Source organism: Podarcis vaucheri, assembly GCF_965113315.1.
Source record: "Podarcis vaucheri genome assembly, chromosome: 11".
NCBI classification, from domain to species: Eukaryota; Metazoa; Chordata; class Lepidosauria; order Squamata; family Lacertidae; genus Podarcis; species Podarcis vaucheri.
This window is the reverse complement of record NC_138749.1, coordinates 26,585,357-26,729,535: the sequence shown is the minus strand read 5'-3', so window position 1 is coordinate 26,729,535 and position 144,179 is coordinate 26,585,357. Positions and strand designations below refer to the sequence as shown.

The 144,179-nt window shown below is 40.4% G+C and overlaps 2 protein-coding genes and 4 long non-coding RNA genes across 8 annotated transcripts; 2 read left to right on the top strand and 4 right to left on the bottom strand.

The window, feature by feature from the left end:
* Window positions 1-7,367: 7,367 nt before the first annotated feature.
* Window positions 7,368-10,618, bottom strand: LOC309514294. Its single transcript, XR_014211894.1, has 2 exons — window positions 9,542-10,618; window positions 7,368-7,682 (listed from the first exon to the last, which is right to left on the bottom strand). It is a non-coding gene; the product is annotated as an uncharacterized lncRNA (long non-coding RNA).
* LOC309514258 lies at window positions 7,679-24,026 on the top strand. The gene is made up of 5 exons (XR_014211840.1): window positions 7,679-8,350; window positions 14,543-14,692; window positions 15,746-15,898; window positions 16,549-16,714; window positions 19,084-24,026. It is a non-coding gene; the product is annotated as an uncharacterized lncRNA (long non-coding RNA).
* An 18,270-nt stretch (window positions 24,027-42,296) lies between these two features.
* Window positions 42,297-59,209, bottom strand: LOC309514239 (E3 ubiquitin-protein ligase RNF180-like). Its single transcript, XM_082191315.1, has 6 exons — window positions 59,169-59,209; window positions 58,491-58,568; window positions 57,819-57,848; window positions 57,452-57,665; window positions 55,019-55,144; window positions 42,297-42,626 (listed from the first exon to the last, which is right to left on the bottom strand). The coding sequence occupies exons 4-6, from the start codon at window positions 57,660-57,662 to the stop codon at window positions 42,430-42,432; spliced, it is 534 nt and encodes a 177-aa protein (XP_082047441.1). The 5' UTR covers window positions 57,663-57,665; window positions 57,819-57,848; window positions 58,491-58,568; window positions 59,169-59,209; the 3' UTR covers window positions 42,297-42,429.
* Window positions 59,210-59,482: 273 nt separating this feature from the next.
* Window positions 59,483-95,999, bottom strand: LOC309542992 (E3 ubiquitin-protein ligase RNF180-like). The gene is made up of 5 exons (XM_082242155.1): window positions 95,675-95,999; window positions 92,659-92,794; window positions 84,064-84,159; window positions 81,415-82,362; window positions 59,483-59,708 (listed from the first exon to the last, which is right to left on the bottom strand). The coding sequence occupies exons 2-5, from the start codon at window positions 92,764-92,766 to the stop codon at window positions 59,691-59,693; spliced, it is 1,170 nt and encodes a 389-aa protein (XP_082098281.1). The 5' UTR covers window positions 92,767-92,794; window positions 95,675-95,999; the 3' UTR covers window positions 59,483-59,690.
* Window positions 96,000-101,504: 5,505 nt separating this feature from the next.
* LOC309514268 lies at window positions 101,505-113,095 on the top strand. Of its 2 annotated transcripts, none has more exons than XR_014211854.1 (3): window positions 101,505-101,596; window positions 106,534-106,593; window positions 110,274-113,095. It is a non-coding gene; the product is annotated as an uncharacterized lncRNA (long non-coding RNA). The 2 variants fall into 2 exon arrangements; XR_014211855.1 differs by lacking the exon at window positions 110,274-113,095 and adding an exon at window positions 107,848-107,937 and having other exon boundaries at window positions 106,534-107,322.
* On the bottom strand, window positions 102,966-118,133 carry LOC309514276. 2 transcript variants are annotated; one of them, XR_014211869.1, is made up of 2 exons: window positions 117,707-118,133; window positions 102,966-103,133 (listed from the first exon to the last, which is right to left on the bottom strand). It is a non-coding gene; the product is annotated as an uncharacterized lncRNA (long non-coding RNA). The 2 variants fall into 2 exon arrangements; XR_014211870.1 differs by lacking the exon at window positions 117,707-118,133 and adding an exon at window positions 113,102-116,430.
* Window positions 118,134-144,179: the final 26,046 nt, after the last annotated feature.

Here is a 144,179-nt window from a genome sequence, read left to right as displayed (position 1 = left end):
TTCATTGGAATAAATAACACTAATGGTGTTCAAGTATACTTGTGTTATGTGGTTACACAGATGGAGACAAACATGATCCTTGGCCAGTTTACTGAGGGAAGCGGCTTTGACTGGCTTGGACTCATATTTTTAGAAAACAATTTCTAGAATCAAATGCTGTGCACAGAGAACATTCTGCTACCAGCACTTGAAGGGTACACTTGTTTTTGCACTGCAGACAATCCTAAATGGCAATCAAGATGCCAAACATTTAAAAGTATATAGAACCAGGCTAGAATTTTGAAAATCCCAGAAGTAAAGTTGTCCATTTTTCTCCACTTACTTGATTTCTTACCCCTTAACAGTTTCGTAGGATGTATAAGCTGAGCAGTTAAACTTTTGTTGCCAGCATAGAAGTGATGTGATGGGGAAAGCTTCACCTACTGAATTTCTTCCTGTCTGTTAAAGGCATGGGAGGCCAGCTTGAAAACCCTTGACGCAAGTAGGACAGTGATATTCTGGAGTATTGTGTCTCGTTCTAGGCACTACGTTTTAAGAATGACATTGTAGAACAGAGAGACAAGGAAAGGAAGAGGCCCAGAAAAAGTCATAGGAGGAATGATTGAAAGATCTGAAGAACATTAAGGAAGAGACAAGACAGCCATCATCAAATTTCATTTTTGAGGGTGTGGGCGGGCAGAGAAGGAAGCAAGACAGTTAAAGGTAGCATAATATTTCCCCCCAGACCCAGAATTTACACAGCAAATAAATGACAACAGGTGGAGCTTTTGAGAACTGTCTTGTGCTAGCCTCACCCAAATACACCTTCTTCATATATTGCCCTTCTTGCTGTTCCCGTACCTGAAAGCAATTGTGCAGCTGCTGCCAGATTTATTTACTTTATTATTACATTCATATCCTACCTCTCCCCCCCCCCCGGAGCTCAAGGTGACACACACTTTTTCCCTTCTCCATTTTATCCCTTCAACTACCCTGTGAAGTAGGTTAGGCAGAGAGATAGTGACTAGTCCAAGGTGGGCTTCATGACTGAGCAGGGCGACTCTGGTCTCCCAGGTCCTAGTCCAGGACTTCAGGAGCTTCATGCCACCACCTTGCAGGAATTACTGAGCAATCTTCAAATTCCTGAAGAACTTTCATGCCAAAGATGGAACAGACTTGTTCTCTGTTACTGCAGAGGACAGCATGAAAACCAGTTGGTGGAAATTGCAAGGAACTGAATTTCTACTCAGCGTTAGGAGAAACTCACTAATAGTAAGAGCTGCTCAACAGTGGAACAGTTTGCTTAGGTGCAGGGCTCCCCTTTGCTGGAGGTATAAGCAGCAGCTAGATGGCCATCTGTCAGAGAAACTGCACTTTCATCCTGCACTGCAGATATTTCATTGATCAGATGGTTAGGCTAGACTACCTCTGAGGCCCTTTCCAGCTAAGTGGTTCTTTATTAAGATTTCCATGCTGACTTTCTCTGTTATTTCATTCATGGTCTATTTACACCGGCAGTGGTGTTCTACTCATATAGACTTAGAGTCTGTTACAAATGTCTACATCACATCAGCTTGGAATGGTGAGGTTCTCCTTCCAAAACAAATCCTCTAAATGTCTGCCCACAGATGGAGAAAATGAAGCCATCTGGAATTTCAGAAATATCACATCGAAGAGAAAGCACATCAGAACTGCAAGATTTTGCTTTGTGTTATGAGTATTCCTTATAATAATAATAATAATATTAGCAATAGAAACAACAAAATTCACATGAGGACAGCAGTCTTTCAAACAACACAGATATGTATCAATGCAGAAGCAGGTTGTCATGTTCACTAGTTGTTATTATTATGATCAATTTATACATGGCCATGTAATCTCTCTGGAAACCACATATATTTTGGCCTTGGAATCTTTAGCAGATCATGAGCTTTCCATATTATATGGATTGATGCTCTTAGAGACAACAATAGAGCCAGAGGTTTGTGAGCATCACTGGTTTCTGCAGGAGATTCTTTTGAGCAATGGGTCCTCAATTTTTCTTTTGTAATGTAATTCAACAAGAAAAAAAAGGTAGGGCACCATGAGATTTTGGAATGGGGTAAACTGAAGCTATAATTCTAAAATGAAGAAGTAATTAAATGTAAAGCCACTAAGGTTTTTCAAGAACCTTTGGAGAATGGAAGGGTACTAGCTTTCCACTTGAGGTGATTGCATCAGACCTTTGTTAATGAGTGTGAACAAAGGCCTACACTTGAGAAATTATCAAGCCAAAAACATAGCATGCAAATACTTTCTTTAGGGATATAAAGTACTGTGTGTAGAACTTAGCCTTTAATTACTACCCATTAGAGTTGCTGCTGTTACACTGGCTTCCAAGCCAACAGCAAAGTTATGTCAGCAGCAGGTACTACAGGTCCCAATTTCTCAGCCTGAGAAACAATTACTGGGTTGCTGCTTGTGTACCGCCATGGTAACAAGATGCCAAGGGAACTGCATGATTGGGGTTGAAGGGTAAGGCTTTTTAAAGGTCACCTAAGTTAATAGACTCTCTCTCCCATCAGCCCCAGCCAACATGGCCAATGGTCAGGGATGGTAGCAGCTATATCCCAACAATATTTCTAGGGCACCACATTGGCTATCCCTGCTCTAGGACTTAGAGACGTGTAACCTTTGGCCCTCCAGATATCGGGACTCTTAACTCAATCAGTCCCAAACAGTACAGTATAGCCAATGGTCATTTAAAATATTTCTAGGCTGTCTTTCTCGGCAATGCTCACCCAGCGATACTGCAAGACCTTGTTGTTTTATTAGGTTATGCAATTCATTATAGAGCAGAAAAGATTTGTAGATGGAAGCTGTCAAGGTTTTTCTTTATTAAAAAAGCAAGTTATATAGTGGCTGAATGAAGTATGGACAGTTCTGATACTAACCATACCAACATAAAGCCTGATCCTTAGCAAATTTTCTCAGTTCTTTTTAATTAACTGGAACATGCTTCCAAGTAAAATAACAATTAGAAATATGGCTAACCAGCCTGATTACAGTGACAGCCTCCACAATACTCATTACAACTCTGCTTCTGTGCTACAGGTGCTGCAAGACCCCTGGGGCTTTGGGGCATGAAGTGATAGTATGGTGACAGAGACTCTGAAGCCACTGTTGTGAGTGATCCCCAGCTGTTCTTATTGCCTACACACTCCATTGCATTCACCATCACCTCTATTGCTTCCTTTTGTAGCTCTGCTTTCTGTGGCGGTAGTGTGTAAAAGGGTGTGTAAAGGATTGGACACTGGTGGTTTCTATTAGGTTTCACCTAAATAAATTTGAACTTTTGTGATTCTAATTTTAAAAATGTTGCTGTTGTTTAGAGTGCTGCATTAATTTACAAATAGAAGGAAAAACTGTCAGAGTGGCTTTCATAGCATTGCCCTTCCTAGCTTCGCAGCACTACAAAACACAGATCTTTATAGCTAAAATGAGTTGCATAAAAGAAAATTCCCTGAGGAAATTTATGTATTCATATCTGCCATCAGATTTGCTAGAAAGACCCACAGTCAATAAAATGAAGAGCAGCCCACAGAACATAAAACAAGGGTGCAGTCTGAAAATAAAATGACTCCTGAAAGCTGCTGAGAGTAAACTACAATATTTGATCAGATGTCCAGGTGGAGTTGTCCAAAACATCACAGATATTTAAGAGTTATCCACTAGACTGTGAACATGAACTCAGCAGAAAGCCTCTAAGAGAAGTTTCTGGCAATGTTTCAAGTGGCGTTTTGCCAGATGAGCTGCCAGAAATAATATTGTATTGGATGTGATCTTTGTATAGATATATTGAAAACTATTACGTACAGTTTGTACCTTCAACAAAAGATGGAGCTAGAACTTTTGAATGGTTTTGTGTTTATAGACCACTGTCACTGTACACTGGCAAAAACAGACAGGTCCCTGCCCCAAGGACCTTACAATTTAAATGGATATTAGGAAAGCAACAGGGCGGGAGGAGAAAAAGTACTGAAGAATGAACGTGCACACATTCAATTTATTTTAACATTTCAATCTATTTGTCAATTTAAAAAAGAGTACACAATAATTTTGGGGCTTGGTGGGCCTCTACATGGAACAGGGCCTAATATATTATGTAACCAATTCTCCATAAATCCCTTCCTCTTGAAATGTGCCGGGCTCCTGAAATTTTAAGCTTTTGCCAAATTTGCTCTCTCTTTTTTGATATGCTTTTTTGTGTTATGGATTTTTCTCCTTTTTTGCACACCAATTGGATATCTTGATGTTTAGTGGCATAAGCATTTTGATAAATGTGTAAACAAAGAACAATTAATTAAGTAACAATAAATGCAATTGCTTATACAGTGGTACCTCAGGTTAAGAACTTAATTCGTACTGGAGGTCCATTCTTAACCTGAAACTATTCTTAACCTGAGGTACCGCTTTAGCTAATGGGGCCTCCCGCTGCCGCCGCACCTCCACTGTGCGATTTCTGTTCTCATCCTGAAGCAAAGTTCTTAACCCGAGGTACTATTTCTGGGTTAGCGGAGTCTGTAATCTGAAGTGTCTGTAACCTGTGGTACAACTGTATAAGTGGAGTCTTGCTGGATTTCTTTTATTTATTTATATAATGATACTTCTCTCCCCCCCCCCTTATTAAACCTTATTAATGAGTATGCATTAGTCAAGGCAGCTTACTAGTCCTGCTGGTCCCGTTTCCCACCATGGGAAAGCCCACATAAGCCGAACAAGAAGGCAAAAGCTGTCTCTCAGGCTACAGGTTGCATGTGGCCATTATGCACATTTAAAGCCATGTTGTGAATTCTTCACATTTTGTGAAGAAAGTGCTTTCTATCACCTGCCTTGAATTTCCTACCAATCAAGTTGCATTGGATGATGTCATATGAGAAAGACTTTCTCCATCCCAAGCAGCATCATTTTATAAATCTCTGAAATGTTCCTCTTTGATCATCTTTCTTCTAATTAAAGAGCCCCAGATCCTGTAGCCTTTCCTCATAGTAAAGTTACTCTGGCTTTATGGCAATTTTGGTTGCCCGTAAAAGCTCAGTTACAGTTGGGAAAGAGGATTAAGAGAGAGAAAATGTAGTTTTGATGAGGGACAGGACCTGAAGGGAGAGAAGTGGTTCCAAAAGATGTTCATCGGTTGTCCAGCCATTTACAGGATTTGTCAACTGCAATCAAAGTGAAGATAGTGTTTTCTCTACATTTTCTTTTTTTTTTGTAACCTGCATTTATAGTATTTCAAAGATCCTTCCAGTAATAGTCATAGGCGGTAAACCAGATTGGCTGGTGGGTGTTCTGGCCTCAAACACATGTGTCTGTCCAGTTAACTAAACAGACATCTAATCCACACTGTCAAATACTGAGCTGTAGAAGAAATATTAATGGGTGGTTGAATATGACTGAGATAAAACAGATTGTATGGATGAAGTGAAAAGACAGTGCAAGGTCTGACGCTCCATTTGCAATTCAGAGTGGCAGAGGAAGGTTTTTCTTCTCGTCTAAATAGGGTTAGATTTACTAAATAGGAACAATCAGTTTATGATGATACTGTATATAGCAACACTTTATCAGTTGCTAGCAAATCACAAAGGGAAAATTAAAGCAGTTCTAAATGCAGAGACTGGCGCTGTACACACCTAAAGCATTTTGAAGCACATTATTTCCGTCAAAGAATTCTGGGTCCTGCAGTTTACCCCTCGCAAAGTTACAACTCCCAGCAACCCTTTTAACAAACAAAGGGGGTGTGTGCTTTGACTGTGTTTTAAGGGTACAGTGTGTACACAGCCTATGTGGCAATATAACAACAATGCCTACTTGACACAGTATAGTGAGAGCAGCAAAAGAGTTGCTCATGGCACTAGTATCTGTGAGCATAAGCAATAGCTTGTGCACAGACTCACATGCAGATACAAATGGAGTAAGGTTTCATGTGATTGCTCTCTGCGTTCTTTGACCTTCTGTGTCACACCTTTTTGCAAACTTGGTGCAGCAGACATACAGAGAAGTTTCTACAAAAAAAGATCACATCTACTCATTGAGGGGACCATTTGCACATCAACAGACACAAAGGAATCATAAGCTCTTCACAAGATTTGCACACTTGCCCAGTGATTTAATAGCAGAAACCAAGTGGGAATGTTCAATGCTTCAAATGAATAACAAACACATAGGACAAGCTGGAAAAGCCCTGCAGCTGTTCCTTGAACCAAGTATTGTAATTATTGATATTGTTCCTGTATAACTTGAACTTTTATTCCTTTCAAATATTTCCAGAGAACGCGGTGTAAATTCTACCTATATATTTTATTGTGCCCTATTACCTTTCTATGGTTGACTTGAAGCTGTGAAAATTATTTTTGAAAGTCTTTATTTTTACCTCTTGCCAGTTTTCTTTCATATTTTCTCCCCCAAAGGCTAAGCTAATTGCTGCACGAATTCATGTGGAAAAACAAATTACTTTGATGCAAGCATGAACAAACCCCTCACTAACTTTCATGTGTTCAGAGTAGTTCAAGCTGCAATTTATATTTATATAACAATGCAATCAACACAGATCATGGATGTACTTAGACTTTTCCAGAATCTGAAATGGGGGAACACTATATTTTACATGCTGTAAATCCCTGGTTCAAATATGAGGCACAATCCCACACTAGGAAGGACAGAAATCAGTTATTGAAGTGCCAGTCACTATGTAGTCAAATTGTGATAGCAGTTTTCTATGTCTTCCATTTTAAACTGAGGCCCTTGGTTTTTCTTAGCCAGAGATGTTACTTTAATTTCTGTTTACAGACCTAGAATCCTGGTTTCATTAGCAATCCCATCTATTTCAGAGGTTGTGTCCACATTCCTTTTTCTCCAAAAGCTTAGCTTGGAGAGGTCCACTCCACTGTAAGACGATGTTTCAGTTTTTGCCAACAGAGCTGTCATTTCAATCCTAAACACTTGAAAACTCAGACTTCCAGACTTTAGGTGACAGGGAAGACTCCTCTTTGTTGTCCTATTTCAGATGCTGGAATTGCTTCTTTAGTCCAAAAATAGGTATCCATGGTCCATTCTTTTTTGCAAAAATGTGCTGCGACATGCCCCGTGTGGGTGCTTCTTTTCAGCAGCTGCTGAACTAGTTAGTTTAGTGGTGTTCTGGTTGGAACTATGGAAGTGAGATATAGGCCTAAGCTGCCATGTTCCCTGGGTGACCCCCCACCCCTACTTTTCAGCCAATTGATACATAAAGATATTCTGATGCTTGGCTATGGACATATTTAATTTCAATATATTTAAATTGATGAACACATGCAAGAAACAGCAGCAGTTCTGTGAAAGCAGTTCTTGAAGTACAAAAATATTTTTTAAAATTTAAATGTTTTCTGGATCCAAATGGGCAGGGAGCTATTTATTTGCCCAAACTGCAGAACAGTCACCTTTCTTGTGAATATAGAGCTGCCATCCTCAAGTGGTGGCATGTCCTGTGAGGAAAAGCTGTGTCTGACATCTCAGTGAGCTGAATACTTGGATTTGAGATCACTTTTCAAAATGAGACACACCACCATGCTCCCATCCTGAAGAGATAAAAAAATCATGTTGTGGGATAGAGGCGTGGCCTGCTCTTTCCTTGTGGCTGCAGCCATGATGAAGTTGTGATGGTCTGTGGTTTCTTGTTGCCATGGTTTCTGAAATAATAATGTTGCACTGAGCTGTTATATTTAGGGCCCTGTGTGCGGCTTATCATTGGGGAAATATCAGAAACATGATTTGCCTGGAGGAATAGAAGCAAGGCCCTTTTCCAGTGGGAAGTTATTTATGAAGAATTTATCTGAGAGAAAAAGAGGATTTATGACCATCTATATGATAGTATAGGAAGGCGTGTTGAGAATTGACTTTTGCACGTTCCCTCAGAAAATAAACACACGTTTCCTTTCTCAGGAAGCATCAAATTCCCCCAGAGTTAATTTCTTCTGCTACCACCCCCTCATCTCCCTCAGATCCATAGCTGTCAACGTTTCCCTTTTTTCAAGGGAAATTCCCTCATTCCGAATAGGATTCCTCACAAGAAAAGGGAAAAGTTGCCAGCTATTCTCAGCTCATGTGACTCCAAATGTCTTTGCTGTCTCACTCCTGATAACCAGGAGCCATTTTGTCCAAGCTCACAAAGAATAATGGAAAATCTGCCTTCTGAGGAGCAAGGCTGCTCTTCTTTTCCTTCAGACACCAGAGACAGGACTAGTAAAACTATTAACACCAGTCTTAGTCCAGAGTCACCAGACGAGAGCCAAATTGGCCTGGTTATTCTTAAGTGATGTTTATGAGGTGGAGTCTAGGAAAGAGGAACCTGTAGGAGGTGCTTCTAAGTATAAATAGATAGGTCCTTTCAACTTGGGAAATGGGGGTTGAGGAAATGGCGGGAAAAATCTTTATGAGACAGATTAGGGCATCTGCTCCTCCCTTCCCTCTGATTCTTAGAAGGCATTCCTTTTGCTGTATCTTTGGCGCCATTTTCATCCAGGAAACTCACTTGTTTATTGTGTTACATGCCATGCTTTTTTCAGATGAAGTTTTAAAAGGGGCTTACTTTAAAAAAAACAAACAAATTAACAACAATAACATATGATGTAAAAATGACGCCGCAAATGAAAAACACCGCCACACACGCAATAAAAACAGCAGACTCGGGAGGCAGTCCTGTGCGTCACAGGTGACTAATCCCTAGCCCAGGGGTCTGACGTGACAAGCAAGTCTTTCTGCCTCCCCCCAGACCCCTCTCAAATTTGCTGGTGGTGGAGGCAAAAAAGAAAATGTAATGTAGACATGAGGTTGGTGTGAGCGGAGATTTTTAAACGATTCCACCTAGTATAAAAAACAGGGGCAGAAACTGCTTCCTCCTCAGTAATCAGACTGATAGTTTGATGGGTAGGGAGGGTTTTTTTCTGTGCTGTTAGACACAAAATACAGAGGAGTAAAATATTTGTGCATAAAATTGATAATACACAGTTTGAAATGAAACATTTTAGGAGTTATGTGTTCATTAAGTAGTTAAATGACAGGCAATGTCAGGGTGCGCATGTACACAAATTATATAAAGGTAGAATACTTAAAATGTCCAAACCACAGTACAACACCTCCCCTTTTTTGGCTCCAATGGCTTCTTCTTCACCTTCATCTTTGGGCAGGTAATGCTTTGCCGTGACCTTGTAAACACAAAGTACTCCTGTTTTTGCACTAGTTAGTTACTGTACTAAGATGGATTCATAAATGTGTTGAGTATGAGAGAAACAGCCACTGATACAGGGTGCAAGCAAGGTGTAAAGCACACTTCGTGTTTGCTCTGCTTTTATTTATTTTTACTGTAGAGTTGGAAAAACTGCTTAAAAACAGCAACACTGAATAGCAACTCTCCTGAGTTGATCTCCACAGATGAAATGAGAAGGGGTTGTGTGCCAAGGGTGAATGCGGCTCTCAAGCCAAATAACGTTAGCCACTTGCTATACATACTTACCTGGGGGGATGCCCCATTCAAATCAGTTGGACTGACTTGTAAGTAGACATGTATAGGCTTGCACCCTTCGTCATAAAATGCCTTCTGGTATTAAAAAACAACAACTTCAAATGCTGTCTCAAAATGAAATAAAGTGGGAGCCTGTCAGTCTTGGCATAACCAACCAACCAACCAACCAACCATGGAGATGTGGGTGAAAATAAGTATTGGTTGGTGCCAGAGCTTAATTTTAGCTGGGGCTCACTATAGCTTAGCCTCAGCACATTATTTCAGTGTCAGGACTCAGCATGATGACATGGGAAGGAAGAACAGATGCTTTGAGCATGAGTAGAATGTCTTTTGTTCGTCTCTTAAGTATTCACAACCAACCCCAGTGTATCTAGGATTTGGGGAAGGGGGTGAGGGATGAGGCCGAGGCACAGTCAGGCCTGGGATGACCCACACTGACTGCCCCTGAACTAAAGTTTGGATTCTTCTATTTGCTTGTCATATTGTCTATGGAAAATGCAGCATTGTCTCCATTCCAAGCCTCTTACTGTGAACGGGCTTCCCCCCCCCCCCCGTCCCCACTTTATGGCAAGGAAAGAGACAAACATAAACTTTGAGAGCAAGGAACAGCATGCTTGATTTGAGCTATATGAATACCCTCCAACTATGCAGAGAGAGCGAGAATGATAGGCCCCAAGAGGCCCACTTACCCTGTCTTCCAAAGAGCACTAAGCTACTATAACTCACAGCACCAGTAGATGTTGTCTAGGAAGAAGTTATTTGGAAATTCCTTGTTCCACCCAGCATTCTCCCTATTCTTTTAGCCCTGTGTTATGTGCATATTCATGTCAGACTTTTTATGTACTGCTACTGTTTTAGGACAGCATGTATTGCTCATATGCAAATGAGCCTGAACCAACAAAAGTCAGACCAAAACTAATAGAACATTGCAAGGAATCACAGATGACAGCCATTGGGTAAAATGGGAACTATGTGTATTAAAATTGCCTTTACAATATGTGTGTGTGTGTGTATTTGCGGTGCCATAGGTTTGGAACCAGACCTGCAGTTCTGGGAATGGAAGGTGGGGAGGCAATTTTCATTGATTCCTCCTGTTCCCTTAATTCCCCCAGCACTACTTCCCATGCTATTTTGGAGGATTGCCCAACCCCTTAGAGCAAATTGAGAGCAGGGGCACAAGGGACTGCACGGAGAAGGAGAAATCAGCAAAAATCACCCCACCTCTTTTCACTTGCAGGAGCATCCGGTTCATTGAGATCTGCTCGGCACAATTCATAATTTATAATGTTTTGTTATCTGTTTCCATTTACCAAGAGTATTTGCCTTGTTACTTGCCTCTGTATATGCCTAACAAGAAGTAAACCTTTTTAAAGACATAATTTTGTGTTTTAGAATCCTAGAATTATAATATTTTATTATTATATGGGGTGTAATCATAGAATTGTAAAGTTGAAAGGGATCAGTACCATGCTGTAACCAACTGAGCTAAAACTTTTATGATATTTAAATATGTACACTGACAATTCAAAAAGTATTAGAGATCAACCTTATGAGAGAAAATAATTAAGTCTAAAACTATTACTTATTTCTGTGGAATATTTGTTGACCACCCAATCAACAAATTCCTGTGGACAGCTCATGTAGAGTTCAAAAAATCTGCAGTGCTTGTGTGGCTTCCATGTCCAAGAAAACAGTCAACTGCCTGTCATGGATGGGGTTGTACTTCACTGAAAGATACAGGTACATAGTCTCTTCTGGATCCAACTCTTGCATTGTTGGCCCAGATAACCTCAGCAGCTAGAAGCACCTTTTACCCTCTGCAACTGGTGTGACAGCTATGGCCATTCCTGAACTGGGAGAGCTTGGCCACAGTAGTTCAGACATTACTGACTTCAATATCAGATTACTGCAATGCACTGTAGTTGAGGCTCAGGGGCGGAGTAATGTGGGTGTGGTCTGCCCCGGGTGTGTCGTGCGAAACTCAACTCCTCGTCGCAAGGCATGCGATCTCTGCAAAAAAGCTCAACAACTCTGGCTCCCCATTTTTTGCAGACAAAAAATAAATAAATTCAATGTGTGGCTGGGTGACAAGAAATTTTCCACACCGGGTACCGCCTGATCTTGCTACGCCACTGTTGAGGCTTCCCTTGTACTTGATCAGAAAGCTACAGTTAGTGCAGAATGACACTCTGTTCAGAGATTTGCACTGGTTGCCCAGTTGCTACCAGGCCAAGTTCAAAGTGTTTACTTGTGGGATTGTGTTACCCTATGTTCGATCTGTGGAACTGGCACTGTTCTGCACGTGTAATAAATCAATCTTTTAGTGTAGCAGCACGTACACTTTAGAACTTCCTGCCTATTGATCAGGTAGCTGCCTCTGCTGTACTCTTTAGCACCTACTTGAAACATCTTTTTAAGGCAAACCTATCCAGACATGCAGAAGATGCATGTGTTTTATTTCTTTTTAGCTTTTGTTGATTTTAATCAACAATTTATTTAATAGTGATTCAATATTTTTAAATACTCGTTTATGTTTTGTATTTTTGTAAACTTAGCAGGTTTTTTTTAAAACAATTAAGTGGTATATACATTTTGTTAAATAAAATAAATAAATTCATACATTATATTAAAACATTAATGGATACATTTTAAACAATAAAAATTGATCATTCAGTTACCTGCTAAAAACAAGCACAAGCAGTGTAACAGCATTTAAAGTCCAGAAGAATCTGTTCCAAGGGAAAGAAACTTTGTTCGTAAATACCTATAGTTCTATAAGCTTATAAAATTTAGCAGGATTCTAGTAATATAATCTAGTGCACAATGATGAACATGTAAATTAATTGTGCTCAGTGAGCTTTAAGTTTGTATAACTGCTGGATTGACGCCTACAAATGTGTCTTAAAGTTAAGAGGGCAGTGCGTAGAATTTGAGTAAATTTCCTCCTGCTGTGATGAATCAATTACACAAGAATGTAACAGCTTGCTAGCAAATATTATTGGACTCAATTAAGTGATACATCTACTGTAGCTAAAGTACTTCTCCATCTGTGTTGCCCAGTTATCACCCACATGAGTTGTGGGCTATAGACTCAAGTAGCAAAGAAAAAGGAGTACAGTATACTAAATTGGAATGTTATTCAAATACACTACAAAGTACACTACTAAGTCCATAGGAAAGAAATATATCTCTTAGCACCACCACTAACTTTATTTATGTATTGTTTCATACCCAAAGTTCTCAAGTAGCTTTACATAGTAAGCAAGTAAATTTTAAAATGTACCAACAATAATAACTAAAAGTGGTCACACTAAACATCCTCCAAGTACACACTTCCTTCCATAAAATTACCATAAGTAATCAGCATAAAATTGCAGGCAGCTGAAAATAATTCAGTGAGTTAGCTATAATGTAGAGTAGTCCACTTTGTAAGAGGCAACAGCCATGATCTAGAACGCTACGCCGAATGGCACTTTAGTCATATACCCATGTAAAGTGCATTGTACTAGTCAACTATTGAGAATAGTGAATAAAATATGAGTGCTCCTGTCATAAGAAAAAATGATATTTATTTATTTAATCAGTTATAATGGCCCCAGGGTGTGGTCTGAAGAAACATGGATCGCTACCACCTTGCATCCAGGTGGAGACCGGGTATGCTGCCTTGGGTTTCATGAAGGAAGGAAGATAAAATATATATGTAAGAAAATAAATAAACAGCTTGTAAAAGGAACCTTGCTGCCAACTGAGTAGTCAGAAGAAAAGCTGAATCTGAGGCCATGACTAGCTGTGCAGCTTCTCAACCATTGGAGGGAGCATCTTTTAATCATTTGCAAATTCACTTCCTTAGGATTCCAGAGAGCCATAAGTACCATCACTACTAACAAGTTTGGATTAATTTGTTTAATCTTATTCATCTGAGAACTGTCTCAGAACTAAAACTTAAACATTTTTTTTTAGGTATGATTGAAAAAAAGAACAGAAGTGTCATGTCAGACACTGTAAAATATCTTTGTGTGTATATATATAAAATTATAAATTGCTTAATAATAAAAAAACTGAGCAGTGCACATACAATAGTACAAAATACAACAATACACAGATAAAATTGTAAACAAGTATATATAACTAAATTATGTGTCTGCATAGGCCTGCTGAAATACTAAAACAATGTTGCAAGGGTGCCTGTGTAATATTAATCAGCAAGAAGTGTGCGTGCAGTAATCCAGTTTTCAAGTTACCAATACCAGAACTCATGTACTCAAGCTATCCTGATCAAGGAATGGTTGCCACTGTCAGCCTGGTAAAAAGGCACTCCTAGCCACCAAGACCACCTGGGCCTCCAGTGGATACAGGAGCACCTACTAGACTGCATACCTCTTCCTCTAGGGCAGGCTATTGGCCAGTTTCTCAGATGCAGGAACCACTAACCCACAGAACCTCTGGATGAGCTTGCAACCTCTGGATGCAAGCTCAATTTATTTCCCATCATCCAGGCCACTACTGCATCCAGGCACTGGTCCAGGGCCTGCACAGCCTCTCCTGGTTCATATATTATGGAGTCATCAACATACTGGACTTTTATAAATGGACTTTTTACAGTTCTGGGAATCAAGACACAATGATGAATCAAGATGGTTCTTTTCATAAATATTGGATCAGTTTTGCATACTTAGGAATAATTTATGATGACATTCATTCTGTTTATGATCTCTGATGATATATAGGAAGTTCCCACTCTTGAACAGTTCCCCACTGTACTGAAAAATAATCATTTTTTGTCCATATCTATTTCTATCAATTTTAATAAAAACAATATAATACTGAAAGTATTATATTGAAAATTGGCAACTGTGAAAACAGGATGCTGGGCACATTCAAACACATTCCCCAGAAAGGCAAAGGAATTAACAGGTTGATGACCTGATTTACCTTATGAAAACATTTTGTTCATATATTGTTTTTTTATATTTTGTTCATATATTGTATTTTAAAAGCACCAGATAAAAACTAAGAACATGTTTACAGGTTTGCTACAGCTATCAAAAAGTTCAGTTTACTGAATCCACTTCTAATATTTAGTGGGGACTGTTTAAATCCATCAGCCTTAAGTGCAATAACAAAAGGAAAACATGGTTCCAATTTTAAATGCATTTGGAGCACACTTTGCACTGTTTGGTAAGTACTGTACTACTTTTCATTTTGGAAAGCTATGTCATCCCTAGGCCTCGTTCAGATATAACATGGATAAGGCTAAGGATGGATGATATTGTCAATCTTGGTTTAAGCAAGATTATCAGTGTGGGTTTGCTCCTTACTTCAGCAATGAAGTCTGCAGCATATCAGAACTACCACTTTTAATATATGCATGCATAAAAACTGGGTAATAGGCACAATCTTTGAGGAGGCTCCTCTCTTTCTCTCATAAAGCAGGAAAATTATTTGAATATTGTCCCTGGTCCAACGCATGCAGATATCATTTACAAACAAAAAAATTATTTCCCCTCATAACTAATGTTTATCATATGCATATTTAATCAACAAAGCATCATCTCACTAATTAAGGTAGTTAAGATAATTAGATGCAAGCCCTACGATATACAGTGACCCTATCTAACTTCTAGCATGGAAAAATATTTTTTGTTCCACATCCTGGATTGTTCCTCTTAGCCCTAAGCATCTCCCTTGTGTGATTGAAGGGGAAGAGGGCATCCCCTCCCTCATATCACTGTGGCCATAAGTTGGAGGGATAAGTGGGAAGCCTCTTCTACATATGTAGGCTCCTACTAGATTTGGAACCCTGAACTCCCATTGTTCCAAGCCACAGAGGGAGCCTACATGAACTCCCTACTATTCTCCAACACATGTATCACATCCACACCATACATTGAAAGTGCATGACTGCTCCCCAAAGAATCATTGGAACTAGTTTGTTAAGGGTGCTGAGAGTTGTAGTTGTCTGACGGGTAACCTGCTATTCTCAGAACTTTTGAGGGAAAGCCTTGCACTTTAAATGTTCAGTGCAGATATGACTGGCTGTGGAATGGCAACAGTGACACAAGGAAGGGGGCCAAATCAAGGAATGTGCCCTTTCCCTCACCCTTGCACATGGAAGGAGAAGGCTGCCTGAATTCTCCTATATATTCCCAGACGAATATTCACATATGGTGCTTTGGAATTTGCTGCAGATTTTGCTTCCAATGAACTGCTTCAACCTTTTTCTTCTTGTAGAGTCTTTTAAAGGAAGTTCTCTGCCCAATTGATGTTCATTTAGATGGTTATGTCAAAACTGTTAGAAGAATGGAGAGCAATTTGGGAAATGCAATGCAATGCTAATGCAATGCTGGAAGCTATTCACGGAAGATGTAGCATTGCTTAATTCAGGTGGCCTTTTAATTTTTTCATCAATTGATTCATATCATTTCTATACTGCTTTATATTTTTTTAAAAGAAACCCTCAAAGCATGCATACAATCTAAGTTACAGCATGTAATAAAAATACAAAATATCAAAACAAAACACCACAGATGAAGATCTCATAAAAGATACATTTAAAGCAGCATAATTAATGGGAAAATAAACATAAGTCAGATAAAATTCCAATGCAATACTACAATAAACTCCACAAAACAGCATCATTAGTAACTAAACACAATAATTGAATTATTAACACAGTAACCTTTCCCAAATACATCTCTTGCTTTAAAAAAGAAAGCAAGCTGGAGGCCAGACTCCAAGACTATGGCAAATAGCCTGCTATCTCAAATTTTCAAAATCTAGTAATAAAGTTAGAAAGGCAAAGGTATCCAGCGGTGGCTTTACACTAGTGAAAAACATTACTGTTTATTCAAGGCATGATACTTCATTTTCACCAATCCCACCCCCATGTAGCCTCCTGTGCCCTGACTTAAACATTTTCCCACTGAAATACTGTACCAGCATCACTACTATTTAAAACAACATTAATTGTTTATCTGTTCAGTTTCACAAAAGTGTTGCAGTTTTGGTTGGTGATTTCATTTTGATTTTTATAGGAACACTTCACTCAAATCGAATACACCCAGCAGGAGACTTTACAATGCATGACCTTTTGAATATTCTTCCCTTTATTGATGCCCTTCTCGTCATCAGAGTGACAGGCAAACAACTGCTGGAAGCTCTTGAAAATGGAGTTTAGAGATACCCAGCTCTTGATGGAAGGTATGAAGTATATATATTTTTAAGTGCCTCTTCCTCCGACTCCTGAACTCCTCTGAAAATGGATTTTTAATGCTGTAACAGTCAGCATTTATCAATTTCCATCTTGCATGCAAATTATACTATTCTTACTGTCTGAATTTATGTCACACTAAACTATGGTTTAGTGCTATGCACATTAGCTGGAATGAGCTGAAGTGAAGGCCTGGATTTGCCTGCTTCCCCTTCCCTCCTCCTTTGTTGCCAGGAGAAGGACTTTGCCAGCATTTAGTTTCACTTTCACAGAATCTTGGCATCTAATGTAGGAATGGGGGAGAAACTGGATCCTATTTGCATTTAAAAGTGAACCTATCAAGTTTACTTTCTGAAACAATTGAAATACACCCATCTTTTGAAATGTGAGCTTCTGAGAATTTTGTGATGTAGTTCCCCAATCAAGTACAGTTGTGATGTTTGGCTTCCAAAAAAAGTTCAAAAACTGGAACACTCACTTCCGGTTTTTGATTGGGAGCTGGAACGTCTGACTCCCAAGGCATTCGGGAGCTGAGGTACGACTGTAAGGTGTATAAAAGTGCATACACTGCAGTAAACTGTGCATAAGAATGCATATATTCATGAGAAAAACATACTGAAATGTATTATATTAAGGAAAATTGCTTTGCACAAATTTGTATATTAGGCATATAAAATGTATACATTAGGAGAAATTAATATTTAAAAATGTTTTGCAAACTGATACAGAAATGTGGAGAATTGAACTTAAGAATTGAAAAATGAGAATCTTGACAGATTTGTCCATCCGTATTTGTGATTGCATATGAACCAACTCTTGAATCAAAAGTATCAACAGCTTGGGGAGGAGGGACATAGGTCAGTGGTAGAGCATATGCTTTGCCTACAATAATAAGAGTTAAAAACCTCCTTGTGGAGATGAGAATGCCAGAAGCTGCCTAAACATTATGTTTTGCACCTACCGCATGTGGCAAACCACTTTTTTATGGAAGACAAATAGCCAGTTGCACTTTAACGCAAAAGAGAGTGAGACAAGGCTTTGCTGTGCCTCTCAGCTAGCAATTGGAGCACCACTCCCATGCCAGCTCTGTATGAAGCCAATGCAGTTTTGTTTTGAAACCCAGTGCATCTGTGTGCAAAGTTCTTTCAGTCTCACACTTGCTTTAAATGGCTCCTGCCTGTGTACATTCCAAACATCTGTGCTCTGTGCTGTATTTCATGTTTGGAAACTAGAGTGTCTTGCTAAATTTAATAGGTCAAGGCAGGCTTCTTGGATAGTGCACTAGGGGTAGCTGAAATTAGAGGAAGGCTAGAGAAGGAGCTCACAGAGGTGGAGCAGGAACTGTTATCTGCATGGCATTATTAATCAATGTGTGTTAAATGTTAGCACATGGAGGAATAGATTGTATTGATTTTGAAAGAGGGCTGAAATGTGGAGAATATTAATGAGTGAGTTTATTCATCATAATATAAAATATAAACTGTTTTTATTAACATTTAGGTTTCCTCAAGTAGCAGGAATAGAATTTGGATTTGATCCAAATGCAGAACCAAGGCATTTTAAAAGATTCTGTAAAAATTCAAGGACGGTATTTAAAGCAAAATCAGATCTATCAACATGCTGTTAAGGAATACTTAGCTAATGTAAGCATTTCTTTTAATATGCTATTTTGAACTATAGTGATGCTTATTCCATTTGACAAAACTATTTCTTATGACCATACCACGTTGGAAGGAAATAACAACTGGTGGACAAGCGAGGCAATAGAAGACATTTATGGTAGGAATTACAAAAACTTATTACCTGAAAATTGTGAAGGTGACATCAATGACAATCTTTCATGAGTGGTTTAAGTAATAGTCTGACCTGGGATAAGGTAGCGTCCTATCCAGGACTTTATAGTGAAATGCAAGTTGTAGCTAATATAATATGTGTACAACTTGGTACATGTTTAAATATTCCACATTCTTCAACCATTTCTATTTTCACTTACATTTTGTATCACATCATAGTCTTCATCATTTATAAAAACGTAAGAAAGCACACACCTGCTAATCTAGCTGATTATCATTGTTATCAATAAGAATTGTTAATGTTTATTAGACTCAACTGGTTATTGACCAAAATAAATAAATACTCTACTCTGTTTATTAGACTTGTTAGTTGCCTGTTACCTAAAAGCCTCCAAGCAAATTACAAGACATTTGAAAACATTAATAAGAATACATCATGCCTGTGGTTCCCATTTTTTTTCATCCTGCAGACCACTTAAAAAATTCTGAGGGTCATGGCAGACCATTTAATGCAACTTTAATGCACTGTGCCAGGTGCTGTATTATTTTTAATTGTATTTTTTCAGACGTGTGGACCACCTGATGAACCTCGTGGACCACAGTTAGGGAACCCTTGCATTATACCATCAAAATGAAACACCACCCATAGCAGCCATAGGAAGCTTTGGCAGGTAAGTTGCTGTTGCAGCAGAGAGGTTGGCACAATGCAAACACACTTGCAGGACCACTGGATTCGCCTCACAGTTGTGTTTGCACTGCACACTGCACTGACATCCCTGCCCCTTTCCCCATTTCTCCAAGTAAGCAACAGCAACTGACCAGCAGCTCTACCTCATCTGACAAGATACTTCTGGATGTATCTCCACATCTGCCCATCTCTGGTGTGGAGGGATGGAGGTGACACTGTGCAGGGGGTGGTGAGAGTGGGAAGGCAAGTCACATGTAGTGCCAAGCAGGAAGCACTGCCTTATTTGCCAGGGTGACACCCCTCTTCCCTGCCTTCATTCACAGGTACAAATGAGTTGGTGGGAAGGCAGCCCTGTCTCTATGGTGGCAGGGATGCCTCCCTACATTCTTGTGAGAATGGACACAACTGCAGAAAGGAGCAGAAAACAGAGTCTGTGCAACTTGGACACCATTTGTTCTAAATTAATATTTCAACGTTTCACAAACTGACTTTTTATTTATGTAGAATTTTATTTTTAATATTGAATACACAATTGAAAGCAATAATTGTGTAACATAATTTAAGATGAAAACAACAGAAAATTGTAAACTATAACCTAATAAAGATTCTTGTCCAAAGCCAGCTCATGCACTTTATTCAAGGAAGCAGACTTCCCCATTTATATCCCCATCTGTTTGGGGAAGCATGCGCCCAACTGGGTGCAGGATGCTCAGTTTCCCACTTTGATTTAACAGATGAGGCTATGCACACAGCCCTTTCAAAGACATTAAAATGCTTCCACCCAGGGGTCAGGTGCACCACAGATGCTGCAAAGTACCCTTTTCGTGATGGTCTCTCCACATTTGCCTTATGGTGTCATATATACCATATTCTAATTGAAGGTAAAGGAAATGTTGGAGTTAAATTTAACAAATATACTAAACAAACCTGGTAAATATCACATATGAATATTTAAATTTGGAATCTGCACTCGAAGAGCATTGCTCTATGAGTAATGCCAAGCTGAATATTTGCATTGGATATATTTGAGTCTTCAGCATTCTTAGTTTGTCAGTAAATCTTCATATAATCATCCTTTATTATGCTCATTGTGCATATAATCAAATGCACATTTAAAATATGTACTTAGATGCCTGTATCTGAAAGAGTATGTATACTTGGGAACAAGTTTAATGTCTGTGATTTTTAGGGAAAGGATAGCTACATGAAGTTTCAAAATTGCTCCAGGTTATTTGATACAGAAACTGCGCAGACACTTTCCACAGTAGTTATTAATCACTTTTACTCCATCAAGATTGTACGAGAAATCAAGCAATGCTTCTCTGGTCACCGAATGAGTTTAATTACAAAATCCACACTCTCTTCATTAATACGTAAATAGATAATGGCATGTTACAAATAAGTAAGTAATTTTGCCCAAAGGAATGTTGTCCTAAAATAAACCATTGTGTATTCCTCCATATATGCCGTGCTAATTATTTTCTCTACTGGAAATATGTTGGGTTACCACTGCTTTTTCACCTAGCTAAAAGAAAAGAAGTTTATGTCAGGTTGTTTCTCCTTTTAAGTCGAATGACAGGGTTGAAAGCTGGTCACCTGACAACCCAGGAAGGAAATCCCTCCTTTCCAACTTCCTAATCCTGCTCTCTGTCAGGATGCGAGGTGGTGATGGCTGGTGCCCAGTGAGCTTGGTAAGATGAAAGGCAAGGAGACCAATAGAGGGTGGAGCTGGAACCAATGACAAGCAGAGTCAACTAATTCTGCTTTTTGTCCCCCATCTTCCTCCATGCTAAGTTCTAAAAGGCATTACTGAGACCAAGCAGGAGAAATCTGACAGATAGGGCCACCCCCTTGGATTGGTTGTAAGAAAGAAGGCAGGCAGGTGGGGGCTGGCTGAGGGCAGATGGAGGCAGTGCCCCATTTGCCCTGATGAAGTAGCTTCCACTGATGTTGGTGGGAGGACTCAACTCTTCATTAGCTCTGATGTTGCTTGGGTTGCTTAGTTATAGTTGGGTCTTTGTGGGATTACAGAGTCCCCTCAGCCTGATGGACCTTCCCTAGTTACTTATAGTAGGTGGCTCATCCAAGTATTCCCTCCCCAGTCCAGCCGTCTAACCCACTGCTGCCTTGCCAAGCTTACTGTTCTCTTCAGCTCTGTAGCCCCTGCTGCTTTTGCTGCCCAGAGACTTATGTAAGAAATGGAACACAGGCTGCAACATTTGTACACCTACAATGAGAAGCCTTTCACTTCCAGTCGAGCTTTGTTTCCCTCTTAGAGGGCTGGTTAAGGTTCAGAGCCTCCAGAAGGTGGATAGCTGACATTGTGCTAGGAAATTAGTCTTAGTGGAATTTTGCTACCTTTGTTGTTACCAGAATTAATGCAATTGCTATGACTAATGAAGTATGGACTATTAATTGTTTTGTGTCACAGTGAATTAGAAATGCACATTTCAAATCTAGACTTCTTGTTATTTGGCATCACATCCTCATGCAGGCAGTATTGATACATCTGGGACTATTGCCAGTGTTTCCTCTCTCTTACACTTAGTTCTTTTTCAATGAAGGCATAGTTTCCTTTAAAAAATAAATAAGTTACAAAAAAACTTCCACCACTGAGTCAATCGTATGGGGCAGGAAGGGATTTGAGCTGATCTAATTTGAGTTTATTAAAACCATAAAAAGCTCAGTTCACACTGCTATTTCTCCAAGTGATGCTGAGTAGTCTTTATCTGCATTGGGCTAGAAATTGTATTTATATATCTTCTTATTGCTGATGTTTTTATTGTTGATAGGTTTGGGGTGTTTCATGGGAAGTGATTCATAAATGAACAAAAAGGTAAGCCAGCCTTTGAACCCAGCACTACAAAGAGCCAGCTCATCAATGTAATGTAATGTAATGTAATGTAATGTAATGTAATGTAATGTAATGTAATGTATCCTGGATAACAGTGCGAGCTAAGCTGTAATGGGTGCAGCCTCAGCAATACTGTACTTGTGAACTTGACAGCTAGAAAAATTACTACAAATTCTTGCTACACAGTGTCCAAATTTCCAAATGGTAATGAATAGATACGTAATGGAAGATTCACAAGGAAAGTAATGTCTTGTGTGAACTGCCCTGGTGGGATCACCCACATAATTCAATATGCCATCTTCAGACAGCCAGAAGTGAGCAAAGAGCACAAACAGTTAGCTGTTGGCTGTTCACTTGGTTGTTTCTGGGTGATGCTTGTCTGCAAAAGCTACCCTTGCTGTTGTGTGGGCTGCTCATCATTCCTCCGGTTCATCTACTTTAAAAGCATTTTGGATTGTGAGGACAAGCTGGCTTTAAACCAATCTCATTGCCTTAAACTATCAAAGTCTTAACCAAGAATGTATACTCTTGTGATTTATCTCTAAAAAACATTTTTTAATTTGATAAAAAGCTAGAGAATTGGCCCAAGTATGCTGCCTGCAATGATGTCAAACTAATTTGTAACCTGCAATCCAGAAAGGATTGGGGAAGTGACATAATATATAAAGAAATTAAGGGAAGAGCAGTTTAAGGACCAAGAACTTCATGTTTCATTTTTAAAAAACCAACCCTTTGCACTAATACAATACATTTCTTTCTCTCTCTCAAAAACAACAACAACTGTTGAATAGATTTGCTAGACTTCTCCTAAACCTAAGGGTCAAACTACATATAGTGTGAGACATCCTGCTGATTAAAAAATAATAATAGATTTTTTTAAAGAAAGCAGTTTGGGGGAGGTCACTGGGGGAAAGTGTTTTAATGCTTTCCCCATGTTCCTTTTCCCAACTGAAACGGATCTTCACCAAAGCTGCTCCATGGGGCAAAACATAGTTACTATATAGGTATCTTCAAAGGATAATCTGAATCACTGCTCTGGAGCAAAAGAAACTGCTGAAAAAAAACTAAGGACAGAATCATGTATTGTGTGCTATGATGAAATATAACATTTCTGTAGCAAATGAAAAATGGCACAAGCTCACTGGAAGATCCCAGGCTTAATCTGCAGGATGTCCAAGTAGGGCTGTAGAGCTGTTGCCAGTCAATGTAGACAATACTGAGCTTAGAATAATAGAATTGCAGAGTTGGAAGTGACCCCAAGGGTCATCTGGCCCAACCCCCTGCAACGCAGGAATATTTTGCCCAACATGGGGCTGGAACCCAAGATGGACCAATAACCTGACTCAGTATAAAGCAGCTTCCCATGTTTCTCTGAGTAAACTAAAAACAACTTGTCACCACGGGTTCATCATCAGTGGTTCTAACTGGTTTATATGCATTCTTTGGCTGAACTGGTTTGTAGACCACAGCTGACGTATCCCTGAAAGTGTTGTTAAAACAGGGAAAGACTTTAAGCATAAGAGTACAAGACAGGTCTTAATAAGCCAGTGACTAATATCTCATTATTTAATTTCAAGCCTTTGAAACACAAACAGAGGAAAAAGAAGCGATAATTGCTGTGCCGGGTGTAGAAGGAAGGACCTGCCACATTTCAAAGAACATGAAGGAACACTTGCGACAGCTTTGAATAGTTTCCATGCATTTTCTCCACTTCCTAGCAATGATTGTGAGAAATCAGATTCGGATAACCATCTCATGCCAAGTCAGATCGTTGGGGAAATGGTACCTTAGTGGTGTAAAGAGAAACTGCACTGATATTATTTGTGTTAGAATGTTTTGATTCTGGTTTTCATTTTATTTTACATATTCTCTTCAGATTCTTTGCAATCTCATTATCCTCCTTTAGTGCATCTTCAACTCCCTTGCCATTCAAGGGTCCAACAGCCTCTCTAACCAGTCTCCTGTTATTAGCAAAATGATTCTCTTCGCATCCTTGGTTATTCCGGTTACCACAACTGGGGTAACCAAGTGCGCCGACGCCCACCTTTGGCCATTGATTTGTTGACCCCATACGTGGCTTCTTTTAATGTCACCTGTGCCCGTATGGTCAATTGCACAAAATCCAACTGTGTGAAAATGGGCAAGGATAATTTTAATTGCTCTAATTATGTAAATATTTCTTATGTATATAAATATACAGAGCTGCCAGAAGGCTGGTTCTGGTCATGTCCAGGCTATACATTTAATTACATTCCAGCAAACATCAGCCATGGCACGCCCTGTTGCTTAAGCCGTTTGTCCATCGTATTACCCCAAAAGCATCATTTGACCCGCTCTCGATATCGCCGCTCTATTGCATTGACTAATGATTGTGACGATTCAATTTCTCTTCCCAGTAGGTCTGAATATATCTCTTTAGCTGTTTCTCTTTTAGGAGTCCCTGGATTGGCTGTACACAATAGTAGGAACATTAACTCTTTAGCTTGTTCTGCAGCAAAGGCCCTGAATTTTACTTCTCAAGCTCTTCACCTTCTAAATAAAGAACAGAGTGAACTCCAGCATGGCCTTCTGCAAAACCGCGCTGCTATCAATTATTTATTGATGCTTCATCATTATGGCTGTGAACAAGTGAAAAGAGAAACAGCTAAAGAGATATATTCAAATGTGTTGCTTCAATATTACTGATAATTCTAAAGCCATTCAAAGCCAAATCTCTCATTTGTTTTTTTTTTATAATAATTTTTATTGCATTTTTTCCAAATTACAGAAAGAACAAAAGGAAAAGCAGAATAGAAGAAAAAAAGAAAAGAGAACAGAAAATCACATCCATTTCAACAGCTTATTTCAAATTTCCATTGGACTTCCCCACATCTCCCGCATAATGCATTCTTGATAATAAAGTCATCAGCAAATTATACCCTTATTTCGTGTGTTTCTTTATATTTTCAGTTGCAATTTAAGTTTAAATCTCTTATTCTCCATTTACTCTAAAAATATAACATGATATCATTTTTACCCATTTAAACTTTGATTCTTTCACAAATGTTAGCAATTTCATAGATAATTAAATTTCATTGCTGGGGCTAACGTTCCAAGTCATACGACGTCTTATGTTTCATACAACTTATAATACTTTTGCAAATAGTCTTTAAATTTTTTCCAGTCCTCCTCCATTGCCTCTTCTCCCAGGTCTCGGATTCTTGCAGTCATCTCGGCCAGTTCCATGTAGTTCATCAATTGCGTCTGCCACTCCTCCAGTGTGGGCAAATCTTGGGTCTTCCAATGCTTGGCGATAAGAATTCTTGCTGCAGTTGTAGCATACATAAAAAAAGTTCTATCCTTTTTTAACACCTTCTGGCCGACAATGCCCAGAAGGAAGGCCTCTGGTTTCTTGGGAAAGGTGTACTTAAACACCTTTTTTAACTCATTATAGATCATTTCCCAAAAGGCCTTCAATCTTGGACAAGTCCACCAGAGGTGAAAAAATGTCCCTTCAGCCTCCTTGCATTTCCAACATTTATTGTCAGACAAATGGTATATCTTAGCGAGCTTGACTGGGGTCATGTACCACCTGTATACCATTTTCATAATATTTTCTTTCAAGGCATTACATGCCGTAAATTTCATACCGGTGGTCCATAACCTTTCCCAGTCCTCAGACATAATGTTGTAACCAATGTCTTGAGCCCATTTTATCATGGCTGATTTAACTGTCTCATCTTGAGTATTCCATTTAAGCAGCAAGTTATACATTCTCGATAATACCTTGGTCTTTGGTTCTAACAACTCTGTCTCAAGTTTCGATTTTTCCACCTGGAATCCTATTTTTTTATCTAGCTTAAAAACCTCATTAATTTGGGCATAGTGTAGCCAATTTTGCACCTTGTCCTTTAATTTTTCAAAGCTCTGCAACCTCCAATTACCTCCAATGTTTTCTATTATTTCCCAATATTTCGGCCAATATGCCTCCATATTGGATGTTTTCCGAGCTTTGGCCTCTATTGGTGAAATCCACCTCGGAGTTTTACTTTCCAATAAGTCTTTGTATTTTTTCCAGACCATATATATTGCTTTTCTGACAATATGGTTTTTGAACATTCCATGTGTTTTCCCCTTGTCATACCACAAATACGCATGCCAACCTAACGAATTGTTAAAGCCTTCCAGATCTAGGACATCAGTGTTTTCCAATAAGATCCAATCTTTCATCCAGCAGAAGGCCGCAGCTTCATAGTATAACCTTAAGTCCGGCAGGGCAAACCCCCCTCTCTCCTTTGCATCAGTTAGTATTTTAAACTTTATTCGGGGCTTTTTGCCCTGCCAGACAAATTTAGAAATGTCCTTCTGCCACTTTCCGAAACAATCCACTCTGTCCACAATCTGCAAGGCCTGGAACAAAAACAACATTTTTGGCAAAACGTTCATTTTTATAGCTGCAATTCGGCCTAACAAGGATAATTTCAATCTTGACCAAATTTCTAGATCTTTTTTGACTTCTAACCAACATTTTTCATAGTTATCTTTAAATAGATTCAAATTCTTAGAAGACAGATTGACCCCCAGGTATTTCACTTTTTTAACAATGTTTAATTCTGTTTCCTTCTGAAACCCCTCTGTTTCAGTAACCGTCAAGTTTTTCCCTAACACCTTAGTTTTTTGTTTGTTCAGCTTAAAACCCGCCACCCGACCAAATTTCTGAATCAATTCCAAAACTCTTTTTGTACTAGGTTCTGGCTCCTGTAATGTTAAAACCAAGTCATCTGCAAATGCTTTCAGTTTATATTGTTTCGCTCCGACCCGTATTCCTTGTACCTGCCGATCCTCCCTTATCATATTCAGCAAAACCTCCAGGATTGAAATAAACAACAGAGGGGATAGGGGGCACCCCTGGCGTGTTCCTTTTTCAATATGAAGTTCTTCTGTCACCACATTGTTCACTATCAACTTAGCTTTTTGTTCTGAATAGATTGCCTCTATTCCATTCTCAAACCCCCTTCCCACTCCCATCCCTTCCAAGTTTTTCTTCATAAATTTCCAAGAAATGTTGTCAAAGGCCTTCTCCGCATCAATAAAAATTAGCACTGCTTTGGTGTTAATATTTGTTTGTAAAAGTTCCAGAATATCGATAATGTTCCTGGTATTATCATACAAATGTCTACCTGGGAGAAAGCCTGCTTGGTCCTTATGGATTACTTCATTTAGTACTTTTTTAAATCTGTTAGCCAAAACATCCGCAAATATTTTGTAATCCACGTTTAGGAGTGAGATGGGGCGGTAGCTCTTGAGTTGAGTCTTTTCAGTTTCCACTTTAGGTATCAGTGTGATGAATGCTTCTTTCCACGTATCTGGTGCCCTCCCTCCCCCCATAATCTGGTTGCAAACCTCCATTAATGGTTGTATCAAGTAGTCTTTTAAAATCCTGTAGTACTTGGAGGTGAGTCCATCAGGGCCCGGAGATTTGCCTAGTTGCATATTCTGAATGGCATCCTCGATTTCCTGTTGTGTTATTTTACAATTCAAGATTGATCTCTTCTCTTGAGATAATTTTGGTAGGCCGTTATCTTTCAAGAATTGTTCTATCTCAGTTGCTTCCTCGGATTCTTGTGTGTACAGTTTTTTAAAATATTTCTGGAAACACCTTCTAATTTCTCCCGGTTTCTGAATGTTTTTCCCTTCAACTTCTAAGTTGGTGACATAATTTAATTTTTGTCTCTTTTTCAACTGCCAAGCGAGCAGTTTCCCACATTTGTTCGCAGATTCAAAAGATCTTTGTTTCATTTGTTTGATTTTCCATTCCACTTCTTGGTTAATCAATTTCGCATATTGTGACTGGTGAAATTTGATTTCTCTTAAAGTCTCTTTTGATTTTGGATTCACTCTTAATTTTTTCTCTCCATCACTTATCTTCTCCAATATCTTGTCTTTTTTACTATTCCAAAGTTTTTTCTTGATTGTATTCTGTTGTATCAGAAACCCTCTCATAACAGCTTTGCTTGCGTCCCAGATTATTCTTTTTTCCACCGAGGTATTCAAGTTGATTTCAAAATAATCCTTTAAAGTTTTTTGGGCCTTCTTTACAATCTCTTGATCTCTTAACAGGTTGTCATTCATTTTCCATCTGAAGGAGTCGGCAGTAGTAAATCTCATTTCCATTTTCAAAGCATTATGGTCGGAGCAAGTCTTTGGGCAGATTTCTATTTTTGTAGTCTTAGGTGCCAGCCCTCTAGTTGCCCAGATTTGGTCGATTCTTGTCCATGACAGGTGGGCCTCAGAAAAGAAAGTTCCTTCTTTACCTAGGGGGTTTCTCGTCCTCCATAAATCAATTAGGTCCATATTGTCAGTTAGTTCAAAGAAAGTTTTTGGTAGTCTTCCATCTTTAGTCAGATTCTGATTCTGTGACTTATCCATCAAAGTAGAGACGACCCCATTCATATCTCCCATCATAATGATGTTGGAATAGTCCAGATAGTCCAGTAGTGTCTCATGCAGCTTCTTATAAAATTCTGATTTCCCCTCATTTGGTGCATAGATTCCTAATATCAAAACTTTTTCTCCTTGAGTCGAAATTTCAATAGCCAGGATTCTTCCTTGTTCATCTTTAAACAAAAATTTTGGTGATAGATTCTCCTTGGCGTAGATCACCACGCCTCTCTTCTTGACTCTATCTGATGAGATAAATTCTTGGCCTAATCTTTTATTTATTAACACCTTCCTGTGTGACCTAGTCACATGGGTTTCTTGCAAGCAAATTATGTCCAAATTCTCTTTCTTTAGAATATGGAAGATCCTTTTGCGTTTTTCTGGGGAATTCGCGCCGTTAATGTTCCAACTATACAGCTGCAGAGACATCCTGTATCAATCTGTTGTTACTCTTGTTGGGCGTCTTCTTTTTTGTCCAAATCCGAGGGTGGTAACTCTTTTCCAGACTCTGGTGGTGGCCAAGTAGCTGCCACTCCTTTCTGCAAGTCTTCTCCGTGGTCGTGTAGGAACTTCTGGCTGTCCTCTTTCGTTTTGATTTTTGTCTTCTTTCCTTTGTATTTGAATGAGAGGCCTTGTGGGAACTCCCACCTGTAAGGTATTCCGTTACCTCTCAAAAGTCCAGCTAGGTCAGTGTAGTTAGATCTTAGATCCAGTAATTGTTTAGGAATATCCTTGTAAATTTGTGCTCTTCTGTCCTGGATCTCAAGTGCTTTATTAAAATGTAGGTCGAGTAGCTTGTCTCTCTCCTGCTTAGTCCTTAAAATAATCAAACAGTCTCTAGGTCTGTCCTTCCCAGCAGCCCTTCCCAATCTGAATGCAGTTGTTATTTTAAAGTCTGTATCTTCGTTTATACCCCAGAATTTAGAAAATTCTGCTGTTAAGAAGCCAATCAAGTCCTCTTTCTCAATCTCTGGGATAGAGCGTAATCTCAAATTATTTTCCCTGTTTCGCAGTTCCACCAAAGACAGATAGGCCTGCTGGTCAGTAATATGTTTATGGAGCGGCCTTACCTCTCCTTTCAATTCCTCCACTTCTTTAGTTACTGCTTCTACTTTTTCATTCGCAGCCTCGGCCAGTTTTCGATTTTCGGATACAACGTCCTTTAGGTTTCCAATATCTTGTGAATGCTTAGCCACCTGTTCAGAAAGTTTGGTAATTGAGGATGTGGCTAAGTCAATTTTTGCAGTTTGGTCATCCACTTTTTTGTTCAAAATTGCAAATTGTTGTAACATTTCCTCTAGGAGAATGTTAGATCCCCCAGCTGCCATATCTTCACTTGTTAATTGTTCGGATTCTTCAGCTGGGGTTGTTGGTAATGGTACAGCCTGTAGAACCGCAGGGACTGAAGATCTACGAGCCTGGGAAACCAAAGTTGTTTGTACCAATTTGCCTTTCCCTGCTTTCGACGCAGCTCTTGTTTTTGGTTTACCACTCATTCCACACTCATTCCACACCTGTCTTTGGATTCAAGGTCAAGCTGTCAAAAGTTCCATGGGAAAGACAGGCCTCAGAGTGAGTAACCAGACCACAGAGAGACAAAACAAAGTCAGTTCTCAGGAAATTGTAAGTCCCAAACTCCACTAGGGGGAGTGTTGTTCAGTTCATGAAAGAAGAAACAAAGTTTCAGTCGCCATTAAAGTTCCTACAATTAGATAAATTAACCAGTGTCTTTAGAGAAGATCTTTTCCCTCTGGCAGAGCCCTCTCAATTTTGCCACAATAGTTTCTTAAAAGGTGCAAAATACAGTTGCTTAATTGTATCCACCGGTAATGCCTCTAAGTATCTGTTTCAGCTTTGTAAGTGTATCCGCAACACAACCTTTTGCCCGCTGCAAGTCCGGGACTAGGGGTTTTCAAGTCTTTAAAGTTTTTAGAAGTCTAACGGAGGAGAAACCCCGAACAGAGTAGACACGATAACAGGAAAATAAAGATAACTTGCCTTTTCCTTCAGTTTCCAACTTCTCCAGACGTATGCTGTCTCTCATTTAAAAACCCTTTTGTACTGCTTCCAGCTTGTCAGTTCCTTTGCCTTTGATCATTAAGCACCTCCGGGAGACAGACTTCCTTTTTCTCGTCTCCCGCTTTCAGCCGAATTCACGAATTTGTAATCCAATCTCAAATAAATCCTACTCACGAGTAGTTAATTTGTAATCCAATGTGAAGGAAGAAAGGTCGGCGCTCATCGGTAACAGCCGCGCGGCTTCACTCCCGCAGAAAGAGCGATGAATCCACAGCACCGCTTCCCCTCCGCGCTTCTGGAGCCCCTTACGGGGTCCCTTCTTCGTTTTGGGGGTCGCTCTCGGTGCCCGCCGGATCCCACGGCCACGAGCTCACTCTGCTCGTGGTTTAACTTAATGGGTCGTCGCTTCGCCGTAGCGAACAACCCTTTTCTGCGGAGCCCCTCTTTGCTGCGCAAAGAGGACCGCCATTACTCGTTTCGCGCCGCCTCCGGAAGTTTTCCAAAGCCAAATCTCTCATTTGCAAAATCTTACACACCACATTAAACAGGACATTGGATTCTCTGGCCTCTGGGATTCTTTCACCCAGTGGCTCACCGCTTGGTTGCCATACCTGACTTGGCTTCGTAATCTCTTTCAATATGCCATTGTCATAATATGTATATTAATTTTGCTATGTTGCTTCCTCCAATGCATTCCTGGACTCATAAGTCTTTTGTCTCGGCTTCTCTCTCCCCCTCAGCCACCCAATAAAATCATTGCTGCCTACTTTGCGAAATGGCAGCACCAACAGTAAACATTAGGGGAGATGTGGATGGATTTATTTTGGGCATGCGCTGGCATACCACGTATCCCGAAATATTTTTGTCCCGTCAACCCTGGTGAACTTATTTCGGGCATGCACTGGCATACCACGTATCCCGAAGTATTTTTGTCTTATTCACCCAGAACACCTTGCAAACAAGAAAAGAAAGGGGGAGATGAAGGGAAGCTCTGCTTCTGCACATGACTGTGGCATGATGGGAAGTCTTGCTTCTAAGCTTTTCTCTGGCATGATGGGAAGTCTTGCTTCTAAGCTTTTCTCTGCTTCTGCACATGCTGCACAACCGGTTCTAAATACCTAGACATTCCCTCATCTCTTTAGAATGTTCAGTTCATGGCAACATTATACTCTGACCTGTTCTTAATGCATAGCTGACCACATCTACAGAACGCGATTATTATGTTCTTTCATGTTATGATCAATCATTAGTAATTGTTTTAGTCCTGCTATATTAATCACTAGTTATAATTTAATTAGGAGGTTTCATGCCTGTCTAGTTCTGTGCTCCCTTTCCCAGCCTTTAATCTATTGGTGATTAATGCCTATATGTAACATTTGCTTTGTACTTGTGTTAACCAATCAGCAACAAGTTGCTTTGTGTTTGTGTCAACCAATCAGCAACGAGCGCACCTGTGACAATGTTGTAATATTCAATAAAAGAGTCTTCTCGGGACTTGCTCGAGAGATGCCTCTCACATGACACTTGCTACTCGTCTGTCGTTATTCCAACCCAACATTAAAGATTATTAATTTTATGGCCTTAAATATTTTAGCAATGTGCTCCTCAAATTCTTTTTAGTATCCTTTGCTGTCAGCTTGCATTTATTTTGTCTAGCGTTTCATTTTAATTTGATCTGAAAACATTAATTGATCCTTAATCACAGGCTATAACCTGAGCAAAGATATTTACTGCTAGTGGCAGTGCTAAAAAACGTATAATTGGGGGAAAGGGGGTCCTGTTATGTTCTCAGTTACAAAACCAATAAAGGATATTTTTAAGTGTGCAGTTCTCTGGACACACACACACACACACACACACACACACTTATTTCCAGTAAACAAACAATTGCTGTGGTTTAGTTTGCCCAGTGAAATTACCTCCTTATTTAAGCATGGTTAAATATGTTCCAGATGTCACCGATTTCAACATACTATAGTTTTTAATGTTTTAATTGATCAGTTAACTGACTAAACTGGTCAATCTCTATTTGGAGAAAAGACCAGACAACCCATTTCTGAATTAAACTAATGTACAGCTCATGAAAATATTACTATGCTACTCTATGCTGGTTAAAGCCACTGAAATGAAAAACCATTTTTATGTGCTTCAAATTCATTTGAAAATCTTTACACAAAAAGAAGTAGAAAGGTCAGCAAAAAGCTTTCCTTCAAAATTCTGCACAACTGGAAGTCAGATAGCTCTGTAAGCCTGATTATAAAAAACAGCTCTGAGCAGCCTATATTCAAACTGCTTGGATAGTCTAAAAACGGGTATACTGCATTATCCCAAGTTGTATTCACAATGGGACAGCTCAACATACGTAAAATCAGTCAGAGGTATGTAGAGAGTTCCTGTCAGGGTTCTGCACTTGTTTTCAAATCATTTCCTTTGCTCCTGATGTGGGTGCCATTTTTGTAGCCAAAATGACAACACCTATGCATAAGAGGGAATTATCAGGCTTGGGGAAACCCTGAGGTTTGCAGAAGCATATCAAATCATTTAGAGAGGGAAAAGTGGAAGGATCCTCAAAACAACCCAATGGGGACTGAGTCTACTCAATAGTGATAATAAACTGACTGGCTGTTGCTGAATATGTCACATGGAAGACGGAGAACAAGCTTGTTTTATGCTGCTGGGCATGGGAGGACCTGACACAATGGACTCAAATTACAACACAGGAGATTCAACTAAACATTAGGAAGATTTAGAAACCAATTTTCCCCAACTTACTGGATTATTCCCATATCAGGTAAACCAGAATTTTCAGGGGGGAAACATCAAGGCTGGTGTTGTTTGAGGGGAGTGTCACGTGGAGTACACAAATGAAATGGGAATGAAAACAGCTGTAAACACTCAGTAAACTGGTGTGGACAAGGCCTCAGTGTGAGGTGAGTGTAAAACATACAAACTGCGTGCATTATGAGCTATACTGCACATAGTGTTGGCATTAGATGTAAACTTTGGGAGCTTTTCTGTGTGGGGCAGAGGAATATAAAAATACCAATATATTTTTAAAAAACTTGTCATATTGGCTCAACTTGCCTGGGCCAAACAGTTTTGTAGACTGAAAATAGGAGAGATAAACGTTCCCCCCCTTTCCTATTTACATGTAGGCTGTGAGTCAAACAAACATTCTTTAAAGGTAGCTATATTATCTAAAAAGCTGAGATTCCCATAACATTATTATTGTAGGCAGGGTGAGATAATAAAAGGTATTTAAAGCTCTATTATTTTCATTTCCTCATTTAATGAACACTGTAATGCAATAGACTATTATGTCAGAAAACTAAACCCCTTTCTTTTCTAGAATTAATTAGTGCCAAATATAGCTCTGTTGACTCTTAAGTTCCATTAATTCCAGTCCATGTTCTCACATGAATATGTTTTTATGAAACAGCAAGCATATTTTTATATGTTTGTACACTAGTTTGTCCTTTGGTCACACTTTGTTTCCAGCATGATTGCCTTCTGTCCTATGGAAATGCACTGTAGCCGAAGTCATGTGTGACAAGAACTATGGTGTGGTAAAACTGGAAGCCCTGATCTCCTTACAGTGTTGACATATGTTGGTATTATTCTTATTATTTTAATTTATTACCCTTCTTTCACAATCAGATCCCAAGATGGGTTACAACAATTTAAAACATTAAAAACTTACAAAAAAGAGAGAAACATTAGATGCCTCCTAATGGCAACTCCTGCAGCCAATAATGTGTGCCAATGTATTGCTCTGCTTTCCTTTGGACCACACCCACAAGGCGAAGGGGTGTGTGTGTGTCTTGCCATCTGGGCAGCCCAGGGCATTCATACACACCACTCAGGCTTGAACCTTGGGGACTGCTTCTAATGCAGCAGTTTCACTTCACCAATTATCTCTCACTTCACTTCACCCCTTATCAAGACAGATGGATGTCAACAACAAGAAAATGCAATCACAAAACATAAAGTGGGTTCTTGGGGGTGGAGTCATCAAGAGTGCCCCTCCACTGATCTTAGCACCCAAGACAGTCTGTGGGGAAGGAAGCGGTCTTTCAGATATTTGGGGTCTTTGTTGTTTAGGGCTTTAAACACTAATGCAAGTACGTTGAATTGGGCCTAGAATGCAACCCCCCCAGTAGAAAATTAGATGGTTTTTGAAGCCTCCTCCTCCTCCCATTAATTCCCTACCTTTTCACCAAGGATCTCACATAATTCCTCCCCTCTCAGTAGGTTAGGTTCAGAGACAGTGACTGAGCCAAGGTCTCTTGGTAAGCTTTGTGGCTGAGTTGGGCTTTGAAACCTGGTTTCCCAGGTCCTAGTCTAACACTCTAACCACTGACTAATAAATCCATCCTACTTTCTTCTCAAATAACTGCTAGTATGCCCTGTTAAAGCCCAAACTACTTTGGATCCCGTTACTTGAAGAACCCCTCACTCTCATATCCACCATCTGGTGCTTTCAGATTGCCTTTTCTGAATGCATCTTCCTTTCAGAGGTGAGATAAAACAAACTTTTGAGAAAGTTTTTTGTTTTTTTTACTCTGGTACCACACTCATGGAACAGCTTCCCCAGTGAGGTTCACCTGGTGTCATTATGTTTAGATTCATAAGTGCAGTACTTTCCATCAGGGGAAGTATGCTTTATACCGTATATCAGAAGTATGGAAAACACTGCTTTAGTGAGCCACTCCTGAGCCACTCCAGAACACTCTTCCCACCCCCACCCCCACCAGACAAGGACCAACAAGAATAGCCCATCTTTCCATAGAAATACCACTGCATTAGACTTTTTTCATTATATAAATCACATTTCTTTGAAGGTTGTGCATCCCACCTTTCCATTAAGTATCTCATAAACATCTCTCATACCAGACTAAAATCTGACTGGGGATGCATTCAGTGGCCCATCCTTGTGGGTCCTCTTCTGGGTTGTTTTTTTTTTTACAGCACACCATCTTGCTCTGACACAAATGCATCTTTCCCTACCTCTGCCTATCCATGAGGTTCTTATCTGTCCTCCTTTCTCCCCATTGCTGCCTCCGAAATAGGTGAGGTTATCCCTTTGCCTGTGCTCTGAATTCACCATCCTTTGAAACTTGCATATTCGTGCAGTTATACTGCTATTATGGTGACATTGGGATCGTATTGCAGCCAGATATGCTAGATCAATTTTCAAACTAAAGCTCTTCAAGCTGTTTTAGGTTTTCATGCAGGGAACACAGACCAATACTTTTACAGTAAGTGAAGAGTGGTGTCTATTGCTTCCAAGTACATAGGGAATTAAAGCAGAGACATAAAATTGAATTGCAAATAATATTCCAATTTAATTGTTCCAAATAGAAGAAGAAGAAGAAGAGGAGGAGGAGTTTGGATTTGATATCCCGCCTTTCACTCCCTTTAAGGAGTCTCAAAGCGGCTAACATTCTCCTTTCCCTTCTTCCCCCACAACAAACACTCTGTGAGGTGAGTGGGGCTGAGAGACTTCAAAGAAGTGTGACTAGCCCAAGGTCACCCAGCAGCTGCATGTGGAGGAGCGGAGACGCGAACCCGGTCCCCCAGATTACGAGACTACCGCTCTTAACCACTACACCACACTGGCTAATATTTAAAATGGGTGCCAGATATATATCAGATGCTACTGTAAGCCCCATAATAAACATGATAGGTGGAACTATGTATCCCAGAATAATATAATGGCTCATAGAAATAAAACAGGTTACAGAAGGATTACTTTGAGTAGACAGCCATCAGGAAGCCAACACAGCAGCTTCACCTGTTTGTTTAGCACAGCTGAGGGGAACCTTTGACCTCCTAATGTTGCTCACCCGTCTCAGAAAGCATAGTGAATGGTCAGGAATGATGGCAGCTTAGTTCAGCAACATATGGAGGGCCAATGGCTCCCTATGCCTGGTTTAGCAGAACAGGATGGAGCCCAAACATTTCAACAAGTTTTACTTATAAGGAGGCAATGAGTTAAAGAGGAAAAAACCCCACTCTCTACATTAATTTCCATCTGTATTCCCAAAGTTTTGGGCTTTCCCCAAATTGGACCTTGCATTCCCACTTATTCAGTAAAGTAAATTTGAATTCCAGAGTCCTTCATTTCCATTAACTAATGAATTTGTTACATTTGCCATGATTACAGATCTGTTCCTATGGGTTCCTGAACCAGCGAAACAGTCAGTATTGATTTAGTGGTGCCTGGATCCAGTCCTGTTCTGGAAGCTAGGGCTGGTAAGGAGGAGACATTCATAATATGTCCCATTTGCTTAATGCCATCGCCTACAAAGATAGAAGTTTCCTTTGAAATATGCTCTGGCTATGGCTTTCTGAAAAGAACTTTCTCTAAGTGATCAACAGCTGCCAAGAATGACAGTTCAATTTGGTATCAACGGCAACCATAGTCTTCAACAACTTCAATATTTTCAAGGCCTGAAGGACAATTCCATGTCCAACCTTTAGGGCTAGATGAGATTTTAACAGTGCAATCCTATACACAGTATTGTTAAATATGGCTTATTCTCAGTTATGTAGGCGCTGAAAGCCTAAATCTCAACAGGAAGTGATTTGACCAGGACAAGGGCCTGATGTCAATATCTCCACTTTCAGATCACCCTTGTCCTTGTAGTTACAGAGCACATATATGGAGCACAACAAGGTGACAGATCATATAGAGTGCTGGAGGTTTTAATTCCTTTTCCCCACACACGTCTTCTCACCAGCCTTACTTTATATTTTAATGGGCCAAACACATGTTTAACATGTACTGTTGGAGTCCAGCCTGGCCATGACTCCTGGGGGACTTCATCTGAGGAAGAGGAATGGGTCTTTACCAAGACCTCCAGTGCCACCAGGGAGCTTGAAGAGCCCAATGCCATAGTTAAATAGTCTCACCAAGTCCCAAAGACACTTCGCCTGGACCCCTTGATCATCATCAGACCTGGACCCAGACTCTCCTTCTACATCCTCACCCCCCAGGTGCTGATATGACATCAAGCTCAGAAGATCAGATGGCAGAGGAGTGCTTCGAGGGCCATCAGTGGGTTCCCCTACCAGGGGTCTACTTCAGAGGAGTGAGAAACTAGAGAAGGTTCAGGTGTGCATTGAGAGCCAGCAGATGATCAGGAAGAAAGAAAGAGAGAGAGAGAGGAGCTGATTGCAAGGATATAAATCTCTCAGCCTTTCTTAGGCCTTTGCTGGGATAACATTGCTTAATTGAATATTAATAGGATGTGACAACAGACTTCTGTTCCAGGGTTTGAAAGGCCAATGAAAGACACAAATACATTTACCGTGTACATCCAGTTTGGTCCTTAATGAGCATAGGCTTCTGAACTTTCTCAGTAACTGATGCACCTGTTTCCTTTTATGACTACCACACTGAGCAGTGTATCAGGCTCTGATTTTGACCTAGATGAAGAGGTGCTGAACAGATAACCCAGATGAACCAGCAATACCAGAGGTTCATCTGGTATATCAACCCAGACTTCAACATCAGTTGGGTCCTCCATAGACACCATGTCTTGGACTTGCAACCCCATCTGAGAATCTAGTCCTTGGCATATGAGTACCTCCAACCCTGGGAACTTCATGCTTGCCCATCAGTGCAGGTAACAAAGAAAGAAATTGACAGAGAGAAGGTGGAGTGCTAGCCTCCCATATGGATAGTCATCCATATGGATATATAAGCTTAAACTTCTGATGCGCAGTAGTAACTAAAAGGTAATATGAGGATTGACTTGTCCTAAAGGACTCTCCTCCCTGGAAGAGAGGGGAGTGGTTGTGGACGGGAGCCCGAGCACTGCTCCTAGCAGGGGGCATAGCCCCCTGCCTCCACCTCACCTGGCTGGCGCCCACGCCCCTCGGGAGGCAGCCAACCAGGTGCCTCGGAGGGGGCGTGTTCAGCAGCCTTTTGCTGCGGTGCCAGCCTCTCCCCGGCCTCATTCTTCGCCATCGTCTCGTCGCGAGTAAACCCACTTGCTTTAGAGATTCAATGCCTAAGCCAATACCTTTTCCACTGCCGTAATCAATAAAGTTGTGGCCTTTCCATGCCCATTAACCTTATATCATGTGTCCTTGTGTATTCATTCCGCATCGCGGGGGTCGGGTCCTCGAACCACAATATTATGTTATATGGCGCTGGTGTACCAGATTATTAATGTAAGTACACAAGAAATGCCAGATTACTTATATCTTATAGTTTTGAATAGATTTGGATATAATGTTTATTAATATTTATTTTTTAAAGCACCATAATTACATTCTTACAAATTTTCAAATCTTTTTGTTTTAGAGAATGACATTTTAAAAAATCAGTCAGGTCAAGAAAAACAATTACTTTATTATTTCTTCAGAACTACCCCCCCTTTTTTTGTTAAAGCTCCAAAGTACAAAACACATTTTGGCTGAAAATGTACTTCACATTCTTCATTATGGTGAGCCAGGAACAACTGAGTCATAGACTTATGACAAATAAGCACCAAACAACCGAAATCCTTTGGTGAGGGGAAACCTCATGTCAGATCTATGAATAAAACCTTGAAGTTTATATTTTCATTCTTAAACAGCCCCACAGTATTGCTTTATTGAACATACAGTGATAAAAGGCATCCATAGTTCTATAATGGATTGCATAGAAGAAGCAACAGCTGCCTAGCTTTAGCACAGCTGCAGCATCAGGTCTTCCCCAGGCTTTCAGCTGGTCTGTATTTTGCCTTTGAGATAATGCAGATTAAGCTTTTCTGGCCCAAGCTAAATACAAAAGAGGGAGCCAAAAAAGATTGGATAAAAGAGTTAATGAATTAAAATGGAAATCTTTACAGATTGACTGTACAAAGTATGTCAGAAATGGGACACAGACAGAAGGAAGCTGCCAGGTATAGATTTAAAGGATGGCTGGTTACCTGGGACTACAAGTGAAGAATGGTATGCAGCCTGGCGTGGCCCAGTCCCAGGGCCATTGCATCATGGCACGACTCACGTGGTTGCCTTGTAAGGTGTGAAAGCCCATTTGAATGGCCCAATCAGAGTGATGAAGGAGCGTGGCTATGGCAACAGACCTAGTTCCATTCAAGTCCGCCCAAATAATTTAAAAGGCAAGTCGTAGCAGAAGTTGGCTGCTCATATATTGTTGGATCCCTCACCCTCCCAGCCTGTTTCTGAATGGTCCTGCCCAAAGGAGGGTGGGTGAGGCAGAGTGTGGACCTTCCCATGGAATACTCAATTGCTGTATTTGGGGCCAGGGATGATATTTTCCAGTAGACAAACTGGCTGGTTGGCAGGCTTTTGCCTACCTCATAGCAATTGTCACAACTTTGGGTGGATAAGGCATTGGGTTGCATCTTTAGCCTATTGGCTAAAGGAGATCTGGGAAGGGGTGTCTCTGGGAGTCCACACGGCGGAAGATGGGCCATAGCACCCTTCCAAGTGGCGGCCCTGAAGGGTTCACCCCAATTTAATGTACATAATAGACAGACTTGCTATTCAAGGTCAACCAAACCTCTGATCAACCAGCTGGTGAGCTGCTAGATACCTGATGCATTTCCAATGCCTTCACTTAATCCTACTTACATCTGTAATCAATAAAGTTGTGGTCTATTTCAACCCCAAACTGCTGTTATGAGTCTCATTTCTACCTTGGGCAGCCCCGCACCAGGGCTGCACGCTTCCTGTGCTTGGCCCCACAAGGGCAAAACCCTGTTATCTTGAGAAATTTGCTCAGTGAGTTGCTGCTAATCTATGATAGTGTTTTCTCAGATGAATCCTTGTAGTTTCCCAGTGATATTTGTGATTGGGCTATAAAAAACAGTGTATAGACTAAGATGCTGTGAACTTGAGAGTATGGGCTGACCATGGTCCACCGCAAAGTGCATGAGCTAGAACAAGCCTGAGCTCAGCACTTCTCCTGTGCAGCTTGGAGAAAAATGTCTGCAGTAGAGTAATTTCGCCTTCTATGAATTTTGGTAAGAAGCATAGATCATAGTCTAAAATAAACTCTGGTCATTTTCTAAACAATCTGGCTTCAAACCATAGATTATGAAGCTGGCTTATTTAATTAAGAAGCTATCTAAAATGATAAATATCTATTTTTTTGCTCTGAATATTTCTCACCTTTCTTGTCTGTAAATATAACAGTGTTTTGCATTGGCTTATCTTTTAAAATTTAAAATTGTTTTAAAAAATCTTCTTAGTGCTTGCATTTCGTTGCCTCTATTTCTCAGTATACATTGTTTTCCTCTAGTAGAAATCTCTTAGACAGACCAAAGGTTACACCTGCTGTCTCACACTTAGATTGTAATCAGAGGGGCGTCATTTTCTTGTGGTTAACTCTGTTTCATAGCACCCTGCTTAGTTTTGTTTTAGGCACTTTAGAAATAATAAATACTATGTTAAATTATGGGCTGGATCCAGATCCAGTCATACTGAGAGCAGAGGAGATTAACAGGACTAACTTCAGAATGCCAAACAACAATCTGTGCCACAATCTTTTCAGTTACCTATTCTTCCACATACTGAGGTTGTGTGTGTTACAAGAATGTGTGACATATGCATCTTTGCAATGCTTCCAGTCTTCTTACATCTAAGGGCAGTTTGTGCACAAATAAAGATTATTCGATTTTTCAACACTTGACAACTCACAGCTGAATGTGTGAGCAGTCTCTAATGAAAAACACTGTGTTTAAGGAAATGTGTGGTGATATGACCTTTCTGACTGATACTTGAGCAGTGATTGCTCATTCATGCCTCAGTTGATTCTGTATGCATGTGTGAATCTGTATAAGATGTGAGCTTAAAGTAACAGGCAAGTAACCTTATTCTACCTTGCATGTCAAGTGCTAAGAAAGAAACAAAGGGCTGATTCACATGTTCATATTCGTCACCTGATATCTTGCACCATCACTTGATTATTTGTTACTTGATGACATTGACCAAGTCTGAATATTCCATTCCCTAAAATGTTCCCACGGGCAGCGGGAGGTGAGGTGTAATGTTGTTGCCACATATGGTGTTATCTAGAGTAAACATGAGGTGTAGCATTTTCCTACAATAGCAATCCGATATGACTTTTTGGGGTGTCTTTTAATTGCACTGTGGAAACGGCTTCCATTAAACACAGGCAGTACTAATGTGGCCTTTGATTTGTGTTTCCACTCATTGTCCCATAATAAATGTGACTACTCTGCTTCAGGAGACTAAAGGTTAGTTTCCTCCACGTCAATACTTTGACAAACATAGACAAAAGAGAGCTAGATTGTCTCTGCAGGTTTGGCTACATTGGTCACCACAAAAACTGCTCTTGAACCATATCCTATGTGAGCTTAATATATTCAGGGTGAATACTGAGAAGAAAATCTAGAGTCTTAAAACATGTGATATACAGTGCATTTGATACACACTGCAAATAAGCAAATATATCACATGGAGAACTCCAAACATCACAAGGGAGCCTAACTGCTTAAGGTGTGAACTCCTCCACAGAAATCATTATATCTGAGGTGATATGGAGGGTCTATCTGTAGGATGTGAACTATGAAGACTGTTTCAAACATGCCAATTGTTGCTTGTAGCTGAAGCCACTTTTCAGTGAATATGCACATTTGAATCTGCTCTAATGTGCTTAAATGTTGGCAATACAGAACCAAAAAGAAAGTATTTGATCAGAAAACTGTGTGTCCATTCTAGAAGGCATTAGTAAAAGTACACACTATATACAAATACTTCTTCACAATTCAAAGTTCAAAATGCAGCAGAAAAACCTAATGATTGGAAAATGGACACTGAGTTACTCTTGATATTTTAACCATTTCAATTTTTAAAACAGTAAATCCAAGTCTTCTACATGCTCTTTACATCAGGGTATGTCTGTTCCCATGCCTGATGGCTGAACGAAACAATGGGAAATCAAAGTCCTTAAAAGGGAAAGAAAAAATAGCAGAGAAAGCAGAACACAATGAATCCTATAACCCAATTGATGGAATAAATGTAGATTATCACCATGTCCATGTCAAATCGCAATCCTCTGCTATCATCCTCAAAGTCCATATAGTCCATCCTGTGAGCAGCATGTGGGAAATGCCTTCGGGTAAAGGAATCTGTATTTTGAAAACCTGCAGGACCAGAAAAAAAAAGAACAAGTTATAATTCTGTCAAAAATAAGGCTAGTATAAATTCCTTTTCTTAGATACACAGAGAAAAGATAGGGGGAAATCATATGCTAATATAATAGTCCAGTTACATTTGATCTCATCTCTCCCTCATATGCCATCTTGCAGCAGTCATTCCACCTGACTGTAAAAGAGGGAATGATATAAATCAGGACACACTCCGTGGGCTCTGCTGACAGGCCAATTCCAGTTCGCCCTTCTCCCTCCAAATGCTTCCATTCAAGCTGCTTAGTATACAAACTTTAAGCACTTGTGCCAGATTTTGCTTGTTTTCCTTTTTCCTCCCTATCTTTCTTTCCTTCTGTGTCATGCCTTCTATTTTATTTATTTGCAATATTTATATCCCACTCAATAATGCCTCTGGGGAGTTAAAAACCATAAAACAAACAAGAATCCCTAAAAATTAAATAGAATAAAACAAGACGCCCTAGATCTCCCTCGCACACCATTCTCAAGCCTTCTGAGGATCCTATAATGATATCAACAAGCAGTTTGTATAACTGAGATGCTAACCCTTTCAATTGCCCCAAGGATTGTAAACAAACGAGGTTTGGGAGCAAATTCCTCTCTCCTTGGACAGTACAGAGCTCATGAAAGATCTAATTTAGGTTATCTGGAACCAACTATGCTTTACGTTAACTAATTTCTCATGCAGCTTTGTCTCCAATATGGGGTGGTCCCTTTCAGATAGGCTCTTTACATGATACAACCCCTTGCAACTTCCAGCCTTTGTAATGGATGTACTTACCCTTATGCCAAAATTGCTTTAAAAATGTGACCTAAAAAAATGTGACTGCGTGTCAAACTATTGCAGATCTTTATAAAGTTAGAGCATCTGTGCTTATGAGGCTATTGTGCATAGTTTGAAAAGAAAAGACATTAGATATCAAAAACCACCTCCTAGTGACCAGTCTCTCAAAGGCTCATAATAAATCACTCTCGATTATTATTGTTTTTAAAAAATCTGGCATGGTTTTACTCTATGATATGTGATAAAAGGAGAATATGGAACAAAACATTTGTCACTACAGCCAACTCCCATTTCTATCCCAAAATAAGACCCTTCCCCATGCAACGCAAGTAAAATATTCACCCTAATACAAAACCAACCCATTCTCCCAGCATTTAATTAAATGAAATGGATTGGGAATAATATTTTATCAACTTTTTAATTGATAATGCATTCTTATTCTCAAATAATGAGATAAAAATGTATAAGGGAAAGATGACTCAATGCTCTGGGGTATTAACATATCCTAAACATCACTACAAAATGTGCACCTAGGTTTTATTTCCTCATTTTATGTCACAGCTTGTAAGGAATGAATCTGGAAGTGACAAGTGCTGCCATTGGTGTGAAACTATTTGATTTCCATATATAAATCTTCTATATGTAGTCCACTCTCCAGAGGACTTTAATCAAATTGGCTACGTTTGATTATATTTTATTTATCTCTGTTCATATGGCAAATATAACACAAAATTTGCCAGGCGGCTATTTTTGCCTCAACTACTTTGAATCATCTTGTAATCATGAATCAAAACATAATCATGCAAACGTTTAGTGACATTAGTTGAACTTGTGACGTTAAGTTGCACCAGTTGAGAAGATTCAGATGAATAGATGTAATCCTTGATTTGTATCTCTGTGTGATTTACTTTAAGCAAACCTGCCTTATATTTACCCTGAATTAGACTTTATAATGTAATCATTTTTCATTCAAAAATAGAAATTTTATTACTGTAATTGTTCTTGCTGGTGAACTCCACAGTCATACATCTCATACTGCATTAGCTAAATGTCTGACCCAATTTTCCCCGCCAGAACTGTATGGGAAGCCCCCTTGACTTCGAAGAATAAATGAAAAGCAATCATAAATCCAAAGCATAAGTTACATGCTAGTATTAAACACCCTTCCATCCAAGGCTCTTGCAGATTCATTACTGCATGCACCGAAAGCATAAAAGCGGTAAGTTTAGGCTCCTGCCTGAACCTTCCTGCCACATAAATAGGAAATTCATTCTACTATATCTTAATTAATTCAGTTTTAATAGTCCTCACCAAATTTAAAAAAGGGGAAGCTGGGTCTTCTCAGTACACATGGCTGTGGATGAATAAGGTGTTCTTTAGTCACCAGTTGTGTTTCTCATTTTGCTTTCCATCAAGACTTTCCATCAAGACTTTGCTTTCCATAAAGAATTATTTTCCATATTTTTTTGGGAAGAAGGAAGGATCACCCCATCCCCAGCCTGGTCTCCAGCCCAAACTCAAGCAGCACCATAAGCATATGTGTTACTAAGAACTGCAACTCAAGAGGCAGACCATCTCCCTTGCATGCAGGAGGCCCCAGGTTCACTCCTTGGTGGCATCTCTGGGTAGGGTGGGAAAAGGTCCTTCCTGAAACACTGGAGAGCTGCTGCTTGCCAGGATAGACAATACTGGGCTAGATGGACCAATGGGCTCATAATTTTTCCTTGCCCAATTGGAATGAAGGGTAGTTCACCACATTAGCCTCTGCTAACCTGCAAAACTGAATGTTGTCACCATTACTGAAGGATGTCAACATTTTCCACCCATTTTCAGCAAACAGAAAGGCACTAGGTATAAGAAAAGCATAATCTTGGTCTGCCAGACATCTAGTAGAGATTTAGTGGCAAGGGTAAAAGGTAATTTTGGAAGTTTTTTGCCTGTTTTGCAGTGATGTTAGGAAGCTTTAGCTCTTGCATACTGTATTTAGTAATATGATGCAAATGTCTGCTTAATATCCAGCTCCATAGACTATACCGGTAATGTTTTACGTCAGTTAATTTTTTCCCTGATAACTTGAGACACATACTTAAATAGGAATACTTCTGTCTAGAAAAATTCTGTTAACAAACAAAAAAGGGCTGTTTTAATCAAATGTCTTCTTTCAAATACCTTCCTTATAGTTCTCCCTTCAACTAGTTTCTCAGTGTCTTTAAAATTTATTCCATGTAGATTTCAATGATGGGGCCCTGTGATGTTTCAGGGACAATGTGGTCTGTGTTACATTTATGCGGCTAGTAAGGCAAACTGTGATGATGGATGTTTTTATGAAGCAAGTCTGAAGAGAGGTAGAGGATGCACATCAGGAAACTGTTCTGTATGACAGCCACAGAACCAATGAATATATATATATATATATATATATATGGGACTAATTGTTTAAAAACACTCCCAGAGGTTTTTGCATCAGTTGTTTAAGAAACATAAAATAAATCTATAATGATTTCAGGCTAAAATCTACTTGCTTATACTGCTCTCAGAACAAAGAAGGCAAAAGTGAACTGTGTTAATTGAATAAGAGACAGTCAGTCTTTGCTCCAAGAAGCGAACTGTCTGTGATTCGATTAACAGTATGCTCTCATCTTCCTTCTTTCAGCTGTTTTCTTTACCTTGCATTGATTTTTGTGGCATTTTAGAAAGTAACCACTCTCTCCTACCCTCAAGAAAAACAACAGACAAAAGTCCATTACAGACATTATGAGAGACGGTGCAAAAACAACAACCCATCATTTTTGTTTTATTATGAACAGAAGAATGTCAATGAGCAAAGTGATGGAAAACATACAGGCGGTGTTTGTTTGTTTTTAATCTAAGTAGCTAACCAAAGAGTAGCAGGTAAATCAAACAGAAGCTAACATTTTAGCACATTCTAAGCTGAGAGCAGTACCTGCATTTCTCACAACTCAGGAGATTTTAGCCAAGTGAGATTTATCCTTGTATGATTGTGCAGCACATTTTATATATAGATGTGAGCACTGTGTGATGCTGAAAAAAATCATGTGGAAAACAGTCACTCAAGTTTCCTTTTCGGCCTCACAGCAGGTGGCTAGCAACAGCTGTTAATGAAGATAACAAATATGGGTGAAGGTTTCTGGATTCGGAGGGAAAATGCATGAAAATTTTCTTCAAGTTAAAACTTGGTTGTTAACCCCCAAACAACTGCTTGGAATGCAATTTAATTCAAAAAATAAACCATGCAGGTATGAAACACAATAAAGGCATTAAGGAACATAGGAAGGAGAGAGATAGTGGGCTAGATGGAAAAATAGTTCCCTTATTGACTGTGGCCAGGATGGCTACTTTAAGGTCATTTACAGAACGTCCTGGAACACTGAAATGTTCCCAACTGGCTTTTGAATCTTGCCATTTCTGCTTAACATCAGATGATTTTGTTGGATCAGCCCAGCATCCTGCTCTCAGTGGCCAACCAGAATACTGTGGGAAGCTTGTAAAAAGGACATGAGCACAACTACACCTGCAATTCCCAACAGCCTACAACCTCTAATGCCTCCAAATGTGGCAGTCAGTACAGTCACCGTGGCTAGTAGTAATAGCCTTGTCTTCTGTGAACTTGTCCAATCCCCTTTTAAAGCTATCCAAGTTGGGAGTCATCAATTCTTCTTGTGGAAGTGAGTGCCATAGTTTAACTATGTGCTGCATGAAGAACTACTTTTTTTCCTATCTGTCCTGAATCTTCTACCATTCAGGCGCTACAAAATTTATTTTTTTCAAAATCAGTGGCTTCATATGAAGTGAGACTTTGGAACCTTTGTACATGGTTAGATAGAGATGAGTAAGTGTCTGTGTGTGGGGATTACTACTACTACTACTACTACTAAAATTTCTATACCACCCTTCATCTGAGGATCACAGGGCGCTTAACATAAAAATACATAACATAGTAAAAAACAAAATAATACCCCACCACAGTTTAAAAGACCTTAGATTGTTTAATTTGCCCAAGGCATTGGAGAAGAGGAATGTTTTTGCCTGTAATGAAGGTGTCAGGCGAGTCTCCCTGGGGGAGAGCATTCCACAAACAGGGAGCCACCACACAAAAGGCCTGTTCTCGTGTTGCCACCCTTTGGATCTCTCATGGAAGAGTCAAGTGAAGAAGGGCCTCCGATGATGATCGCAGGGTCCTGGTCGGTTCATATGAGGAGAGGCAGTCCTTGAGGTATTGTGGCTTAGGAAAAGTTTTTAAATGATGTAAAAGTCTCTGAATTTCCTCCATTGTCTCTGCGCTACTTCCTCAACCAAATTGACAGTTTTATTGTGCACATTAAGCAGAAATAAATTACTAGATACAGGTGTCCTACATGCAGGTTTTCAGTAAGAACTGATTAATATAACTCCTTTCTGTGATTTGTGCATGAAGACTTGAAGATGGTTTATATAATACAAGGAAAGTTCCCAAGATTAACCTGGAAATCAGAGGTCAATGAATATTCATCACACCCAGGCATGTTACTGTTACTGAGAGTTTAAGCAACTAACATAAAGATGTTAGGAAATATCACATTGTGGCTTGTTGCTATTTTAAATCTGTTATTTAAGTATCGAGCACATCTTGTGCTGAAATTAAACAAAATAGTTGGCTGTTTCACAGATGCGTTGACACTTTTTATCATATCATTTCAAAATAGTTTAAAGATAATTACAGAAATATTTATAGAGGGATTTGTTCTCCTGGCAATTCAACACCAATCAATTCACTTTTATGTTAAAACTGAGAGCTGAGTCTTGCATGGGCATGCACCCGTGCACAGACACTCACTATCACTTGCCCAAGAACATTAAATGCATTTAGGTGTTCAGAACCAGCTTCTTCTACATAAATCAGAAAGCCTGTAGAAACTGGTCTCAAAAGATAATTGTGCAATTGATCACACAAACTAACATGCACATCAACCAATGGGGTATGAGCTGCCGGTTTAATATAGTTTACCTTCACCTGAGAATAATTCTGAAACCTGTTCAGAACCCAATTAACATTTCCCTAACCTTTCTGTAAACATAGTTACTGGCATTTTTTGATACCAATACTTAGTGGCAGATGGTTCACCCCTCCCCTCAAGAGGCCGTTACAAACCATTAGTTTAGCAATATGTACAACTTAAATCTGAAGCGTATGCTCTCTCGATCTGAATTATTCACATCTGACACTGTGTGAACATTTCTCTCAGTTCATTTTGCTGAATTTAATTTACAGATTCTGGTTCTTCTGGACTTTAGCCACTGCAAAGCTGATTTGTTGGGTCAAACCAGCTTGCATAATATTAGTCACTGGAACCATGGAGCTGTGAATCTTTGCAAAAGGAGAAACTGCCCCACTGCCATTATTCTCTGCTGGTGAAGGAGTCATATGAAACCTGACCCAGGTTCCAGTACACTAGATGAGGAGCCTGGACTGTTATGAGACTTAGCATTGCTGTTTTCTACTGCTAAGAATTGGGATCCTGACTCTGAAAATGGTACATTCAATTTAGATGGTCTAGAAGGAACCTCAACAGCTGTTCCCAAACAAGATTCAGTTTTCTTTGAAGCATTACTGCTAACACGATCCACCTCTTGCTGGGCTTCTTGAGAATTCATCTCCATTTCCGAAACACTTGTCATTTTAGTTTGAGCGTCCTGCATAAATCTGTGGCAGTAGACATCAATCGGCTTAGTGAACTCTATTACGGCATTGTCTGTGGCAGCAGTTTCCTGGAGTCCTTTGCCTTCCAATTCAGACTTGTTAGTTTGGTCTTCATAGTGTGTCATGTGGATTTCTGAAGGAACAGGAATGCTAATATTTTTTTAAAAAAATGATATTTATTACTTTTTCAACATTTCCAACACAACACTACAAACAAAAAAGAAAAGAGAAAAAACAATACAAATACAATACAAAAATGCTACATGGACTAACAAAACAAAGCAAAAACAAACAAAAACAATTTAAAAACACCTCAAACATTTTCAATATCTTATATTTCATTCACTTATTTCCAGCGACCTCCTCACACCTCCCTTTTTGTATTCCACTTCTATTAATTGTTTCAGCAATTCTTTTCCATCTTACTCTGTTTTCTATCCTATAATTATCTTAACATATTCTCGCCTTGTTTTTCCTTTAATTTTCTATTAATCTATTTATACTTAATTCCTTATGACATTTCTACTAAAGCCATATAACTTCATTCCAACATTTTTCTAACATTCCTTAATTTTACAATATTTCTATAAATAGTCTTTAAACTTTTTCCAATCTTCTTCCACCGACTCTTCTCCCTGGTCTCGGATCTTGCCAGTCATTTCCGCCAATTCCATATAGTCCATCAACTTCGTCTGCCATTGTTCAACACTTCAGTGCTTTCAAGAAGCAGCCATTCTCTCAACCAGCAAAAAGCAGATGGTTCACAACGAAATTTAAAGATCTGGCAGGGCAGATCCACCTCCTTCTTTGGCATCCATCAATATCTTAAGTTTTACTTGAGGCTTCCTGCCCTGCCAAACAACTCTAGAAACATCCCTCTGCCACCTCCTGAAACAATCCATCCCATCCAAAGCTTGCAATGTTTGAAACAAAAGTAACATCCCCAGCAACACAGCAGCCCTCATCCCCACCACAGTAACTCGGCCCAACAGTAACAACTTCTGATTTGTCCATATTTCCAAATCCCCCTTCTCTTCAATCCAACATCCTTCACAGTTATCCTTAAACAGATTCACATTTTTGGTGGTCATACTAACCCCCAAATACCTCTCTTTCTCAACCAATGTTAGTCCTGTCGCCTCCTGAAACTCTGTCAAGCTTTCCTGTTCCAGTTCAGATAGGGCTCTGGTCCTCAAATTCATCTGTTCTTCTTTAAGTTCCATCATAACGAATGTCAGCTTATGTTTATCAGGTTGTCTTTGTATGGATGGGACTCTCCTCTCCAGTTGTATTGCTTTAGATTCAGCAGCAAGGGTTTTCCCCTGACTTCATCTGCAGTTTGCCGTATCAGAGTAGATTCCTGTGTCAGTTTCTGGGTGGTTTCTGAATTGGTATTCACCTTTTGTCCCAAGTTATTTAAACTTTCTACAATTAAGTCAATTTCAATATTTGCAGCATCCATTTTCACATTTATCACGTCTGTTTTCTTGTGAAGTTGTTCCAGCGAATTGTTTATTTTCAATAATGCAGTCACTAAGGCCTCTTCTGTCGAAATCCCGTCTGTTTTTTCCTTTCCATTTGCCATAACACTTAAGAGATTCAAGGTCAATTCCAAAGTCTCACACTTTTTTATCTTGCAGCTGGAAATTCCCCTAGCCCAGCTCCTGTAAAGTAACCAATTTCAACTAGGGGAAAACAGTTTCTATTTGTATTGGTCAGTATGTCCTCTTTTAAACACAGTTTCAATAATCCAAAGTTAGTTTCAATTTTCAGTTACTTTCCTCCTTTTTTTGAAAACCACTGGAGACAGTAGAAACAATGTATTCTCTTGTTTAGCTACCTGTCAATGAACGTTCTAAACACTGTCAATGGACGTTCCAAAAAACATCAATCCTGCTAGCAGCCCGTTTCCAGGGTCAGAGCGGCGGTATTATAACTCTCTTAACTCTCTCCTACAGGCATATTCAGTCCACCACTTCTCCCCTTCTTCTCCTGTCTCCAAAAAGGGGGGGGGTTTAGTTCTTTACCTATGGAAATTTAGTCTTTTACAAAAGGCTTTCCAAGACTTTAGCTTGCAGCCTCCTTGCTTCAGTTTATCTACAAAAGGGGGAGATGGACTTCCTGTATTGAACCTCCCCGTTTCGATGCCAGATTAAACGTTTAAAAATCCAATTCTTCCCAATTCAGCTCTACTCACGGGTAATTACTTTAGAGTCAAATTGTCCACAGGAAAAAGTCAGTGCTCTCCGACAACAGCTATACGGCTTCGCTCCGTGGAAGAAGCAGATGATTCGAAGCACCGCGCCACTCACCCCACATCACTCCGGATCCCCGAAACTGGGTTTCCCCGCGAGTAGGGGAGGCGCAAAAGGTGCCCGCCGAATCCCACGTTCACAGGCTTCTCCCGCCTGTGATTTTTATGGGTCTCCGCCTTCGCCGTGCCGGTACAGACCCAAATTCCCACGGGGCAAATTCCTCCCGATCAGAGGAATTCCGCCATTGCCGGAGGCACCAACCCGGAAGTCTCAACAGGAATGCTAATATTGATGTCAGTGCTGCTTATAGACTGGGACTGATTGCTTAGCTGAGGAGCAGAGGCGATGACACCACAACTGGGCAGAACTTAATTTATCTGTCCCATGTTCTCCAAGGAGTCGATGAACTGCTGGTCATCATCAGATTTGGAATTTGTAAGGTACTCATCAGAATGAATCAGTATCTGAGGAGATCTCAATTCAGATTCTGCATTGGCTTTAGGATCTGTCATGTCACTTGTGCCACCATCGTACCCCATACTTGTGCCTGCCACAAAGACTTTGCATCTCAGTGGCTTCAACTGGTGTAGTGGTTGTGGGGGACTGAAAAATACCTGCCCATGTAAAATTTATGTGAAGTGTTTTCACATGATGAAAACTGCAGGTAATGGACAATTTTACTTAAAATGCTACATATATGAAGTGAGCAAGTAATTAATTATTTGAGCAATGTGGGTAGCTATCTTAATTACAGCAGATCTTAATGCTAATTGTTGATTGAGTGATTCAGAACAATGTTGTAGAATAGCATGTTTTCACTTGTTACAGAATAAGCACTTATTAAAAATAACAGAATAGCCTTCTTCCCTAAGCTGTGGAACCCCTCACAGTGGTCCATATGGCAATTCACTATACAGCTTGTCCTGAATGCTGAAGATGCACAGCTTTGATGCCTGAGATATCTATTTTCAGGACTCACCCTATATTTGTGATAATAAATTGTTTTAAATGTTGTATTGTTGTAACCTGGTCTGGGGCCTTAGGGCAAAGGGCAGGTAAATAATAATACAGAATTAAGGAAAATAAACGCAAAGCATTGTAAAACAACTACAAACGGTAAGATAGTAGTTTGTATGTTTTATCTCTAGTTTTAATACTCTTGCTTTTTGGATACAGTGTTTTCACTGATTCCATGGAACTTAAATCTAATATTTTTCTTCAATGAAAAACTGTCTTAACAGGAAGTGTTCACAAGATCTCTGTAGCAACATGTACTCAGGATGTTCTGAAAGTGTGGAAAGGTGAGGAAAGAAACATAATGCATTATGTTTAAAACATGGCTCACAGAGCCTTTGGGAGGAGTGACCCAAAAGGCATTAGAGATTCTATAAATATTTTAGCAATCCTAAGAGATACAATACAGGGAGAGGAATTAGAAAAAAGAGCCAGCAAGTAGTTTGCCAGCATGAAAGCAGAACCAGGGATGTACTGAGAGTTTTACTCAGTAAAATTGATTGGGCACACTCATTTGGGTGGGGGGTTTTGTTTTGTTTTTTTTGACTCTCAGTGATTACTGTATTTTTTGCTCTATAAGACTCACTTTTTCCCTCCTAAAAAGTAAGGGAAAATGTGTGTGCGCCTTATGGAGCAAATGCAGGCTGCACAGCTATCACAGAAGCCAGAACAGCAAGAGGGATTGCTGCTTTCACTGCCCAGTGATCCCTCTTCCTGTTCTGGCTTCTGAGATTCAGAATATTTTTTTCTTGTTTTCCTCCTCCAAAAACTAGGTCCGTCTTGTGGTCTGGTGCGTCTTATAGAGCAAAAAATATGGTACTCTTTTATGTAACTCATAGCAATTCTCATAACAAAAACAGTCTTAAGCTAGCACAGCTAGTCAATACCAATAATCGGATTTGTAACTGGATGCTAATTACCAACTGATGAGAAGCAGTGACTTTAATTCATGAGTATTTTTGGTTAAACATTAATTGATATTTAATATACTTATTAATGACTAGGTGGGCATTATTATAGAATCATAAGGCGGCAAGGAAACCAGAGGACTGTTGTTCAGTTCCCTAATCTCTGCCAATATAGCTGTACCTAAAGCATCCCTGTCAGGTGCCTATTCAACCTTTCTCATAAAAGCCTACAAGGAAGGAAATGTACAACCTCCTGAAGAAGTTCACTGAAATACTAAAACTGCTCTTAAATTTTGGTATTTTAAATAACAGAATTACAAAGCTTGGTTTAATGAACCATCAGTTTCAAGCCTGTGACAGAAGTAGAGGTCATGCCCAAATCCACCTCTGTCATCTTATCTTCTCTCTTGAATATACATCTGTAAATAATGTTAGAGGGCATCTAGACCTTCCTTCTCTTTATGATTATTCTTTCTAAAATCCCAACAGCATTTCTGGAGATTCCTTTCTTTATCTGACATTTAGCTAGATCAACTCTTTGAAGTTGCTTCCATCAGATCTGTCATTTCATACTGCATGACTACTCTTTTCAAAGTGACATTGGGCAAACAAGGATACCAGCAACAATGTGTGTCCTGTGCTGTGTTTATGGCAGTTATGTAACAACAAAAAATACATGCTCAGCACAAGGCTAGAAGGACAATGGTACTCAATGAAAGAAGAGAAAAGCATAGCCTTTGCTGGTTGTAAATTTTGCCTGGGAGCAGAACCATAAATGCTCCATAGGCCACAGAACATTTTTTTGTTGCTTTCAGTAAAAAAGGACTGACCTTGACTGACCCAGTTTTACAGTACTACATTGGAAGATGCTTTTGGGTCAACTCTTTATCAATTCTGGATATAGTACCCTTAGAGTTAACCTTCCAATCTTGTTCAAAGGCTTGCCAGAATAATGTTTCAAATAAAACCAAGTCAGTGCAGGGCTCTGCTCCCTAGAATAAGTGATAAAGTCATGTCATGGCAGTGCCTATTCTGACCATGATAGAGGGTCTCTGGTTCTTTTTCTGCCTACTTCTTAGCATTCGTTAAACAGAAAGGACCTCAGCTTAAGCCAACTCCAAGCAATTCCATGTCCAAGCCCCATGAGGCAACAATGCATATTAGAGGGCAATGGCTGTTGCTGAATCAAAGATCATAGTTATATTATTCTAAGATTGTACAAGTCATTGCATAGGGCAATAGTTTTATTTATTTATTTAGAAGCATTTATAATCTGTTTAAGATTTTGAAAACCTGTAAGTGGAAGTTAGTAGGAAGCTGAATGAAAAAGAAAGCAAACTTCAGGTGGTTCACACCTGTATTTCCTGGGGAAACTGACAGTAAAGTACGGCAAGTTTACAGGAAAATGTCACATAACTAGATTTCAAATGTGAAGCACAGCAATAATATTGTACAACATGGTGCATAACTACCCCAAATACCAGTTAGACCCACCAATCTGAACAGTGGTATTATCCTGTACTCTTTCAATACAGGGCCCCAGTAGTGTCCTGTTATGAACTCTGGCGCATGTAATGTAATGAATCTGTAGACCTTAGGCTGCAAAATTTACAGGTAGCGGCCAAGAAATGGCATCAAATCCATTCACATGAATGCTACAGGCTGCATGTGACACATGAAAAGGCAAAATATTTAGCAATCTTTCTTACCTTCAATAACTCTGAATGCCTTCCTGCAACTAGGGAGGGGCCATTTTGCTAAACCGGATTCTTGAAAGTTTTCCTTTAATTTTGAATATTCAATAGGAAAGTGAGCCTTTGTTGAATTGTTCAGTTCTGCAGTGTGGGGGAAGGAAAAAAACATGTCACAAATCTTAACCACTTCACAATGTACATTTTGTAATTGCCAAATATTTTATTTACTTTTCTCACACACACAGAGAGTCTCCATGCAGCACATAAAGGAATTTTAAAATCCAAAAAAATTTAAACATTCAATACAAAACACATATAAGAAAACCTGGCAAGCATGATCTAAAAATTGGTTGAGTTCCTGCAGCAGTTTTTTTTTAAAAAAATATATAGCACTTGTAAGCATTGTATACTTTAAAATACAGGCTACAGTTGCATGACCTGGGTTGCAATCCTATCCATTCTTACCAGGGAATAAGTTCCACTGAACAAGGACGCTTAGGATCTGGCCACAGCAGATTCTAGAAAGGTTGCATGTAAGCATTTGGGGATGTCTAGCTATATACACTGTGGTTCAAGGCTACATGTCAGTGTACTTGCAGCACTAAAGTGACCTCTCTGGAGCATAAGCCTGGGCAGTTTGTATGGAGGTCCTGGGTTGCTCAGACGACAAGACTCACTGGACTCACTGATGGGGTCCAAAGGAAAGCAGAACAATACTTTTAGCTTATTTATTTATGATGTGATATCTTCTTGAATACTTATATAGCATCCCTAGCTATATAAAGAGCTGCAGTCTAGGAAGTAAACATACAGATATTAAGTATAGATTTTAAAGCAGAAGGGTCTGAATCATAGCTAAGGAAGCTGAGCACATGCAATTAAAGAGCTCTCTGAAACTTTATATAGCAGCGCCCTAAAGTAGATTATTAGCTGATGAAGTTTCTAGGTAGTCTATCAGCTTGCAGTACTTAAGTGGCAGGAAATTGGTAGAGATTAGCCCTTGCCTTATTCTTTTATGATGGTTTAGTGTTTCCATTATTCTTAAATTATTGTTTGTGTTTTATAATGTTTTTATATTTTGCTGGATATCATTCTGTGATCAGTTGTAGGATGAAGAATAGTATCAACATTTTCTAAATAAATATGCAGAGAAGATTGGGGGAAAGCATAGTCTAGCCTCTAGTGCAGAGGAAAGCTGTCCAAAACCTCAATACATAAACACAGGATCACTAATGATTCTCATCACCTTTGCAATTAATAGCCTTCCTTCCTGACTCAATCAGGCAAGTTGTCTCTGCCACCATTTTGGCAGAAACCTAGCAAAAAAATTAATCTGGAATTTTGTGGGCCATTACTCATCCTCTTTAGAAAAGCGCCCAAGTGATTATCTCTGGATGTGCTATATAATGGACAGTACAATAAATAATGAGCTAGCTCTTCAATTTCCATTGAACCACAAATGCATCTTATCTGGTCCTGTGGGCATACCAAGTGCTCTTCCCCCGTTACTGCAGATTTCAAAGCTGAAAACTTAATAAGGAAAAAGCTCTCTGGGCTGCAGGGTATCTAAGCTCAACCAGATAATGTTTGTACCCACTCTTTAATTTCAAAAGTTGCATAGCTGGAGAAATCTTAGAAGAATGGATTACTGCTATTCTGGTTTCTATTGCTATAATTTTAATGTTGTGAGAGAGGAATGCTTTGAGCTAGTCACAGAAACTTGGACTGAGATAGATCATATTGTGGAAAAAACTGAGACACCTGCTGTAATCGTTAATTTTTGTATAGCCCATGCTTCTGGGTTTATTGCATCAAACAGGGTTGGGGGTGGACCTAGCAACAGGTAAGACTATTAAGTGAATGCATCCTGGGATTTAGGGTTAATTCTATTTAAAACCATATATTTTTGTTCCTGCAACAAAAATTGTGTTCTGGAGTGCTGTTCTGGGTGCACCTGAAAGAAGAGAGTGCGAGAAACTTGTAACCACTAAGGCTCCGACTAGATAAGAATGTAATTGATTATGTGTTTCAAGCAGCATCTGCCCCCCTTATGTAGGGGCAGAGTGTTTGGCTATGGAGAAGTGAGTGCTACACACACAATCTCCCCGTGTGCTTTTCTCCCAATATTGGTGATTCTAAGCCCAGTTGAAGACAAATGTGTCTTGGAAGAACCTCCTGGCTTGGTGACGGACAGTTTAACACCCCCTCCTGGCTTTCCACTTTCGCTACTAACATTTGTACCCATCCCTTTCTCTACATAACTGGAATAGATGTGGATTTAGACACATGGATCTGCTACCATCATGCCTAATGTATGAGTAGTTACCATTATACTAGATTTGGAGTACAGTGTCTAATTAGTCCTGAACATTCACTTTGAGGGAAGACAGCTAAATATTTATTGGTCGTTACTAGGAAAGAGGAAATATATCTTTGAAAGCTTTATACCTGATTGGAAAAAAACTTGGGCAATTGCCGTGCGGCACAGAGGACACAGAGTGCTGGTTGGATTATCTTTGGCGAGTGTGCGTAGGCAAGGTTCACAGAAGATGTGGTGGCAGGGATAGCACATGTAAGGATTAAAATAAACATCCAGGCACACTGCACAGAGGTAGCTTTCCTTATCTTGCCAGTGTTCGTGCTCCTCTTCTGTATTCATAGCCTGGGGTAAGAGGGAGAAACAAAGCAGTGCTTTAAAATTATTTCACTCAGTCAAATAAGATACACAATAAAGGCATCATGCTCCAAGTACAATGTGTATTCCCCCACCCCTACTAATATTTTCTAACGTAATCCCAAAGTAAAACCAATGTACCTGAAGTAATGTGAACGCTTCTAGGTGGAACTAGAACAAAAAGAAACATGCTTTGCTGCAACAGCTGATAAATTACACAAATCACCTCCCCCTATGTACGGCAAGCTTTCCTATTACTTGTGATGTGCAAATTTTATGAACTATTACAACAGTCAGTAAAAGAACGGCAACACTGGGGCTAGGGGTAGGTGTATTAAAAAGTAGGTGAGTGCTTAGCATGACTATAACAAATTATCTTCTTCTCTTATGAGAAAGTGAATGCTTACATCATCTTCAGAATTCCACATGCTGTAGTCGAAAATAGTGAGCAATGCAAGCCTGCACTCATACAAGCTAGCCCACCTAGCACTTAATGGGTTTCAAGGGGAGGCAGTAGAAACTACCTCCACTACCTGATTACTGCCCCTCCCTCCAGAAGGTGTCCCATTTGGGGGGGGGCTATGGATTTGGGGGATCTAACACAATCTAGCTGGTCCTACCTCCCAGCTTCAGATCCCTCAGATCACCCCAGCCTTTCCCTTCCCTGAGCCCTAGTCAGGAGGACGGGTTCAGAACCAGCACATGTTCTGAGCCAGGGCCCTGCTCACGCTCCAGGAAGGGGTGGGAGAGCAAGGGCAACTAAAAAAATTGGTGCCTAGTTATTGCTGATGCAACCTTGTCTAGCTCATATACCTGTGATTTATAGTTGGATGGCCCCTGCGCTTTTGTAGAAACCTTGCTTCGTGACCAAAATCTTGCTGGTAAGAGAATCTAAGCAGTAGTGGAAATGGTATAGTCAAGCAATGTGTTGTTCAAGGCTACTTAGGAGTTTTGTAGCTAAGCAATAGCTTTGAACTTGCCCATACCTGGTCCCAACTCTCTAGCACAATGACTAAGAAATCAAGAGCAAAGGATGGCAAAATGGAAAGAGCAAACCCAGCTTTCATTTTTAATCAGGGGTTTCTAGATCTCAAGGTTATAGAGACATATTACATAGGTATCAATCAATCAATCAATCAATCAATCAATCAATAGGTGTCAATTAAATAGGACATATTCATTAGGTCCAGACATTAGAGGTCAGAAATGGGTTTCGGCCAAGGTCTGTTTTGTGTGTGTTTGCGTGTGCATCTCACTCCTCTTTCTTTTTGCGATGGCATTCTTTTGCTGATGCCAAATTAAATTAGAATGATAAATCATTTCTGATTAGTTCCTCAGCTCAGATGACCTAAACTTGTCTACTTTATTTTGTCAATTGTGAATTTGGCATTGCAGATGGTAGCATTTTTGTTTTTGGCATGCAATAAACACGAAGTCCTGAATTATTATTATTAACGTATTTGAACAATATAAGTGATAATTGCTTCTTACCAAACATGCATATATAGATTCAGTCACTGCAAATATATATTCTCTTTTCAGCACCTTTTTGTTTAGGAAAACCTACCCAGACATGCAAAATTGACATGCATTTTAATCTGTAATTTAGCTTGTAATGTTTATTTTTAACTGGTGACTTACATGTTGAATTTTAAAAGCTTGCTTTTAACGTTAATTTCTTCATAAACTGCTCATAGGTTTTATTTACCACTAAGTGGTATATAAATTATGTTAAATGAAATGAATAAAAATACAATCATTGAGCCAAGTTGAGGAAAAATATATAGAATGGGACTGCTGTCCACATTTAATTTTTAAATACTTAAGTGTAATTCTATCAGCTTCTAGTTTGGGATTACTTTGACACCATCCACAATTCCAGGCTGCTCTCAATTCTTATAAACTAGTGAAAAGTTATTTTAATGGTGATTATCATCCCTCACTTGCCGCTGTCACGCAATTCTCCCCGTCTTCTTCACCCAAAGCTTCTACAGTTTTACCTGAGGCACTGATTTAGTGGCAAGAGGCATCCTGTGGTAGACAAGGTAGCAGGGATTAAGTAGTAAATTTAGAAAATAACAGCAAAAGGAAACAAGTAGTTCTATGTGATTAGTGTGAGATTAAAGCAGACCAGAAAAATAAAGCACTGAAATCATTTACCACCTAAAGATGTGGACCTTCCTCATAATTTGGCCTCTGAGGGTTCTGTGCTCAGACTGATGTCTGATATTTAGCAGAGTTGCTTATGGTTTTACACTTTGGAGAAATTTATGGGTAAACTTCACATATAATGGTTAGCAAAACAAGTCAAAGCATCCATGTTTGTATTTAGTTAATAATTTACTTTCACTTCCTCTCTATTTGGCTTCTCACTAAAATGCAAAATAGAAGTAAAAAACGTCAAGGAGAACAAAAGTAGGTTAAGAGGGTCTTTGGAGCTAAGAATTACAAAGAGCCATGGTCTCCTCTCAGGCTTTTCTACTTCACCTTAGGAGAGATAAATTGCTCACAGAGAAAACTATAAAGAAGAGTATATTTTTCAGCACAACATTTACATTTAAAGTGAGTGTTGTCTACTTATGGCACCTAGAATAAATGATCCATAGACAATTGGAAGCATAAAAGGGTGGAATACTACGGCAGTATTCATTGCAAATGAGTAGAGTTACTGCAACTAAACCTATTATATATTCTGGCACAAAGTCATTATACTCACTGTCTCCCATTTTGTATAACTAAACAGTTTGATTCATTTACACTGGCACTTATTGGAATTGGCGAATTTTCCTCAAATAAGCAAAGGAATATTGTGTATATATACAGAGTATCTTTGTCATTGCAATAACATCTATGGCATGCAATTGTCTCCAGTAAAGCACATTTAAAGGAGATGGCTTCTCCCAAAGAATCCTAGGAACTGTAATTTCCTGCACACAGAGCTACAATGCCCGGCATTCTTAACAACCCACAGTTCTCATGATTATTTGGGGAATACCATATGCTTTAATGTGGGAAATACGGGTTCACATATGCATGCGTATAGACACAAAAGCAGTTACACAAGTGTTTATGGAAATCAGCGCCAGTACTGAATACATGTCCTTGAAAACTACATTACTTGGGACATCTGCATTACTGGATGAAAAGTTCACAGTCTGAGTTGGAAACAAATTCTTGGGGAAATAGCATTTGATTGGTAATACAGTCAAGCCAGTGGCGTAGCGTGGGTTGTCAGCACCCGGGGCAAGGCAAGTAATTTGCGCCCCCTAACCCATGGATTTTAGCACTCGAGTGCGAGCGCGCCCCCCCGATGTTGCGCCCGGCCCCCCTGCACCCCCCACGCTACGCCACTGGGGCTGGGGGCGAGCGAAGGAGCCAAGGACCCCCCCAAAGGCTCAGCAGGAATTTATTAAATTTATTATTTGCGGAGCCCCCGCGGGCCGAGGCAGCCGAAGCCCCCTCCCCTCGGGCGCCTCCCCGCCCCCTCCTCTCCTTGGGCTGTAGGTGGAGCTCCAGATCCGGGCTTGGCGAGCGTCTCTCCTCCTCCCGGCCAGGTCCGGGGGCTTCCAGCCGTGCTCCATCCTCGCCCCCCCCGCGGCTGAGACTTGCGCTGAGAGCCGGAGCCAGCGGCGCCACCTTCTGCCGGGAGACCCTCGCCCGCCCGCCGGCTTCCTCTCGGAGGGTTTTGGGGAGCGCAGGGCGCGGCGAGGCCCCTCGGAGCTCTCCTCCCTCCCAGTCGGCAGAAGCAGCGGCCAGGCGTCGGTGGCAGCGTTGGCGCTGCTGCAGCGGCTGCTCCTCCTGCGAGCAGTGAGTGGAGAGCAGCCGCAGCGGCGGCGGCGGGGGGCGCGCGCGCTAGGGCGCAAGGCTGGCGGTGGCGGCGGGGAGCCCGGCGGAGGAAGGAACTTGTCCCTTCCCTCTGGACTCGTGCCCCCCCCAGATGTTGCGCCCGGTGCGCCCGGCACCCCTGGCACCCCCCACGCTACGCCACTGAGTCAAGCACATTCAATTGTCTATGTATCAGGGGGAAAGCTTTATAATCACTACTGCTAGACAAGTTTTGTGTGAAATGAGAAGGGAAAACTGGGGCAGGACCCAAACTTATGGGTGAGAGATCTGTGCAAGAAGCATCTGGGTCACTTTGAGCTTCCAGTTATAAAACTGGTTAAGTGACACAAGTTTCCAAAGGTGGGAACTGGTCTCAGGAGAAGGAGGGATGCTGGTTTTTGAAGGGAATAGTTCATATTAGACAACCTTGTTCTGAATCAAGAAATGGGTCATTACAACAAAGTAGTCCGTTAATGTATACATAGATGCTCAGATTTACAGTGGGTTCTATGCATAGTGAGGAATGTGCTTGGTTGTAAAATCTACAGGCCAGGGGGCCAGTGTGAATTATGTGTGCATTTGTACTATAAACTTTACTGTGCTAAATCTAAATTTCTCAAAGTGAAAGCCCGATGTCCTTAAGAAGGCCCGAGCCACTGTGCAAAGATGAATTCAATTGAACCCTTCCTCCCAATTACAGTACTCTGCATTCCATACTTCAGAACTGAAACTTGCATATTAGTGCTACAGTTGCATATAGCTATTCACTAATACTGTATATTGAGTGAGATAATAGTGGCACAGCTGGGGTTTTTTGGTAGTTTTTATTGCTCCTTTTCATGCATGCACAATCTACGCACCCCACCCTGATATATTGTGAGTGTCTAGGTTTTATTTCCTCTTCTCCTTTAACAGCTTGATCTGAGCCCAAACTGAAAAATAGCTGCCTACACAGACCACCTCCTCTGCCTTTCACACAGATGGATTCTAATAGGTGTATCCTTGACTGAGTGAGGCTTACTTTAACAATATTTGAGAACCCCTGTGCTAAATGTTCTAAAACCCATTTCTGAAAGCATTGTTATTGCCTTGAAGAGCCTTTTTTTGCAAGAGTCTGCTCTCATCAAAGCACTGAACTGCTGCAAGTCTCATTGCAAGGAATCGGAATGACACCAGCCACAGCAATTTGAAGATAGGCCTGTTTTAGTATTTAGCAAAATTTCTGATGACATTCTGCAGCATCCACATTGTTAAATGCAGAATCACTTCAAGAGCTTTACTGTTATGCAGCTTTTTAAATACTAATCCCCCCAGATCACTCCATGTCCTAATTGGAATGTCATTTATTAGAATATACATCTAAAGTGGCAACTGATATTACTAGTAGCCAGATAAATGCTACTGGAAAAATTACATTTTTCAGTTTAAGAACCTTTGGGAATGCAGCTCTCAGTGAAGCCATTGGCAATCACCCAGGGAAGTAGCAATTTTTCCCATTACATGAAACAAATTAACGCAATAGATTCATGAAAATAGCTTCCCAAGATGCTTAGACATATACACATGCTCAAAATTCCCAAATGGTGGGCACTTTGTAGGCAGACAACAGGGTGCTGACAGTTGTGTGTCGAGGTCCCCAATACACCCCAAAGGAAAACACAATTGACACTTAATTTTTGTTTAATTTTTTTGGCATAATTTTGGCCACAACTTTATTCAAATACAGCAATGTGAGTGGTTGCTTAGGCATTGGTAGCACTAACTGCCCCCGCATGGGGACAGCTCTGACATTCACACCCCCCGCGAAGTCAGAAAGGGTAAGTCACCTGGGGAGAGAGACGGGACTGGGAACCATGCCTCACCTCTCCCCAGCATGCTCCCAGGGGCTTGCGTGGCCCTAGCCCCTTGCCAGGGGGTTTCAGACAAAAGCATTGGGGAGCCCCTGGGTTCCTTTAACGGTAAAACCCTTCAGCAGCAGCAGCAGCAGCATTTTGGAGGGGCAGGAACAGACGAATCCATACCCCTCCAGCAACCAATTCCAGACCAATGCCTAACCGCCAACTGAGCACTTAAGCTCACCGCCAAACCACTCACAAATGCAACCCTTCCTTCAATCCCAAAGCAACCACATCCAGCCAGGTGTCGTTCCCCATAGGGGAAAGATGCACCCCATCTGCCCTAAAGAGGGCAACAGTCTTGAAGGAAATAGCAGGGTGCAATATCACAGAACCACTGTTATTTTATTTTATTTTATTTATATTTTATTTTATTTATTTATTATTTTATTTATTGTATTTTATTTTATTTTCCACCGCCTTATTAACATGCTTTCTGGCCTGCTCGGTGGTAGTTTGTCTAGGCATTGGTTCCGACTATCTGCACCTGACCTCAGCAGGGCAGCACTGACGACTGGGCCCCACCATATCGTCAGTACAAGCAAACATCGTGGGGGAGCAATGAACCAGGATCAGACTCAAGCGCACCCCAAATGCTCCAGGGACCCTTGCGTGGCCCTACCCCTCGAAAGGGGTCGATAAAAGCATGGCGAATCCTTGGATTCCTTTAAAGGATTACCTTTGCGCATTGGAGGGGACAGGTGCTCCGACCCCCCCTCCAGACCACCTTGAACCAATGCCTTAAATTATTTTGAGTCCAGGGAGAGCTGCCATCAACTCATCCAAGTCCTCCTGAATGAGGGAAGGCAAACTTAGAAGACGGCAAGTCATTCTCGTCCAGCTGCACCACTAGCACTGCGGGAGGACCTGCACAGGTCACACTCGACCGCACCAAAGGAAGGAACTCCTCCCAAAGCATTCCCCATCTGGACACCCAGTATATGTTCACATGGGCAGGAAGACTGAGATGGCGCCCCAGTCCAGACTCGTCAGCGCGCTTGCCAGCCCAGTGTACAATGCTTTATTATTTATTTTATTTTATTTTATATTTATTTATTTTATTTATTTTCCACTGCCTTATTAACATGCTTTCTGGCCTGCTCAATCGCCAATCCAAATGTGCACAGCTGCTCCTATGAAAAAAGGAAATAACAGACAGGCATCAGCACAGACATCATTGGTGACACTTCCTGATGTAACCCTTGTCAGCGTCAGACTTCCAATGACCCGTATTCACAATCCTGTCTACTGACAGGCCCCCAGTGTGCAGCCTTTGCAACAGCCCTATTCGGAAGGAATGAGGCGTGTTCAGTGGTAGGCAAGCCGCAGGCCGTAATAACTGGTGCACAACGTAAGCACATTGATGCCTGGCTAACGGGAACCCATTTTCATGCACTAGGAGCGAGCCAGCCCCCAGGGGAATGAAAAGCCAAATATTTCTGGTATCCATAACTGGGCAAGGGCCCGCCTCACCTGTGAGGTGAAGCCTGATGGTGGCACTCCTGCCCACTAGGTCTGTTTTAGAGTTCCCAACTCTAATGACCAGCTCCAAGCAGATAAGGAAAAGTCCTGAAGCAATAAGCCTCCAGACTCTCAGCCCCTTGCTGGCTCCAACACAATTTCCCCAACCCTCAGTGCACCAAAAATGCAATGGAATACTGAAAGGAGTCTCGCCTTGATCTTTAACCGGCAGACAAGTTATCACTCGTTGCAGATACTGCATAGGTAAAAACTGACTGACTTCCTGCCCACTGTCGTATGAGGTTGGAGTCTAGTCCAACTTTCCAAGGCCCTGCGCACAACAGACTTTATACAAGGGTCTCTGAAAATTAAAGCTTTACTATAAAAGACATTGCAGTTGAATACTGATAGTTTTAACAGCACATCCAATCTGCAGCAGGTGGACCAAATACTGCAGGATCTGCTCAGAGGATGGGGGCCAGATCTTCTGAATGGCCGAGGACTGCCAGCTTAAGGCTAAGAAATCCACCCAGGCCTTCTCATAAGAGCTAAAAGCAGAAGGGGAAATGGAAGCTGCTGCTCTCTGTTATTGACAACTAATTGTTGTCAAAATGCCACAGGTGGTCTGGAAAAGTCTGGCAGTAGCTGAGTGTCTGGAGCCCAGGATCTGAAGCGCTCCATCTGAAAATGGTATAGAGTGTCAGAGACATCATTAGAGGATCCCGTAATCAGGAGAGCAGAAAGCAGAATATTAAACCTTAAGCAGCGCAGCTCAAAGCGTGAGCGGAGGGGCGGAGACTCTGCTGGAGCGTGAGGACTGTTTTGCCAAGACGCTCACCACTGCCTGGTTATCAGACCAAAAGCAGATCCGATGGTCACTGAACTCCTCGGGCCACATGTGAACTGCTACTACAATGGGGAAAACTCAAGAAAAGTTAGGTCAGATGATTGCTTCACCACACCGGGCTTGAGGCCATGGCTTTGCACACCAGCAGCCCCTGAAATAAAAAATTGCAAACCATCGCATGAGATCTGCCTTCACCTCACTTGGTAAGCGTACACGAAGGTAAGGGGACCTCAAGCCGCAGGCAGCCTGGCCTGTGGGAATGGAAGGGGCGGCCTGGGGCAACACTCTGCATGCAAGATTAATTAAGTGACCCAGCAAGATCGGATGTGATGAAGCATCACTTGCTTCAGAGGAAGTATTACAAAATAACTTCCTTCAAGGCAGACAGCTTCTACATAGGCAAGTGGTATGTTTTAGCAATGATATCCATCTGGATTCCTAAATAAATGTGATTGGCTTGCCCTGCCAGGCTCAAGGCCGGTGTACATGATGATGAAGGGACCCCGGGCCATGAGTCAACCTGGCCAAGCAGGAACGGAAGGGGCAGCCAGGGGCAACCACCCTGCATGCAAAATTTAACTGTTCTAGCAAATGATAGGATCTGACAAGGCAACACTTGCTTCAGAGGAAGCATAAAAGAATAACTTCCTTCAAGGCAAACAGCTTCATCACAGCAAGCAGATGTTTGAGCAACAATATCAAGCTGACCCCCAAATACATTAAAAGGGGGCAGTAGGACCACTGTCTTATCCACTGCCAACAGCTCCCAGAGGGAACAAAGGGTGTGCAGAAAGCCTACGAAGAGGCTGGTGTCACATGAACCAGCCAGTAAAATAATCCAAATAACGGTACCCCCAATTAAATGAGTCTTGACTCACACTGTTCAATCCAGAAAGGCGCTAAAGGAATGCCTTGAGATGCATATAGGTTTTTCACCCTTCATGCTTGCCTGAAGCTCTGGTTCCACTGCAGTATAGTTGTTAGCATGGAAAGATTCCCAGCATTAAAACTCCAACTTACCCTGCTCCCCATCAGATTTCTAGGGTGCTTCCTAACGCTATCATTTGGATGCTCACAGAGAGCAAGAAGGACCTCTGTGTCCAAGATTACCAATCTCTTCTTACAGATAGGTAGCCGTGTTGGTCTGCCATAGTCAAAATAAAAAAATTCCTTCCAGTAGCACCTTAAAGACCAACTAAGTTAGTTCTTGGTATGAGCTTTCGTGTGCATGCACACTTCTTCAGATGCACTGAAACAGAAGTTGCCAGATCCTTCTATATAGTGAGAAGGTGGGGAGGAGTATTACTCAGAAGGGTGGTGGGAATGGGAGATTGGCAGATAGCTGAGATGAGCCTGTTGACGACTCTTAACGACTGTAATAGGTCTTACAGGAAAAGGCAAGGGGTGAGAAGGTGAGAAATGGCTTAGTCATGTATAATGAGATAAGAATCCAATGTCTTTGTTCAGACCAGGTCTCTCCATGGTTTTAAGTTTGGTAATGAGTTGCAATTCAGCAGCTTCTCTTTCCAGTCTATTTCTGAAATTCCTTTGTAGTAAAACAGCTACTTTGAGATCTTGTATAGAATGTCCTGGGAGATTGAAGTGTTCTCCTACTGGTTTCTCTGTTTTGTGATTCTTGATGTCAGATTTATGTCCGTAAGGTTTGGCCTGTTTGTCCAATATAGAGAGCTGAAGGACACTGTTGGCATTTGATGGCATACACAATGTTAGACGATGAGCAATTAAACAGTCCCGTGATGGTATGTGTGATGTTGTTGGGGCCAGTAATGGTGTTGTCTGGGTGTATGTGGCAGCAAAGTTGGCATCTGGTTTTGTTGCAGGCTCTGGTGACAGTGTCCGTGTTAAGTCTGGTTGTAGTATTATTGTGGGTTAGGAGTTGTTTAAGATTGGGTGGCTGTCTGTAGGCAATGAAAGGTCTTCCTCCCAGAGCTTGAGAAAGAGAACTGTCATTGTCCAGGAGAGGTTGTAGATCTCTGATGATGCGTTGTACTGTTTTAACTTGGGAGCTGTATGTGATGACTAGAGGTGTTCTGTTATTTTCTTTTTTGGGTCTGTCTTGCAGTAAGTTCTCTCTGGGTATCAGTCTGGCTCTGTTGATCTGTTGTCTAACTTCATCTGCTGTTTAATCTCTTCTGTTCACTTTCACACACAGATACCTTGATGAAACCACCAGGCAGGGGAATGGGGGAGGAAGACAAGCCCCATTCCACCCATTTTCCAGATAGTTCTCCAGCTGTTAAGTTTTGCTGTCCTTGCTTACATTAAAAAGCAGTCTTACTTTGGTTTAAAAAATGGTTTGTCTCTGCCCACCCTCCCACTCCATGTTACATCTATATAATCACAGGATTGGAAGGGATTTAAAAAACCAATTTAATCTAACCCCAAACTCATCACATTATTATTGTTTTTATTATAACCAAAAAACTCAAAAACCCTCCAACAAAAGAATCTCTTACAGAGGAATCTACATTCACTTCTGCTAAAATACGTCGGAATTTAAGGAGATTTACTCACATTGGAATCAGTGGCTATAAAATGGCTAACTTTTTTATTTTTGAAAAAATGCTTAATTAGCTTTGGGGCTAGAATATTTTAAGAACAACTGAAAGCAAAAGAGGCAAGCATTTCTACCTAGTTTACATGAAGTTTTTTTGACACTCCTCTACTAATCAGTAATGAGTTAAATAAAATTTTAAATTATTTTAGTTGCTTTGTTGGTCACATATCAAAACACAGTAACAGTAAAGGTAAAGGGACCCCTGACCATTAGGTCCAGTTGCGAATGACTCTGGGGTTGTGGCGCTCATCTGGCTTTACTGGCCGAGGGAGCCGGTGTACAGCTTCTGGGTCATGTCGCCAGCATGACTAAGCCGCTTCTTGCGAAACCAGAGCAGCGCACGGAAACGCCATTTACCTTCCCGCTGCAGCGGTACTTATTTATCTACTTGCACTTTGATGTGCTTTCGAACTGCTAGGTTGGCAGGAGCAGGGACTGAGCAATGGGAGCTCACCCCGTCGCAGAGATTCGAACCGCCGACCTTCTGATCGGCAAGCCCTAGGCTCTGTTGTTTAGACCACAGCGCCACCTGTGTCTATTTTGTTAATGCAAGCCTACAAATATTATTACTCACCAAGTAAAACTCTAGACATATGTTGTAGCCTGCTGCATATACTGTACATTCTATAGATGTAAATAAAATAATCAACAAAAATGAATCAACAAAACTGTCTGGCTTTTTGGGTTTTTCTTGGGGGCATGGCTGTGAACTCCTGCATTCCAAATTTTACTCCTACCGTACAACACTACTTATCCTCCAGTGTACTCTGTTATAAAATAGGAACTACATTTTTAGACAGCTCTTAAAGCTGAGCAACACCACTTGGCATCTTTTTGCAAATGAAAATTTGCAGATTTTGCCCGGAGGAATGGTACCATTAATTACATAAAAACTGAAATGAGAATGACTTTGATTTGGCATTTATCCAGTTTAGACTTGAATACACACACAGGAGAATGATGTAGTGGAATGGATGGTACTGCTTCAGGGTGCAGGTGCAGGATGCCATTCTGAATGTGCCCAATTTTAAAAAATCTGTCCCTGCTAGTTAAAAAGTAGGACATCAGCCCTGCTATGCTAGTTTTATACTGGCAGGGAGCTTTTTTGCACATGCAAGCATAAAACTTTTTCACATGTAACCTGAAGTGGTCCATTCTTCTACCTCCAGACTCCCTCATCTCAATTCAGCCTCATTTCCTGCATATATAGATCAGAATGTGCAGCTAAAGTGACAGACTAGAATACACCTATTCAGACTACATGAGATTTTTTAAAAATAGTCTTCTTTAAAGAATATTTCCACATAAAAAGATTAATCCAGCAAAGCAGCCATAATGTGTTATGCTTTTTTATGCACAGGGAGTAGGGCATCCTCACCTGTAGTTTGAAGCTTCTGTCTAGCACCTCAAACTTTTGCTGCCTCATCCTGCTGCTTGTTCAGAGAAACTGTCTCATGCTTCAGAAAGGTGAGAGGTGCAAATAACTGATCTGTTACCATTCAAATAATTATCCCAAACACAGGATTTAATGTCAACTCTCATGAGATATGTGCTTTTCACGTAACCCTTATTTTGCAAGTAAGGAGTTGTAGTTTGAAATTATACTTTTAGTCAATATTCATTTATGCAGATACTACATAAAATATTAATTCAAGCTATTGTATCTTTAAAATGAAGATAGCAGCTCAATGACAAAATGTGCGTAGCCTTTCAAGAGATCAATTGAAAACTCATACCTGCCAAATAAAGCTAAATTAAAAATTTAACAGATGGTTTCCAACCACTGCAATCAATACAACAGCTTTTAACTCAGCTCAAGGTGAAAAAGCACCCTTATAACTCTAAAAAAGAGAGAGTATGATTTCAAAATGTAAATTTAATTCCTGTTTTCCAACAAAAGCTTATAAGAAATAACAAGATTTCTGGTTTGGAATAAAACACCACCAGCAAGCAATAGCTGCTATGTAATCAAGAGGAATTTACATTTTTAATTTGTGCTGGTACTGTTGCTTTGAATGTTAAATTTATCTTCATATAAAGAGTTTAACAAATAATGGCCATACATTAACTTACAGACATTTGTTCTTAACCGCTGGCCCTGTGTACATTAGCAAAGTAAAGGATCTTCCATTCCTTCTATTGGTGGTGTCCGGGTGGCGCTGTGGGTTAAACCACAAAGCCTAGGGCTTGCCAATCAGAAGGTCGGCGGTTCCCCGTGACAGGGTGAGCTCCTGTTGCTCAGTCCCAGCTCCTGCCAACCTAGCAGTTCAAAAGCACGTCAAAGTGCAAGTAGATAAATAGGTACCACTCCGGCAGGAAGGTAAACGGCGTTTCCATGCACTGCTCTGGTTCAACAAAAGCGGCTTAGATTTTCTGCAGTCTAAGAGGCCTTCTGGTGCTGGCAGTCTTTATCATTTATCTAAAGGACACCTCTTGAATGGAGAAAAGACTAGGAGGAATGCTTAGTGTACTCTTAAGTCAATAGGCTCGGATTGTTTTTGTTTTTATTTTTTTGTTCCCCAATGGCTTTTGCTTGGAGGGACATATTTCATAGGTAAGGAAGGTTTTAATGGCTAGAAACATGCCCATGAATTTATAAGTATGAGAATTCTCTTGGCTATAAAAACTAAGTTTTGGCTATGAAACAGTGAGGATCAGTCATTGGAAGGGTGGATGCATTAGAAGGGCAGACTGATGAAAAAGTCAAGTATTGGAGGTGTGTTCTTAGAAGAGTTGTAGCTGCAGTCAAAGCTTTAACATTTTGAGGACTGTCTTTCAGAGGAAGCACAAATTGCTTTGGATCTATTCATAATGGAAACTCTATTATGGTCACAGCTGAATTGATCTATTTTTAGTAAAGCACGTATCAAAATATGGAACCCCAGGCAAGGGTCTTAAGTTGAAATAGATAAGTAATCAACAACATGGAAGATAAAGTTTTGAATCACATTACAGAATAAACATATTCTGCAAAGCATTTTAAAAATAAGTATAAATGCCTGACATAAGTCATGTTGACCAGCTTTCTTTGATAATTTGATATGTGAACGAAAATGAACAGCCTGTAGAGTGTTTTATTTGTTTTCTCCCTAATCCTGGCCATAAATCAGAACAGCTGGCTGATGCAGTTTTTAGCACACTTAAGACATATAAATATTGAATACTGTAGAGGGCAATCATACAACACTGCAAGCAAAATGCCTGGATTGTACAAGGGTCTTCTAGTGAGAATAAAAGCTCAATGTTTTCATGCAATGCCGTGCTCACTCACTGAACCTAATCGGGGTATGTGCAGCAGAATGCACATAAGCTATTGAAAATGCAAATAAGCTACAGTGGTACATCTGGTTACGTACTTAATTCGTTCCGGAGGTCCGTTCTTAACCTGAAACTGTTTTTAACCTGAAGCACCACTTTAGCTAATGGGGCCTCCTGCTGCCGCCGTGCCGCCGGAGCACAATTTCTGTTCTCATCCTGAAGCAAAGTTCTTAACCCGAGGTAATATTTCTGGGTTAGCGGAGTCTGTAACCTGAAGCGTATGTAACCTGAAGCATATGTAACCCAAGGTACCACTGTATTGGATTCCTTGGCCTACTTCAAAAACTTATATGTATTTTTCTCATCATCTACTCATCAGTGGGAGGTATTAGAATCACACTTGACAATATCCAGAAATGTTTCTCTAAAAAAACATGTCTGGCACTCAGTCATCTTTAAATGAAGCTTGTCACAGCTTAATCAAAACTGGAACCAAATTATTGCAGTATTACATGATGATCTGCTATAAATAAGAGAAAAGCTTAACTCGCAGTAAAGGTACAGGATTGTTTAATAAACTGGAGTCCTTGGAGACAGCACTAATGTGGGACACATTCTGGACTGAGTCAACATTACTAGCAAGAAGTTTCAATCTGCTGACATCAACGTTAGTACTGTGGCAGAGCTGTAGAATTCATTGACACTGTATGTGAAAGATGCTGGTGATACGCTTGAATTTTTTGAACCAGCAGCTATGGAAAAGCCAGGTTTGAGCAACTCTGATGATATGTCCAATAAACAGCAGCAGAAAAAGAAACTTCAGAGTGATGAATCACATAAAACTGAAACAAAATTCAATGCACATGAAAGCTTCAAAATTAACACATATAAATGTGATAATTGATAGGTTCATCTCAAAACTGGAGAGACCAAAGTTAGCATATAAGAACCTTAATTCTTCAAAGTTTGTGATCCTATTAAAATGCCAGAAACGGAACAATTAGAAGCGCAGATACACACAAAAGATTTGCAATATTACTATCAGGATGACTAGGTAGGATCATTCATTAATGAATGCAGCCACTTCAGAAATTATTTATTAAGTATGGCAGAAGGACATAAAAGCATCTTGAAAATGTGTGCAATGATGAGAGACAAACTACAAGACGTCTTTCCATAAACGGGCATACCACTCAGAATTTTCTCTGCACAGCAGCAACCAATTGCACAGCCAAAGAAAATGGAGTATAAAAACATATTTGTATTCTCAAATGTTAGAAGAATGACTTAGCGCATTAGCCACACAGAATATTGAAGTAGAAGTAGTGATTACAATAGACGATGAAGATGTAATTGATGCCTTTGCGATGCAGAAAGCACATCAAAAATGTTGCATAGTGACAACATAAAACACAATACTTGTAAATTCCTTGTTTTTTATTTAAAATATGTAATGAAACAAATGTGTTATAAAGGTAAAGGGACCCCTGACTGTTAGCTCCAGTCGTGGCTGACTCTGGGGTTGCGGCGCTCATCTCGCTTTACTGGCCAAGGGAGCCGGCGTACAGCTTCCGGGTCATGTGGCCAGCATGACTAAGCTGCTTCTGGCAAACCAGAGCAGCGCACGGAAACGCCGTTTACCTTCCTGCCTTACCTTACCTTACCTATTTATCTACTTGCACTTTGACGTGCTTTCAAACTGCTAGGTTGGCAGGAGCTGGGACCGAGCAACAGGAGCTCACCCCGTCGCGGGGATTCAAACCGCCAACCTTCTGATTGGCAAGTCCTAGGCTCTGTGGTTTAACCCACAGCACCACCCGTGTCCCAAAAAATGTGTTATACATTTGTAAAAAATACCATATTGATTCTTTAATATAACTTGTTCAAATCAAATTATTCTTATTCAAAAAACTTACATAGAATTTATTACATTTCCCAACCCCCTTTCTAATGAAGAAGAAATAAAAACATTTTCTTGCTTTGAAGCAAATAATTTTATCTTTTTGTCCTATGAAATCAAAGCGAGATAATAAGCTTAACATAAAATGAATTTGGGAACAGCATGGCAGTAATCAGGACTGCTTTCCTGCCAACTGTGTTACTTCCAGTTGCATGAATTCCTGTAACTGCAATTATGGAACCGTTGTAATTATCTGTACAGCAGAACCCACTATCACTGTTTGGTGGGGAAATGTACTAATTGTGCATCCCTTGTCGTTTTAATAAGAGACACTGTCATGGGCTGCATGCTTCCATAAGCCACCATTTAGAGGAAAACAAACATATATAGAAAAAATGGGAGCAGCTTTTGAGAGTTGAAAAATAATTCCGAATAAACAAAATATAACATGCAATATAAACTTAATGAAGGACAATAATTGCAGTTAACTTGTTAGACAAATCTCTTATTTTAAAAGAGCAAGTGAGACCTCTGTCATATATTAACACCACATTCTGCTATGTTGGCAGAAGCTGGGACAGAGCAACGGGAGCTTACCCCATTGCATGGATTTAAACTGCCAACCTTCTGATCAGCAAGCTCAAGAGGCTCAGTGGTTTAGACCACAGCACCCCTTGCTCCATAAATGAGTTTAGCAGGCTAAACAGTGCATAAAATGCATAATTAGTGGAAATAACATGCAGAAATGTATATTAAAATTAATCTATTAGGCACAATTGCATACAAGCAAATGTGCATTAGGAGACTCACTGATGAATTTTCATGAGGACTTTTACAAAAATCAAAAACTGATACAGAAATGGGGGGAACTGAAAATTGGGAAAATGAAAAATTGGGAGAAACTGAAACAGATTGCTGTGAGCTAATAATTCTTTAGCCATTATAAAGCTCATTTCACAACTACTCAACTCGGATAAAAAGTTTTATATTCCAAGTTGAGGTAAAATGATGCAATAAATATAATAAGCTATATTTATTAAGTCTGGTATCTACAGATCTGCCAGAGCAATTGAAACCCAATCCAGTGGGTTGGGGAAGTTCTGGATGACCACCCCCTTCTGCTTTGGCCGCTACAAGTGCCAGGTCTGTGGATTCAGCACTCTATGAAGCCTCAACACTGCTGGCTAGGTGTTAGGATTACAGGCTGACAGTGCATTTCTATACATGTCTAGTCAGAAGCAAGTCCCATTGAATAAAATGGAACTTACTTCTAGGCATTTATCTATCATCCATCCATCTATCTATCTATCTATCTATCTATCTATCTATCTATCTATCTATCTGGAATTTCAGTTTAAGGTTTAATCCCTATTGTATTCAATGGGATCTACTTTTTAGCAGACACATAGAGGATTGTGCTGGAAATGCATGTACAGAATTTTAAGAGACACTAGTCTAAAATCAATGATTACACTTCCCCCGTAACAGTTTGACTTGCATCGCTGCTTCAACAGATTTTCTGCAATGACACACAAAAACTCCCTTCTAATTTCAGGTTTCTTGGGACTAAATCTGGAATAAACAACATTTTGTAAGCATACTTATGTAACAAATATCTATTTTCATTCCTAGGAGCCGAGAGTTGAATCTCAGGATCCCTCGAAATGTCAACGGATGGTGAGGCAGCCTGTGTGCTGCAGCTGCTTCTCTTGTGACCTTGTATTGGATCCGGAGCCAGCTGCATCTCATCCTCCCCTGTGATTCTGAGGAGACCCTTAGGCAAACCTCTGGCATTGTCCATGTCAGCTGATTTCCTTGGCTATCTCTTTACTTTCCAAAACCTGCCTCCTGCTCAAGGGCCAGGAGAAAATTGCTCTTCGAGTGAAGGCAGTGCTCAGCATCTGATTTGGTGTTCTTGCATAATAAATGCCACTTACTCTGCCTCCACTCTCTTTTGTTCCTTTTGAACAGATTAATTGAGCTGGTATGTCAATCCCATTGCCTACTGATGATGAATGTTGCCTTCTGGATTGCATCCGTATGTTTTTGGCTTACACTAAGTTTGGAAGCCTTTTGGAGCAGTAGATGGCTTTTGCAACTTAGTACACCCTAGGGCACCCCAGCAAATAAATGTAGGATGGTCTGATGAAAAAGAAGGCAGGGATCCTGCACCTTTAATAGTTGTATAGAAGAGGGGATTTCTGAACAATTATTAAAGGTGCAGGAGTCCTGTGCTCTCCATTTCTCTCCTGTCTTTGTGAATTTTTACTTTTCCTGGTGCTTCCACACCAAGCATTCATTTCATAATTGCAGTATTCATTTTTAGGGGTGTATCCACACAATGCCAAGCTGTATTTGAACATGCCCCAATTTCCCTCCATCTCCAAATTATGCAGATTTTATCTGACTGGAAAAAAGCAGGTAAGTATGATGAAGTCTAGTACAGTGGTACCTTGGGTTACAGATGCTTCAGGTTACATATGCTTCACGTTACAGACTCTGCTAACCCAGAAATAGGACCTTGGGTTAAGAACGCTGCTTCAGGATGAGGACAGAAATTGTGCTCCGGCGGCACAGCGGCAGCAGGAGGCGCCATTAGCTAAAGTGGTGCTTCAGGTTAAGAACGGATCTCTGGAAAGAATTAAGTTCTTAACCCGAGGTACCACTGTATAGGTATCAAAAGTAACAAGCATATCCTGCTTCTCCTTAGATGCAGAGGGAATCAAAATTGTAGGCTGTCACAAATGACAGATGTTGTCAATATTACTGTTCTCATTAATGGCAGAAATGCCAGGCTTTTTGAAGGAGCACAAACTAAGCAAACAACTGCAGAAAGGAACTTAGTATGATTCTACAACAAGCTGCTCTTCCTGGAGGCTGACAATTAAAAAAACAACTGAAAAAAATCCTGCTGTTCCTTGTGCACATGCTCAGTGAGGTGAAAAAGTAAGTGGGTGGGAAGTCTATAAAAACAGGAGAGTCTGTGCAAATACAGAATAAGGATATAGCAGCAGTGCACCACCCACTGGTGTGGATGTAATTACAGTGGATATAAATACATTAAATTCTCAAAGGTGTGGAAAATGCCATACTAGCTTGATTCTACTTAAAATGGAATGAAAAAGAAATGAAATCAAAAGAAATATTAATGTGGGAGTGCCCCATGAGGAGGATTCTGAGTCATAATCTATAGCTCCAGCAGTACATTTTGAATGCAAGTTTGCACTAACATTTAACCTCCTGGTTGCACAGAAAACCACAAAGAATGTAGATGTTGTCTACTAAGACATTAGAAAACAATATGGAATCCAAGTGGGACATCTGGTCCTTCTCTTCTCCAAACCTCCTTTGCTTTGCCAAGGACTCAGCCAATGGGTACTCCTTCTTTCTTAGTTTCTGAGGTAGGGGCTAAGTTCCATAGACTACTAAAACAAGTCTTCAATCTGCACCTTTCTCCCCGCCCATGGGCAACTTGCCACTTCTCAGTGGCCTTTTGAGGGTGTCTCCAGACTGACACTATTTGGCAGGAGGGATTCAATTGTATGCTGTAATAAACTTAGGTTTGTACAATTAAAGCGGATTAAAGTGCTCTTTGGAAAGTGATGGTGAAATGCTTTGAAAACTGTGGGATGAACACAATGCAAACAATCAGAATGAATGAAGGATGACTAGCCCCACAAACAAATTGGAATGAATGCTCAACAAAGACCGGATATAATCTAACCTCCATGTAAGCTTTGTTCAAGTAGATCAAGGTGAATGTTCAATAAATAGGTCAAGTGGAAAAGCCCTGTGTTTTCTAATAATGGCCAAAGAACTGGAAGACAGAGGGGAAATGAGGGGTGAGGTGTGCTCTGCCAAGCACTAAGGTTGTTGAGTAGCCTTAATAACACCTTCATACTGTCCCAACAATCTTAGGTAGGAGTAGAAAGTCCTTCCATTCTAAAAATGGTGGTGCAGCTTGTCTGTATCCAGGCTAGTTTGTATGTATTACAAATATAAATGAATTTATCCTGTATATGCTTAGTCTGAAATTTTTGGTGACTTCACAGGACCAGGTGAAAAGGAGCCTCAAATTAACTCCTAATCCATTATAAATTATACACTACTTCAGTTTTTCTTTACAGTTATTTCAGTTACCCCCGAATTATTATTTCTGCTGAATAATTCCATTGTTTGTGAACCTTCTGTCCCATAAAATAAAGTGTGATATGGACACACAGGGCACAATGAGTCAGTGTGTCTGGCTGTTAACTAGAAGGTTGGTGGTTTGCCCAGGGACTACTGTGAGCAGGACTATTTGATCCTCGGGGTCTGTTCCAACTCTGCATTTCTATTATTCTATCTAAGATTAGTCATACTTAGAAGAAATCATTTGATATTAATGAAATTCAGACCACTCATTTTAATAAGTGTACTCTGAGGATAATTTAGTTGGCTATCACCCATAATTTGTATCACTTATTTGCTTTGGTCAAAAAGGCTACCATTAATTTCTTTTTAAAGAAACACATTCCAAATGAAGGTTAATAGTTGAATCCTCTCCCCCCCCCTCTCTCTCTCACACACAACTGACAGCAGTAGAGTCTGGTCTAGTCTGTGTGGAAGCTGGGACATACATGTTTATCCCTTTTAAAATTTTCAAACATTGGCCATAGTAATTACAATACTTGAGTCTCGTCCTCCTCTCATCAGGAAAACCTCACAGGTAAATACTATGTTACTGACATATATATCCTTCAAGATCATAGTGGTTTATAGAAAATTAAAATGCCAGTGATCAAATGCAGGACTGGGATGGGCCAATAATATTGTGTTAGGGCAGCGGTTTTCAACCTTTTTCAGTTCACAGCTCCCTTTACCGACTACATTTTTTCTGCGGCACCCCTATGGGCTCAGGAGCTCAGTTATATTACCCCTTGCCTGCAGAGCCCTTTTTTTAACACCCTCCTTTTTGGAGTGTTCCATTAGCCTCCTCTCCATTCCCTTCTCTTTAGGAGTCCTCCGCGCAGCTGCTGCTGCTGCCCCTGGTTTCTGAGATGCCCCCCCTCCCCAAAGAGAGGAGCCACCGCACACTACCCAACAAAGGCCTGGGACTTGTCTGTCCATTCCCAAAGGCTGGCAGACTGGCTGACTGGGCTCCCTTGCCCGCTCGCTTGCTTGCAACCAGCACTTCTGACCAGCCCCAGAGGCACATTTTGCCTACAGAGCTTGTAGCCGGGGCTGCTGCAGCAAACAGCTGTGCAAGTTTTTGGGAGGCACAAGCTGTGGGAGGGCATCAAAGAAGGAAAGAGGGACAGAGGCCAGTGTTGGACATGGCACCCCTGTGTTATTACAAATGCACAACAGAATATTTGCATGGTCTGGAATTAGAAAAGGCATTCAACAAATGGGAAGGGTAGATACTAATATGTCTGTGCCCTTATTTGTTTGTTTGTTTATTTTCACTAGAAGGTCCCAGGGTGGTATACAATACAATATTGTACAATAATATAATACTGAATTATTAAAATAAATACGACCGTTCCATCCAGAACACAACACCAGTATAAAGAGGCATGCCTTCAGCATATGGTGAAAGCTATACGACGAGAATGCTAGATGGGAGATAGTTCTACAGTTTAGGGGCTGCCACAGTGAAAGTCCTCTTCTGGGCCATCAGTTCCATAGGCAGAACTATGAAGATGGAGCCAATATTTCAGATATTTGGCGCATAAGTCATTTAGGGCTTTAAATGTTACTGGGAGCACCTTGAATTAGGCCTGGGCTTCAAACAAGACTAAAATAGATCCAGGTAATCAGTTTTCCCCCAAGCATGTCTGAAACTGGGCCACTACTGCCTTCTCAAGCACCCTCTTCAAGTAACTAAGGCAATGGCAAAAATAGAAATGAAACTGATATCTCAAAACCAATGAGTGTTTCAGTAAATAGACATTTTACCTATATTTTCTTTTGATTAACTTAGATGAATCACCAGGATACTAGCCACCATTATATTACAAGCTAAACAAAACTCTTGTTTGATAAGTGACAATTAATGTATTGCATATAATTTTACTTTATGACAATGACTCAAATGTTTGGAAAGAATTAAAAAAAAAAGATTCAGTGTAAAGAGCTCCTTGTACTGTAACAGTAATATTTAAAAAATATATATCACATGTTCAGTTGTCTATTTATTTGTTTTCTCCCCAACTTTTAAACAAAAAGAAAGTTCAAGAAAATATTTTCACTTTTTATCATTCACAGTGTTTCTTTTCCAGTAATAATTTATGAATTGTTACAAAAATTATTCTTGCTCTTACTAAAAATATTTTAAACTCAAATGGTACCAGTTTTTAAGAGGCAGAAGAACAGTTCTTTGGCAGACAGATTGCAGCCATTTATCACAAGCTTTTAACAAAGGCAATTTTGGAATGGATATATAATAAAATCAGCCACAAGAACCAGCTTATTACAAAAATGTTGGCAGACTCTGAGCTGCAGCAGTGGCAACAGGTATCACTATTATGCTTAAAACCTATAATCACCAGATGTTAGCAGTGTTACTGCTTTTAATCTATAAAACATTCTACAAATAAAATACACCATCCTATACCATGCAATGCTCCTTCATAAAAGTTTAGTTACCATTGTTTTGTAGCTAGAGGAAATTTGGTGCCCCCTGCTGTTAAAAAACCCACACTTCTATTATTGCATACTTACTGCGGAGTCCCCTTATACAGGAAGATTAGCAGCAAAAACACGATACTGTACTATAGTTCCGGTGGAATGATACATTATGCTGTGTGGAATTACATTAAAATAGAAATATAGAATTTTAATGAACCTGAACTGTAATGTTTTGGTGTTTGGGTGCATTCTGACTTAATACAATATAGGAAAGTACACTGTATTATCTGAGAGAACAATATTAATATATTGTATTAACTATAAAATATATGGAAATATTTATAAACATAATTCTTGGATTCATACAGGGTGAAAATAACATTATAAAAGATAACAATGATAGCAGCCCTGTATAGGGAAGCTTTTTAATGTTTAATGTTTTATTACGTCTTTATATATGTTGGAAGCCCCCCCCCCCCCCGAGTGGCTGGAACAACCCAGTCAGATGGGCAGGGTACAAATAAATTATTATTATTAACAAGAGAGAATTTCATAATGGGAAATTTTATGTAGCCATGTAATGTGAAAGCTCAAAACGATGTTTATGCAGTTGTGCACATGACTCAAATAACCTGTAATGTTTTAATGCACATGTTTACTTGTGTATATGGCTTAGCTATAGTGAAAAACCTCACACTGACTGTAGGAAGTAGAAAGCTGCAAAGAAAACTGCAGAGGAGCTAATTACAAACATGAGCGCAAAAGTTTTAAGAATAGAATAAGCAGTCTTTTCACCTTTTATAGAAGAGAATTTGTATTTGTACTTTATCAGGTAGAAGAACTACATTACAGGAAGGGAGCTCACAGTTTGATTAGAAACAAGAGATTATTGAAAGACTTCCTTTCTGTTTGGATTTTAAGTGAATGCTCATGATGAAGGACTTGTTCTTTATACTGATACAAGTCTTTGGGTGCGAGAAAAAAAATTAAAAATGTACATAGACATAGTTTCTTTCCTACATTTTTGGTATAATCTACTAGCGTTTTTCATAAGAACATGAAATGTTTGTACATATTTTTGTCCTTTAGCCAATGGGTCCATTCAGACATTGTGTGAAGTATAGGTAATGAACTATGGTTTGATGTTATGTCTGAATCAAAAAACCATGGTTTGCAATTGTCTGCACCCCCCAAATAGAACAGTTTGAAGTAGGTTTGTAAATGACTGATGCTAACTATAGCTTAGTAAGATATCTGAACTGATATATATCATGGCTGCAGCCATTACTCCCACTTAGAGGCTGCTGTCTCTAACATGATAACATTTGGTATGATTACAATCTCTATTTTATTGTACATACCTGCTTCTGAGGCCACCTCTCTGGCCACCTCTTCTTTCTCCTCAAACTGTTCAATCGGTTCCTTTTTCTCTTGCTCAACTTTTGATCAATAGTTGTGAAAGGCTGAAGAAGACCAAAAGGTGCGATGTGTTTCTGTGCAGTATCTTCTTCTGTAGTGCTCTCTGATGAAGACAGGAACAGCTGCTGGTCAGCAGTAGTGCTCTCAAGACACTGTTTGGAAGCTTTTAAACCATGATTAAACTCTGTCTCTTCTTGTGCAAATGCACCATAAGAAGTAACTGAAAAACTGTTTGGAAGCTCACCAGCATCTGATTTAAGTGGGAAATGAAAAAAATTATGTGTTCTGCTGGACTTTAACTGTAAGCAACCCTTTGTGTAAAAAGGCTGTGCTTCATGTTGCCTGGACAAAACAGGTCTCTTAGCTGTGGAAGTTCCATATAAAGTAGGCAGCAAAACAAGCTTCTCTCTGAAGTTCATGTCTAAACTCTGTGATTTTCTATGAAAAGCTTTTACAGTGTATTTGTCATTCACAGCCAGTGAAGCTGAAATACTTGTTTTTGGATTAGACACTTTGAAGTGTATTTTTTTACTGTTCATCTCAAAGTTGGTTGATCTTACCTCTAGGCAAAGTGCCTCCATTAATCGTCCAATGCCATTGTTATTTTTGGCTACACATGGAAGTCTTTGATTTCTGTCTTCCAAAGATCCACCTGTCACATTCTGCCATATTTCGTTGTTAAAGTCAGAATGAACTTTACAAAGAGGCAAGTGCTTCAGTGGCGATATTGCTGATGTAACTGAACTAACTGTTTGGTAGTCAGTTCGCCTCTTGCAAAGATGGATGTTTGTAAATTGGCCACAGGAGCATTTTGTATTATTGACGAAATTAAAACCCCCCAGACGGGCCCCACAGAATGGGCAGTTCAGCTTTCCAGTTGTCCACTGTGCCTGAGGATAATGCGGAGGGAAACAAACAATTAATTATTTGTAATCCAGAAGATAAGACATAAATCTTTTTTCAAACAGAGCAGAAAAGCATGTAAACATTTGTTTTATGACTGAAAAAAGGCAATGTGCCAATGTAATCGTTTCAAAGGGTTATTTGATATTCCTAAATATTCTGAGACCTTAGTTTTATACTAAGTAAGGCATATATTTAACATGGAACTTTGAGGGGGAGGGGGAGGGTAACATTTGAACAGTCTTGTAAACTACAATCCTATGCAGAAGTCAGTCTGTTCAAATATTTTTGTTAATATATATTTTATTGAAAAATTTCAGCAGAGTGAAAAATGTGGAGAAAAGTTAAAAGAAAAGAAAAAAGTGCTTGAAACTGTGATACAATGCAATATATGGGTATATAAGTAGTACCATGTTTCTAACAAGTTTAAAATTATTAACACGCCATTGTGCTTTTTATAAATGTATTCCACACAATCTATGTTTGTATGTTGCAAAAGTAGTCATAGCTTCTATCCATCTTTCAAAGGGGCCATGGTGTTATCTTTCCAATAAATCAAAATCAGTCTTTTAGCAGAAGAGCCCATTTACATCTGTTGAAACCTTACTGAAGTTTCAGGACTTATGACACCAAACAAAGTGTGGGAATAGCATTATGTATTACAATTTTACAGAAACTTTGGATGTGTTGATATGCATACTAAATATGGCAAGAGCAGAGTTGACACAATGACTTGTTTATTATAAGCATTTGATTTTTTTTAAAAGAGATTTTTATTGCTTTCCAGATACGATTACAAAGTCAGATATAAAATAAGAAAAAACAGAAAGAAAAATAAAGAAGAAAAAGAAATCCATCTTTCAAATACATTTTTTCATCACTAATCGGACTTCCCCACGTCTCCCTCACCCTGCATTCTTTACAATAAAGATATCAGCAAATTATTACCTTGTTTCATGCATTCTTTTGTACTTTTTAGAATAGTGTAATTTAAGTCTAAAATACTTATTATCAGTTTACTTTTGTCCTCAATTAGATACAGCATTAAACTTTAGTCATTCCATAATTACAGCTTGACTTCCCATATTACCAAAATTTGTTTGCTGAAGCTAAATTTTCCAAATCATGCATATTCTTAAGATTCATATAACTTATAATATTTTTGTAAATAGTCCTTAAATTTTTTCCAATCCTCCTCGATCGATTCTTCTCCCAAATCTCGGATTCTGCCAGTCATTTCCGCCAACTCCATATAGTCCATCAATTGCGTCTGCCACTCTTCCAGTGTGGGTAAATCTTGTGTCTTCCAGTATTTTGCAATGAGAATACTTGCTGCAGTAGTTGCATACATAAAAAAGGTTCTATCCTTTTTTAACACTTTCTGGCCGACAATGCCCAAGAGGAAGGCCTCTGGTTTCTTGGGAAAGGTATACTTAAATACCTTTGTTAACTCATTATAAATTGTTTCCCAGAAGGCCTTCACTTTTGGGCACGTCCACCAGAGGTGAAAGAATGTCCCTATATTATAAGCATTTGAAAACGCATTTACCTACTTAAATAACTATAAAATATGTAATGATATAACTGTACTTCTAAGGCCCTTTATAAAGACCTAGATATTGTTTACTTTCTATAGAATATTGCATAGAATATTAAAAAGTTATGTGAGATAAGTAAAATGAACATACGTTTTCTATTATATGAGTCACCCAATCTGGAAGTGCTTCTATATTCATGTGCCATACATTACACATATCCTGAGAGGCAGTAGAAGCGTGAGGTTCCTGTTGAATTAAGATTCAATATATTAATAACATTCTGACCTACTTTCTATTTTAAAATACCTATCATTGATATTTCCACTTCCAGTGCCATGAACCAACTCCTTTGTATCCATTTCCCGCATTCTTTATTCCTTCCTCCTTGCCTTCAGGCAAATGTGTCCTTTATGCCAGCTCTCCTTCTAATTAGTGGCCCATCAACCTATTTCCCTTTCAACCAGGTTGAACAAGTGTCTATACCTAGCACCTTTGCTTCTCCTTCTCCAATTATGATACAGGGTGCATTTCAGTGATTTACAATTACCGTAATTTTCGCTCCAAAGCACACACTTTTTTGCTCCTAGAAAGTAAGGGAAAATGCCTGTGCGTGTTACGGAGCGAGTGCACTCGACCGGAGCCATGGCTGCCGTCAATCAAGCAAAGCAGGAGTCGCTTGCAGGGCTTTGCACGGCTCTAGCTTTGCTTGCTTTACAGCCAGGAGGAGGGGGAGGAGCTGAGGAGGAGGGAGGGAAGGAGAGCCATGCCAGCAAAGCGGGCAGCAGCCGCTTACACGCGAGGAGGGACAGACGGGAGCCATAGCGAGCCGGAAAAAGCGCCGCGTAGCCAGCAACAGCTGCTGCAGCCTCAGCTAGCAAAGGTCCGTGCGCTCTCTAAACGGAGCAATGAGGCTGCAGAGGGACGGCAGGGCACAGGAGGGCTCTGAGCCACGAGCACAGTGAAAACCAGTAAAAAAGTTTTTTAAAAGGCTGTTGGGGACAGGAGGGCACGGGATGAGGGAGAGGGGGAAATTACAATTCTCCCAGCGTCTCAGATGATCCGCTGAGCAGGACTTGGGTTGCAGGGGATTTGCCATTAGCTGCGTAAAGCAGCAAAGAGGGAGAGAAGGAGGAAAGCGGGAGAGGAAAGGAGCTGCTTACACTGCTATAAGTGGCTGCTGTCCGGTTGGCTCCTTTAAAGCAACAGTGCTCTTTCCCTCCCCCCTCCGCTCTCCGAAAAGCTCCTTCTCCACCCACCCCAAGCGAGCTCCTTTTCCCCTTAGACCCCTCTCCTTCATCATTAGCCACATCCTTCTCCACCCACCCCACGCGTGTTCCTTGTCCCCTTAGACCCCTCTCCTGCATTATTAGCCACATCCTTCTCCACCCACCCCACGCGTGTCCCTTTTCCCCTTAGACCCCTCTCCTGCATTATTAGCCACATCCTTCTCCACACACCCCACACGTGTTCCTTGTCCCCTTAGACCCCTCTCCTGCATTATTAGCCACATCCTTCTCCACCCACCCCACGCGTGTTCCTTGTCCCCTTAGACCCCTCTCCTGCATTATTAGCCACATCCTTCTCCACCCACCCCACGCGTGTTCCTTGTCCCCTTAGACCCCTCTCCTGCATTATTAGCCACATCCTTCTCCACCCACCCCACGCGTGTTCCTTGTCCCCTTAGACCCCTCTCCTGCATTATTAGCCACATCCTTCTCCACCCACCCCACGCGTGTTCCTTGTCCCCTTAGACCCCTCTCCTGCATTATTAGCCACATCCTTCTCCACCCACCCCATGCGTGTTCCTTCTCCCTTTAATACTTTTCCTTCCCTCCCCACTTAAAATGTGGTTACAAAGCACGGATCCACATGGATCCTCAGGATTTTTGCACTGGGTCACCCCAAGTTCACCATCAGATCATATAGCATATGCATGGCTACAGCCTGCACCAAAACACACACACGCACCCACTGTTTCATGGGGCTGCAATGGCGCAAAATCGTGGTTACAAAGCATGGATCCACATGGATCCTCAGGATTTTTGCATTGGGCTACCCCAAACTCACCGTCAGATCACGTCTGTGGCCACAGCATGAACCACAAAAATCATACATCCACTGTTTCGTTTAGAATATTTTTTTCTTGTTTTCCTCCTCTAAAAACTATGTGCGTGTTATGGTCAGGTGCGTGTTATAGAGCGAAAAATACGGTAAGTAATGAAATACAAGTATGGAGTTCTGATGTTTTTATTATAAGTTACCTTTTGAGGGCTTGCCCTAAAAGACAGTAAGTATTTGATAGTTTTAAAACACATATTATTGATCTTGCAATAAAAAGACAGACCAGCAAGATAAGACTGCTGCCTAGAAAAGGTTTCTACTGTAATGGCCTAGCTGCAAAGATGATGGAACACAGCTGACGTCTCTTAACCATCTTAGAAAATGAGGATTTTCTCAAGCATATAGTAAAAAAGTTTAGGAAATTGTTTCAAATCTTGTGGTTGAATTCTTTCCTGACAGATTATTGTTAAACCTTTATTAATATTGTTATGATGGTAGTTATGCAATCAGTATTATAAGGCACTACGGTTTTCCAAGAATACGCTATACATTTAGGACACAATGACAGATAAAAGCAAGTTGTGTAATTGTTTAAATAAATGGTGCCATTTTCTTTCTTGAAAATAGGCATTGTGCAATGTGTGAACAGAAAATAGCAAATAAATTGTTTCAAATAAATACTGCATTTCATGAGAATATTAAAAGGTTTATGGTTACAGATATGTGCCCCAATTCCGAAAACAATTGAACTGACAAATTATAGACTCAAGCCAGTTTAGTCTCATTGTTACTAGTGTAATAAAAACGTGTTTCAGTTTAATCAGTCTTGTTTAACTAGTTTAAAGATAATGGTTTCTAAAGTATAAAAGGGTTGCAAGAATAAGAAAAAAAATATGTTTAAAACTAACACAATTTAAATGAATGGGGTCATGTTTAATTCTGAGAAAACCTACTTGCTCAATCACATTTGTACAATCACTGGGGAAAAATTCAGTTCACATTGTTGGTACTTTAAATTCCATTTCCCCCCATAATTTGTTGTTGTTGTTATTTTCCAAAGAAAAACTTACCTAATTTTAATAATTGTTCTTTGAGCGGGGCAAAGTTTTATACTGAAAACAATATTGTGAAGAATACTTGGCTTTAAAACATATGATTATTGGAGCCTTGGCTTTATTTTATTATGCCAGTAACAAAAAGAAAGTAGGAAAAAACAAGAAAAGTAATGGAAAATATTTTAATTTATCTTATGGCTATACTGCAGTATGACATTTAAATGCTACTAAAAGCTTTATCAAGTGCACTCTAAATAATCACAATTTAGTGCCAACAGTTGCACTCCCAAGACTGAATTCACTGTAGCATATGAAAATGAAATTTTAGGATGTAGCTAAGCCCTGTCTCAAATGTAAGTCCTAAAATATTAAGCAGAAGAAAAAAGCTTCCACACTTTGTATTATTTGCTTAATCTCCAGTTTCTTTCTTACCAGTGGTATAAATAAGTTGCTTGAAAAGTCTGGTGAAGGGGAGGGAGCTAATATTGTGTGTTGATGTGATGGGAATCCCTGTTTAGTTATGATGTTTACCAAACAAGGCTCAGTCCTAACTTTAACCCACTTGAATGTGAGTAAATGATAATAGGAACATAGGTGCCTTATACTAGGTTAAATTATTTGTCCATCTGGCACAGTAATGTTTGCTCTGGTTAGCAGAAGCCCTCCAGGATCTTAATAATGGACAGATTGGGTGCAACCGCATCCATGCCAATTTGGGTGTAAAGTATGTCCCTTTAATCTGTTTCTCTCTCTGTGTGTGTGTAAGGCACTTACAACAAGTTTACAAGGTGGTGTGGTTGCATTTTCACCCTTTCTTCTTTACAGGTTTATTTTGTTATTTATTTTATTTCTTAAATTTCTATACTGCCCTTCATCAGAGGAACACAGGATGTTTTATAATATAAAAACACAAAAATACATACCTTAGCAACAAACCAAAACAATACCACCCTGCCACACAAAATCAATTTAGAGTGTTAGTTACTTAGAGCAGCTACAAAGAACAGAAACTGCAATCCAGGTTGAAATTGGACTGCATATGCCTCCATGGGGTATGGTATCTGGATATATCTGTGGTATCTGTGGGTGTGGGTGTGGTTGGAAGGTGGTTTGTTTGGTTGTTGCTGTTGTTTTGCTTTTGTTGTTTTTAAGGGATGGCATCCAATTTCGTTGCACTTGTGCAATGTTGCACTAGTGTAATGACAATAAAGAATCTATCTATCTATCTATCTATCTATCTATCTATCTATCTATCTATCTATCTATATTTTGCACCTCACAGGGGTATTGCATGAAAAAAAGATGTCTGGCCCCATTGCTACATAAATGCAGTCAGAAATGAATCTTCAACATGGCTTGTCCCTGCTTGACCCTGGTGTTCTAGATGTTCGGAAAATTATTCACATTTATAGAAACCTTACCTAAATATATTAAAAGTTACAGTAAGTCATTATATATAACTTACTGAGAAACATTACAATGTAACAAATTTGTATCAAAAGCATGAAACCTGCAGGCAATTAAAGTATATTTTTTCTTGTTCTAATGAAGCTCATAGTTTAAAATATTTGACTCGTAATGTGACCAAAACTTTACTGACAGTCGAATGTCCAAACTGAGTCTACTGTGAGTTTCATACATGTCCATAAACCTCAATCTGGCTTGTTAACTAGCCTCTGATAGCATTTGCTATCAACTTTCCTTCTTTCCCACTGAACACCAAATCTTCTATCATTTGCAGACTACTTCTGGGAGAGTTATCTGATTTGTCCTGCAGTGTGGAGAAGGAAAGAAATCAGTGGACTCTCTCCTGCTGTTTCTTCTCTTGTCCAAACTGCAGGGACAGTGGGAGGAAGCCACATCTTGCAAACCCTTTGGAAAGCACAGAAGACTTGACATAAATGCAGATACTGTTCCACCTGACTCACTATCTTATCCAGACTTCTGCAAAAGTGAGAAAAGACTCTCCCCTCTCTTTATCCCTCTAACAAGTGGAATATGTATTGACTTATAGGATACATAAAAAAGTAAAGGGACCCCTGACCATTAGGTCCAGTCGTGGCATAGTTGGATACATATTTAGAGATGTGTGCATTTTCTTTGAAATCCAAATTGAATGCACTGTGATCTGTTCACTGGAGCTCAGCTTCTTTTCCTCTTCACACCCTCTTAATGTATATAGACTCCTTGTCAGACAAGCAAGGTGCAATGGACAAATAAACATTCTTTGAAAAGTCCACCCACCCCTCTCTCTGCAAAGCAGATCAACGTGTGCATATCAGATAGTCCTGATGGCAGTCTCACTTTCTAACCCTGCCCTCTGCAGTGCATGCATGCTTTAGTTAGGACAGCAAGTAGACCATGCAGCAAGAGCAGCATGTGCTTCGTGTGTGTGTGGAGGGGGGGAGCAGTTTTCTCTTAAGCTTACTACTGCAGGCATAGTCTACCCAGCAAGTGACAGAATATGCAGATAAATTATAGGGTACTGTACTTTCTTTGGAGGGATGTGTGCATATGTGTAGGTGTATGTATTTCTGGACATGTCTTACTGAGCCTCTTCTCCTTCACAGCCATATCAAGTTGCACTTCCATGTTTCTTTTTAATTTGGAAAAAGTCACAGAGAATCAACTTGTGAGATATCAGATATCTCTTATCCATCCAGCAGGAGATGTTTGAAAATTGCTAAGAAAAAATCCTTCTAATGTAACATAAAAGTTGGATGGTACTGAAGACATTAAAAGCATTGATAGTTAATTATAATATGGCATAAAAATAATTTCACCTTTATGAATAAACACCTTTAAGACACATTATTATCGTTTGCTGCTTTTAGAGGGACTGCTGCATCATAGCCTGGTGCTTTTGTGGCCAGTCAGATGACTGGAAGGAGATGGAAGAGCCTAAGTCTTATGTACACCCTATATTAAAAACATATGTACTACAAAATAATGCCTGTTCTGTTTGTGTGTGTGTAGAAAAGCCCTTTTAAACTATGCAGGCCCCCACCCATCAGCTGCTTTCAGAAAGCTTCTGAGATTTCACCAGATGCTCCTTCACACTTTCAAGCATATCTTCACTATCATGAGGGCCAATCACTTGCTTTTAAAAAAGACTAAGCCTGAGAAACTTGAGGTACTGAATTCTATGCCTGATAACATATTGTGGAAAAAATCATGCAATGCACAAAGCCTTGGTTATAACAAGTGTAGGAAGCAGACCTCTCCTTTTGACTGGAGAAGCTTGATGAATTTGAAGGCTTATTTCTTAGCTGAAACTGGTCAAATGAGAGAAATGGCTTTTGACACTGTCAAAACTGGAATCCTAAAAAGATCCTGCTACTCACATAAAAAGCTGTGAAAATAATTCTTGCTTGTTCTTGCACTGGGTTGCAAGTTAGGATGGATGCAAAACTTTTGACATCTGTTTGTCCTTATTAACCATGTGATTACACATAGTGCATTGGGATGCTTGCCTAGCCCTGTTATGCTGAGTCATGCTATAACATCTGAAGAATGTGTGGGAGACACTACAGTTAAGCTAGAAGCAGATATAAAAACACCGTCCAGATTCTCCTTACAGATTATTTCAAATCATTAAGAGGTGGAAATTTTTAAAGGGTTGCTATATAAGGAAAGGAAAAGAATGTGAATTTCTTTTTCTGCATGTATCATCCAGTTTCATAATCCAGATTAAGAATAAAGCTGCTCCCAATAGTCTATGTTTAGGTTAGACATACAAAATTGAAAAAAATGATGTTATTTTCTTTCCTGGCAAACACAGCATTACATTGCAGATGAAGAATCAGCATGGTGCACTTTTACTTTGCTCTTCTCTTTGAACCAGCATTATAAAAGACATCAGCAGGGGAGCTAGTGGAAACCAGTGCTTGATAATTAACTGATGCTGCAAAATGACAGCAAATGCACAAATGCATTTTGTTTTTTTTAAACCAAGATTTAAACTTCCCATTTTTTTAATGAAAATGATTTTCTTAGCTAGTGAATTATGATGATATATTAACAATTTACGAAGCTGCCTGAAACTGTCTCAGACAAGGCATCCCCAAACTCAGCCCTCCAGATGTTTTGAGACTACAATTCCCATTATCCCTGACCACTGGTCCTGTTGGTTAGGGATGATGAGAATGATAGTCCCAAAACATCTAGAGGGCTGAGTATGGAGGTGCCTGGTCTCAGACCATCGGTCCATCGAGCCCAGGCCTGCCCATTCAAACTTGTATCAGCTCTCCAAGGCCTCTTTCCTAGTTCCCCTATCTGAGATTCTTTAATGGGTTGAGAAATGATCGGCTGTAGAGGAAGCGGGCTTGAGCAATGGACCAATGCCACGATTATTTGTAAACTTAATCTGACGGATTTCCATAGCACTTAATTGTGAAAGCAACTGAACAGAAAACAGCACTGTTAAAGAGAATAGGTAAAGGTAAAGGGACCCCTGACCGACTCTGGGATTGAGGCGCTCATCTCGCTTTATTGGCCGAGGGAGCTGGCATACAGCTTCCAGGTCATGTGGCCAGCATGACTAAGCCACTTCTGGTGAACCAGAGCAGTGCACAGAAACGCCGTTTACCTTCCCGCCGGAGCGGTACCTATTTATCTCCTTGCACTTTGACGTGCTTTCAAACTGCTAGGTTGGCAGGAGCAGGGACCGAGCAACGTGAGCTCACCCCGTCGTGGGGATTCGAACCGCCGACCTTCTGATCAGCAAGTCCTAGGCTCAGTGGTTTAACCCAAAGCGCCACCCGCGTCCCGTTAAAGAGAATAGGTGCATTCAAAAGAAACCTGTGTTATTAATTTACATTGGTTTCAATAGGATTTAAGTGTGCTTATATTTCTCTGGGTTACCAATAGCAATAACAATAATAGTTGCTGAAATTATTTTATCACAGTGAAAAGCACCCCATCACCTAAAAGGTCTGTGCCAAACAGATTCTTATTCTGACTGTAAAATAATGTAAGAATGCTGGCGCCTACTGATCCTTTGTTCATCTTCCTGTGCAGTCGAAACAATTATTGCAAGTTTAAGCTTATTTATACTTTTCAGAAGTTTAACCTTGAGAGCCCTTGTTGTGCTCCCTGCTGCAATGGTGAATCTCTCTAAACTATCCTTATAAATCATACAGATTAGGCAATTTAGCATTGCGGATATCTTTAATTTTTTTGCTTTCCTAAAATTTTAGGGTCAGCAAGTTAATAGCACTGAATTATAACTACAAATCAAAATAAATACTGCACTAGTCTGAGCTGCAGAGTTGTAGAAAATTTGTAAAGTTGAACACACTTTCTACAAAGTACAGATCCAGTACAACAGCACAAAACCGGTATTGTGATTTACTTCCCTGTTTTCTGCATTGGGCATATATGACATCTACAATACAATACAATACAATACAAATATGAAAGAGTACTTCAGAATACTAAAAATATCAATAAAGCTCCATTTGATAAACAAATGGTTTAAATTGTCCAATGGGTGAATATCCATAACCCGGTTCTTCTTAATTCAGTAGTATATAACTGTGCAATTTTGAACATATTAATTCCTGCACTCCTAAATTAAAAATACATACTCTAGTAATGGCCTAGAAGAAACAATATTTTTTTTACTTACTTCAAAGACCAAATCTGCAGTTTGGTCGTTTATGAGGCAATCAGAATTAGCTACGTATTTTCGACACTTCCAGCAACGAAGCATGTCACCCTGACCTTGGCTATTCATCTTAACTCTGGTTCTTTGAACTGTATATCTGTTAGAATCAAATAAAAATAGCATACTTTATTATGTTTCTGTATTCTGTGTTTTTTCACCAGTTCTTTCAGAGAAAGAGAAGCTTACATTTTTTTCTGATGCACAAAGTTATGGGTCAATCCACATTAGCTGATGTTTTATCCATATTAAACTCTTCTTGACTCTTCACGATGCACATACTACTCAGCCCCATTGTATTGATGCCACTACTTATGATCTTTTATCCTGTGATTTATCAGAGTACTTTAGCTAACTTTTATTAGTTACTGCGTTTTGCTCCCACTCATTTCCTCATATGCACCTTCTGCACAGTATTGCTACCAAAATCAGTGGGAGTGGCTTTGTTCCTGTGAAATCGGTTTAGCCCTCTTTCCGCCACTTTCCTTCCCTGCTCTATCTCTAAATTTACAATGGATCCGAGGGAAGTCAAATTTATTCTCTGTTTTATTCCCATTAACAGAACGGCCATATTAATGACAGTCATATTCTTGGTTGTTTTTGTTTTGTTTTTTTTGCACAGGTCCAAATAATTTGAACAAATAGTTCTGCTATCTATGCAGATTCCTTGAACAGATGCAGGGTACAGCTGAATTTCCATCATGCCCCATAACCACATGCCCCGCATCATCACCGTGTTTAAGTTTTCAATACCTGAAGAGGTAACTCAGTGTAAAATCTGATTGCAAAGCTAAAAGGAAACTTCAGTTCTTCATTCACACAAGCAGTCCCATAGGACTGCTTACAGGAATGTATTCCTGACAGGTGAAATATGTTGCTTTAGAACAACTGTGGCTTTGCTCTGCAGCAACATGTTCTCCCTTTGACTGTTGCTTTGAGTCAAGGTTTTTCCTGAAGTATTAAACTATATTAAACCATGACTAGTTAGATTTCTAGTCCCCATTGTCAAATTTGTCAACTATGATTGACAAAAACAAAACATTACATAATGAAATATCATTATTTTTCAGTGTTTCAAGGCTAAACACCTGGCACAGTCAGTAAGAGTCAGGCCTCTAGTTAACCTCTGGTAGACTCTGTAAACTCCCATACCAACTATCCTCCTCCTCCAACTGGTGAGGCCCATAATCCACAAGGATTTAATCTAGAAACAAATTATGGAATTCAACTACCACTAAAAGATGCTTAGCTTTCAAGGACAAAATGAGATGGTATGGTAAATGTGAATGTGCATTTGATATATTTGCTTTTTATTTGGCATCAATAGCAGCTTGGGAACAGTGTGTGAGAGAGATTTTCATCAGAATCAATTGCACAGTGGGAAAGGACTATCCCTCCTGAGTGTTGTGGTCCCGATCCTGATCTGCACTCTTCTCCAACAATTGTTATTTGTAAAGTAAAACAAATCATGCTAAATGCATACATGTATTTAATGTGTCCTCTCATTTGCTCCAGAGTTTGTGGTGCATTGCTCCTTTAAAAAAAGTTCATGAAATTCTTTTATTAGTCAAGTTTACTCATGTCTTTCAGTCCTGCTTGAGGAGAGTATGCTTAGCTCTTCTATGTTTGGATACAATGAAAAATGTTAATGCTTACAGAAAACTTGAATATCTTGAAGTACACCTAACTGTGTACTTAAGCAGCAGACATTGTTTCCATCATGAAAAATCTTATTGCTCAGATGTAATTTTGCTAGTGGCATGAACATGCCTACTGAAAGGTGGTACATAAATCTAACATAAAACTACGCAGCACGCACACAGAGCACAATACTATAGACGTCTGCTCAAAGGGAAGTCCCACTGTGTTTAGTGTTTCCTTCCCCCATGAAAGTGGATATAGGATACAGCCTTAGTGGACTTTTTAGAATTGAGCTGTAGGAATTCTCCACCAACAGTGCTTCAGAAATGGGGAGAGTATCTTACATGTGTGTACTTTGCAGGGATCTCCTGTGTGTGGGTTGTAATATTATTGAGCATTGGTGGTTTATTTATGAATGTTTCGATGACAGAGATAATACTTTAGGTAGTGAATGATTGTACTGGTTCTATAGAATAGATGATGAGTGAGATTAGGTGAGTGGTTGTATGAATAATGTTTGTTATGATAATTGAAATCTTACATTATACTGCCTGGTAATGTTCTCTTGACTTGATTTATATTGCTATGGTATTTATGTAAATGCATATTCTTTATGTATTTTCTTATTTATTGTACTGCCTTGCAATCTTCAGGTTGTAAGCAGTCTATAAATGGAAATTAAGAACAATAAGCATCATAAATCCCTGTAGTATTTAACAGTTTAAGTAGTGCCCCCCCAAAGAAGCAGCATGCTTTCCTGCCCAACTGCCGGACCTTCAAGAAAAGGCGCTTTTCGCTTACAAATGACTGAAACGTAATCCAGAAAACAAGGCTGCGATTCTAAATGTGCTTTCAAGTTAACTCCCTCGAAATCAAAAAGGCGCTTCATAGGGAATACATTTAGAAAAGGGAGCATGGTTCCTCCCTCCACGTTTTGTACGAAACAGGTGGGGGAAAGCTCTCATCTCTCTCTCCACACACACATAATGTATTTTTACTCCTGCTGCTGCCGCCCCTACTGTTTGACAGGGGGGTCGTGTGGGGAAGGGCGATGCCGCTGCCATTCCTTTCCACGCGCCTTCCCTCGCGGGACCGTCCTGGCTGCTGTGCCCCCTTCAGACGAGGCGCCCCTTTATTCTACACCCACAAGGAAGAGGCAGCCTTCGTGTGACACCCCCTTCTCCCTCTGCCCTCACGCGGAGGCTGGAAGAGAAGGAGGAGGAGGAGGCGCCTGCCTGCTTGTCTCCTCGACCACAGCGACTAGGCCTCCTCCTCCTCCTCAGCCCGGCAGTGCCTGACAGAAACTCCCGCGCGCGCGCGCCCGGCCGCCCCCATTTACCTGCCTCTGCCCCTCTTGGCGCCCGGCCGCTGCGGAGGCGCCCTCTGAGGGAGAGCAAGGAGGGCGTCAGAGAGGCCTGGTTGGCTCGTCGGTGCTTTGTCGAGTCTCCGCCGGGGGGGGATTATGAGAGATGCGGGCTGTCGCGGCGCCAAACGGGAAGAGACGGGAGACAAACGGCAGCGGAAAGCGCTCGGTCTCCTCCCGGGCAAAGCGGGGCGCTGGAAGCGGGAGAAGAAGGGCTCGTCGGCTTCGCCCGCGCCCTCGTTCTCCTTCAGCGCCGCTCCTTCCCGGGATGGTGGCTGTAGTAGTAGAGCAGGCTGGGAGGGGCAGCGAGGTCTATCTAAAGTACCGTCGCCGCCTGCTGCTGCTGCTGCTGCTTCTCGCGCCTATAGCTATAAGATAGCTGCTTCTTTTCTTTCCGAAAGGAAAGCACCAGAGCATGGGGGGTGGGGGGTGGGCGGAGGATCTGACCCCGAGCCCTACTGCTTGTGGTTGCTTTGGAGCGCGCTCCATACATGCTCAGAGTACTTTTCAAAAGGAAAGTCTTGTCATATTCTATAGGTGTCACTGAGGTGTCGTAGTTGGACTGTGACCAGGGAAATCTTGGTTTAAATCCCCCTCCCAGGCTTGAAGTCTGCTGGGTGGTTCTGGGCCAGTCATCGTCTCTCAGTCTCGCCTACTTCACAAGGGTGGTTGTAAGGATCAATGGGCATTGCATGCTCTGGGCTCCTTGGCAGAAAAGAGGGGTAGAAACGTAATAAATCAATAATCTGGAGGTTAAGGTCTTGCTGCTCAAACAAGCACCCAAGTTTCCCTGTTGGTATTCTACACTTGAAGGGATTGCACTACCAAAATACTCTTGAGGAGAACGTTTTCATGGGACCAGGTTATATGTTTGTTGGCTTCCACTTTTTGTAGCTCAGAGTCCGCAAGTCTTCCATGAAGACAACACATTTGTTACAGATATTTCTTCATTCTCGCAGGGCAGACTTATGAAATGTAAAAGCTTATTCATTGCTCTCTTCTACGATTGTTGTATGGAATGTATTTGGTGAAAGGGACACCTTTTAGGTATTCACAAAAGTAGTGTTGTGTGTGTGTGAAAAACAGAATCTCTCCCTGTTATAAGATTATATTTTTATCTTGCATTCTAGACCAACAATGTCTCTTAGTTGACTCTGAAAGCAGCAATGCTGCTGGCAGGTGCTGAACATAGAATGGAAATAAGCTGCAGACCCTGCCCTCAGACTTTAAAAAAAGTAATGTACAAGGCAACATGTGCAAAGGAAAGCAAATTGAAGGAAAGCACTAAGATCTGTTTGTTAATTGTCTGCATGAGAGATTTTAACAGGTGTTTGCACTGATCTTCCACTACTGGATTTCTTCCTAGGATGGAGCTGGTTGCTGCATCTAACTGGCTCTTCGTCCTTTTGCCAGTCAGAGTGACCTTGCCTTCATTTTTTCATTCTCCGTGCAGCTGACTTTTGGGATGGTATTCTTCCTTGTAGGACAAAGAATTCAATTTCGGTGTTGCTGCATCTGCTCATTCTCTCATCAATATCTGGGGACATGGTAATATTCACCTTGCTATGGAGCTTTTCTGGGGAGAGAAGGATTGCATAATGATAACCTCCTTTGTGCTTTCAGTAGGGACAGAGGCCAGGATGTCCTTCCGTTGCTTCTGGTTCGCTCATACCATTGTCAATGAAGAAGTCATTAATGAAGGGGCATGTACTCAGTGGTTCTGTGGAAAGGCTCTGAGTTGCAATTGTCATTGTTGTCTATATCTGCTTTAAAGAGACATTTTATGTTTTTGCTGGATTATAACAGCACAGATTACAACAGCACAGAATTGTTCCAAAGCTTTTCATCATCTGGAATAATCTGTGACCTATTTAAAGCACCAAAATATAACATGACAGTGCAGATGATGACATTTGCAAGACCATCAGCTTGGTTGTGAAGTTTAAATATTCCATTGCATATCTTACTGTGTAAGATATGAAAATGTTTTAATTAGCATTGTAACCCACCTGGTGATAAATATTATAAAGAGCACTACATAAATAGCTCAAGTAAATAAAGAGTTTGTGATTGTGAGTGGGCACTATAACATTTGGTAGCAGTAGCCTAGTGGCAGCTGGCAATTGACTTAGGTTATTTTTCCAGACTCTGTGCTGTCTTTGTGTGTAGTCATAGTTGCCAGTGTTGTTGTTTTTTATTTTTATTTATTTTACAAAATTTCTATGCCAGGTAATTTCTTACAAGTGCAGAACAAGTATTATGCAGTGTCTGTAACAGTGTGAATTCTGCAGAATGAAGTGGTTGTGTGTTCATATATGGGGTAAGGCAATTCAGCAAGTAAATTGGTTCTAAGCTGTTAAAGGCTTTATATACTAATAGTGACGTCTTGAATTTGGCCTGGTAGCAAAGAGGCAACCAGTGGAGATCTCTGAACAGAGGTCTAAAATGCTAACAGGGTCTCCTTCCTCTTGGCAATTGAGCTGCATCATTCTCCACTAACTATAGATTCTGGATCAAATGCAAGATAATCCCTACTTGCTTCCTAAACAGCTCCTTGCACCTTGTAATGGCATCAGGAATGACATTAAGTTGGGCTAGAGACATCACTGAGGTGGGAGAAACTAGATTTCATGCTGTTGTTTCTATGTAGTTCTATTGCAGAAAGCCATTCTATTTTACCCATTGGGTAATAAAAGTTCAGTTCTTAGCATATTGTTAGACTGCATTCAGATATTGCTGGATGAAGCCAATAATGCCTCTTTTTAGATAGTAGTGTATCTTTTTATTGTACAGTGGTACCTCGGGTTACATACGCTTCAGGTTACAGACTCTGCTAACCCAGAAATATTACCTCGGGTTAAGAACTTTGCTTCAGGATGAGAACAGAAATCGTGCTCCGGCAGTGCAACAGCAGCAGGAGGCCCCATTAGCTAAAGTGGTGCTTCAGGTTAAGAACAGCTTCAGGTTAAGAATGGACCTCCGGAACTTATTAAGTACTTAACCTGAGGTACCACTGTATTCCCCAATTAAGCTTCTGTTCTAATGGAGACCCTGTGGCGTTAAATAATTCATTACAATTATTTAGAATTTTTAATGTCATTGCTTCACCACAACAGTTAACCAGCTTTGATTTTTATTTTTGTAACAATGGAAATCTCTGTAGTGCACCCAGTTCTAATAAGTTAACACTTCAAACACTTAACAATACTTGACAATGTGTGACTGGTCCAATGACTTTATTTCAGTCCTAATGCGAGCATTCCAAGTTTGGAACGTTCACAGGACTATGATCAACTAAGTGTGAACAGCATTTTTACAAGGTTTAACCACAAATCCCTGGTGAGTTATCTCTAAAATATGATAGTGCTTGTAGCCGTAAACAACACACAAAGATAATATGTTAACTTCCTGAAAGATGAATTTGCACCATTTCCCCCTTTCTTTCAATGCACATAAATCACTAAGTTATTACTTTTGCTTCGCAAAAGCTGTTACTTTTGTTTCAAAATGAGGGATCATCAAGGGTCCTTTGTGAGGCTGGAGTTATTATTGTTATTGGAAGGATGCAGCTCTAATTGCTATTTCTTGTTGCAATAAGGCTCATTGCTGGCAAATCTCATGGAACAACTTTGGGTTTTTGATGAACATAGACTAAAGCTGAGAGAGATTCTTTTGATAGCCAATATATTGGAAAAAATAAAAAATAAAAAGGAAGAAATGTGAGTTAATTTCAGGACACCCCACAAGAGTCCTGAGACATGTACAATATTCTACACCCACAGAGGTACAAATCCCAGCACCTTTAACAAACTACAGGTCCCAGGATTCTTGTGGGTGTGGTTTAAATGTATTATGTCTACTGTACACAGTCAAATATTATAGCTACTCTTCAGTTAAGATCAATGTGAAAACTTAAGGAATTGTACATAGCAATCCGAATAAATTCTTCTGATTCATGTTGCATCTGGTGTGTGTATCTGTAATTAGTTATAAAGACTAAACTAGGGTTCAAGGCTTGATTCTGTGTCACCTTTTATCTTGTTAAAGCACATCCCTGTAGGACTTCTGCTTTGGAGAAGAGGCTCTCCAGTCTGCTTCTTTATCTATGGGGGTAACTCTGAATGCTCAGTGATGAGGAAAATGCACCCGGATTATAGTAATCCTCCTGATTATCACTTGCTTCTAAGGTTGGGCACTGTCATTTGGAGCCAGGCCTACAGGATGTGGCATTGAGCTCTGTCTCAAATTAAGACCTAGCTACAAGATGTCAAAACTTTGGAACTCATTTGTGATTGTGTGGCCATTCAATCTAGAAAATTAACTTCCATAAATGTTGGAATGCATGTCTTTGGGAAAGAAATAATAACAGAAACTAGAGTTATTTTAGAAAGCCTGCAAGAGGCTCAAACATTAATATTTTAAATTGTAATATTGGAATTCTCTAGAAGAGATTTGTTGTGCCTTTTACAGTTTATAGTTTATATCTGGTCTTCCTCTCCCTTTACCCCAAAGCGAAAATATATTTAGGGCATTTTCTTTACTGCTGTTCCAAGTTCTTTAATAACAAGACCTGAATGTCTTCACTGTCACTTCAGTCCAAGTGATTAAGAACCAGTGTGGTGCAGTGATTAGAGTGTCAAACTGGGGAAACTGAGTCAAATCACATTCACCACTAAGCCACGAAACTCGCTGGGTGACCTGGGACCAGCCCCTCTTACTCAGAGTTTGTTGTTAGGTTAAAATGGGAAGTGAGGAGGAAGGAAAGGGAAACATGTATGCTGTCTTGAACTCTTTGGAAGAAAGGCAGGATATGTATGTAATCATAGAATCATAGACTCATAGTAGAGTTGGAAGGGACCCCAAGTGTCATCTAGTCCAACCCCCTGCAACGCAAGAATCTCAACTAAAGCAGCCATGATAGATTGTCATCCAACCTCTGCTTAAAAACTTCCAAGGCAGGAGAGTCCACCACCTTCCAAGGGAGTCCATTCCACTGTCAAACAGCTCTTACTGCCAGAAAGTTCTTCCTGACGCTTAGTCAGAATCTCCCTTCTTGTAACTTGAAGCCATTGGTTTGGGTCCTACCATCCAGAGCAGGAGAAAACAAGTTTGCTCCATCTTACATGTGACAGTCCTTTAGATATTTTAAGGTGGCTATTGTTGTGGAAGATGGAGTGGTAATGTTCTCATTGAGCACCTATGATATATACTTCCCAGGAGAGGAAAGCTCTATAGACATATCTCCTTACAAGGGGAACAATCCACTTCATTAGAGTGAACAGATAGCAAATTTCAGAATACCCATCAGATTGCAGCCTGATCCATATTTACTCAGAAGTAAGTCCTATCGAGTTACAATAAACTTAAGAGACAACTAATATAGCAATACAGAACCAAGACAACAGAACATTATTTTGTGTGCAGAACTAAAACACTAATAAATTCTATACATTAAAACCACCAACCGTACTGCGAGGGTTTAAAAATGGGAGATTTATCCAGCTAAATTCTTAGAATATATCCAATTGAAATTAATGAACCTCAGTTAGTCATGCCCAATAATTTTAATGGATCTACTTCGAGTATGGCTAACACTGTCTACAAACCAAGGAAAAACAGAAATGCCTTAATCTGATATCCAAAAGACAGCAGTGTGGGCACTAGGTGGGCTTCTCTAGGGGAGTGTGGAGAACTGCAAGTATGCATGCTGGATATATGAATTGGCTCTTAGTTCGTAACAGTTTAGTTTGCCAATTGATTTCTCTAAATTCCAATCCTGACTCATATACAATTTATTTCTGGCTACAGTGTAATATTCAGGAAAATGTCATTTGTTTCCTTTTGTTTGAAAGATAATGATTCTCAATCAGTTATTCAGGACCAAATCTGATTTGTCAGGTGAGTAATACTATTATGACAATCATTTTCCTTTACTGTACAGAAAAGGGAATGTCCTTAACTCAATTGCACAATATTTTTATTGGAAAAAACTTCACTTCCATGAGCAATCAAGCCAATGATCTGCTCCATTTTCTCTAAAGGAAGTACTTATTCTAGTCAAAGTGAGTCAGATGCATGCGATGTGTACTGTGAAGAGAAGTGAAATCCTCAAACTAAAATGTGCTAAAATATAATGCATATGTTAGCTCCATCAGATATTGCCAACAACTAAAATAGTAAGTATTGGGGAAATTACAGGTTTGACAAATGTGTCACAGCTGATGAACAACAGTTGACTTTTAAAATTGTGTCTTCACATTTATCTATTAGTTCACTAGAGATTTTAAAAGGAATATTGAGCTGTGACTTGTACACCTCAAAATTGTGCATCTTGTACATATCAAAGTTTTGCAAAGTAAGGCAATATTGCCTTGGCAGAAGCTTTGTGTGCCTTTTATTGGGCAGATGGAAGCAGTAACAAATGCTTTAGAAAGAGTGACCTAAATGTCCATACAGTAAACGTCCATAAGTGTCATGTGCCCTTCAGCTCCATCAGCCTCACACAGACCAGGAGGAAAATGAAGGAAATGTACAGATGGGGGGCTGGAATCCAGGTTCAAAAAAGAGATGTCCTCTCTTTGTGACTCTAGATGTCAGAGAGAGAGAGAAGCACATTGGCTGGCTCCTCTGCCTTATCCGGGAATGGGGAGGACTTTGACTAGGGACTGAACAGGAGGAAGTGGCACAGGAGCTGGAGGCAGAGGGCAAGATACAGTCGTCATTGTGAACCAGGTGCTGTCTTCACAGGTGGGACCAGGTGCATCTGCCCTGATTGAGCGCATGTACAGCATATTTATAGGGTGAGCGTGTCCCGTGAGGGAGCTCACTCTACCACATCTTTAAAAGCTTGGGAGGAGAAACATGTCAACTGTCAATACAGCTTCAAAGCTCCCATTATAAACCTCTTTCTTTGTTCTTGAATCTTGGAATCTTGAATTCTGGCCTTGCTCTTAGCCTGAATAAAGAACTCTTCCTTGCTTACCAGTAAGAGTTGCTGACATAGTGATTTGGGATGGGAGCCTGACAAGTAGTATCAGTAGGATATCTGAAATTATTTATGTGCATTAGGTGTCTGCTCCATAGAGATATACATGTCATGGACCCTGGTTGCATGGACAAAATGAACTCTGGAATGGGATACATGCTTCCATCTTTGACTAGCTATGTCTGTAATTTCCAGGGGATGTAGTTATTGAGAACAGCTGTGGAAAATAAATGCAGAGTTTTAAATAGGCATTTCTTTTTCAATTTACTCTACGAGATGTACTATATATATGTAATGTATTGTAAGACTATTAATAAAGCTTGTTACATTGCAAAAAAAATGACATTTCTTTTTGTACAGCACTAAGTTTACTTGAGAACATATGTTCCTTCTTCAAGCAGTGCAATGTGAACTTCTGGTGCAGCTTCTGGTTGTGCTTACACTGTTTACCTGAAAGACAGAAAGAGTTTGAAAACAACAATGTAAATAAACTGGTAGTAGACATTAAACTGGGGAAACAATGTTAATAATCGTTAGTTGTGCATCGTTTTTATTCTTCAGTAATGGATGAGGAGGGTGTTGCCAGCTGTGGATACAGGCAACTTCGTTAGTTCCTTCTATCAAATTAATACAGGTGATGCATTAGGTTAATTAATTTATGATTATCAGGAAGGTTAATTTAGTATTATTATTTATACAGTAATATCTATCTATCTATATCTATCTATCTATCTATCTATCTATCTATCTATCTATCTATCTATCTATCTATTATCTATCTATCTATCATCTATCTATTATCTATCTATCTATCATCTATCTATCTATCTATCTATCTATCTATCTATCTATCTATCTATCTATCTATCATCTATCTATCTATCATCTATCTATCTATCATCTATCTATCTATCTATCTATCTATCTATCTATCTATCTATCTATCTATTCATCCAGTTGAACTGTTTTTACTCCATTACTATTAGCCAACCACCTAGTAGAGTAAAATTCTAGTGCTGACCTTAAAGGGGCAATTAATAGATAGACAGATAGAAAGATAATATATAGCCGCCCCACCAAAAACAACACACACTATACACCCACCCTTGGGTGATTTTCTCCCTTTCTTTTTTTACTATTCTTACAGTTATTATTTTATTAAATATATAATGAGCAGCGCTAACAGAGTATTCCAGTTCCTTATACAATGACTTATTGTTTTCTTCTTTTGTTCATTTTTTCCTATTTTATCATTTCATTTAAAAGACTGCAACACAAAAGTGAGTGTTTGGAAGAAGGACTATGCTCCTTGTGGACGTAACTTGGCCAGTGTTCTCTCCCCTGATCCAATGGGCATTGCTGATTGTGAATGGCACATCTGAAGGCTAATGAAACAATGCAGTGAAACCCATTGGTCAGCATTAGGACATATTTCCTCCACATAGAAGCTTCCATGTTCAAATCCTGCTACCTACAATTAGAGGGATCTGTAGCTGGTGAGAAATATCTCTACCCAGGACCATGGAGAGCTGTTGCCAGTCAGAGCATGACAATACTAGAAAAGTATAGAAAAGTAGTCTGGCTAAAAAGTTGTTTGGTATGCTCCTATGATTTGGAAATCTGTCTGGCTATGAATGTTGTTTATCTGCACTGCATTCCTATTAAAGGGATGTACAATTGCATTATCTCCCAACTAGTCTAGTGCAGCCACAAGTGATGAGAGCTCCATTGTATGCTGCTGGTAGGCAATGAAACTGTCACTACAGTGCTTGGCAAGGAGCATCAAGCAATTGCCTGGGCAGAAGGGACTGTTCCCTTATTAAGAACTAACCAAGAACTAACTTAGTTGGTCTTTAAGGTGCTACTGGAAGGAATTTTTTTATTTCCCTTATTAAGAGTCATAGTTATGGGAGAGCTTTGTTTGCTCTTAGGGATGTCGTCATGTGATGTCATGACATCCTGGTCTCTGCATGATCCCTGATTGAGTGGGATCATGTAGTAAAGGGGAAAAAAGTTTTCAGAGTGGTTCCAAAGCAGCAGCATATCAGGACAACAAACAATTCCCCCCAAACACAGAAAGCAATCTTAAGCCAACTTTTCATATCAAAAATTGAACCTCATGAATATTTAGTGCCAAATACCTAGGTAATTTATTTATGATCCTCCTAGAACAAATCAATTTAATTCCTTCCTGCCACTAGAGGGAGAGGTTAGAAAAGAGCAATATAAATTTGTCAACAAAGGACCTGAGAGTGCTCAATTTCAAGAAGCCCGGAAAAGAGGGCGAGCCTTAGAGGTGCATGTTGCATTTCAGGTTAAAGGCTTCCTCATGGGTGACTATGCAAACAGCAGCAACAAGAAATTCTACTTTAAGCTGTAAAAATAATAACCGTATGCAGGAATTAGTCAACGAAGTGATTCGCTCAGCTATGTGTTATGTACTGTAGTTGTCTCAGTTTTAGAAAACATACAGTGCTCCTAAAATACATTGGGTTGTGTGAAACGTTATGACAAATGCATCCAAAACAAGAATAACGTGATTGTAGTACCAGTCACAGTGCCACCCTTCCCTCTGCAGTGAGTAATGTGAGGTGTGATAGAATAAACTCAAACAGACAATGAGCTGGATTAAAAACGGCCACAACTTTATTGATTACAGGTGGAGGTGGAATTTTGGCTCAGGCATTGGGTGTATATCCATTTTAGCTTCCTACCAGAGGGCTGAAACGACTTCAGTGTTGTGCCAAGGAATGTGGCCTCCTCCAAGGTGTTGATCTACTGAGGTCGCTGTCCTAAGGATGCCACTAGAAGCTCTATGGCCCATCTGTCCTCATGCTTCACTTCTGGACAAAAACTTCCACCGAGACCCCTCTAACAGGCTACCCTGATTACGCCGCTGGTTCAGGGCAGGGTGATGTACCACTTTACCCCAAAGCTTGAAGACTCGGATTCCACCCAATGCCTTAACTGCCCAAAGTTGTGATGATTTGCTATGAGGAAGGCAAAACCTCTAGACTGACCAATTTGTCTACAGGCAAATTCCTTCCTGGCTCTGAATACGGCAACCATTAGGAAGGTCAGGATGCACTAAGAATGAAAACCAGATAAATGGAGTAAACCTAAGGAATAAAGAGAGGTTAAAGCAGCAACCTTAAAGGAAAATTATGATTAGAATACATAATACAGAATAGACCTTCCACAGAAAGGTCCAAAAACTAGAGTCAAAGGATGGCCAAGAGCAATAACAAAGGACTTAAGGGAGTGCAATATGCAGCCGCACCTGCAATATACACCCATCCACAAAGATAACCTCAGAGACCTCTGGCTTGTCCATTCCTCCCCTGTAAGTAGGTCTCTTGTCTATGAATATGGATATATTGGTTGGTTTTTCAAAAGGATGTGATGTTAGCCTAGACTTCTTTAGTAAAATGAGATATTTATATTGTATATTTTGGTAGTTTTATAAAGTTCAACAGATGAAGCTCCTGAATTTTTAAACATCAAATTTCAGATATTCAAATTATTCCTTTAAACAAAAAAGTTCCCCTCCTCTCTTTTTAATAAGCCCTGCAAGTAAAAAGCTTTTACATATTGATGTAAACTTCTGTGGTCCCTGCAACTGCAATGCATCTACACAATAACAAACCTAAAATAAGCGCATGTTTATAATACCCTGGATCTCAATTTAATGGCATCCTTTGTGTTTAGAGTATCCTGCCATTAAACAGTGCTTTATTCAGAGCTGTATTATTATCTTTGCTATCCATGAATATGTGTTCACTTCCTAACGCTTCTCAGCCAATTAAGCTTTTTCATTTTTATTTTTCATATCACCTGATGTGCTCATTAGAAAGCTGTTGGATATGATCCACTGGGAACTTCTGCTATACAAGCTCCATCAACATGAATGGTATGTACGTAAGATTACAACACTTGGGATTTGAGCAAAGAGTAGAATGTGTTCCTTAATCGTTATACTGAACATACGTTATACTGATTTGCAGAGTGTGTGACTTTCTCAGTTTCATCAGTTGATTTCAGCAAGGCCTCCATTCATCTCTCATTTCCAGTTTTTATTTTTTGTTTTTAAATTTAAAAGCATTTATAAAATGCTCAATCTTTCAAAAATCTCTAAGTGCATAGTATAAAACAACAGCAAAAGCAAAAGCAACACAGAAAACCCATTTAAGCAATAGTATAAAAGCATAGAAAAATAATAACAGGAATCCAGAGAACTTCAACACATTAAATGTCAGGAACTGGCTGGATGAAGAAGAGTGGTAGGAGGAACCAGCCAGGGAACCCCCAGAGGAGGAAAGCTAAGAGCAGGGGATTGCTAGTGGGACACTGAGGAGAGGTCAGAGGGAGAAGACTGGGGGGAAGTGCTGAAGGGGCGGCAGGGTTTAGTGAGCAGGAAGAGCCTGTGACAGGGAGCAGTTCAGACTCCGAAGCTGAAGCAGAGGAGGGGGTGGTCAAGGAATTGCTGAAGAATCCAGAGACCTTCCCTCTCTTGCTGCAACAAGCTCCCCTCCCCCTGGTCTCCACAGAACAATGAGAAGAGCAGAACAGAGGTCAGAGGTGTGCATGTGCAGTATGAGACTGCTTGGGAAACATCCAGGAGAGGAGGAGCCTTAGAGCAGTGTTTCCCAAACATTTTTGGGCAACGGCACACCTGTTTACCGGAAAAAAATCTCGCGGCACACCACCATTAAAGCCCCGCCCCGTGACGTCAGCGTGCAGCGTCACGCCGGAAGGGACGCACAAAAGTGAACGTTTTTTCCCTTCCCCTTGCCGGGGTGGGAGGAGGCAGCAGAGCGAGGGACTGAGGGACGGCGGCAGCTGAGGCGGCGGCGGCTGTTGTGGTGGTGGCGGCGATAGTGGGCGGAGGAGGAGCCGTCGCCGGGAGTTGCTGCTGCTGCTGTTGCTGCTGCTGCCCGGACATGCCGGCCTCCTCCTCCTCCGCTGTCTCGCGCTCCTCCCTTTTGCGCGCGCTGCCCCGCCGCTCGGCACCACCACCGCGGAGCCGCCCCCGGCTCGATGCGGATCCTCGCCGCCGCCTCTCGCCACCCGACTCGCCCGCCTCCCTCCCACAGCACACCAGCCGGTGTCTCACGGCACACTAGTGTGCCGCGGAACACCGGTTGGGAAACACTGCCTTAGAGAGGTGTGGAAGCAATAGTATAAAAGCATAGAAACTGGCAACTGCTCCATAGGGGCAAAACCTGCTGAGGAATGTTGCTGAGACCACTAGGCTGTTGTATGTCCGTTTCCTTGAATAAATAGTTAACTTCACTGAAAACAGAGATCTGCATCCTTTATTGCTGCATCTGATGCCAGCCTTGACATAAAACAAGGTCCAATCTTTTTGATCAGGGGAAGCTTGACAAATAGACTGGTCTTCACAAGACACATAAAACAACTGTTGGCTGTTGCTTCACATAGGGTAGAGGGAGTGGCATTCCATAGTACATGGTCAATAGCAGAAAATGCCCATTCTGGGGTCACCATGTTATGAGATTTCACTTTCTTGTAGTAAGACTAAAGTAACTTCAAGCTTAGCTGTTAAGCTCAACAGAGCCAAGATTCCACCTATGAATCATGGCTGTCAACTTTCAGATTTGAAAATAAGGGATCAGCAGCCTCGAAAATAAGGGATCAGCAGCCTCACCTGTCCCGGGGACAGACTATGGGATATCTAACAATCCGGGATAGCAGTGGGAAGCAGTGGGAAACGGCGCTGGAATAAGGGAATTTCCCGCAAAAAAGGGAAGGTTGACAGCTATGCCTATGAATATTTCACACACCACTGGCTTTATCTTTAGTGTGTGCTTATAAACTCAAATATAAAATGTTCTATCGTTGTTGTAGAACTATTAGACTAAACAAACTTTTTAGAGTCAAAGTATTTTGTTTCTTTAAAATACTTTCTGTCTAAGAGTGTAAGTGGTAACAATGCAGAAATAATGACATTTTGATGAAAAAGTGGACGTAGCACTGTGGGTTGGAATTTAAAATCACTGAGCTTATGGGCACATTTATTCTCAGTGATTGCTAAAAAATCAAATATTGATGAAATAAGATTAAGCTGTTAATAGGGCAATTTATTTCATCACTGGAACATGTAATTTTTCACATCTGTTCATTAGAGTATAGGCTCTACATCCTATTATAAAAAGATTTATTGGTTAGCATTACATTTTTAAAGCTTTCTTTGGGGCAAGAGAATACGATGAATGGATGGGACAGAATGAGAAACAGTTCACACAATCAGATTGCCTTGTGCAATGGCCAATTAATTGTCTGTGTAGCCCATAATAATGCACTGGAGAGAAGCAGCAGAGTAACAGATCACCATCAAGGAACCCTGTACAACCTCTGTTATCAATGCCTCTGAACAGCCAAGACAATGAAAAAAGTGAATCTTTGAAAATGAATGGCTGCTGTCACCTGGCTGCCATCCTTTCACTGAGAGCCAGTATGGTGTAGTGGTTAAGAGCGGTAGTCTTGTAATCTAGGGAACTGGGTTCGCGCCTCCGCTCCTCCACATGCGGCTGCTGGGTGACCTTGGGCTAGTCACAGTTCTTTGAAGTCTCTCAGCCCCACTCACCTCACAGAGTGTTTGTTGTGGGGGAGGAAGGGAAAGGAGAATGTTGGCTGCTTTGAGACTCCTTAAAAGGAGTGAAAGGCGGGATATCAAATCCAAACTCTTCTTCTTCTTCACTAACATAAGCTCTTAAAAAAAAACAAGCCGCTTCATGTAACAGGCAGAAGTTCAAAAGGTGCACCTTTCCTACCACAGCATATCTATGTTGGAAAAACTGCATATGTTGAATTTCTATATGTGGTGCAACTTTAAAAAGTTGGGGGAAACGGTTGTCCCTTCTGCTTCTTCATGATTCGGCCAACAGTTTTCACCCAGTCATTAATATTCAAGGGAAAGCTAGTTTCCTTTTCAACCTTTGAGGAAATAATAGGAATATACAGTAAAAGTTGAATTGCCATTAATATTTTGCCTAAAGTAAAACTCACAGTGAATTTAAAGGTTCCTCCTCATGTGGAATTGTCGAGGCAAGAAAAGAAAAGAAAAGATTAGGTTGTTGCCTGGTGGCAGACTTCATCATTTCATGTAGCAGCCCTCAGGTTCAGTCCCTGGAGCTTCCAGTTTGAAAAACAGATCTCAAAGTATCAGGGTCGAAGGCCCTGATACTCCAGATAAGATAATACTGGGCTTCAATGGTCAATAGTCTAAGTCATCTTAAGTCTAAGTCTAAGCCCAGACGTTATCACCAAAGCAAAATCCCATGAAATATTGGAGGTTCCTATACAGTGCCAGGGATCTCAAAGTAGAAATCTGGAAGCATATTTCATACCCTCTGTGCCAGCATAGTAGTTTGCCAGGGCTGATATTCTATTGTTTACTCTGCTTCATATGGGTGGACAGAGGATAGTATGCCAGCTGCTATATAAGGGACCAATAGGATCCCATCTGAATGCTAACTGTGACCTTTCTACTTGGGCTGAAAACTCATTGTTAAGATATTGACTGAGCTACCTTCATATTTTCTATGTCTGCTTTCCCCTGCATTGCAGGTGTTTGACTAGGTGACCATTGGGTACCTTCCAACTCTACAATTCCATGATTCTACTTCTGGACTGCCAAAAAGTTGATAAAACAAAATTTCAAGGGGTTGGAAGGAAAACAGAACATTTCAAAGACCAGCAAAGATTCTCAGAAGTGATTCAGGCAGTTATAATACTAATAGTTGCCTTCAGCTCTTTTTATGTACATTGCTCAGATAGGTTTCAGTGTAGAAACACAGTCAACAACAATGTGCAGCATGCACAATTTTGCCATGTACATTGCTTTGGCATGACCTTGCAAACTGAGTTTCAAGGGGAGATACAATATTATTACTGAATTATGTACTTGTGTGCTAAAAGACAGGAATTGAGGGAAAGACTCAAAGGTTGGATACTAGTTGCTAGATTTCTTCTTTGAGCAGGGGGTTGGACAATATGTCTTCTAATGATCACTTCCAGCTCTTAAAATATATAAAGAGAGTCTTAATGTCTCTTGCTACAGACTCAGGCAGGCACCATCACATTTCCAGCTATAGTTTGCTTTTTTGTTTTTGTTTTGCATCAAATTGTTAATTGTCTTAATATGAAACAAAATGGTAGCTGGATGGTCACTGTGCTGCTCATGTTTTCAAATACAAGTTCAAGCCACTTTCTCTATAAGGGCCTACTGTATTACTGTATGGATTTTCTAATGGGTATTATGGATATACAGTGGTACCTCGGGTTACATACGCTTCAGGTTACACACTCCACTATGCCAGAAATAGTGCTTCAGGTTAAGAACTTTGCTTCAGGATAAGAACAGAAATCGTGCTCCGGTGGCGCAGCAGCAGCAGGAGGCCCCATTAGCTAAAGTGGTGCTTCAGGTTAAGAACAGTTTCAGTTTAAGAACGGACCTCCGGAACAAATTAAGTACTTAACCCGAGGTACCACTGTAATACAAAAATACATATGCCTGCCAGCAATTGTCTCCTATATACTATGTGACTTGGAATAATATGTTAATTTTCTGTATTTCTTAAAAAGAAACAAAAGGTTACAGCTTAGCTATTTAGTGCTCAGAATCCCCCCCCCCCGAACGTTGTAAAGAAAGCATCTCCTTTTATCATTATCGCAGATAATCTTCATGTCTCTTATTCTTTGGAAATAGAACTATACTGAATTTGAATGGATAGCTAATTTCACTAAAAATAACCATTATTCTGCACTTGCTTGCTTCACCAGCATATGTACTTGAGAAGTATTGTACTGACTGTTGTGGTTGAGTAACATCTTGCAATGTATGATGTGATGCCAGAGTTGCAGATGCATTGTAAAAGCAGGTGCACCAACTACACATTCTTGAGATTGAAGTGCCAGTCAATCAGACGAAAGGTCCCTCTAGCTCAGTATATTGCTAATGACAGCTGGCAGTACTAGATGTAACCGAGTCAGTGCCTAAGTCAATCTTGGCATTTCCTGTGTCTGGTATTAATCCACAGACAGATGGTAGCGGAGTAGCTGCCATACACAAGAGCCGTGACCAATGAGAATGGGAAAGCAAAACCTTAACTTTCAGCTTAACATGCTTGCTTAATGGGAGAGTTATGCTTACTTTTCTCCAATTTGATTGCAAACAAACTGAAAACAAAGGGAGCTGCCTCATATTGAGCAGGATGATTTAGGTTAGCATTGTCAGCACTGAGTAGCAGCAGCTCTCCAGGGTTTCAGACATTCCCAGCCCAACTTTCTGGGGATTGTACCTGGGACCTTTTGCATGCAAATCAGATGCTCTGCCACTAAGCTATGATACCTCCTCATATAATCTACATGTTGGAAATAGTTTGGGCAAGTCAGAACATTTTTAAAGCTCATGCTGGGACTTCACCATGGCTCCTTTGGTAAGGAGGGTGGTAGAATAACAATAAGGCATAAATCTATTGGAAAGATATAGCAGCCACATGAGTTAGTTTGAAATGTATTCAAAACTGGCCTTCCTGCGTGTGACAGAATCAGATTATCCCCTACCCCTGCATAAAACCTTTTTGTTTAGTGCTAGGAATTAAGGTGGCTTGGCCAAACATCTGTAAGCAACATGTGGTCAGATAAGCAAAAAAGTTTCGGAAAGCAAAAAGTCCTCAAAGGTGAAATACAAAATATAACAACACAACAAAAAGAGAGGTCATATACACATATTGATCGGCTTCCATATTTGTCAAGGGTGCCAACAAACAACAAATGAATGAAGATATTTTGAAAAAGTAAGGATCAGATACTCCAAATGTCCAATAATTCAGGTTGCAAAAATTGCTATAAATGTTCTGCTTTGGTGTATGATATGAAGTCCCACAATGTAGCTTGAAATTAATCTGGTTTTGCAATGTCATGCAACACTCACATGCCACATTCTTTCTTCTTTTCACATTTCAATTCCTCATCTGGGAGAGCAGAGGTTCCCCAGCATTATAAATATATTTCTACTCATTGTGACCAGTTGTGACGGCTTATTGCTTTTAGCAATAAAGATTCATTCATTCATTCATTCATTCATTCAATAAATATACAGTGGTACCTTGGGTTACATACGCTTCAGGTTACAGACTCCACTAACCCAGAAATATTACCTCGGGTTAAGAACTTTGCTTCATGATGAGAACAGAAATCGTGCTCCGGCGGCGCGGCAGCAGCAGGAGGCCCCATTAGCTAAAGTGGTGCTTCAGGTTAAGAACAGTTTCAGGTTAAGAACGGACCTCTGGAATGAATTAAGTACTTAACCCAAGGTACCACTGTAATAGCCAATAGTAGTTATCCAGTGTTTCAGGCAGGAGACATTCCTAGCCCTACTTGGAGAAGCTTACCTTGGAAGTAATACTAGTTGACATTGCTCACCTAGCATTGCTCACCTAGCTTCCCAATGCTGCATGCAGGTTACTGAGAGGGAGAGGGTGATGTTGTGGCGATAAAGTTGCTGCCGTAACTTATGGATATGATTCCTGACATTAGCTCAAAATGTATCCATAAATTCAAAGGAGAGTATGATTAAAAAAAGCTGGGTATATGTTTGCTTTGGCTCAATGTTGAGGAGTTGGCCTTTGTGAATGGGGTATTTCAGTTATGTTATTCTGTAATTAGGATGATACATCTCAATATGCTTCTCTAGAATATATCAGTACAACTTTATAGATGTGTCACAGATTCAATCCCGAGTACCTTTGCCAAGCTGATAGGATACTTGCATTAAAATCTTGGGCTACTATGAAAGGGGCTGTTAACGCAGGAGCATTAGCCTTGCTTATCGCTTTAATGTCTTCCTTTGATGGCTAAGCAATGGCTAAGTCTTGAAAAATTTACTACATAATGAGAATCCGTTATTACCCTACAGCCTCTTTTCCTGAGGGGTGAATATAGCCAAAAGCTCCATTTTCATCTGAGAGTTTTGATGAAGGAGTGCACATTTTGGCTTTCAGCTGTCGTGATTGCAAAACGACAGCCGCAATATATATACAAAAGGAAACTCGATGTTCTTTTTATGTGGAGCAGAAAAAGAAGGAGAACTCTGGCTCGTATTTTGCTGACTTGGAACCAAAATTGGAGAAGCTTTTTGGAAAAGAAAGCTTGGTTTTCAGGAGGCCGTTCTGGGGATTTTAAGGAGCCCAATCCACAACCATCCTACTTTATTCCAACCTGTTAAGTGGGTGTTGGTGGTCAGACAAACAGCATGGCTGAAATTGAGCACCATATAGCTTACAACATTTGGATCTATTGGCTGTATCTAGCACTAGCCCAATTCAAACTAGACCCATTGAAATTAAAAGCATAACTAACCTAGGCTCATTAATTTCAATAGGTCTACTCTGAGTAGGACTAGCACAGGACACAACCCAATGAATGAGCAAGACTGAGCTTCAAAAGATGCCACAGTCTGTTTAAAGACCAGGTGGGTCTTATTTCCTACAGGAAGTACCACTATTACTGACCAGGGCATTATTAGATAGTTCTTGTAGTTACTCCTACTGCTGTGTTGACAATTCCATTAAACTATAACCTGGAGATCTTTCTTCAATTTATTAGCTGTGTGCCACATGCAGACAGCAAGGACATTATAGAGAAATGTTCTTGGCAGCTGCTGTCAATGGCAGAATTTATTTCCCCTAGGGATTTGCCAGCATCTAAGAATTTTCTGAAAGTGTGGTCTAAAGTTCTCATAGTTGGTGGGAAGGGAAAAGACAATAAAGATGAATTGGTGTTTTGTGCTTTTGTCCCATGTTTATAGAAAATTTTATATCTGTGTGGGTTTTAAATTATTGGAAATGACTCCCAAGGCTTTAGAATCATGCAGGGCAGAAATGTGCATGAGTAAAAAATAAGAATGAAATAAAAATCATCAGACATAGTGTTAGTGAACAAGAAGGCAATAGTTGAGCTGCAGAATTCATAATATTGCAAGTGAGGGTTTCGGTGGGAGCCTCTCAATCAATGCGAAAGCAGCTGGGGCAGGAGGGGCAATCTGGATCAGGGCCATGGCAGTGGCAAATGATTAAAACTCCCTCCTCCAATGCTACAGTCCTGCTTCAGATCTCTCTCTCTCCCTGCCCTCTGCTACCACTTTGACTGCTAATGCAAAAACCAATCACTTGATTAATGTCTCATCTAGTTTGGTGCACAATAATATCGTGGGGAAAAGCTGGAAGAATGAAAAGACCTGCCATCTCCCAGCTCTGCAATTGAAAACAAATTATTTCTGGACTCTTAATTGCTTCTCACTGCAATTTTTATTTCTTGGTCATTCTTCTTTGTGCTCCTCTTTGACATGGAGCCACGCATTCTATGATGATTGCTAATAATCGCATCATAAACTCCCTGAACCTTAGCTGGCCATAATTTTTAGCAAGCTGAAGTTGAGAGTAGGAGTGGAGCAAGAGGGAGGGGGAGCAGTAAAGCCGTAGCTTTGACATGTGATTTTGCTGCCATTCTAATATGGTTAAATCTGGTCCAGAAAACTCCTGGACATTCCTGGAGACAAAAGTGTCTTCAGTGATTTGCAAGCACACTATTGTTAATTAACGATCTCAAATGCCCCTTGCCAAGTGTAAGAATTAAATAATTTCTGTGGCAAAATTTCCTTCCTGGGCTTTTTCTTGATTACCACCACTCTGAAGAAGGGGGTTTAAAGACACTTGATATTAGTATCATAGAGTGACCATTGTTGATGGATATGAATGCCAATATAGTATTTTTTGGACATGACAGATACACCAGTGATATGCTGGCAAAATAGCTAAAGTGGGACTGCCTCAGGCAGTGCAACATTTATTTAATTTCCAATATTTATGGACAGCTTTTTGTCATGAATGGTCACAAAATGGTTTGCAGAAGAACAGCTGCAGTGGGTGGTTTGGTGTTGCACGCCTGTTTTCCCGAAAGTGAGCATTGTTGATGCTTCCTGAGAGGGAGAGGTGAGGAGCAGAGTGCAGTGTTCAATGTGGTTCAGGTTCAAGAGTCAGATTAGCTCTGCTGCTGTGCCTGCACTGTGCTCCCTGTGCCTTGCCCCTGCCCCTCTTGGTAAGTGGCAGCGATGCTAGCCACTGAAAAACCAGGTGTGAAACACTACCCTGTGTTTATTGCCCAACTGCTGCTGCAAAACCATCAACAATACAATGCATCAGTCAAGCAACACAGTGTTTAAAACAAGAAAAAACACAGGTGAAAACATCAGATAAGCATAATTTAACAGAATGCTCAGTCTTCGTTGAACACCTGAAGTTCAATAGGGTGGGGGACAGACTTCCGTCAGCTGGGAGGACATTCTATAGAGTCAGCCCCATAATTCTTAATGCATGGCTCCTGGTAGATATGCGCTGTACATCTGAGGCATGGTAGACCACTAACAAAGACACCTCTGAAGATTTCAGCGATAGGGCAGGGTAAGACGAAATTGGGTATCCTGGACTCAAGTAATAAAGTATCCTGAACTTGACGCAGTAACACATGGGCAGCCAGAGCACCCGGGTTATGTGTTGGGGGGTTGGTCTGTGCCATATCCTATACCTATGCTGTATCCTGTGATTTGTAACTATTTTTAAAATTTACATATTTCATACATAGAGACACAGTAATCTTAGATATGTGATTTATGGGACTGCCAATAACAAGCACAAGTCCATTGTGAATTTCATCTTGAACAGTGAAATCATAGAATCATAGAATCATAGAGTTGGAAGAGACCACAAGGGCCATCGAGTCCAACTCCCTGCCAAGCAGGAAACACCATCAGAGCACTCCTGACATATGGTTGTCAAGCCTCTGCTTAAAGACCTCCAAAGTAGGAGACTCCACCACACTCCTTGGCAGCAAATTCTACTGTCGAACAGCTCTTACTGTCAGGAAGTTCTTCCTAATGTTTAGGTGGAATCTTCTTTCATGTAATTTGGATCCATTGCTCCGTGTCCGCTTCTCTGGAGCAGCAGAAAACAACCTTTCTCCCTCCTCTATGTGACATCCTTTCATATATTTGAACATGGCTATCATATCACCCCTTAACCTCCTCTTCTCCAGGCTAAACATGCCCAGCTCCCATAGCCATTCCTCATAAGGCATCGTTTCCAGGCCTTTGACCATTTTGGTTGCCCTCCTCTGGACACGTTCCAGTTTGTCAGTGTCCTTCTTGAACTGTGGTGCCCAGAACTGGACACAGTACTCCAGGTGAGGTCTGACCAGAGCAGAATACAGTGGCACTATTACTTCCCTTGATCTAGATGCTATACTCCTATTGATGCAGCCCAGAATTGCATTGGCTTTTTTAGCTGCCGCGTCACACTGTTGGCTTGTGTCAAGTTTGTGGTCAACCAAGACTCCTAGATCCTTTTCACATGTACTGCTCTCAAGCCAGGTAACACCCATCTTGTGCTATCAGGCACGTCCAACTTCCAAGGGACTGTGATCTACTCCCACTATAAAAAAACCTGGCAGTGATCTACCCATTGGATTGACCAGAGTTGCTGAGCATTTTGGGGGGGATCTTGAGCCAAAGTTGTTTAGCTTTTTTGTGGAGGGGAGCAGGTTCCCGCAATCAACCATGATCGACCAGGGACACCCTGCGATCGACCAGTAGATCATAATCGACCTGTTGGACATCACTGTGCTATGTGATAGAGCACATCCTTTTTTGATGGAGGATGTGCTGGGAGATATTCCTAATGAATTGGCCTAAGGATAGTCACCAGGTCAGGAAAAGTCAAAGTGGTACTGCAATCACTGCAGACACTAAATCATAAAGAGCAACAGAAAAAAATATTCCAGTGATAACATATTTTGATAAAAATATCTGATTTTCTTTTATATTGTGGTCTTGACCTGCAACCGATTTACTTGCCTGGCAGAGTTTCTGAAAGACAGTTGAAATAATGAAGTTGCAGACTAAAAAAGAAAGAAAAAGCAAGTCCTTCTAGAGATTTATCACTTACTGCTACCACGGAGAGTTTGATGGTCTTTTTACTTTTCTTGACTTAATTCATGAGCATCTCAAAGAGGTGTTATGGTTTGTACTTTGAAAGTATTTTAGAAGTTTAGCAATACCAGTTGCTGAGCGCTCTTGCAGGCTTCTCATGGGCATTTTAGTCAACCATGTGGGAATTAGACTCTAGTTCCCATTTGCAGAGATATGCAGAAGTCAGCTCTGGGACGTTTGACCCTTTAATTAGTTCTCTTTTCTCCTCCTATAAAAACTGTTGTTGTTTAGTTGTGTCTGACTCTTTGTGACCCCATGGAACAGAGCATGTCAGGCACTCCTGTCTTCACCTATAAAAACAACGCAAGTTTAAAATAATATATAACTTTTACTTAGTATACTTTTACTTAGTATACTTTCAGTTGCAGATTAAATATACAACGCAGGTAAAGGTAAAGACACACAACGCAGGTAGGTAATAATTAAATTGCTAATAGGCCTCACATAGATTCAACTGTTACAGACTGACTGATACTCTGACTCTGAGGCAGGCAGCAGCAAAACACAACATACCTGCTGCTCTAACTGTTAAGACTAACTGCCATAACTGTACCAACTGCCATAACTACCACAGAGTATATGACATCATAGAGTTCTACAGCTCTTTCAATTAACCCTTTACATATGCATTTTGGGTGCTAACAACCTACAAGCCGATGTGAGAACAGGACGCTGCACTAGGTGGCCTGATCCAGCAGCCTTGTCTTATGTTCTTAGTTCCTGCTACATTGTTTGCTATAGAATAGACATTATAAAAACCAGCCAACCGACATGTTGGTTAGAATGCAAATGCATGATGAAAAGAGGGTGTAAAAAAAATCTTTTCTTTGTTTTCTACAATGGATACCCAGTCCACATTAAAACACTTTAACGGCAAAATTATGTAAACCCCACAGAATTCAACAAGACTTACTCTGCAGGAAATTATATATAGCAGGGATGGGAAACTAGCAGCCCTCCAAATGTGGTTGGGTTACACCTCCTATCATCCCATGCTTGCTGGGTCTGATAGGATTTTGAGTCCAGCAACACCTGGAGGGCCACAAATTTGTCACCACTGGTGATTAGGGTGCAGCCAAAATCACCATGACTATTGCCCTTTGAAAATATGTGTCTTAGAAAGGGAGGGAGCATGGAATGTCGACGTTGCAGCCAACAGAAAATCTATTTTAGAGAGACTTATCTTTTCCCCTGCAGGGAAAATCTTGATACCCAGTGTGCTTACACGAATCAATAAATGGGCACATGGTGCACTCAAGAATAGTTATTATCCCTTTCACTGAAAAACTGTGTATTCATCTATATGTTTATTTACAAGTCAATACAGATTTTTTCTCTCTAAAGCTATTCTGCATCCTTGTTTGCCCTGAAGGAACTTTCATTTTTCTTGGCTCTAACTCATACATATCTTACTTGCCTTAAGGCAAAAAGTCACAAACCATAGGTTTATTTATAACTCATCATGTTCCATTCTAGCGGTTTTCTCTAGTTTCACCTAGAGTATTGACTCAGTAGATCATTTTAAACTGCTATTTAAATGCTGGCAAATGTAATTATTGACATTATACTCTCATGCCCAGCATTCATGGCGCAAAATATAATCACACTAATTGGTAATAATTCCTATTTGTGCTGTTAAATCTCTGCAACTTTAGCTATGGAGCTTATTCTCTTTAGATTCATTATTCACAAGGCAAAGTTTTCTCATGCTGACGTTTATCAGAAATTCCATATTAGTCATAGAGTGAAGAAGGAGGTTTGCCAGGTTACATGCTGGAGGTTCCTGATCTACCTTCAATTCTGGCATTGCAACATAAATCAAGACTGACACAGCTTCTCCCACACAACTGCCTGTTCTGTACAACTGCATGCTGGATTTCCCACAGAAATTGAAATGGGATGGAGGGGTGTATTTGAATTTTTTTGGGGGGAGACTAGGGGTTAAGGACTGTGAAATATTACCCTGGGCAAATCTCAAGCCATGTAGCACCATTGTGAAAAATTGAAAATTAACAGTATTACTACTGCTAATAATTAGCAATAATCTTAATCCTATCTTGGTTTCTTGCTATACTTTTGCACATTAACTTCTTGAGTGCAGTACATTCAATCTGATAGTCACTTCATTGATATTCTTCTTCTTACAATTTATTATTATCTGTCCTTCACCCCAAGTCATGGGCTGGTTGCAACAAATAAAACAGAGTATTAAAAACAGTTTAAAACAATTTAAAATTACAGAAATAAAGCAGGTCCTAAAAATATACACCACAGCTGTCAAAGGCCAGGATAAAGAGGTGTGTCTTCAGTATTCGCCGAAAGCTGTATAATGAAGTTGCCAGGCACACCTTTCAACTGATATACTTACTAGTTTATTCCTGTATCAGGCAGAAGTGGTTTCTTTCAGAGTACAAGATTCTGTTCCATGAATGTTCAGCTGTAGCTGATGGGGCCAGAAGTAGCAAGAGATGAACCCCTATTTCTTTTCTCCCAAGAAGCACCAAGACCAGACTAAATTACCATTGGAGGCAAATATCACCCACTTTTGAATAATATTCCATTCTAGCCCTCTTCAAGAAGACTCTTGAGAGTCCCATGGACTGCAAGAACATCAAACCTATCCATTCTTAAGGAAATCAGCCCTGAGTGCTCACTGGAAGGACAGATCCTGAAGCTGAGACTCCAATACTTTGGCCACCTGATGAGAAGAGAAGACTCCCTGGAAAGGACGCTGATGTTGGGAAAGATGGAGAGCACAAGGAGAAGGGGATGACAGAGGACGAGATGGTTGGATAGTGTTCTCGAAGCTACCAGCATGAGTTTGACCAAACTGTGGGAGGCAGTGGAAGACAGGAGTGCCTGGCATGCTTTGGTCCATGGGGTCCATGTTATGTCACACGAGGAAGGATGTGACAAACTGCTGGAAGAAGCAGTTCTTGGGGGGGGCGTTATTCTCTTATGTTACTAGAAACACTGATAAATACGGACTTCTAATGTTCCCTTGACGTTAAGTCCAAGGGGAAAACAAAAGTCATTATATCTGTCACCTTTGCTAAAATGACTAAGGTGTGATGAAGTACTGGGTTGTCATGCCATCTATTCAGTTCCAACTCATCACAAAGAGGTTCTTCTCCAAGTGCTTCCTTCCCTCTCTGCTTTTAATTTCCCAGTTGGTTCCATTCGATATGTTTTGATGAAATACTCTATTTAGATCTATCACTCAAATCAGTACTTTTTACCTTTTGGTTTCCCTTGCTTTGGCTTGCCTGCTTCATTTCATTTTTCATGTGCTCATTCAATCTTTCTCAAAAGGTTTCAGAGATAATGGGTATAGGCGACTCTCAACGTATCCTGGGGTTGCAGTTCTGGGGATAGGGCCTAAAGCCAAAACTGTGTATACTCAAAACATATTGGGTTCAATGGGTGGGAATGCCAAAAAAAAAAAAAAAAAAGGTAACCCCCTTTCCACCCCTCCATCTTTTTGGCAAGCACATAAAGCTGAATGTGCACAAGTTAAATGTGCATCAGTTTGTCCACGCCATAATATTTGCATGTATTTCCAAGCCATCATATTTTTGAAAGCAAGAGTTAGCTTAGCATCTTTCTGCCTGTACAAGCACAATAAGCTTTGTACTATACAGTAATAATTAAGTTTCCTATCTGTGGTTTGTAGTTTTTGATTGAAGCGAAACAAAGTTTCAGAGGGCTCTTATGGAAAAGATAATGAATGTAACCTCCTGACAGAAGAGCATGAAATACACATAAATGAAAAGAAATATCAAAGCATGGGTAATGTCTTTTCTTAATCTTTAGAAGACCAATTTATGGAATATGCATTATTTCTCAGCAGTGCCGAGCAATGCAAATCTCTTGCATTTCAGATCCAAGTTGAAAATAAATGATAATGCCGTGAAGTGTGAGACAAATAATGTTTCCAAAAGGAGAACAAAAGAAGCAATTAGCTACTCATAGGCCTGGTGTCTGTGTGTGTGTGTGTGTGTGTGTGTGTGTGTGTATTCCAATGGTCCTAAAACTGGCATATATGTTCTGTGTGAATGAAACAACAAAGCTTAAAACAGTCCTTAACAATGATCAAATAGATAAAACAAGAGTTAAGGTTAAAATATAACTAATACAGGAATTTATTATGAATAAAAATATCTACATATACACACTATTTTAATTATATAAAGGCAAAATATGCATTTTGACTACATCTTCCTCAACAGCAATCTTGTTAAGCATTGAAGACCACTGAGCAAGACATAGCTGAAAGGTGCTTGGCCTTTTTATATATTTCTGACTTGTTTACTTATTTGCAATTCATATTTTCATTATATTTTAATCTTGTACTCTCCCACCCTGAGATCAAGTTGAATGCTATTCACATATGTACATATGATGTTCAAACTAGAGTTGACCCTTTTCTGTAGCTGAATTAAAAATAAATTCTAGAGACTTGAGGAAAGAAGCTACTCGTATTTCAAATGAAAATTGCCTTTGGTTGCTGTGGAACTAACCTCTAAACCTTACACTCTTTTGGCTTTTTAGCATCGACAGGCTGCTAGGTCGCTTGATCTGTGTGAGAAAAGGAGAACTACATACTTTGTAGTAGCTTAGCAACTACAGGGTGACCTGCCCCCACCCCAGCAGTTGGCAACCATGGGCACCTCTGCAATGTTGCAACTCACTCCTCCACAACCAACCAAGAGGCCAGCTAGCCAAAGTTGAAATACTGTGATGTTTTAGACAGCATGAAAAAGAAAATGAACTGAATGGGGCTCATTCAATGAAATGTTTGTTAGTTCTGAAACAAATGCAGAAGGGAACAAATTGGCATGAATGGAATTCCCCTTTGGGACTACCATTCATACCCATTTGTACCATTCAGATGTCGTAAGGTCTTGTCTTACTTTGTGGTGGTAGTGCTGAATTTGGAAAGTCTCTGAGATGCTGCTCATTTTCTCCCCAGAATGTCTTAGCCAATATGTCTTTCTAAGACGTTAGGGGAGGGAATATGGAAGCCAGCACATGAAAAATGTCAGTCTGCTCTGGTGATCATTTTTATTGTTGCTGATATTTCCCAGAATTACACAACACCTCCAAGATGAGTAGCTGCCAGACTCAGCCTGTTGCTGCCAAAGGTGGTGAATATAAAGAAGAGGAAAAGGGTGAACAAAAGAATGAATGTTAATTTAAGTACAAAACTGAATGTGACCTCGGTGAATGAATATTAAAATGAATGTGATTTTTTAAATGAACTAGTAATGAAATTAATGAGTCCTAATGCCAACAGTGAATGGAGTTGCTTATAAATGGCTTGAGGCCATAGTATAGCCATATTGCAACCAGCCATATCCCCCATATTGGTAACTTTCAGAATTTTTCTCCACCTTAATAACTTTTAATATTCAGGAACTTGAGGGCTTCGGTTTGAAGTCTTTTTAATAACAATTGCAAGGAAGAACCTTTGTGGGAAATCCCTTAATTTTGGAGTAAGGCAACCTTCCCCAGCCTGGTGTTCTCGAGAGGTTATTGGACTACAACTCCCATCAGCCCCAGCCAGCATGGCTTATGGTTGGGAACGTGGGGAGCTTTTGTCCAACAATGTCTTTGGGACACCAGGTTGCAGAAGGGTGCAATAGTAAGATTGCTGGCATCATAGAACCCCCTGAAGGCCTGGTACTCAGATGGTTGCCCCAGCTCTCTAACAGGCATGTGGTGATATCTGTCCACTGTATCTGTTCATGAAATCTTGCTGGTTGTAAGTTTTTTCTTCTAAAGAAGAGGGCTATAGAGTTGCTAACTGAAATCTATGTGTCCATCTCCTGGGACCTAACTAGACCGCCAGATTCCTGTCCAAGTTCTCAGGCTTTCTCTTTCAATGATTGAGCGCCATAAATCATCCAGTGCTTTTAGCTGTGCTGTAAGCCCTTTGACTGAGGAGCGGGTATGGATATTTGCAATAAATAAATCTGTTAGAACAGATATGATAGCTATTTAAGCAAGCCTTTAACTTGTTAAGGAAAATCTTTCAATCAAACATGCTTTCAATTCATATTAATAATAGATTGTAGGTATAACATCTTTATCACTTGAGGCTCAAGTATCCTCTGTGGCTAGAAATGCCTTTTACCAGCTCTGTCTGGTTCACCCACCACAGCTGTTCCCTGGACAGGGATAGCCTGACCACTGTGATGGTGACCTTGAGGCTGGATTCCTGCAATGCACTCTGCATGGGGTTGCCCTTGGACCTCATCTGGAAGCCCCAGCTGGTGCAGAATGCAGCAGACAGACTGCTGATGGGGGCACATAGCCAACACTACCTGACATCTTTGTCTAATAATCTGCACTGGCTGCCCATCTGCCACTGAGCCACATTCAAGGTCTGTTGCAATGAACGGAAGCCCCACATGAAGCCCTCAGGAGTTAAGCTGTAATTTAAGTAGGCTTTATTCCACTTGCAGTTGTGCATCATCATAAAGCCATCTTCTTGCATCCAGGAACCAGCATACACAGGTTGGGTTGCATTCAGGGGAAAAGCCAGTGTGGAGAAGTCAAACATACCTCTTTTTACTAGCTGGCTATAGACCAATTAGGCAACTCGTCACATCTCGTGGTGCTGACTCATCACATGATGTTGAGTCAGCATTTCCTCTTAGCACAAAATGCCTACAACACCCCAACAAGGTCCTCGTATTAATTTACAAAGCCCTGAACAACTTAGGTCCAGTGTATCTTAGGGACCACCTAAACTCTTGTTCTGTCTATTTACTCAAGATTTCCAAAGGGGCGGCCATGCCAGCCTGCCAGCACAGAAGTAGCAAATAATTTAAGGCACCTTAATGACTTGATTTGGTGTAAGCCAGGGCTAGCCAACATGGTCCCTCCAGATGTAGGAATAAGCTCCCATCATCCCTGATGATTGGTTGTTGTTATTGTTGTTAATATTTATTTCCCACCTTTTCCCCAAGCTGGGACTCAAGGTGGCTTGCAGATAAAATAGAAAAAGTTAAAACATAGGAAAGATGGTCATTAAAAAGCAATTAAAGATAGTCGCTAAAAAGTAATTCAACTCTCTTGACTGGGGCCCGTAAGAGTTGTTTTCCAGCAACCTCTGGAGGACACAATATTGGCTACCTTGGGCATAAGCTTTTAGGGGCTGGATTCCACTTTGTCAGATGCAAATGGACTCTGTTCGACAAAAGCTTCTACTGTAATTCATTTGTCAGTGCCATGAAACCCCTAGTTGTATTCACCCAAAATGCAAAAACCATGGAGGGGAATTGGCAAGAGAACAGGACAGGTTAGGGCTGTTGATTTGGGTCAGCTAACAGCCTTGAATCCTGTTATCAGACTTAGGCCAGTAGATTGCAAAATACAACAGAGTTGAGCAAATTCACCGAGCGTCAGACCCAAAGCCTTTTCATGCATCAGCAGAAATTTCAAGCATTCGACAGTGGGACAATGCTTCACAGCTGGGAAAAGAAAAATGATTTCTTTAGAAGTACCATTCACATTTTTATCAGAGCATTGCTATGATTTCTCTGTCCGCCTCCTTTTCCTAATCTGGTCTTGACAGTCAATTTCATTGGTATGTCTTCAGATGACAATAAATGACTTTGCTACAGAGGAGAAGGAATGAATGCACTTCTTTACAATGGGATAGTGGCTGTTAAGATGCAAATGCAAGCACTTGACTGCGTGCACTTCTAAATCAAATACCCCATAAACTGAAAACCAAGGTCTCACATGCATTTTACCTTTGTGTATGAATGTGTACATTCTAAAACCCCACTATACACTACACTGGTGTAAAAATGACCTGATACCCATCATTATTTTCACTTGCATTGCCATTTCCCATAAATAAATATGGCAAAAGTGCAGGAATACATGTCAATCCAAATGTTGTAGAATAATCGTCATATATCCTAATGCACACTGACTTGGAGGGTTGGCCGCTGATGAAATTACAATGCCACTACTCCTGTGCTTCCAAACTGCAGGCTGATCTGCAGAAGTCAGCAGATGATGCTTTTAACAGGATAGAGGTAAATGTTAACTTTTTTCATACATTTCGAGAATATTGTGGGTACACAGTGTGATTGTGGCAGAGAGGTGTGCACAATTGCCCCATCCCTGCCAGTGCCAATCCTGACCTTCCTGAGTGGGTAAGGTCTGAATGGGGATTTTTCCATGTGCAGTGATGGGGGAGAAATTTGTTTAAAGTGTGAACTAATGTGAACCTGCATAATCACACTTCCTTAGGCAATACATGAACCAAAACACATCTGTCCTTCAAAACTAACATTTCTCCAAGTTTTGCAATGCAGTTCTCCAACCAAATAATTTCTAACAACCACCACCACCACCACAACAGCAATGCATATATCTCCACATTTCCCCCCTACAAAAAATGCATTATATTAGGAGAAATTACTTGCAGAAATATGTATATTAGGAGAAATGTGCATGGAGTTTCATGCAGACTAAAAAATATGTTTGCAAAGTGATGCTGAAATGGGGCAAACGGAACCTGAGAATGGAAAAATTAGAAATGGAATGATAACATAACTGACAGATTCATTCATCCTTCTTCAGGATCCCACCTGTGATCAGGACTGCTTCTTTTTCAGGGGAAGATTCTAAGTCTGCTCTTAGAATGCACTTAGAATCCCACTGCAGAGCTCCCCACTCAGTACAGGAAGGTCTGGGGTGAAGTTGGTAGGGACAGGGGACTTTATGTGGCTTTTCATTCCCACTACATGTTATACCCATAAGGATTCTCTGAATGCATGAGTAGGGTTATTGCTGCCTGTTAATTGCTACTGGGACATAGCAACAGGGAATGGCAAACCTACTGACAAAGAAAAAACCATGTGGCTAGAACATTGTGTGTGCCTCTGTGGATGAGGTGGGGAGAGGGAAATGAAGCCTTATTGTTGAGGAGAACCAGGATTAGGGCCACAATGAATGGGCAGTGTCAACGCTTTCTCCTGTGTCATTGTCCTAATGATCATCACCCCAGCTCCCCAGTGGTTCTGATTGGCATCGGAAGTAGACTGCCATAATGTGTAGTTTGACTCAATTGACCGCCCAAAGCTGTGGAGGAAACTCGCAGAATTAAAAATTGATCAGCGTTTATTGACTTTAATACAAAATCTATACTCTTCCAATGTCTGTCAAGTCAAACTTAGCACCAAAGGTCACCTTTCACCAGACATCCCAAACTCGAAAGGGGTAAAACAAGGGTGTATTCTTGCACCCTTTCTATTTAATTTATTTTTATCAGACTTGCCAGATCACCTTCAAAAAATAGAATCACATGCCCCTAAACTTAATCAGAAACCAGTTCCTCTCTTATTATACGCAGACGATGCAGTTCTACTATCATTAACGAGTCTGGGTCTGAAACGTCTTATATCTTCTCTGATCCTTTACTGTGAATGTAATAAACTCTCAATAAATTATGAGAAGACAAAAATTTTGGTCTTCTCGAATGGTTGGAAACTAGAGAAATGGAAAATAAGAGGGCATGAAATCCAACAAGTAAAAATCTATAGGTATCTGGGAATATTATTCCAGAGCAATTTAGGGTGGGCAAATCATCGCACAAACGCCATAAAACAGGCAAAGTGCACCTCATCAGCAGTTGCTCGTTTTTACTATCAGAAAGGTAATCAATTTATCCCTGCGGCCAATCAGATATTTCAAACAAAAGTGCAAGCCCAGATACTCTATGGAATCCCACTATGGGTCCAAGCATATAACAGTGATCTAAAAAAGATCCACTCCAGCTTTCTGAGACGTATTCTTGGACTCCCAGCTGTGATCAAATATGAAACAATGTGTGCAGAAATAGGCATACACACAATGGAATACTGGGCCTGGTCCACCTCAATAAAGTACTGGTTACGCTGCCATTTTCGCTGCTCTCCATCAAGCCTGCTCGCTGATTTGCTTCAAGACTCTTATAAATCAAGATGGTACCAGTACCTTGAAAAAAAGATTGAATCTTTAGGCATCGAGCTGGAGCCCCTATACAATTCTAATGAGCAATACATTTTCCATAATATCCTAACTAGATTAAAGGATGTTGAGAGACAAAATATTATGGCAGCAGTAAACAAAATTTGCTCCCCCGTATTCTATGATTTAAATATCTTAGATAGCAGAGCCAACTACGTCACTAAATTAACAATCCCAGCCCAACGTAGGGCTTTTATGTTGGCCCGGTTGAATGTTTTTCCCTCAGCTTTTGTCAGGGGAAGATATCAAAACATCCCTAGAAACAAGAGACTCTGCAGATGCTCTATGAATGTCCCGGACACTGTAGAGCATATTCTCTTTCATTGTCCATTGTACAGTACGCTCCGTCAACGCGTGCTGTCCCCTCTTCTGGGTGGCCTGGAACCCCAACAAGGTGAATGTGTGGGATTCTGCCTATCCGACGTTGACCAAAGGGTAACGGCGGGGGTAGCTGAGTTTTTGGTAGCAGCCCTCCAAGGAGCAGGTTAACAAGGAAAATCACTGACTCTATATGTGTATATATATATATATGTTTGTAGCCAACCGCTGCCTTCTTACATATACTTCAAGTCACTTATATGTTACTTTTTCTTTTATGGTTTTATCTGTACAATGCCTAATAAAGGTTTGATTTCAGTGTAGTTTATCCTGGGGGGACACCCTACGTATGGCGAGACAGGTGATCCAGGCTTAACAATAGCCAAAACTGCAGACAGTCCTACATCAGTGATAAATGCAGCAGCCTAACGGCCAGGGACCTTTGGAGTATTAGAAACTAGGAGGAAACTGGGAGAAGAAAACCCTTGAACAAATGCATCCCAAGAGAATAAACAAAGGAATTTACAGAAAAGTTGGTGATCTTACACTGGTCCCTACTTATCACATCCCTACTTATCACATCCTTATATCTTTGAGTATAGCATTGGGAAAAGAAAAGAAAATATTGTGACAGAATCTTCTTTTTCATCGGTGCTCCACTAGTAATGCTTATACCAACCTTCACAGAATTCAGTGATCTTGAAACATACTGATTTAAAATCCACAGAAATGAATACAGAAGCGTGCATCTGTGTGGAAATAATGCAAGACTATCATCTTTTATAGTTTGATGAACAACCAACAGGATGAGAGACTGCTCCTACTCCAACAATTCAAAAGGAACAAACCAGATTTGCTAAGTGAGGTGAATTGTGGCAAACATTTGGCAATGATCAGATTACAAATGCATACAAAATCATCATTTCTCCCTCCTCTGTATATTATCCTGTTATAGGATTTGGGGGTGGTTTTGGATGTTGCCTGTGGGTTCTAACAAAACCTGTAGTTTTATATCTACAGGATGGGAGTTTGTGAGTTTGTTGTAGAAGAAACTGCTGAACTGGTCAAACCATTTTCTTTAAGCTAATGGCCTGGTTGGATCTGTAGAAATCCCCAACTGCATGACTGAAGATGTGGATGAAGAACAGATGTGTTGCCATCAAGATAAGTGCATCAGCCTTCACCCTCCCACCTGGCTGGAGACCAAGTCATCTTGTAAGAAGGAGGAAAAAATAGCGAGTCTGGGGTTGAAGATGGAAAGCGATAGAGGTTGAGTTCGCTCTCTGTGCGGAGACCAAAACTTTGGCTTTGGAAAGCCTCCCTGACAACCATCTGGGGAAACAGGATCTGTTGGAATGTTAACTCTGTGAGCCCTTCCACCTTAATCTCAGACTGTGTATATGCGTAAGTGAAATCATAAACCCAAAGGACACCAGAGTCTCCAATGACCTTCATTCTAAGGAAACGGAATCTTGGATAAGTGGTGACACCCCTGGACTTACTTGCCGCTTGGAGATTGGGGTGCATGCAAAGGGTATCCAAGGCCATGGTAAAGAGGTGTGTTTTACTTCCTCTGAATCTTTTTTTAAAATGCTATTTTCTATATGCTGCTTTTGTAATTGTTAATTTGTTAGCTTCCCCCCTCCCCCCCATTGTATTTTATCATTGTGTTAGCTATCCTGTTTTGGGGTTGGAAGAAACCTCTTCTGACAAATGGGGCAAATTTCCCTTTCTAAGCCAACTAATTAATAATAACAATAAAAAAAATGTTACACTGTCCTGAGAATCTTGGAAGAAGAGCAGGACAAAAGCCTCAAAAATGCCTGCTTATTAAGATGCAGATTTTGGTTACTAAAATGAAAAACATTTTTTTTCACTGAAATGCCAATGCACAGAGGATTGATAGCTACCATTTTACTTCATTAATGCAAATGTATGCATGTTTTCCCAGAAGTAAACCTCACTGTGTTCAACTGGGTTTACTTTCAGTGGAAGTGTGCATAGTCAGCCGCCCACATTCCAGCAATGTTGCCATTCCTTTCAGAAAACGACACTGCCATCCATTACCATCCGGTCAAATTTTACCCTTCGGCCAAAATAGGGAGCATTAGTAATATTGACAATTAAATTATGCTCAGTAAGATGATTGTTTCAGTCTGTCTGTTGGTAGCTTCAATAAGGCAATTCTGCACTGCCGTCAGTTCAGATATGAAATGCTCTTTGCAAGGAAACATTGAGAAGACATTACTGAGTGGAAGCGGGGGTGGACTGGTTTCACGGCCCAGGGGACTGAAATTTCAGGGTTAGGTCCGTAAATACACACAAAAAATAAATCAACTAACTTGCTGAGTGTCTGGACTACAATGCGCCCTAGCATGTCTCCTCCTGTTTCTACCAGCTCCTTCTTTTCCATTATCTTCAAGAATATTGAGGGAAAATATGATCATCCCAGCAGCCTTAAGTGACATAAAAATGATGATAATAATAAAAGGAGAAAATAAATTGGATATTTTAATTGGGGGAGAGTATTTTGTTTTATTAAGATACCTTTTATTCTCTTATGCCAATCCAAATATCCATCACTATCCAGTGATGGATATTTGTCCAGTTAGAACACTAGGGAGCAGGCTCAAGCAGAAAAGGCCCAGCAGAGAGGAACTAAGCACATCCTCATGGAGCCCCTTTAATAAGAAAACAAGTAGAAAAATGAATTCTTTTAAGTGGTTCTGCCTTCTGTTTGTTGGATCTGGAATCAGTCTAGCATGCAGGCATCCTTAAGTCCTCATGAAACCTCCACAAGGATTTGCTATGAGGTAATCATTGTAGAGAACTGTACAGCAGCTAAGAGCATCTGAAGCACTTTGTGCTCCTGATCTCTTTCTTCCTTACAAGTCCTATTTTCCCTATGGAGAACCGAGGCAAGGTGGGAAGCGTACCTAAGGTCATAGTATCCATAGCCATTTGCAAACTGATGATTTCTGTGTGTGTAAGTTTAGGTTTTGTTTCGTTTTGCTTTGCTTTCTTCTAGTGTGTTTATATGACTATTATAATATTGTTAGAAATTTAGTTTTGCAACAGTTCCTAACTATATTGCATTCTTTTTAGTGGGAGGGACTGTAGAAAATGCTTTGCATGAAGAAGGTCTTCAGTTTATTTCATGGCATCTGCACGTGTGCTTCTGAACCCACATGCATATCCAGCACTCATGTGTATTCAACACACAACTCTGAGAGGATTGGATTCTTTTGCTAGAGTCAGTATGTGTGTCTGTTATTGAAACATGTTTATTCTTATCCTTATGCCCCATGAAAAAGTTGTGCACACTGGGAAATAAAGAAATGTTGGTTTATTACATGGCACAAACCACATTACAAATATGTAGGCACCAAATCATTCAGTAGAAGCTTCTTCTTCTTTGGCGATCACTCGTAGCCAAGTAAGATTGTCTTCCATAAACACAGTTTTAACAGTGAGTCTGTAAGTGACTGTGGAGGCCAATTCTGAATCCACCAGTCCTTCCACAGTGGGGACATAGGTTTCCGTGCCGGAGTTGATCATGGTGAGGGTTTGCCAAGCGTGCCTTCCTCTTAGCACGTTTCTCCTTTTTGTTCTGAGTTTGAGCATCTTCAAAGGCCATGACACCTTTGGTAAAGTCTGTTCTCCAATTGGAGCGCTCGCAGGCCACCTTGATCATCAAGAGTAAAAGAGCCATGAATTACCAAAGTTTGAAGAGTGAGTGTGATGCCCACTAAAAGATGAGAAGAAAAGGTGATCTAGCACATCCACTGCCATGCCTGCAGAAATAAAGAAGTAGAGCTGTGTGTGTCAGCATATTGCTGACCACGTACTCTGAAATTCCGAATGATCCCACTTAATATTCACGTGAATGTTAAACAGCATGGGGATAAAATTGAACCCTGTGGAACCCCACACTGAAGACTCGACGGGGCCAAGAATCACCCTCTGGAAACAACCATTCAGGTAGGACTTGAACCACTGCAGGGTAATGTCACCTACCCGCAACTGGGTCAGCTGCTCCAGAAGCATATGGTGGTCAATGGTATTGAAAGCCACTGAGAGATCAGGGGACATACTCCCCCATCTCTCTCTTGACAGAGGTCATCACACAGGGCAATTACAGTAGTTCCCATGCCAAAACTGGGCCTAAACCTCAACTGGAATGACCCTTGACAAGGTATGTTTAAGTGGAAGTTTGGAGAAGCGATTGATATAACTGTGGCAGCAGATTCTAAGAAAGCAAATAGAAGGGCTGGTCCAACTTTTTAAAAGTCTATAAAAGATTTCAGGATAAAAATAACAAATAAGGGGTGATTTATATAAACATAGCTACAGTGTATTACATAAGGAATTTGTTGCCCTGGTTTCACAAAGACAGGAGTTATCCATTTCTAGTAGAATTTTTGTAATTAAAATGATACTTTTATGCACAATATCTTTTTTGGGGGGTGTTTGTGTTACAAACTAGTCACTAACGGCCCACTAAAATCAATGGGTGGTATTAAACTAAGCTTTATTCAGAGTAGACTCAGGGTAGACTCACTGAAATTAATAAACATGTCTTAGTTATGTCCATTCATTCCCATAGGTCTACTCTGCGTAGACCTCCGTGTTGAGCTGGGAGAGGCCCCTGTCTGAAGTTCTGGAGAGCCAGTGCCAGTCAGAATAGACAACAGTTTGAATTCAGAACATTGCAAATTTCTTTAGGAATGTTTTAGAAACAAGAATATTAAGCAGGTACCTATATCTGAATTTTATGGTCTTCTGCAGAGACAGACAATATAGCTGTCCCTTATTATTGTGTCCCATGCTGCAAAAAACTGATAGCATTTAAAATTTCACATGCTGTTTCCTCCTTACAAAGCTTGCCTAACTGCAAATATTTTTGTGGAAAGAGCAAACGTTATGGAGTTCTTCCTTCCTTTAAATTATGAAATCACTAAGCAGCACAAACCTCATAAAAAGAGCTAACCAGCGTGAACAAATAATACGGAATAACGTTGGGGGAGCGGAAGGAGTAAATGTATTTCTAAGAAGCGCTTTGAAATGGGGACAAAGAGATTGAGGTGAGCATTGTTGACCAAATGCCTTCCTTGGGTTCTTTCCATCCCCTTTTTTGCAAGGAGGATATGTTCCAGGAAGAAAAACTTTGTGAAAAAGAAGCAATTTACCCAGCGCTGTCCATTCACAGCACCAGAACAGGTCTTTTATATGGACAAGCTGAAGATAAATGAGATGCTGCTTAATTGGAACAAAATTTATGTAGTCATTATTTGTCTGAGGCAAGCAGTTCATTTTACAGTTGCAACTGTGGTGTCTCATTCCACTGAGTTCATGGTGTGTTGTTGTTGAGGATGTATCTTTGAGATAAAGAGAGGCCCCCATTGTGTTCCAGTGCTAAGCTGCTCTCATAATTAAGAAGTTTCCCTATAATATTTAAAAGTTCCCCCCAATATCCTCTAGCTTTCTTTCGTGTGTGTGTGTGTATGTGTGTGTGTGTGTGTGTGTGTGTGTGTGTGTGTATCTGGTCCAGCAATGGCACATCTAGTCCACTATCCTGTTCTCAACAGTGGACAACCAGATGATGCCAATGGGAAACTCGCAAGCCGGACCTGAGAACACGAGCTGTCTCTGCTCCTGCAGATTCCAGCGACTGGTATTCAGAAGCATTGCTACATCTGTCATGGAGGCAGAGAATAGCCATCACTGGACACATGCACTGATCTACTTTCTATGATACTTCTATTTATCACAGGTGGTAAATGACACATGTAGAAAGGAATTATTAGTAGAATAAAACCGATAGAACCACATTCTTCTGGATGTCTTCTAAAGCCTTGGCTTGGACATTTTCTGGAAGCAGTCTAATATGTTTTTACTGAGATAGGCATTTGTGGCAATGGATAAGCAGATGTTTGCAGCTCTTTCATTATAGATTAGGGATAGGGAACCTGCGACCCTCCTTATGTTGTTGGTTTCCAGCTGGCATGGCTACTGGTCACTCAAGGATAATATGAGTTGCAATTCAACAGCACCTGGAGAACCACAAATTCCCCATCCCTGCCTGAGACATAATAGGTAGAAAATCTGTCTTTGATAAAAGACAGAAGTCTTCAAACTCTACTGTTTTCTCCTTGCACCTATAAGTCACCACCCAGGGCTCAATTCATATTCTTGCACACCCTTCATTTTTCTGAGTGTAGAAAAGTTCTAGGGGCAGCATTACTCAGGTTTTGTTTCCCTTTGGATGGGATATCACTGGAGACTTTTGGAATTCTTCTGCAAATATACATATGTACAAGAAGAGCATGGGTAGAAGCAAACAGCATAAGCATTCCAGCAGGCAAAAGACTTGCTGCCCCACTTCAGATCCTCAGAAAGAGGAACATGCACCCCAAGATGCTTCCAAAACTCTTCCAAAGGTCTCAGGTATGGCTTCCTCTCTCTGCTCTATACCATGCATTAAAAACCCATCCAACACATATTTAAAGCACAGGACCTTTCCAAAAGACTCTTGGAAACTGATGTTTTCCCCTGACAGAGCTACAATTCCCACCTTTAACAAACCACAGTTCCAGGATTCTGTGGTGGAATTCCTGTGCTTTAAATATCCATTGTATGTACTTTAAATTTATGGTGTGGATCTGCCTGTCTCTCCACCACTGCCTCAAATTACGTTTATCTAACACACACCATAAGACCTGGGCAGGGTTGGGGAGGTTGATAAGTTCCCTTGCCCTAACTGGTGGCTTTCACATTCCAGGGATTATCATGAAACCACCACTCTATCAAGTAGTTCAAGCAAACATCCACCACACATCCTGGACCAGTTACCTCCTTACAGAAGGCATGGTTTGGTCATTGACCATAAAGGAATGTTAACCAGGAACGAGCCCATTAGCATTATTTTGTCAGAACCCTACAGGTGTTCATTGCAACTGGATAACAAGCAACCACACTACTACTGTGCCATGCAAGTTGCTCTCTGGCTGCACCATACACAGCAATGTCTATAAAGAGGAGCCACACAAATTATGTAGCTTCTTCCTGTCCAGCACCACCAGCTTCTAGGACAGCATGAGAAGTAACTGCCATTCGTTCACCCAGTCTGCTTGGTTCCTTTATGAGGTCCTTAGCAGTACAGCTTAGGACTGGACCAATGCAGAACTTGTTCCCAGACCCACACTACAAGTAATAGAGACATAAGTTGGGTCTTGGTTTGTTCGCTTACAATTCTTATTCATGGTCCCATGTGGAGCTCTGATTTAGGACCTGGTGCTGAGGCTACTCCTGGAATACTGAATGAATAACAGTTAGCTAGGAGACTGCTGTCTTGCCTCAAACAGCTAGGTAGAAAGACCAGAGTGAGACAATGGAGACAGTGCAGGTAAGATCCACCAGCATCATCATGGGTCTTCAGGTGTTTTTGGACTACAGTTCTCATCATCATTCCTTTCCACTGTCCATGTTAGCTGGGGCTGATGGGAGCTGCCTTCCAATTACATCTGAAAGGCATGTGGTTGGGGAAGACTGCTAATAAGGAAATTTCCATGAAGGTCATTTCCTGAAGTTGTTACTGAATGGAATAAAAAAGGCTTTTAATGAAAGCCCTCAAGTGTCTGAATATTAAATGTTATTAAAATTAGAGGATGCCACTTCATTTGGACTTCTGACAGTTAATGGAGTTTTCCTCTGACAGGTACATTACTGGTAAAGTTATTATAAGGCAGTGAAGTCTGTCGTTATAATTGCTCATGAAATGCCAGAATAAAAGACTTCCAGAATCTGATTAAAGCATCAGACCAAAATTCAGACAATATGACAATTTATTTGTTGTTGTTGTTTTTTAAAAAATAAAAGCCCATACAGTTGCTAAAAAGCAGTCAATGTGACAATACACCTTCCACAAGACCAGTTAAAAATATTTACTATTTTAGGATTCAACAAACTATGCTGGATCTGACAAAGTGGAGTCTTCTCCATGAAAATTTCACTCCTGTAAATGAATTTTATACATCTTAACTGAGAAACTAGCCTCATCGAGTTCAGTGGAACTTACTTACAGGTGTGTAGAGAATTGTGAATTTAGTCTTTAAGGGGCTACCAGACTCATTGTTGTTCTGATTACACAATGAAGCCATCCTTGAATTTATACTCCATCTGTAGCTTCATCAATTGTTTACCCCAAAGTTAAATATTCATCCAGTTGCTAAATCTATTACAGTAAGAGTGGGAGGATGGGTCCCCTCCAAATGCTATCCAACTGGCTGTACTTATGCATGTTTACTTAGATGTAATTGCTAAAGAGTTCATTACTTCTAAATAAATGTGTTTATGACTGTAGCCTAAGAGAGCAATCCTGAGCACAGTAAACTGGTGTAAATTATACTGGTTTAATTTAAACCAGGATAATGAACTTCCACCAACATAACCTGACTGAGCCAGGACTTGGGTGACTGCACCAGACAACTCTAAATCCTGAGCTGCTCAGCCCAGCAGATTTGAGCGCAGGTAGAATTTGTTCCCCAATTTAAACACCCCCTTTCCTTTTCGATATATGTATAATTCACACTTTAATTGAAATACAAGAACTTTTTGAATGACAAATGTAACAGGAGCCACACTCACAACCCGTATTTAGTGAAAGTTCAACTAAAATCAATGGCTTCAATTTTCCTTGCACTGTTTTGTGAGGTATACATGTCATAGCTCCCTGTTTAATTGTGCTGCTTTTTAAAAAATACAATCAATTAGAAATACCTTAATCTACACCCCTAGTCTCTTTCACTGTTCTGTAATTATGGGATGCATCTTAATTTATACCCAGGAGAACATTATTACTAACATTAGGGGGGGGGAGAGACTTATTTGCATGATTGCACATATAATAGTTTCACTTTATCCTATTCTCATCTTTCCAAGTTTCTAAGCTGGTGCTATCAACCCACAAAAAAATGTAAAAGTTCTACTACAGAAAATAAGAGTCCAAACAACAATCGGACTTATGGCACAAGTTTTTGTGAGCTACAGACCACTTCATCAGATGCATGAAGAATAATCCAGCCTTACAGGTGTATATGTGTATCACTTGTGTGTGTGAAGTGTTTGTACAATGTATTAGCTTAGGTAAGCTAAGACTGCCACAACACCTGTTATCTGAATGCTTTGTAACCTGAGTTACGTATCATATTGACATGCACATTAAAACCTTTGGCAGAAGCAGAGTTGGCAGTTTGAACCCTGCATCTACCAGTGATGGCCAGGACATTAATACAGCTACACTTCTGGAAATTGTTACAAACAAGCAGCTTGCAAAAAAAGCCCAAGTGACTTGAGTTTGTGATCGAAAGATTAGTACAAGGCTCATTGGGTCTGACAGGCAGCGAAGGGTGTATTTTAAATTCTAATCACTTTTAATGCTATGTCTCTATTCAAGTTGCACAGAGAAGAAAATGAACAACTATTGTTAAAATGAAGCTATCATAGCATCAGCTTTCTGGAACAAGAGTTTCAGAACTTGTTCAAGAACTTTGTTCAGCGGTGGGGTACTGCCCCCCCCACCAAGGACTGAAAAAGAGTCCCACCAACTGTAATGTTTCAGAGGCTTCATGCTGATAGTTGGAAGAGTCCATAGACATTGGAGGATGGGGCTGAAGACACCCTACACTTTTTCTCTCTCTCTTAAGAGAATCATCACCCCACATTATTTCAATCCAAAGAGGAAAGAAGCTGATGGCAATAATGATCTTAACTTCGAATCAGACCATTTCACACTCTTTCTAACAAACAGGGAGTAAGAGTCCTCCCAAATCCTTTGCCCCTCCCCCGTCCATTCACACACACAGACATTCCTCCACCCACATATATTCATCCACACCACATACATACATACATACATACATACATACATACATACATACATGTGGGGAACTAGATTGAATAGCCATTGTTCTTACTTGTTTAAACTAGAGGATGAAGATGTCCATGTGTTTCCCTATTCCCACCACTGCTATGCAAGGGTTGCCTGTTCTTATGTTCTATCTATAAGGCTAACTTTCTATCTACAGTGGTACCTCGGGTTACAGATGCTTCATGTTACAGACGCTCCAGGTTACAGACTCCACTAACCCAGAAATAGTATCACGGGTTAAGAACTTTGCTTCAGGATAAGAACAGAAATCATGCGGCAGCGGCAGCAGGAGGCCCCATTAGCTAAAGTGGTACCTCAGGTTAAGAACAGTTTCAGGTTAAGAACGGACCTCCAGAACGAATTAAGTTCTTAACCCAAGGTATCACTGTACTGGATTACACAGGCTCTCAGTGGAAGACTCATGGCCATGTGAGTCACTCTGTGCCAACAACTTTGGGGCCTTTGGGGTTTTATTTGGAAAGATTCTTGTGTGTCACATTGAATAATGTCACCTCTTTCTCTTTGTAAGCAATGCCATTAAAATGTTGGAACAGGCATCTTTATTGATTGCAAGGGAAAGAAGCCTAGATAAATTCATCTTTCATCTTCTGCACTGCAGCCTTGACAGAGGAACCAAACCAAACAAATAATTGGTCACTTAAATAATGGACTTCAATTTTGTGTTTTAAATTGAATTGTAGCAAGTACATTTTTTTACCCCCCCCCAAACACACACACTTACTTCATTGGTTTGGTTAATGCCAGGATGAAAGAACCAACCCAGGAGTTTCAGGTAAGCCACCGTGAATTATCTGAAGGAATAGTAGGCTATATGTGCCATATGTCATGAATATCCAAATGATCCATTAGGATTCATGTAGAAAGAATGTAAAAAAAAAAAGAAAGATTATTATTCTTATACAATAAAACCATAAATCTTTGTTAATCAATCTTTCTCCTTCTGTCTATTTCTGTCTACCTCCACCTCCCAAGCTGGTTCAACCATGTGAACAGAAGAGGAATGTTAGCTGAGAGGAAGATCTTTGCATTTGGGAAACCCAGACAATTTTACCTGGGAAGGAGGCCCCTGAATACCCTTTCTTCTTAGGAACTACCTTGGAGAATGGGGCAGTAGAGCAGTACAGCTGGCTGTTAACCAGAAGGTTGGTCGTTCAAGCCCACCCAGGGATGGCTGTGGGCAGAATTCCTACACTGCAGGGGGCTGGACTATATGACGCTAATGGTCCTGGCCAACACTACAATTCTATGATTCTGTGATCATCACCATCTAATCTAAAGAGTTTACAAGTATAAAAACCCATCACACAAACATTAAAATATAAGCATTCATAATTAATATACACAGTAAAACAACCCCATTAAAATAAAGGTAAAATTAAAGTAAAATAAGGCAATCCTATTAAACACTGTAGTTATAACAGGAAGCTCAAGCTGAAAAATCAATGGAATGCCTGTGTAAGCAGGTGGATCTTTAAAAGCCAGCAGAATACCATTTGGCAGGAAATGCATTCCATAGCACCAGTGCCATCAGTGAAAAAGCCCACCTCCATGTCATCACAAGTCAATCATCATTAGGCCATGGCAATGATTCCTTTAGTGGGCAATGGCTTCCTTACTGGGCTCCATCTGAAGATTTTTGCACACTAGCATGGAACGTTGTGGTCCAACAAGATTTTGGTCCTAAGCTGTTCTGATACAAATGACAACCCATTTTGTTGGGAGGGAAAAACTGATAAGCTTTTTAATTCAATATAATATCATATGAAAATTAAGAAATACAATGAAATGCTTAAATATATTTATTTATCTCTTGGATGTGCTCTTTGGTACAGTTGTATGCCTTCATTGATTTTCTGAACCGATTGTTTTTAATGGTTTTTATGTTTCGAGATGTGTATTGTCTTGCATTTTTAATATTTGTATGCCTGTTTGGATGAAAAGCAAGCTCTCAAGCGTCACCATAAAAGCGAGCACAAACTCAGAAGCCCCTCTCCACCGAGAAAGCTCCATTTACAAATGGAAAACTTTATTTATTGGCACTTCCATGTAGCTGTCATGCTTACAGTTGTTGCAGCAAGAGCTCTCTGACTCATCCTGTAGAATGGGGTGGGGGGTGAGGCAGTAGCAGGGGGTTAGTGGTCCAAATAGAGTCATAATGAAGCATATTTTCTTTCTGCATGCTGTGACACTTCAGCATCATTCTAGCTAATAAGCAATGCAATAAGCCAAGGACCTTGTGTTTCTTAGCTGATTCTATTTCTAGCGCAAAGAAGAAAGACAAAACAGACAGCGTTTGCTCTTTGTGGAATAGCATGACTGAGTGAGGATGCTTTTCCAAAACTCTCCATGTTACCTCTGATTGGTGAAATTGGTGTGTACGTGTGTTTGATTGCCAAATATTCATGTTTTAAAAGAAATTAATCAGGGAAATTTGAGCTCAGATTATTTATTTATTGCATTTATGTCCCCTCTTTCCTTCAAGGATCACAAGGCAGCCTACATAGTTCTCTCCCCTCCCCCTTTATCCTCACAACAACCGGGTGAGGTAGGTTAGACTGAGTGTGAGTGACTGGCTCAAGGTCATCCAGTAAGCCTCATGGTTGAATAGAGGGATTTGAACCCTGGTCTTCCAGGTCCTATTCTTACACTCTAACCACTACACCACACTCCCTCTGAGAATTAATTTCACTAACAGATAATGAAACTCAATGGTTGTTGTTGTTGTTTCATATTATTTCATTTTGTTTCATATTACTGGGTAAAGAAAGGAATGGTTTAAGACAGAAGGATGGGAAGGAGCAAGGACCAAGACAGGGCTCCCATCAGATATAAAGATAGGATTGCACAATATTTAAAAACTGGATCCACAGCTGCACACAAAATTCGTGGACAACAGCACTGGATAGACAATTTCTTCAAAGGGAATAGGTCTGGAATTCTCCAGCAGTTCAGGAGGAGTACAGCAACGAACTTGTTTCTTTTTCAGGCCAGATAATTCTTTTCCGAGAAATTTCAGCTCAGCCCAATTGAAAATGTATTGAAGAAAGAAAAGAACAATATTGTAATCTAACATTCTTCCACCCTGACCTGCTTTGCCCCGAGCTGCTGTATATGTATAGATTCAGCAGAAGTGTCCTACCCAGCTCTCCTGGCTAAGGTAGCCTCCCACCAGCTGCCACCAGAGCAGTGCTGGTGTCACTGACCCAGTGAGGCAGTACCCCTTCTGCCCACAGAACCAGTGGGTGGGAATTCCATTGTCGGTGAGATGCCTGCAGGGTGGAGCTGAGCTGGCCAGGGTCCATTGGATTCCCCGTCTGTTTCACTACCATCATGCAATAGCATGGGACCCAAATCAGGTCTGATCGCTGTACCAGCTCTAGGCTTTATGGAGCAGCAGGTCCAGTACAACAGCTATAGCCCTGCTGCTTCCCTGGCTGCCATGAACAGCAGGGCTGTAGATGAGGCAGTGGAGCTGCTATTTCATAAAGCCTCACTAGTGGCAAGGGCTTGGATCGTGCCCCTCTTAACTGCTAATTAGGGTTGCAATGCAATTTGAGCCATGTCTACTCAGATGTAAGTCCCAATGAATTCAATGGGGCTTCCCTCCAGTTAAGGGGGTATAGGATTGCAACATTTGTAGCTTTTAAGTTTATTTATTATATGTATGTATATCCTGCACTTGTGGGTTGTTTCTAGAACTCTCTCCCCAGATTACTAATAAGGCCTATAGCAATTTAGTTTAAAAAATACTGAGGCAGATGTTGGTTCCAGACCATTAGCTCCAATGATACTACAGAACTTGAAAAGCTTACTCAGCAGCTAGGTAACTCCCCAGCTTTATTAATTTAATCTAAATATTATTTAGATTTATTAATTATCTTATTTTAACTGCTTGCACCCCACATTCTCCACTGAGATGGATCCAATGCAGCTGATAAAGGATAAAACCAGATAAAAATGTCAAATCATATTGCTAATTACAGATAAAATACAGTCTCCAAACACCAAATACCAAAGAAGTAAAGAATAATAATGACCCTATTTCCAACAGGAAATTCCACACAGCTGCAAGAGAAAAACAATTAGTAACACACAGAATTGCAACACTGTCAAAGCCACTGTGCAGAAATGGCTACAAAGTGCTATCTCAAAGCCTTCTGGAATACTCAGGTTTTATAACCTGATGCTGAAAGGAACATTTAGTAACTCAATCCTGTGCATATCTGCTCAATAGTATGTCCCACTGAGTTCAATGGGATTTATTCCCAGTTTGCTTTTACTTTGTAGGTGCTAGTTAGTATGTGAAGGGGTTAAGGACAGCAGAGTTCTAAATTGCTACAGTAGGCTTAGTGAGGTCATGTCCCGCTTCTCCTGAGAAGAAGGGATTAAGACTTGTTTCCTGTTCCTGTTCCTGTTCCTGTTCCTGTTCCTGTCCCTCCATCCCTCCCACCCACCCTCCCTCCTCTCCACTGCAAGTGATGGAGGCAGACATCCTCAACATATCTCTCTGCCTCAGATATGTGTCTGAGGCTGCCTTTGCTATACATTTATGGACATATTTTTAGCCGATTTTGAGCCCCCAAATCGCCTGTGCCCCTAGTGGGGGCCCACCTCACCACCCCCTAGCTATGGCCTTGAGAAGGCATTAAAATAAGGATTAATAACCCATTCCTATGCTTCTTTAATCTGCCTACTGGGTAGAGTTTTATAAACTCTGCTACTGGGGCTCTTTATGTGCTAGTCCCACGGTTTTAAAACAGGCACCAGTCATTTTCTCATTTGTTAGTTAACCCAAACACACGAGTCTGTAGAGGATTAAATATAACTGATATACCCTCTTACTAGTACCCATGAAATAAAGCTCAGAATTATTGTATGAGTAGGAGAATATCTGATGCTGGAAGCATGGTGGTGGAGGAGAAATGGGGTACTTAATTCTTTTCTTTCTAGCTATTTCCCTTCACTAAAATGCCACATATATTTCAGTTTTGAGAAAGAATGTTACATGGGGAGCCAATTTTGGGCAGAACAATCGCCAATGTGGAAATGACTATGCCCCTATTGAGTCTACCACTGACGCTTCCACTTCTGATTTCACTCTCCCAAGGCTGCTTTTCAGTTAAAGAGAAGAAAGAAAATAAAAATGCAGAGGTGCCATTACGTACATGTGCATGAAGGCAGAAGTTGGTGACCACAAATACAGGGTTTACCTCTTCTATTATTTTCTCTCTCTAACCGTGTGAAGGTTATTGGAAGCCAGGAAATTAAAACCTATATTGTCTCCAAAAGGAAAAAATAAACCAATTGCAAGCCAGATCTTAGGCAGGTCTACTCAGGAGTCCAATGGTGTTGCAGCCTAAGTCACAACTATGAATCAAAGAATTGTGGAGTTGGAACGGATTCTGAGGAGCTAGTCCAATTGCCTGTGATGCATGAATCTCAACTAAATCATACATGACCACCTAAACATTAGGAAGAACTTCCTGACAGTAAGAGCTGTTCGACAGTGGAATTTGCTGCCAAGGAGTGTGGTGGAGTCTCCTACTTTGGAGGTCTTTAAGCAGAGGCTTGACAACCATATGTCAGGAGTGCTCTGATGGTGTTTCCTGCTTGGCAGGGGGTTGGACTCGATGGCCCTTGTGGTCTATCCCAACTCTATGATTCTATGATTCTATGACTGATGGCCATCCAACCTCTGCTAAAAAACCTCCAAGGAAGTGTGAGAACTTAACAAGAGATGGTCACCTAAGAAAGTGATGTGCTGGAAATGTGTGTTCTATGGCAGTCTTCCTCAACCTGGTGCCCCTAGATGCTTTTGGATTGCTACTCCCATCATTCCTGTCCTTTGTGGCCATGCCGGATGAGCCAGGAGTTCAATAACACCTGGTGGGCAGCAGTCCAGGGACAGCAGCTCTATGCTTTTGAAAACAGCCCAATTAAATGTATCTTGCCTGACAGTGGAATTAAACAATGTTCATTTTGTATTCAGATGGTACAGCAACTCAATAAAATGACACAGTAACATCACAAACCATTCCTTTACAGTTGTGCCTGTTGTATTTCCTTCCTATGTTTATTTCTGCCCCTGAGACTCACTGATCTCAGTGAGGCTTACTCTCTAGTAACACAT

Coding starts and splice junctions, on each gene's coding strand:
- LOC309542992 (XM_082242155.1), bottom strand. CDS start 92,766: ATGAATAGCCAAGGTCAGGGTGACATGCTTCGTTGCTGGAAGTGTCGA. Junction 84,160..92,658: donor CTGCAGATTTGGTCTTTGAA/GTAAGTAAAAAA, acceptor TTAATTCAACAG/GAACCTCACGCTTCTACTGC. Junction 82,363..84,063: donor TGACTCATATAATAGAAAAC/GTATGTTCATTT, acceptor CATTATCCTCAG/GCACAGTGGACAACTGGAAA.
- LOC309514239 (XM_082191315.1), bottom strand. CDS start 57,662: ATGAATACAGAAGAGGAGCACGAACACTGGCAAGATAAGGAAAGCTAC. Junction 55,145..57,451: donor CCAAGTTTTTTTCCAATCAG/GTATAAAGCTTT, acceptor CCCACACTGCAG/AACTGAACAATTCAACAAAG. Junction 42,627..55,018: donor GGCATTCAGAGTTATTGAAG/GTAAGAAAGATT, acceptor CTGGTCCTGCAG/GTTTTCAAAATACAGATTCC.